Source organism: Polypterus senegalus, chromosome 7 (genome assembly GCF_016835505.1).
Source record: "Polypterus senegalus isolate Bchr_013 chromosome 7, ASM1683550v1, whole genome shotgun sequence".
Classification (NCBI taxonomy): Eukaryota; Metazoa; Chordata; class Cladistia; order Polypteriformes; family Polypteridae; genus Polypterus; species Polypterus senegalus.
The window spans coordinates 34370583-34472015 of NC_053160.1; the positions used below are offsets into that span (position 1 = coordinate 34370583).

The following is a 101433-nucleotide window of genomic DNA, read 5'->3' on the forward strand; positions in this document are numbered from 1 at the left end:
CCACTTCAACAGAGAGAGTGAGTCGGGCTACATTGCCTAAGAACCTCATTTTACACTTCTGTTTAGTCACAATCCAGAGCTTTCGACCATAGGCCAGAGAGGAATAGTGCTGAGTGGTGAAATTCACCCACACATTTTTAACAGCATATATACGCTGTATTTGTCAATGACCTTGTTTGCCAAGTATTTTGCTGTAGATTCACCTTGTGGCTGGCTTAGACTAACAAAATTTTCCCAGCTCCCCATAATATTTGCAAGGCCAGCATGACATCACTGAGCTATAGTAGCCATGCACAGAACTTTCACGCATGCCTACCATAGGATCATGCTTCAGGTATGTGTGATATCACCACCTAATCAGTACAAAAACAAATAAAGAAAAAACAGTATTTTCATCTGAGGAGTACATTAGCTGACTATAATGAGATTTTCATGACTACTGGATATAGATATAGATAATACTGATCCCTGTGCACTGACATTGCCGCAGTGCAGGGCTAATCTGCATGTATAATTAGCCATATGCTGGAACTACAGTCCATAACAAGCTTTAAAGGAGCTGTTCACTCCACGAGAAAGAAAACACATTGTAACCCATGAAATAATAATAATGAAATTACACGTATTACTGTTTACAAGGTGTATCTACCTTCTTCATGCAAGTAAAAAAGTTCACAACATATACACAGAGGTCTGAAACAAACAAAGAGCCAGTCTTGTCATTATTGTGCGTGGCAATGTTAAATGTATATTTTTTACTCCATTTGTTGCATTTTATTTGTGGTTTGCATCTTTGGTTCTTTGGGGCATGGTGGCAAAATGGTTATCCCTGCTTCCTTACAGCTTAGGTCACAGTTTTGGCCACAATAATTGGTACAGCATACTTGGCTGACATGCCCCTAGCTCTCAGGGACAATTAAATTACCACTGCACTATTATAAGGCACTCAAAACTAATTTAATTCCACCTTCCCCATTGACTTAGAATGCTTTTTGCAGAGTTTGTCAAAGTTTCCAAACATATATATAAAAGGAACACTTTTTAATCAGAGTATAGCATCAAGTCAATGAAACTTCTGGGCTATTGATCTGGTCAGTTAAGTAGCAGAGGGTGTTGTTAATCAGTTTCAGCTGCTTTGGTGTTAATAAAACTAACAACAGGTGAACTAGAGGGGCAACAAGGAGATGACCCCCAAAACAGGAATAGTTTAACAGGTGGAGGCCACTGACATTTTTCCCTCCTCATTGGCTACGGTCAGTGTCACTATTGGTAGCATGAGGCGATACCTGGACCCTCGAGAGGTTGCACAGGTAGTCCAACTTCTCCAGGATGGCACATCAATACGTGCCATTGCCAGAAGGTTTGCTGTATCGCCCAGCACTGTCTCAAGGGCATGGAGGAGATTCCTGGAGACAGGCAGTTACTCTAGGAGAGACCGTAGAAGGTCCTTCACCCATCAGCAGGACTGGTATCTGCTCCTTTGGGGAAGGAGGAACAGTATATGGAGTGCCAGAGCCCTAGAAAATGACCTCCAGCAGGCCACTGGTGTGAATGTTTCTGACCAAAAATCAGAAACAGACTTCATGAGGGTGGCCTGAGGGCCCGACGTCCTCTAGTGGGCCCTGTGCTCACTGCCCAGCACCATGGAGCTCAATTGGCATTTGCCATAAATTACCAGAATTGGCAGGTCCACTACTGGTGCCCTCTGCTTTTCACAGATGAGAGCAGGTTCACCCTGAGCAGATGTGACAGACGTGAAAGGGTCTGGAGAAGTCGTGGAGAACGTTATGCTGCCTGTTACATCGTTCAGCATGACTGGTTTGGTGGTGGGTCAGTGATGGTCTGGGGATGCATATCCATGGAGGGACGCAGAGACCTCTACAGTATAGACAACGGCACCTTGACTGCCATTAGGTATCGGGATGAAACCCTTGGACCCATTGTCAGACCCTATGCTGGTGTAGTGGATCCTGGGTTCCTCCTGGTGCATGACAATGCCCGGCCTCATGTGGCGAGAGTATGCTGACAGTTTCTGGAGGATGAAGGAATTGATACCATTGACTGACCCCTACGCTCGCCTGACCTAAATCCACTAGAACACTTCTGGGACATTATGTTACGGTCCATCTGAGGCCGCCAGGCTGCACCTCAGACTGTCCAGGAGCTCAGTGATGCCCTGGTCCAGATCTGGGAGGAGATCCCCCAGGACACCATCCGCCGTCTCATTAGGAGCATGCCTTGATGTTGCATACAAGCGCATGGGGACCATGTAAACTACTGAGTATGATTTGGATTTGCTGCAATGAAATTTTGTCACAATGGACTAGCCTGCCTGCTGCATCATTTTTTCACTTTGATTTTTGGGGTGTCTTTGAATTCAGCCCTCTGTAGGTTGATAAGTTTTGTTCCTAACATATTACCCATATCAGTAGAGATATCCAGATACTGTATATATACAGTATATCCATTATAAACTCTTGCATGCATATACTCATGTGTGTTTGTGTGTCAGAGCCCTACCGCTATGGAAAACTACCCACAAACAGTCCCTGGTTCAAATGACCTTCATGCAGGTTCTTTCTCATGTTCCACTCCCTTCTCTTTTACAGTCTTTCTTTTTATCTCTCCTCAACTCCTCTCAGGCGAGTTTGTCCTGCTCCTCTCCCAACTCTGAATCCAAGGGCAAAGAGGCCTCCCTTCTAAACTCAACCCTGGGATGTGATAAGTGGTCCATAGTGTTTGGAAAATCTTTAAAAAATAATCATGCCCAAGTGTGTGCAGGTCTGGAATTGGCTGTGGGTGAGTGCAAACATGCTTCATTCCCAGGAAGGTTGGGCCACCCAACAAAAAAAAAAGAGGTTAAAAAAAGGAGAGAAACAAAAAGATGTGGCAGGACAGGGAGATGCCAGGGGGTGGAGGAGTGGAGGCAAGCTGGGAAGGAGAACTCCTTGGGAAAGCATGAGGTTGACACTTGGGGCTGCAGGGGGTCACTCCCACCAAGTGTTTCCTGGGAGTGTGGCGTGATATGAGGCTTGGTCCTGAGTAAAGTTGGGGAAGGTGGCTGGAGCCACCAGCTTGTTCGTATTTACAACAACAACATTTATTTATATAGCACATTTTCATGCAAAAAGTAGCTCAAAGTGCTTTACATAATGAAGAAAAGAAAAATAAAAGACAAAATAAGAAATTAAAATAAGACAACTAGTTAACATAGAAAAGGAGTAAGGTCCAATGGCCAGGGTGGACAGAAAAAACAAAAAAAACTCCAGACGGCTTTAGAAAAAAGATGGGTTCCAGGCCATGGGACCGCCCAGTCCCCTCTGGGCATTCTACCTAACATAAATGAAACAGTCCTCTTTGTAGTTAGGGTTCTCACGGAGTCACTTGATGTTGATGGACATACAGACTTCTGGCTTCTGGCTGGTATTTAAAGAGACTGCCCTGACATTAACCTTGATTTTGAGCGACTCTTTATTTATGGGATTTTAACCTCCACTACTGCGGTGGGCTGGCACCCTGCCCAGGGTTTGTTTCCTGCCTTGCGCCCTTTGTTGGCTGGGATTGGCTCCAGTAGGCCCCCATGACCCTGTCGTTAGGATATAGTGGGTTGGATAAAGGATGGATGGATAACCTCCACTATTGAACACTGTTTTAAAGGGATTATTTATTTACTCGTTGAAGGACTGGATTCACTGCACTACTTTGAACACTGTTTTTCTTTTCTTTGATTTTAATGAAAGCACTTGGCACTTACGCACCTACCCCGTGCATCTCCCTGGCTCTTCTCGGTTATGACTGTTGACAGTGGTGGGTTCAAGAGATTCCAAAATATGACAGGGAGCATGGGGTCCAACCTGCACCACCAAAAGGAGTATCTTCAAGGTCATACCATTGTCTCTGAGAAGTGCTTCCAGGAACCATCCTAAAATCTGAGCATTCGTCTCCAAGCTGCTCCTTCTGGTAGCCCCCACAGAACCCAAAAGGGAAGCCCTATGAGACCTGCAGGCGACAATATACTGTAGGGTATGGGTGACAACCCACTGTCCCTCATTTCCTCTGGCCTTCTGACTGAGAAAAATGACTCTTCATTTCAGTCACCCATACATTATCCTAGACTACTGGCCAGGACAGACAATGTCACACCTCCCTTTCTGACCATCTGTTATAGAGGCATCCCAGCCAGATAAGGTTATGGAGTCCATTCAGGCTGCGACACCAAATATACAATACAATACAATTTATTTTTGTATTGTCCAAAATCACACTAGAAGTGCCGCAATGGGCTTTAACAGGCCCTGCCTCTTGACAGCCCCCCAGCCTTGACTCTCTAAGAAGACAAGGAAAAACTCCCCCCAAAAAAAAACTTTGTAGGGAAAAAATGGAAGAAACCTTGGGTAGGTTGGGCATGCAGTGGGTGTCAAATAAAGGGGTCAATACAATACAATGCAAAACACAGACCAGAACAAATCCTCAATACAGTATAAAAAGAAATATTCTACAAGTACGGAGCAGAATTTAACATCATATATAAGCTGTATATAAATATACAGTATATGTATACAGTATACTGTGGTGGGCTGGCACCCTGCTTGGGGTTTGTTTCCTGCCTTGCGCTCTATGTTGGCTGGGATTGGCTCCAGCAGACCCCCGTGACCCTGTAGTTAGGATATAGCAGGTTGAATAATGGATGCATGGATGTATACAGTATATTGTAGATATATATATATTATATAAAAAAATTTTGGGTTGAGACGTGATCATCTTGGAGAGGCACTTTGAAGTCCCGCGAGACTTCTTGCACATCACGCCCTACTTACAATTTCTCGGAGACACTTTACCATCCCATGAGACAAGGAAGTGAAACAAAAGGACAGCTGCTGTACAGGCTTTTAGATGATTGTCGCGCAGCGAGACATGCAGATCACGCAGCTCGGTAGCAGCAGCTGATCTGTCCGCATCTCCTTAGCATGTGTTCAGCCCCACCCCCCCCTTCACAATACAGGGTGGGTGAGCGAAACGAGTAGGGGGCAAACATCCCTAGTATTATATAAAAAAATTTTTGGGTCAAGACATGTTCATCTTGGAGAGACACTTTAATGTCCCACAAGACAAGGAAGTGAGACAAAAAGACAGCTCCTGTACAGGCTTTTAAACAATCGACGCACAGTGCAACATGAAGATCACGCAGCACGGCAGCAGCAGTTTCTGTACAGGCTTTTAAATGATTGACACACAGCACGACATGCAGATCACGCAGCTCAGTTGCAGCTATCAGCCAGCCAGCAGCTGATCTGTGTTTAGCGTGCGTTCAGCACCCTCCATTCACAACGCAAGCGGCAGAGACACGAAGTGGCTAGCGTGAAACGTGCTCCTGGGAGTGAGAGTTGTGGGGTGGGCGAGCAAAGTGAGTAGGTGGCACAGCCCCCTAGTATATATATATTGTGGACTGTGCCGGGCAGTTTATCCCGGCCAAGTCCCCCAAGCCGCCAGATGGAGCCCTCCCTGCAGTATGGAGGTGCCCCTAAGACCAGCAGGGAGTCATGGACTATGTAGTTTTTATCCTCAGCCCTGCTGGATACCACAGGGGCCGCAAGAGGGAGCTGCAGGGAGGACCAAAGACTTATTTGTACACTATGACCCGGAAGTTCGTCATAGGAAGAGCGACGGACTTCCGGGATAAAGAAAAGTACTTTTTACCTGACCCGGAAGTGATACAAGATCACATGGACTGGGGACTGGGAACACTTCCGGTCAGGGAATATAAAAGGACTGAGGGAACTCCCAGACGGCGAGCTGAGCTGGGTGGTAGGAGGGCAACGCGTCTGGGAGTAGAGGATTGTGATTATTATTGTTATTGTGGTTTATGAATAGTGTGGAGTGGAGGGTGCTTAGTGCACGTTGTTATAATAAAAAGAATAATTGTAGCACTTTTACCAGGTGTTTGGCGTGGTACCTGAGGGTTCAAGGGAGCACTACTGCCCCTACTGCGAATATATATATATATATATATATATATATATATATATATATATATATATATATATATATATATATATATATATATATATATATATATATATATATATATATATATATGTAAGCCTGTGCTGTAAAAAGCACGGGGTCCTAAAAACTATTGAAATCGTCAGAAAAAAATTGAAATGTACAGATGTCAGGTAATTGAAAGGAACATCTTGTCGTTTTGACGACATGCTCGTATCACTTCTGTATTAGCAGCTAAGTGACTTTGTCTTTCTTTGGAGGTTTAGTTTTGTCGACATGCTAGCCTCGTTTATGTACCCTCAGAGATGGAGCCCTTACCCCGACTCCACCTCTCACTTCAGAAAACAAACAGACAGACACACACACTTCCATGCATAGACGTTTATATATAAGAATATATGAGCAGCAGAAAATTTGGTGTGTAAATTGCAAGTAAGTAATAATTAAATAATTGTGAAATTCTGATGCTCTGTGCTCTTGTTGAAAAATCCTACAGTCTAAATTTAGAATAAACAATTGATATACCTACTATGACTGAAGGCTGTATTCACCCTTCTTTCTTATTAGATGGAAGGCAAAGCCACTGGGAGAATTCGAAAAAATACTGTACTGTGGCAAAGGCAACTAGAACAGAAGAACAAGAGAAAAAAAGGTATTGCCATCATTTAAAATGAAAAGTCCGTCGTCAGACACATAGCTGTGTGAAGTTCTGATGCTTGTCTGATAGCTGGGAGTTTGTTCCCTTGAGACTTTGTATCAGCCAGCTTCATTACTTCCTTCTTCCTAAAGCACACGGTATGAAAAAGATGTGCCTATGCTTTATGCTTTTTTCCTTCTTCAAAAAAAGAACCTGATTCCCATGTTTCTTTTAACAAAGAAGGGGAAGTGGAAGTGAAAAATATCTTCTTTTCTCTGGAGGCCATTTGAGGAATGCATGTAATGAACCACACGCAACTGTGGACGACACAGGTGTGAATCACTGATAATCTTCAGTGCCGTATCACCAAATGTCTGCACAGGATAAGTACACAAGTGAAAATACAAATGATTCTTGTTATGTTAAAGATAGATAGATAGATAGATAGATAGATATGTAAGGCACTATATAATAGATAGATAGATAGATAGATATGTAAGGCACTATATAATAGATAGATAGATAGATAAATACAGTGGTGTGAAAAACTATTTGCCCCCTTCCTGATTTCTTATTCTTTTGCATGTTTGTCACACAAAATATTTCTGATCATCAAACACATTTAACCATTAGTCAAATATAACACAAGTAAACACAAAATGCAGTTTTAAATGATGGTTTTTATTATTTAGGGAGAAAAAATCCAAACCTACATGGCCCTGTGTGAAAAAGTAATTGCCCCCTGAACCTAATAACTGGTTGGGCCACCCTTAGCAGCGATAACTGCAATCAAGCGTTTGCGATAACTTGCAATGAGTCTTTTACAGCGCTCTGGAGGAATTTTGGCCCACTCATCTTTGCAGAATTGTTGTAATTCAGCTTTATTTGAGGGTTTTCTAGCATGAACCGCCTTTTTAAGGTCATGCCATAGCATCTCAATTGGATTCAGGTCAGGACTTTGACTAGGCCACTCCAAAGTCTTCATTTTGTTTTTCTTCAGCCATTCAGAGGTGGATTTGCTGGTGTGTTTTGGGTCATTGTCCTGTTGCAGCACCCAAGATCGCTTCAGCTTGAGTTGACGAACAGATGGCCGGACATTCTCCTTCAGGATTTTTTGGTAGACAGTAGAATTCATGGTTCCATCTATCACAGCAAGCCTTCCAGGTCCTGAAGCAGCAAAACAACAACAGACCATCACACTACCACCACCATATTTTACTGTTGGTATGATGTTCATTTTCTGAAATGCTGTGTTCCTTTTATGCCAGATGTAATGGGACATTTGCCTTCCAAAAAGTTCAACTTTTGTCTCATCAGTCCACAAGGTATTTTCCCAAAAGTCTTGGCAATCATTGAGATGTTTCTTAGCAAAATTGAGACGAGCCCTAATGTTCTTTTGCTTAACAGTGGTGTGCGTCTCGGAAATCTGCCATGCAGGCCGTTTTTGCCCAGTCTCTTTCTTATGGTGGAGTCGTGAACACTGACCTTAATTGAGGCAAGTGAGGCCTGCATTTCTTTAGACGTTGTCCTGGGGTCTTTTGTCACCTCTCGAATGAGTCGTCTCTGCGCTCTTGGAGTAATTTTGGTCGGCCGGCCAGTCCTGGGAAGGTTCATCACTGTTCCATGTTTTTGCCATTTGTGGATAATGGCTCTAACTGTGGTTCGCTGGAGTCCCAAAGCTTTAGAAATGGCTTTATAACCTTTACCAGACTGATAGATCTCAATTACTTCTGTTCTCATTTGTTCCTGAATTTCTTTGGATCTTGGCATGATGTCTAGCTTTTGAGGTGCTTTTGGTCTACTTCTCTGTGTCAGGCAGCTCCTATTTAAGTGATTTCTTGATTGAAACAGGTGTGGCAGTAATCAGGCCTGGGGTGGCTACGGAAATTGAACTCAGGTGTGATACACCACAGTTAGGTTATTTTTTAACAAGGGGCAATTACTTTTCACACAGGGCCATGTAGGTTTGGATTTTTTCTCCCTAAATAATAAAAACCATCATTTAAAAACTGCATTTTGTGTTTACTTGTGTTATATTTGACTAATGGTTAAATGTGTTTGATGATCAGAAACATTTTGTGTGACAAACATGCAAAAGAATAAGAAATCCAGAAGGGGGCAAATAGTTTTTCACACCACTGTATGTAAGGAACTATATGATAGATAGATAGATAGATATGTAAGGCACTATATAACAGATAGATAGATAGATAGATAGATATGAAAGGCACTATATAATAGATAGATAGATAGATAGATAGATAGATAGATAGATAGATAGCAAAAACTCATCACAGGAACCACTCTCACACATATAGTGGTGTGCAATAATATTCAATCCCCCTTCAGTATTTTTAATGTAAACTCTTATGTTGTAACAATACATTTCCAAAGTCAAAATAAACCATTTTCTGTAGATATTTAACTGAAGAAGAAAAACTCAAAAGTTTGTTTATATAATCCTCTGTGCTTTGGAAATCCAGGTTAACACAAATGACAAATGAATCACAAACGACACAAAGGTAACAGTCATTTTACCGTAATTAAACATAATTAGGTACTACTTGTGAGTCCTTTATTTCTCTATGGATATAAAAAGCAGCCTTTAAGGGCCGTAGTCTTTGTTGGGCAATTACTGTAAAAATGAAGACAAATGAGCATTCTGCTGATGTGATAAACAAAGTCTTTGAAATGGACAAGTCGGGAAATGGGTACAAAAAATATCAAAGAGTTTGAATGTCCCATTAAGCACTGTTGGATCCATCATCAGAAAGTGGAAGTTCATCACAGAACCCAGAGTCTTACTAGAACAGACCACTGCCCAAAATTAAACATCAGAGCGAGATGTTGACTGGTAAAGGAGGCTACTAAAATACAATTGTTACTCTGTTCATCTGTAATGCTCTTTTGGCTGAAACTGGACTGATGGTGCATGGGTCCACAATTTAAAGAACTCTCCATTAAACAGGCCTCTGCGGGAGGGTAGCAAGAAAGCCATTCCTTAAGAAGGTCCTCATAAAACCCTGTATGGCATTTGCTACAGAGCATTAGAAAGACCCAGTTAAAATGTAGGAGAAGGTTTAATGGGCAAATGAGACCAAAACAGAACTTTCTGGCCAGACTTCAAACAACAACAACATTTATTTAAATAGCACATTTTCATACAAAAAATGTAGCTCAAAGTGCTTTACACAGTGAAGAATAGAAGAATAAAAGACACAGTATGAAAACAAGATAAGTCAACATTAATTAACAGAGAATAAGAGTAAGGTCCAATGGCCGGGGTGGACAGAAAAAACAAAAAAAAAAAAAAAAAAACTCCAGACGGGTGGAGAAAAAAAAATAAAATCTGCAGGGATTCCAGACCGTGAGACCACCCAGTCCCCTCTGGGCATTCTACCTAACATAAGTGAAACAGTCCTCTTTGTATTTAGGGTTCTCACGGAAGGATTTGATGATGATGATCACGTGGACTTCTGGCTTTTAGTCCATCAATGTTGGAGCATCATGATAAGCAGGTATGTGTGATGCAAAACTGACACTGTCCATACCTCAAGAAACACCTTACCTTCTGTGAGATATGGTGGTGCCAGCATTATGCTATGGGGATGCTTTTCATGTGCTGGGACTGGGAATCTTGTTAGAATTGAAGGGACAATGGATGGGCACAAATACCACACAATATTGCTGAAGATTCATCCTTCAACATGACAATGACCCTAAGCATTAGGCCAAGTGACACTGGAATGGCTCAAAAACAGAAAGGTGAATGTTTTGGATTGGCCAAGTCAAAGTCCTGATCTTAACTCTATTGAGAATCTGAGGTGCTGTTTGAAAAGTGTTGTCCAGGGGGGCCATCCCACCAAAGAAGAGCATCTCTATAAATTCTGCAAAGAAGAATGAGGAAGAATCCCTCCTGAACAATGAGCAATACTGGTACATACTTACCACAAAAGAATTACGGCTGTTATTTCAGCAAAGCTCCTCTCAACAAAGTGTTAATGTGTAGGGCTTGCATAATTACACAAACACTAACTTTTGCGGGTCTTTTTTTCCATTAAATATCTACAAAACGTGGTTTCTTTTGACTTTGGAAGTTTATTGTTACAACATAAGAGTTCACATTAAAATACTGGCTGGTCAAATATGTGTACAAATCTTTGTCTTGCAGAAAATTATGAAGGGGGATTGAATATTATTGCACACCAATATATGTGTGAGAGAGGTTCCTGTGATGAGTTTTTGCGTTTTTGCAGTGTTGGTATTATCTATCTATCTATCTATCTATCTATTATATAGTGCCTTACATATCTATCTACCGCATAAGAGTTCACACTGAAAATACTAAACAGATAAATAAGTACAAATGTGTTGTCATGATGAAAATTGTGATTACTTTCAAGGAGATTGAATACTTTTGTTTGCCACTGCACATAAAGACACCTACACACCTATTCACACACAGTGTTCATTTGCAGCTGGCAATTAACATAACCTAAATAAACAAACAAGACAAACCAATAAATAACTTTGCAATTAATTCCTTATTTGCTTGAGCATGTCTGGCCACAGTAGTTATCATGAAATAGGAATTGCATAGCTATTTATTTAAGAGGGCGGCACGGTGGCGCAGTGGGTAGCATTGCTGCCTCGGGTTTGCTTCCCGGGTCCTCCCTGCAAGGACTTTGCATGTTCTCCCCGTGTCTGCGTGGATTTCCTCCCACAGTCCAAAGACATGCTGGTTAGGTGCACTGGTGATCCTAAACTGACCCTAGTGTGTCCTTGGTGTGTGGGTATGTGCTCTGCGGTGGGCTGGCACCCTGCCCGGGGTTCGTTTCCTGCCTTGCGCCCTGTGCTGGCTGGGATTGACACCAGCAGACCCCCCGTGACCCTGTAGTTAGGATGTACCGGGTTGGATAATGGATGGATAACCAGTCATTAGTGATGGTTAGAGCACCAATCTATGTTAGATTAAAGACCTTTCATTTTAACTTCAAGTTAATTCTAAGGGCCGGTTTATACTTCATGCTCAGAACACGTACGCGCCCGCATCATGGCTGCCACGCGTTCCCAGCGTTCATTTCACGCTTCCTCTGAGCAGGTCCTCAGAAATTACCAAGACGTGCGCGCGAGTTGCAGTACCAGCAAAAAGTCGGCATGGGATTGGGGGGCGCAGTGTGCTAAAAGTGAACGTGACGTCAGTGTCTCTGTTTACTATCTACATGTGACAGAAAGCCTCTACGCAGATATACAGATGCATTCGTGGTGCTGTTATATTCAAGCGCCGCATATTCCCGATCGTAATGACACAATACATTTTAAAAGTCTCACATGCCATCTTTTTTTTTATTTTTGCAACTTAACAACAGCAACATAATGTATAGCGTTATATTTGAGCCACTGAGAAAAAAATAAAGGACACGGTGAAAACGTGTATTTTGTGATTAAAGTGGAAATTTCCGCTTTAATCTTGAAATGTCCACTTTAACCTCGTAGTTTACTTTATCATTAAAGCAGACGGTCGTAAACGTCATCCCAGTTTTTAATTGCTACGAGCTTCTTGGACCTGACAGCAGCGGCAAGCGGCAATAGATCGCCACACAGAACACATGACATGCATGATATTCCAACTCTCTGCACATTTAGAATCTTTAGATTTATACTTGATATCACCTTCATGATGAAATGCATTAAAGTGTGTATGTTATATTTTACATATAATTTCGTTCAATTAATGAATACTGTTAATAATTACACACATGGGGGTGTCACGGTGGTGGAGCGATAGCACTGCTGTCTCACAGGGAGTTATGTCGCTGGTATTTCCTGCTTGTATTCCACACTGTGCTCCGGTTTCCTTCAACAGATATGCAGATTTGGGGATTTGGTGCCGCTAAAATGACGCTAGTGTATGCGAGTGCTTGTATTCACCTTGCAATGAGCTGAGGCCTCGTCCAAGGATTGTGTCTCACTCGTGCCAAATGCTTGCTGGGAATGGACACATGCCTGGATTGATGGATTTAATCAATAAACATAATTTTCAGCGATATTGCGGTAAGGTGTCATCAGAATTTAATGAGTGTTCTAGGCAATTCACAACACAGAGAAGCCGAACATGTTCTCATCGTGATAATATCTTGCACTGCCACCTGGTGGATTCCTCCAGATTTACGTAAAATACGCGCACAAGTATGAACACTACAACGCTTGCGTAGCAGGAGCGTCCGCTGCAGCATGTGTCGCGTCAAGTGAAGTATAACTCTGGCCTAACAGTGGCCAAACCATTATTCATAACAACAAAAATAACATTTTATTATATAAAGAAAGGCATGATCAAAATGAAAGTGGGGCCTGTCTTTATAAGGTCATGTCCCTTCTTGTTAGCTGGGACTGGTGCGCCTGCCATCCCAACATACATAGTGTAAGAAAATCACAGTCATAAAGAGCTGGGGCTCCTGCAGGCAAACCCTGTATAAATGAAAACCAAAGTGCAAAGCAGAAAGAAAGAAAGAAAGAAAGAAAGATCTTCACATATGCGATTCTCAAGTGTGACTGCTCCAAGATGGTGACATTTCTGGCTAAGTACAGGCCAGGCAGGAAGAGGCGGGTCCAGGTGGACGGACATGGGAAGTGACATCAGAGGTGGTAATTTTGTCACTCATCCGGTCTGTAGTGGGAGAAAGAGAAGAGGCATTAGTATACAACACCAGCCTGTGGACTGGTGAGAATTACCCGCCACCAGAGCCTTTAGCTGTCCCCAAGGGCCACGTGTGTGACAGTAGATACGCTCCCCCATCTCTCAAAACCTTTCTCCACCCCGACACGCTGCCTCTCTGCCAGTTGAGCCCGTGCCCTGATTCTCCTTCAGCCTCTAAACTCCAGAGTTCACTACAGGGATCAGCTTTTAAGCTCCATCCTGGAGTTCTATAATTATAAACCCCCCAAATAACTTCCCGTTTCAGGAATGGCTTTTGAAAATTTTGGAGTTGTCATTTCCCACTGGGGAAGTAAGTACCTACATGAGCCATAGTTTACAATTCCCACCCTGGTTGCGCTCCATCATTCATAGTAAGATCCTACTTTTTAGACTTTGCAATCCTATGCATGGGCCTGCTGGTCTGGGGCATACTATTGGCTATTCTGCCAGTCATTTTTGAACCTAGTGACCATAAAATAATTACATTAAGGGCACTTTTTAAACACACATGGCACGCTGCTTCATGACAACAGGTGTTTAGCCATATTGTAACTTGGAAGGGCTGTCCAGCTACCAGTGTGGACTCATCTTTTAAAGTAAAGATCCATCTCCTGCCACATGCCAACCTTAGAACCTTCCTGATCCTGGCAACCCCTTACCAACTGGACCTGTTACAAAATACAGAGACTAGAAAATGAATATAAAATCATTATGAATTGTCCTTCTAAGCTCCAACAACTTTTCCATTTTGGTCTACATAGAAATAAAGCATCTAGTTTGGTTAATCTGGTTCTCTCATTTTTTAAAGGGCACAACTACATCAATCAATCTTAATTTCATATAGCAGCCTTCAAAGAACATACTAACATGAAATACTTCCATTGTCCATGACCCCTGTCTGCTTGCAGCGATTCAACACTTTTCAGATTTACAGCATTTTAGTTTCTGGGCGTTGCATAAAACTCCAGGCAAAAGATTTAAGTACAAAAGAAACAAGAAACAAACAGATGGCTGTCAATGCGTCCCTCACCTTTATGAATGGACAGCAGGGAGGGTCGCACATCCGGAGGGTCGGTGGATTGAATCCTGATTGCAGCCTTTTGCTGATCTTGGCTGGAGCTTTGCACAGGAAAAGTCCCGCTGGCTCTAGAACTCTGAAGGATGAGGAAGGAAAGTCAGCCAGTGCTGCCTGCCATCTGAGTATTTCCTTGGTCAAGGGCAGAGAACCACAGCTATACCAACTCTTACATTTCATTTGACTCAACAAAGTAAAACTTTATTTGGGTCAGAAGAGAAAATAAACCATGCCATTTAAGTAAGAAGTGATCTTTGCTTTGAGACACTGTAATCAGAGATATTCAAATACGAGGGCCCGGCGTTACTGGATATTAATTAGACTTATGAAAGATGTCCTGTGCTTGAAAGTGCCAGTGAGAGATCACAAAGACAGTGAAGACAGCTGAGAAGATTATTGGTGTCTCTCTTCCCTCCATCATGGACACTTCACACCAAATGCTGCATCTGCAGAGCCACCAGCATTGTGAATGACCCAACACACCCTTCACACTCACTGTTTACACTCCGGGTACTGAAGCATTCGGGCCCTCACCACCAGAATGTGTAACAGTTTCTTCCCCCAAGCAGTCAGACTCCTGAACACTCACGGGCCGAAGGGTCTGATATCTGATATATGTGTTCTGTTCTGCAGTGTTGCACAGGTTTGCACATTTGACTCACATGCACCTTCTTATATATTATGTGTCTTTATGTTATGTGCCGTGGATTCTTCGATGTCCTGTGTTTTATGTAGCACCACGGTCCTGGAGGAACATTGTTTCATTTCACATTATGCTGTACTGCTGCATATGGATGAAATGGCAATAAATACTCTTGAACTTGAACATAATCCAGAATAACTGATGTGGATCCAAGCAATTCAACTACTTTTTTTTCTTTCTTTTCTGTAGATAGATAGATAGATAGATAGATAGATAGATAGATAGATAGATAGATAGGAAAACACTATATGATAGATAGATAGATAGATAGAAAAACACTATATAATAGATAGATAGATAACTTTATTTATCCCAAGGGGAAATTCACATACTCCAGCAGCAGCATACTGATAAAGAACAATATTAAATTAAAGAGTGATAACAATGAAGGTATAACAGACAGACAATAATTTTGTATAATGTTGACGCTTACCCCCCCAAGGTGGAACTGAAGAGTCGCATAGTGTGGGGGAGGAACGATCTCCTCAGTCTGTCAGTGGAGCAGGATGCTGCTCCTCTAACTGGAGATGATCCTGTTCAGTGGATGCAGTGGATTCTCCATGATTGACAGGAAGCTGCTTAGCGTCCATCGCTCTGCCATGGATGTCAAACTGTCCATTTCTGTGCCTACAATAGAGCCTGCGTTCCTCACCAGTTTGTCCAGGCGTGAGGTGTCCCTCTTCTTATGCTGCCTCCCCAGCACACCACCGCCTAGAAGAGGGCACTCGCCACAACCGTCTGGTAGAATATCTGCAGCATCATATTGCAGATGTTGACGGACGCCAGCCTTATAAGGAAGTATAGTCGGCTCTGTCCTTTCTTCCACAGAGCATCAGTGTTGGATGTCCAGTCCAATTTATCATCCAGCTGCACTCCCAGGTATTTATAGGTCTACATCCTCTGCACACAGTCACCTCTGATGATCACAGGGTCCATGAGGGGCCTGGGCCTCCTAAAATCCACCACCAGCTCATTGGTTTTGCTGGTATTCAGGTGTAGGTGGTTGGAGTCGCACCATTTAACAAAGTCCTTGATTAGTTTCCTATACTCCTCTTCCTGCCCACTCCTGATGCAGCCCACGATAGCAGTGTCGTCAGCGAACTTTTACACGTGGCAGGACTCTGAGTTGTATTGGCAGTCCGATGTATATAGGCTGAACAAGACCGGAGAAAGTACAGTCCCCTGCGTCGCTCCTGTGTTGCTGACTACAATGTCAGACCTGCAGTTCCCAAGACACACATACTGAGGTCTGTCTGTAAGATAGTCCACGATCCATGCCACCAGGTATGAATCTACTCCCATCTCTGTCAGCTTGTCCCTAAGGAGCAGAGGTTGGATGGTGTTGAAGGCGCTAGAGAAGTCCAGAAACATAATTCTTACAGCACCACTGCCTCTGTCCAAGTGGGAGAGGGATCGGTGTAGCATATAGATGATGGCATCCTCCGCTCCCACCTTCTCCTGGTATGCAAACGTGGTGGACCTGTGACTTCAGGTGGTGAAGCAGCAGCTGCTCCATGGTCTTCATCACATGTGACATCAGAGCGACAGGCTGGAAGCCATTCAGCTCACTAGGATGATACCTTTGGGACTCGGGTGATGCAAGACAAAGCCTCGGGACACATTTATATCCTAAAGCCCTGTGTCATGGGAATACAATATGTATGCAAACTTCACCATTTGTCAGGCAGAAACCAAATGTGTTCTGACTAGCAAGGAAAACCTTAATCTGTTTTAAAAAGAAGAAACAAGAGGATAGCCATGGTCAGGAAAACTGAGCTAAGGTCAAAACCAGGGTTCAAGAAAACAACCATCAAAGCCACAAAGGCCCTGTCCATGCAGAGGTCTGAACTGAGCGTTTTTCTGCCGTTTTGACAAATGAGAGGAGACCCTTCACTCCATCAGGCTCATTTGTTTAGCTTTCCAAACATCTCATCCAGACACGTCTTAAAGGTTGTCAAGGATTCTGCTGCAACTACATGCCTTGGCAGTTTGTTCCAGATTCCCACAACTCTTTGCGTAAAGAAGTTCTTTCTGGCCTATGTCATTGAAGCACTTCTCCTTCATTTCCACAGATGTCATCGAGTACAGTACATGATTCACCATTAAATTGAAAGAATTCTGCTGGATCTACTTTATCAACACTTTTAGGGATTTTGTAGACTCGGATTAGGTCTACATTGACACACCTCTGCTCGAGACTAAGCAGGTTTAACTGTCTGAGTCTGTCAGACCACCACGACAAAGAGTTAAAATATTTATCTGTTATTAAGAAGCACAACAGCATTTATTTCTATAGCACATTTTCATACAAATGATGTACAGTTAGGTCCATAAATATTTGGACAGAGACAACTTTTTTCTAATTTTGGTTCTGTATATTACCACAATGAATTTTAAATGAAACAACTCAGATGCAGTTGAAGTGCAGACTTTCAGCTTTAATTCAGTGGGTTGAACAAAACGATCGCATAAAAATGTGAGGCAACTAAAGCATTTTTTGAACACAATCCCTTCATTTCAGGGACTCAAAAGTAATTGGACAATTGACTCAAAGGTTCTTTCATGGGCAGGTGTGTTCAAGTCCATCGTTATGTCTTATCAGTTCAGCAAATAAAAGGCCTGGAGTTGATTTGAGGTGTGGTGCTTGCATGTGAAAGATTTTGCTGTGAACAGACAACATGCGGTCAAAGGAGCTCTCCATGCAGGTGAAAGAAGCCATCCTTAAGGTGCGAAAACAGAAAAAACCCATCTGAGAAATTGCTACAATATTACAAGCAAGCACTGGTGAACTCAGCAATGCAAAAAGACGTGGACGTCCACGGAAGACAACAGTGGTGGATGATCGCAGAATCATTTCCATGGTGAAGAGAAACCCCTTCACAACAGCCAACCAAGTGAACAACACTCTCCAGGGGTCGGCGTATCGATATCCAAGTCTACCATAAAGAGAAGACTGCATGAAAGTAAATACAGAGGGTGCACTGCAAGGTGCAAGCCACTCATAAACCTCCAGAATAGAAAGGCTAGATTGGACTTTGCTAAAGAACATCTAAAAAAGCCAGCACAGTTCTGGAAAACATTCTTTGGACAGATGAAGCCAAGATCAACCCCTACCAGAATGATGGCAAGAAAAAAGTATGGAGAAGGCGTGGAACAGCTCATCATCCAAAGCATACCACATCATCTGTAAAACATGGTGGAGTCAGGCAGTGTGATGGCTTGGGCATACATGGCTGCCAGTGGCACTGGGACACTAGTGTTTATTGATGATGTGACACAGGACAGGAGCAGCCGGGTGAATTCTGAGGTGTTCAGAGGCATACCGTCTGCTCAAATCCAGCTAAATGCAGTCAAATTGATTGGGCGGCGTTTCATGAAACAGATGGACAATGACCCAAAACAAACAGCCAAAGCAACCCAGGAGATTATTAAAACAAAGAAGTGGAAAATTCTTGAATGGCCAAGTCAGTCACCTAATCTTAACCCAATTGAGCGTGCATTTCATTTGTTGAGACTAAACTTCGGACAGAAAGGCCCACAAACAAACAGCAACTGGAAGCCACAGCAGTAAAGGCCTGGCAGAGCATTAAAAAGGAGGAAACGCAGCATCTGGTGATGTCCATGAGTTCAAGACTTCAGGCTGTCATTGCCAGCAAAGGGTTTTTAACCAAGTATTAGAAATGAACATTTTATTTCCAGTTATTTAATTTGTCCAGTTACTTTTGAGCCCCTGAAATAAAGGGATTGTGTTAAAAAAATGCTTTAGTTGCCTGACATTTTTATGTAATTGTTTTGTTCGACCCACTGAATTAAAGCTGAGAGTCTGCACTTCAACTGCATGTGAGTTGTTTCATTGAAAATTAATTATGGTGATGTACAGAACCAAAAACAAGATGAAGGAAGAAAAAGGAAAATATAAAAATAAGCTTAGGCAATACTAAATAACAAATAATACAGTAAGGTCCAATGGCCAGGAGGACAGAAGAAAAAAGAAGAAACTATCTGCAGGGGTTCTGAGACCACCCAGCCCCCACTGGGCATTCTACCTAACATAAATGATCTCAATCAGTCCTCATGGTTTTCAGGCTTCACGTGGAAGAATTAGATAATGATGGTCAAGTGGACATCTGGCCTTCAACCCATCAATGTAGGGAATGCACGGTGCTTTGATCACAAAATAAAAGGAAAAAGAACAGCAGAGAAAGTAGCGGCTTAGGTGTGGAAAACCAATGCAACAAGTCAGAAAGTGTACACGTGGTGTAACATTCAGCTGCGTCCATGGGCTGCAGACGCTGTAATCTTCAAAAGGACCGAGTTCAGTAGGTAGCTATTGGTGTTTTATATTATGAAGAATTACCCTGCTTTGTTCCATTTAGAAGTACATTTATGATTTTAGATTTTGATTTCTGTTGGTTTTATCATCTTTTTCTGCTCTTTTGATCTCCTGGATTTTTTTTTGGATTGTTTTTACTTGATTTTTCCTACATACAGTATTGTGCTTTTGATGCACCTCTTTTTGACACAACGGTTTTGACCAGTGCTTCATTCTCTGACTACATGACATCTTTTTTTACTGCATTTTACAATGTAGCAGTACAATTACGATACCATTTAATGTTTTTACCTAAAAACTTACTTGAGTTGAAAGTGAATACTTCATCCATCTATCCATTATCCAACCTGCTATATCCAGCTAGAGGGTCACGGGGGTCTGCTGGAGCCAGTCCAGGCCAACACAGGGCACAAGGCAGGAAACAAGCTCCAGGCAGGGCACCAGCCCACCGCAGAAGTGAATACTTACGTTTATCAAATAAATGTATTAGGATTGTTTTAATGAATACTAGGGGGCTCCGTCCCCTGCTCACTTCGCTCCCCAACCCCTGTGTTTGTGTTTCTGGAAATAATTCTTTTTTTCCTTGGAACTGTTACATATGCATTATTTTCAGTTTTACTTTAAAACTACAGTAAAAACAGCATGTGGAATTAACTTTTCTTCAAGGACGAATTGAATTTTGATCGTTTGATTGGCCTGTCATGGACATAACGCAATATATAACTTGCCGTGAGTGAACATTGTTTCTTTCTCTAGTAAGTCTTCTCTTATAGGTAGATTTTGACTTTGAAAGTTTCCAATGTCTAGTAGCCAGTTGGAGAAATCATCCAAATTTTTATTTGCTCACATATATTTTTTCAATTTGAATTGTTGGAACAAGGACCATAAAGGCCCACTCTTTTGACATGCATCATAAGTCTGTGGTCGGCCTCCTTTCTTGACTACTGGTAGATAATTCAGGATTGGTTTCTCTTTTTGGAATTTCAGCACAGACAAACCAATCGACATCATCAGCCATTAATAATTTTTCTGCAGATTAATCAATAAATGTATGTGAGGCAAACCCCGTTTTTGAAATTCTATTGTGTAAATGTATGCTCTGATGCGACCAAACACCGTTTCTAGTTCATTCAATAAAAATAAGACTTTCTGGTAAAACAATCTACTTGAAATAACATGAAAGTAAGAATATCCAGAGCCGATGTAGCTGGTGGCATTGTTCCCAAGAATCTGCGCATTTCTGCCCATTGTGGATTGCACATCATTGTAATAAATACCACTGGACATCTGATAGTTCGGGATATTGCCATTGCATCATGAGATAACTGTTGCAATGCTCCTCTTGCTATGATGATGGTAATATTACTGCTTTATGTATTTTGAATTTGTCTGAACCACTGATATCTGAATTTTGAACGTGATCAATGAGCCCTTGCATATGTTCCATTCTAAGTTTTGCTTGGTTTGATTTAATGAAGAAGAGACAATTAGCTTTGACTTTTACATATGCATTAATAATGTAATGTTGTGATGGACGTTGAGATGGCAGAAGTGGGTTAAACACATTGGATTGTTTCAGTAATTTTGACCCCGAAATATTGTGTGCGTGATATTCGTTTAGCAGAATGCGTTTGTTTCGTATTGTATGATCATGCTGTTTCGCCATCTGGGAAAAGCAAAGGAAAGAGTAAAGCATCTGAATGTGGTGATGTATGGGGTGGTCCAGATCTAATTATGTAATTTTCATTACGTTATAACTTAAGTTTATTACATAGAAAATCACCCGAAAAATCCCGGACCATCGAGAAGTGTGCGAACTGCCGACATGAAGAATCGTCTTTGCGCCGAACTGGAATCGTCCCCGCATAAATCAAAGTCATCCAGACGATCTGGATCTGCATAATTAGATCTGGACCACCCCGTATACGACAGAAATGACGAATTGTGCTTTGCCTTTGGATATACATGAATATCTACTGTGTTTGATATCTTCTTTCGAAATAATTATCGTTGACAATTCGTCACACGTTGGTTTATTATAAATACGACTGTGATCTTTTGGATTCGGGTAGAAATCCAAGAACATTTCTTTTTCTGTGTTTTTTAGATAAATGACGTGTAAAGTATGGATTTTGGATGGACATATGGATTTGTATCCAGTATTGGCTGTATAATATCTATTACGTCTGATCGTTTACCTCTTTCGATTATATGTTGCATCGCTTCTCTGTGATCATAAATATACACCTGTCCGAATTGTGGTTTCTTTGAAATTAAACTTGTCATAGCTGTAATTGCTGTGGGACCACAGAGTCACATAGCGTATGGTCCATTATTGTGTAAATCTACATTTTGTGCACTGAATGATGCAAACACAAAAAGGTTATTGTAGACGCGTATATTTTGCCTGTAGGGTTTGTGGATTTCACTTTCACCAAACATCAAATCTTTTAATTCTCGCGGATATGCCTATTCATTGGGAAGCAACGGTGCTTTTCCCTTATGGCAACATGAATTCGACGATCTACAAGTCTCCGATTTAATGTCTACATACCTCTGACATATCACTTATGCCCTGTGGTCCCCGGCCGGGCTCAGGAGGACCAGAGGAGGGCTTGTGCCTCCTCCAGACCGCGAGGAGGCGTCCATTCTGGTTATGTAGGGGGCCTCGGGTAAAGGGCTTGGAAGCCCAGCCCTGTAGGGACCCGTGGCCACTGCCAGGCGGCCCCGATGCCGGAATATCCCGTGTGGTCCCCGGCCGGGACGCCCAGGAGGACCAGAGGAGGGCTTGTGCCGCCTCCTCCAGACCGTGAGGGGGCGTCCGTCCTGGTTATGTTGGGGGCCAGGCGGCGCCCAGGTGCCTGAGGAACCCTGGAGCCCAGCACTTCCGCCACACCAGGAAGTGCTGGGGGGAAGACGACAGGGTACACCCGGACGGCTTCCGGGTGCGCAGCCAGCACTTCCGCCACACTGGGGTGTGGCTAAGACTGATTGCCGGGAAGCAGCTGGAGCCCATCCGGGTTTCTATAAGAGGGGCCGCCTCCCTCCAGTCATTGGCGGATGTCGGGCAGTAGTAGACAGAGCTGGAGAGAAGACTGGAGGCGGCCAAGAGAACGGCAAAAGGACTGTGAGGCCAGGACTTTTGGGGGAAGGGTGCAGAAGGCACTGGGTGGTGCACTGAAAATATAATTGTAAATATTGTAAATAAAAGTGTGTTGGGTGAACTTACGATGTCCGTCTATCTGTGTCCGGGCTAGCGTTCACAGTGGCATAGTCGGCAGGATGCTCCGCCTGGTGCAAGGCGGGGACCTGTGTTAATAACAAATATGTCTGTGAATGGCCCGGCGCAGCAGCAGACCCCACACACTGGCTGCAGGAGCGGCCCGTGCACAACCCCGCGGGAGCGGTTAACCCCAGAGACCGCCGCCGGACCACAGAAAGGCCATCCCCGGGTGCGGAGGAGGAACGGACATCACCGGAGCGCAGCGGGCTCCGAAAGTCGCACTGTCCGGACAGACAGCCAGGCCGGAATTGCGACGCAGAAGGCCACGCCGAGGCAGGGGCCTCGGCATGACGGGATCCGCGAGGTGAGTGCCCTGCCCTGCAGTAATCGGCCCTTCGGGGTCGCACGTACCTTTTTCCTACAGGGAGGGACGATCCGGATCCGCGTCCGTGGCAGGAGCACGCCGGGCCACGGGCTGCGAACTCGGAGCCGCTGCGGCTCAAAGAATCGCCGCAGCTGCGAAGCTGCGAGGAGGCACGTCACCGCACCCAGAGCAGGGGAGACAAGATGGCCGCGGGCCGGATGTCCCGCCCGCTGACAGGCACGGGATTGGCGGTGTGTCTTGTGTGCCCGCCAATGACGGTACAGAGGCGGGACCAAGGAACGCCAGTCTCGTGCCTAGAAGAGACCCGATTGGGCCAGAAGGAGTGGCCCACAGGAGGCAGGCGTCGCGTGGTGCTGATGGACAGGTAAACCCACCGGCGTCAGTTTCTCTGTTTTCACCAGCGGCTCGGGGCAAGCCAGAGGATTCCCTTCGGCCCGCCGAGTCGAGTGGGTGTAGCTACACAAAACTGACATGTGTGAATGGAACCCGGGCACAGACAGGCAGACATGTTGTTTTCTACCACCACACGTTTATTTACAATACTATTTACAATAAAGTTCAGTGCACACAAACCCCAAGACCCCAAAATCCAGGCCTCTCACACACGTTGCCATTCTTCTGGCCGCCTCCACTCTCGATCCTCGTGCTTCGTCCTGCTTCCACCCGACTCCAGCCTCAAATGTAGGGAGGCGGCCCCTTTTACCTTCACCCGGATATGCTCCAGGTGCTCCCCAGCAATCACCTGCTGACACGCCCCCGTGTGGCAGAAGGGCCGGCTGTACTCCCGGAAGCACTCCAGGTGTCCCTGCTTTTCTTCCCCCCCAGCACTTCCTGGTGTGGCGGAAGTGCTGAGGTCCAGGGTTCCCAAGGCATTGGGGTGCCCCCTGGCGGTGACCACGGGCCCCTACAGGGCTGGGCTTCCAAGCCCTCAACCCATGGCCCCCAAAGCAACCAGGGTGGCGGCTCCCACGTGATCCAAGGTGGGCGCACGCCCTCTTCTGGTCCCTCAAGGCGTCCTGGCCGGGTCGTCGCCCCTGGCATCCTTGACACATGTGATATGAAATCTCAAAATCCATGAGAGAAGAAGTTGCTTGCTAAAAAGTTAAATATTAACAACTGGTACCAGATAAAACAGATATTATCAGAAAGCAACAAGCAGGTGACAATGGCAAAGGATATTTGAGGATGATCGGACTATGTTATGATTAACTTGTGGCAGGGTTTACTAATAGGACTTCAATTCCCAGCAGCCACCAGAAAAAAAAAAAACAGGTGTCGTTGGAGATCATTGGAGTGGAGCTGTTGCAAACCTTCAGCATCTAAGTGGGCATTTTTAGGAAAAATTGGAAACTCCACTTGAATTATAACGAGGTGTGGCTTTTTCTTGCAGAGTGCATATCCATGTATGCTGCGATTACACATTTCCTAAGTTATATTTTTTTCATAGCTGATTTATTGTGCAGGGCGGGGCAGTGGGTAGCACTGCTGCCTCACAGTAAGGAGACCCAGGTTCACTTCCCGGGTCCTCCCTGTGTGGAGTTTGCATGTTCTCCCCGTGTCTGCGTTGGTTTCCTCCCACAGTCCAAAGACATGCAGGTTACGTGCACTGGCGATCCTAAATTGTCCCTAGTGTGTGAACTGCGGTGGGCTGGCACCCTGCCTGGGGTTTGTTTTCTGCCTTGCGCCCTGTGCTGGCTGGGATTGGCTCCAGCAGACCCCAATGACCCTGTGTTAGGATATAGCAGGTTGGAAAAATGACTGACTGACTTACTGTGTATTTTAGTGCTTGTACAACACTGAGCAGTAATGAACCCACCGATTACCCCACAATGCTTGCAACCCTATAATTTGTGGTATGGTTAAGAAAATCATCTATACATCACCAGCAAGCTTGAATATACACTGTCCCACCAGTTGGGAAAACCACACTAAACCACCGCTCTGAGGGGTGAGGTGACAGACATCTTGTTTATTTCTTTACCCGTGTCCCAAGCTGTTTATCCAGTTATGAGCTATAAGGAGCCTTTTTACCCATCCCAGTAGTGCTAGGCTGTGGTGCCAGCCTATTGGAGGGCACACTTACACACACACACACACACACACACACACACACACACACACACACACACACACACACACACACACACACACACACACACACACACACTCACTCACTATCTGAAGCTTTCAGATTTGACAATTAATTAAAACATGCACATCTGGAGAAAAACCCATGCAGACATGAAAAAAGCATTTCAGCTTTACTCAGACAGGACCAGGGCCGGGGCACTGGAGCTCTGCAGAAGCGGGACACCGATTAGATTGATTTATTATATAGTGTAGCCATGTACTAAAGACAGCACTACTACTACTACTGCTATTACCACCACCACACACTACTTTGTGAAAATGGATGAATTTAATCATTTTGTTATTAATTTTCTGAAAGTTTCTAGTAGACTCCAGTAATCAGATTCGGAATATTTTTATCTGATTACTTCATTTAAGTGAGGCAACAACAGTGAGTCATATCCAGCCTGCCGAGGCTTTATTTTTATATAAAAAAGAGAACATACTTTATAAATTCCCTAAACATGTCTATGTAAATTATGACTCATCAAACTGATGAAAGGCCTCATAAGCCTATGGTTTACAGATAAGGAAGATGCATGTTACATGGAATGGTATTCTGTCTTGATTGGGGTCCCATTTTGCTCCCTATGTTATTCAAATTCTAATGTCTGAATGGCCTCCAGGCTAAGGTAAGATAACATGAGCAGGTTTAAACCTGAAATAACTGAATAAACGCAGAGAAAGTAAAATACTGGTTGGAAAATCTAACATTTGTTGAGAAACACAACTAAACCACACACCTAGTCATTACAATATATAATTCGCTAATGCAGGGCGGTATGAAGCCGACCCTGTACTCACAACAGACACCAGTGTAGGCCAGATCAGATTAGGATAAGAAATTTAATAACAAACAAAATAATTACTTGACAGGGAAAAAAGAAAGGAGAAAAATAAAATCAATACACACAATATCAAAACTGTCCTACTGGACCTCCTTGTTTTTGTCTAACTTTGCTTTAAGGCAATACAGTCATCCCTCACCTACTGCGGGGGTTACGTTCCAGACCCTCCCCCCCTCGCGAAAGGTGAAAATCCACGAAGTAAAAACCATATGTTTATATGGTTATTGCTATATATTTTAAACCCTTATAAACTCTTCCACACTCTTATAAATATTCCCTGCACAGTTATACAGCTTAAACCCTTTGTATTCTCTTAGATATTAGGTAAGATTCGTTGAAATTATGTATGTAAACACACTGTTTATATACAGTAAAACCTAAATATTATTTTAAAGATATCGAGCATCTCCGATATCACATATGTTGCAGCCATTACGATAAACAGATCGTTTTGGAGCCATAATGAAGGGCTTGACAATGCACAAAGATAAACACAAAAGAGCACAAAAGTGAACTCTTTACACTCGAAGCACGTTGATGCTGAATGAGCGAGGCGAGACTTCCTTGTTAACGCAGCGGAATTGAATTTGGCACTCCGTCACTGAGCCAATCAGCACACAGGAACTTAACTGCGTGCTCTGATTGGGTAGCTTCTCAGCCATCCGCCAATAGCGTCCCTTGTATGAAATCAACTGGGCAAACCAGCTGAGGAAGCTTGTACCAGAAGTAAAAAGACCCATTGTCTGCAGAAACCCGTGAAGTAGTGAAAAATCCGCGTTATATATTTAGATATGCTTACATTTAAAATCCGCAATAGAGTGAAGCTGTGAAAGTCGAAGCGCAAAATAGCGAGGGATTACTGTATAACCAATATGCTCCTTCCTACCTTCTGGTGTACCTCTTCCCAAAAAAACATAGGTTTCTTCTTCTGCCTCACACATGTCTCCACCCTGCTCCTGACTCCAAACTTGTCCAACTGAGCTACTCAAACCCATAAGTAAGAACCTCTTGGTCACCGTCATTCCCACAGAGACTCTGGAAAGAACTATTCTTCCCAGAAGTCTTTGTAGGAAGCTTAAGTTCTGGCAGTCAAGTTAAACACAGCATAAATGCACTGTCTGGATGGCTTATCTCTATGGGGATGTGAACTGCTGTACATTTTTATTGTTATACAACTTTGTCAAATTACATGAAAGCAATTTGCTTTAATATTACCTCACATGAAGCGGTGGGGTGGGCAAATGTATAATCTGCTGTGGCGGACGGCCAGGACCCTTGCCTAGTTGGGAGGCATTTTTAAAGGAATGACTTGTGGAGAGAGTGTGAACAAGCCACTATCTCCCCTGGATCGCTAGATGGCAGCGGATCTTGTTCAAAAAGCGGATGCCACCAGTATAGAGCAGGGTTCAACTTTAAGATTAGGCACCCTTACACTATTTTAAGATTAGGCACCCAATCTAAATTTTAAGATTAGGGACCCTGGTGTACCTGGCCTTACCCCCACGAACCTTAAGATCAGGGTTTGTAGTAGGGGCTTTTGGCGTCTGCTTTTTGAACAAAACCCGCGGCAGCCTGATGGATTCCCACAGGGCATGCTGGTAGTTGGAGTCTGATAGCTCAGCCCTGGTGGGTTCTGGGGGTGTCGCCAGGGGGTGCTGCAGGGATGGCAGAGCCCTACTTTGTCAGGCTGCCACCTCAACCAGAAGTGCTTCCAGACCATGTTAAAAGCCCACCAGAAGTACTCCCGGATGCAGGGTAAAAGAAGCCATCTGCCACTGCTCCAGGAGGAGGGAGTTGGGAGGAAGAGGGATAAAGCTTGCTGGGGGAGGAGAGGAGGTAGAAGGACTGAGAAAGGGAAAGAGAGAAAAGGAAAGAAATAAGAAACAAAAGAGCTGTGTGCTGTACAGGTGGGAAACTATTGGGAAGAGTTTCCCACAGCAAAATAAGAGCCGTGTGTGTTGCTGGACTTGTGCCTTGTGTCTGTGGTGTTGGGTTTGGGGAGCTGGTGTGCCCCTTCCAGGCTACACTGCACATCACCATCACAATCTGTAATGGTGTTCAAAGTGTGATGAAAAATTCTAGAAATGCTTCAGCTTGACATACCCAAATCACTTCTGTGGCAAAGATGCATTTTCCCTGTGGCCATAAAGCATAACGTTACCAACACTTTCATACAGTGCATGGCTTCTCTGCGTAGATGGAACAAACATGTGAAGTAGAAGAATATTATAAGGTGCGGCGGACACCCCGTCAACACAATGGATCTGGGGGACCAACCATGGGATCCACACTACGTCCCCTGGAACACTTGGTGGCAGGCCCCCTGGGTTGCATCGGGGCCACAGGCATGGGACTTCGGAGCTCATCCCTGTTGGGTTCCATGGCCACCGCCAAGGGAAGCTACAAGGACTTAACGAGCCCGTTTGGGCTGTGATGCAGCCACACCCGGAAGTGCAGCCTAGTTAAGCTCATTACCACCTGTAGCACGTCCGCATGGGCTATAAGAAGAGCCTGCAGCCATTACTCACTGCGCCAGAATTGTTGGGGGGGCCGGGGTGTGGGGGTGGACGACGACAACGACATGGCCCTGGGAGGAGCGAAGGAAGGGAAGAGTGGTTTGGGTGTTTTTCTTTGGTGGTGTTTTTGGGACTGTGTTGTGCCTGTGGGGATTATGGGGAAGACGTGCCCCACAGGTGAAGAAAAATAAAATCTTTTTGTTTATTTTGCCTGTGCCACTATCGCTCCCTTGAACTCTCAGGTACCACGCCAAACACCAGGTGAAAGTGCAATAATAATTATTTTTATTATTATAATAAAGTGCACCAAGCACCCTCCACTCTGCACTACTCATAAATCAATCACAAACACAATAAACCAATCCTCCGACTCCCAGACACGTTGCCCTCCTACCACCCAGCTCAGCTCACCGTCTGGGAGCTCCTACAGGCCTTTATATCTCCTGACCCGGAAGTGTTCCTAATCCCCAGTCCATGTGACTCTCAATCACTTCCGGGTCAGGTACAAGTTCTTTTCTTCACCCCGGAAGCCCGTCGCTCAAATTTCCGGGTTATAGGTCAAATAAGGCTCCCCAAGCCTCCCTAGAGTGGCTCCTGGTGGCCCCCACGGTATCCAGCAGGGCTGTCCATGAGGCCCTGCTGGAATTCGAAGACCTTCCATGCTGCTGGGAGGGCTCCCTCTAGCGGCCTGGGGGTATTGGCCGGGCTACAAAGCCGACCATGGACCAAAGCGCCAATAAAGCTCCTTTTTACAAATTACAAATACTATTCTATCTCTGTTAATTCTATATATTTTTACCAGTTCATTAGAAGTTAATTGTTGTCCAGCATTTCCAAACCGTTCAGTCATTCCTCATATATATGTGTTACCGATCTCTGCCTGAATGCCATCTTCTGGCAGCTCCTAGCGAGTTACGACTGCGTATATGCTCTCCTACACCCAGGTGTAGTTATGAGTAGTATCCTAAATTATGAAAATTGATAAACTGCTTTGACTCCTATTCCTAAGAGTAGCACCAAATTTGAGTCACTCTGAGATGTTTCAGAAGGGTACTTGATAAATATGGGCCCAGTTCTCAGTCCAATTGAGAATTTGTGGCTGGACTTGATAAAGGCTGTTCACTCACAATTCTCATGCATCCTGATGAGAGCTTTAGCACTTTTGCAAAAGAGAATGGGAAACACTGCAGTGTCTGGATGTTGTAAGGCTGATGGAGACCTGTATAGATAAATACTGGGGGTGAATACTTATGTACAGTAATCCCTCCTCGATCGCGGGGGTTGCGTTCCAGACCCCCCTGCGAAATAGAAACCATATGTTTGTATGGTTATTTTTATATATTTTAAGCCCTTATAAACTCTCCCACACTGTTTATAAATATTCCCCGCACAGTTATACAGCATAAACCCTTTGTATTCTCTTAGATATACAGTGACACTAAACGTACGTACATGTATTAAGTACTGTAAGTAGAAAATTAATTATGGTTACTCACCAACAATGACACGATGACTTGTCCGATAACAATGAGTTTAATTTTACTGCACAACAAAGGAGAGCGTTATAGCTCTTCTAAAGGAGCCTCTTCAGGCAACTGTATATCACCGCCGTTGTTCTTCTTCCGGCAGACTTCAATCCAAATCCCTAAAGCAGATTCCATCCAGACTACTGCCTTATTACATCCACTTACAACTCATTTTGCACCCTGGTTAAAAGGACACTGCGGCCATAGATCTTATATTCCTTTTCTACTTTTTAAATAAAAAGAATCATAGCCTCATTGAAGCAGTAGCAGGAGCAGATCGTTTTCAAGCCATAATGAAGGGCTTGACTATGCACAAAAGTTAACTCTTTACACAGCGAAACACGTGCTTACATATAAAATCCGCGATAAGAGTGAAGCCGCGAAAGTCAAAGCGCGATATAGCGAGGGATTACTGTAATCTATTATTTTGCGTTTTATATTTGCAATTAATTTAGACCACTTTGCAGAGACCTCTTTTCACTTTAATGTTGAAGAGCCATTTCCAGTTGATCAGTTACAAAAAATTCAAATCCACCTGGATTCAAACATGAAAACTTCCAAGGTGATGAATACATCTTATAGGCACTAGAGGTATTTCTCTACCTCATGCTGAATATCAAGTGTATATCAAATAAGTGGGTCTAATTTGAGGGAGGTAAAGGAAAAATGTGAAAGGGATCTTGGAGCGGGCTGGGTAGCTTTGTTCTGAAAACACAATGGAGAGCTTTAAGGAGACTAAAACCCACACAAACCATTGGTGTAATTCCAGATTAGGTAAGGCCCCCACACCACCTGACTGGTCTCAAATTAGGACAGAGAGGGTCTTCTTGTGTGTCATACCACAGGAATTGACACACAATAAATTAAACTCCTCGACAATATTTATGGGAGGAGTAAGGTGGTGCACAGAACTAATGAATGTTCATTTTGACAACAGCTAATTTATATTAGAATAATAAAGAATGTGAGACAGAGAGGACAGAGACATTTTAGTCCCCTTTAATATGCACTTAGGATGTACTGTACCAATGTTACATAAGGAGAAAAAGATGTCAATTATCTTGATACTTGGTGGAGATGGAATGCGGGACAGCCAGTGAAAAAGAAAGATTCAATACCAGATAACCTAAAGGGAAGCAGGGCAGACTTAGTCCAGTTAATTTTATAACCAGATAAGACTTTACAGGAACAAAGTATGCTGGGAACATCAGGATGATCAGAGTGGCTGTTTCTGAGAAAGAAACATTACAACGATAATAATTTCTAGGAAGATAAACAACTAATTTACATTTTATACTTTTGTTTTGTTATCAATCCAAATGCGTTCTTGCTCTGTGCAGAAAACATCCCCACCTATCACTTGTACACTACATTGGTTCTGGTTTTCGCAGCGTAATTATATTAAACTAATAATTATAAACGAGTTATCAGTGCGTCTATACTATATTCTTGTCTAGTTGATGCTTATAAATAGTTATATGCGAAAAATTATTGCTGTTTCTCTATATATGAATAAATGTATGCAAAATTTATCTCTATACGTCATTTTAATTTTCTATTTAAATAGGTTATATTCAGATATGTTGGAGGGCGGCAAATTGAAGCACTGCGCCGCCCCGAGCGGCATGAACTTTAGCTATGCCACTGCTGAAGTGGGCAGTAATGTAAATCCACTTGAATTGTGGAAAACACAAGATGAACATCTCCCCAAATTGGGGAAACTTGCAAAAAAGTAGCTGTGCACCCCTGCCTCAAGCAGCCCTTCTGAGGGGGCTTTCAGTACTGGAGGAAATGTTGTAACATGGAGCCGTGCTGCTCTGAAGCCAGCTGCTGCAGACAGACTGGTGTTTGTCACACAACTTCAAGTTTCCTCAGTAGAATTGTATAATTGTTTTATTTTTTCTGATATTTTTATGTAATATTGTTAGTACTTGAAGTTAGTGATTTGTTTAAAAAAAAATTTTTTTTTTTTTGTACCGGCAATATACGACAGAACTTGTTTACAAATGCTGCAGTTTTTGTTTCTTTTTCCTGTCCAGTATTGGACAGATCATTATATTTTTACACTATAGTACAGGTTGTTAGATTTTTGTTCTTGCTTGTATGCTGCACAATTCACCTTACAACAGAGTAGTATAGGTTTATCCAGACTGTAATGTTTATGCCCTGTAGTTCAATTATGATTAGTATTTTATTGCTTTTGAAAATATCATCTGATTATCTTTATTATCAATGTCCCAGAAAATATCGACATATAATTTCATTTGCCAATATTGCACACTACGACTCTGAGGAAACTCTCAGGGGAGCACTCTGCTCTCATACACTCACCACTACGTCTATCATCTGTCTTTGGATAGTTGAAACTGACAATATTTTCTCTTTGTGGACCAGAAAACTGAGATCCAGTCTGCCAAACCAAAGCTGTGTGCCATTACTCTGAAATGGCTAATAAGATGCCATTACTTCAAGAGAATTTCAACATTTAAACTCTTGTGCCAGAAAGAGTAATGCTTCTGCCTTTGACTTTGCATGCAACACAGCAAAGGGCCCAACTGATGAAAGCACTGCACACCACAGAGAATGGATTATACAGCAAAGAGAAAGAGTGCACTCAAACACAAGAAAAACCTCCACTTGCACTCAGAGCAACAACAAAGCAACAACTCCACACGACACTGGGCAGCATCTTTAAGGACCTGGTATCGTAAAGCTATATATTGGCACAGATAAAAATTAGGACACTAAACAGCCAGCCTCTCTATGTTACGTGTTAATCTGTCTAGGTCTTATCTGTCAACATACTGTTCAGATGAAGTTATCTTATTTATAATCCTTGTGTTTCTCATTAAATTACCCTCTTTCTTAAAATGAGTGTGTTTGAGTTACCTTGATATAAGTAACAGTTGGAGAACTGCCTTCTGCAACAGAGGAAAGTAAGGTAAATAAAGTAACAGCCTTGCTGTATTAACTGAGTGAAATCCCACCCCATTTCCTATAACCATAACATTTTCTAAGCTTGTTTAAATCAGATCAGTGTTGCAGGATTAGCACAGAGCACAAGATAGGAGCAACAACCACTAAATGGGGTGCCAGTCCATTGCATGGCCAACACAGCACACATCAGGGCAGATTTACTGCTGAGAATCAACCTAACCTGCATGTCTTTAGACTGTGGGAGGAAACCCATGCAGACAAAGGGAGAACATGCGATGTGAACACCGGCTTCCTTACTGAGAGACAGCAGAGCTACCACTTTGTCATCATGCTGCCCCATAAACTGATAAAAGACCCTATAAAATAAAGATGGACTGATGCTGTATGCCCAGAGCAGTGCCTCTCAAACTCAGTCACGAGGACCCCCCGTGTGTGGCAGCTGGTTTTTGTTCTGACCAACTTCGGGTTTTTATTGGACTGCTAGCCTAATTAAATAAACTGTTATTTTCCAGTTACACTGCTTTGGTGTCAATGTAGAAACTGAAAAATTACTTTTGGGACATTTTTATTAGAATGTATCAAGCAGGTATACATAATTTGAGATAATGTAGTGTCTTCTAACCAGATTTCATGATTTTTATTCTGCTTTTCCAAGTGTTCTGGTTATTTAAAGCATCATTTGCTACTAAGCATATTAGTTAGTCCGACACTGAAGTAGTTGCAGCGATGTGTATCGTTTGTTAGGTTATGTACTCTGCTCGTTGTTAGTTGTCATTATTAGGATTCAATGAAGGGTGGAAACACAGGAAAGGGCAAAATTGCCAGGAAAATGAAAATGAGTTAAGTGTTTAAAGCAAAAGTAAAAATATGGTAAATTTCTTATAGACAAACATCACTCTGCCGTGCTTTTATGAATGCAGAATAAGAGAAGAAAAAAAAACCAACTGCTAATTAAACAAGATCAAATCAAAGTAAAGTAAAATGACTCACTGATTGTGAATCTGATTAGAGCAAAAATCTGCAGCCATTTACTTTGTAGAACCCTGATCTAGACTATCCTGTACCCACATTTAAAACACCTGCACTGCCTCCCCGTGGAGGGCACAACACCAGCGCCGGGTGCCTCTTGTGTTTCCATGTTAGTTTTTCATTGCTGTAATGGCGAGACAGCTTCCACAGAGAGGCCGCTATGTACTTCTCCTTACAGATGCATCATTTCATACTTTATCAGTTCTCTTTCTGGCAGTAGTGAGAAAAAGGTCATCACAAGGATGAAACTAAGAACACAAAGAAGAAGTTTGCATTTCCTCCTGTTCCACACTTTCTGCCATTTTTGGCTTTAGCAACAAACCTCAGCATTGATTAGGATGTCTCCTGCAAAGACTAAAACAGTAATGAGCCAAACTTGGCGGCAGGCGTGCAAGTCACACTGAAGTGAAACCTGCTCTAAGGGAAGGTTCTTTTTTTCGGTAGCATTAAGTGAAAAATGAATTGAGTACTGAAATTGAATCTTTCAGTTTAGTTGCATTTATATGAATTTGTGTTTTTTTTTATTAAGCTGCCTTTCAGCTCTGCATGTGGAGTTGATGGCCCTTTATGTGCCCACGTGGCTTTCCTCTTAAATCCTTAACACTTGTGTTAGGTTAATTTCTCACTTTAAAGTCGACCCAAATCAGTTACTGTGGATGTGGATAAAAATGTATCCTGTGATAGGTTGGTTCCTTCCTTGTATTTGTTGCTGCCAGCACAGGCACCAACACCAACAACATTTATTTCTATAGCACATTTTCATACAAATAATGTAGCTCAAAGTGCTTGATGAAGAAAAGAGAAATAAAAGACGAAGTAAGAATTAAAATAAGACAACACTAATTAACCTAGAATAAGAGTAAGGTCCGATGGCCAGGGAGGCCAAACCCAGTCCCAAGTGACTTTGAACTGGTTTTATTGGTTTTTATAACAGAAATGTTGTCATTAAGATTTTAACAAATGGTAGTAAGACTGGAGGGAACAAAGAGGTACTGAGTGCTAATGTCAGTCAGTCATCCTAACACAGGGTCACGGGGGTCTGCTGGAGCCAATCCCAGCCAACATAGAGTGCAAGGCAGGAACAAACCCTGGGCAGGGCGCCACCGTTGGGCACACACCCACCCACACACCAAGCACCTAACCTGCATGTCTTTGGACAGTGGGAGGTAACTGGAGCACCCGGAGGAAGAAAATACGGGGAGAACATGCAAACTCCACGCAGGGAGGACCAGGGAAGCGAACCCAGGTCTCCTTACTGCAAGGGAACAGCGGTACCACTGCACCACCATGCTGTCCCCGAGTACTAATGTAATCAATATTTAAAAAAAATAAAAAAAGGGAAATACAGTGGGATGCAAAAGTTTGGGCAACCTTGTTAATAGTCATTATTTTCCTGTATAAATCGTTGGTTGTTACGATAAAAAATGTCAGTTAAATATATCATATAGGAGACACACACAGTGATATTTGAGAAGTGAAATGAAGTTTATTGGATTTACAGAAAGTGTGCAATAATTGTTCAAACAAAATCAGGCAGGTGCATAAATTTGGGCACCGTTGTCATTTTATTGATTCCAAAACTTTTAGAACTAATTATTGGAAGTCAAATTGGCTTGGTAAGCTCAGTGACCCCTGACCTACATACACAGGTGAATCCTATAATAAGAGTATTTAAGGGGGTCAATTGTAAGTTTCCCTCCTCCTTTAATTTTCTCTGAAGAGTAGCAACATGGGGGTCACAAAACAACTCTCAAATGACCTGAAGACAAAGATTGTTCACCATCATGGTTTAGGGGAAGGATACAGAAAGCTGTCCCAGAGATTTAAGCTGTCTGTTTCCACAGTTAGGAACATATTGAGGAAATGGAAGACCACAGGCTCAGTTCAAGTTAAGGCTCGAAGTGGCAGACCAAGAAAGATTTCGGATAGACAGAAGCGACGAATGGTGAGAACAGTCAGAGTCAACCCACAGACCAGCACCAAAGACCTACAACATCATCTTGCAGCAGATGGAGTCACTGTGCATCGTTCAACCATTCTGCGCACTTTACACAAGGAGATGCTGTATGTGAGAGTGATGCAGAGGAAGCCTTTTCTCCGCCCACAGCACAAACAGAGCCGCTTGAGGTCTGCTCAAGCACATTTGGACAAGCCAGCTTCATTTTGGAATAAGGTGCTGTGGACTGATGAAACTAAAATTGAGTTATTTGGGCATAACAAGGGGCGTTATGCATGGAGGAAAAAGAACACAGCATTCCAAGAAAACACCTGCTACCTACAGTAAAATATGGTGGTGGTTCCATCATGCTGTGGGGCTGTGTGGCCAGTGCAGGGACTGGGAATCTTGTCAAAGTTGAGGGACGCATGGATTCCACTCAGTATCAGCAGATTCTGGAGACCAATGTCCAGGAATCAGTGACAAAGCTGAAGCTGTGCCGGGGCTGGATCTTTCAACAAGACAATGACCCGAAACACCGCTCAAAATCCACTAAAGCATTCATGCAGAGGAACAAGTACAACGTTCTGGAATGGCCATCTCAGTCCCCAGACCTGAATATAATTGAAAATCTGTGGTGCGAGTTAAAAAGAGCTGTCCATGCTCGGAAGCCATCAAACCTGAATGAACTAGAGATGTTTTGTAAAGAGGAATGGTCCAAAATACCTTCAACCACAATCCAGACTCTCATTGGAACTTACAGGAAGCGTTTAGAGGCTGTAATTTCTGCAAAAGGCGGATCTACTAAATATTGATTTCATTTCTTTTCTGTGGTGCCCAAATTTATGCACCTGCCTGATTTTGTTTGAAAAATTATTGCACACTTTCTGTAAATCCAATAAACTTCATTTTACTTCTCAAATATCACTGTGTGTGTCTCCTATATGATATATTTATCTGACATTTTGTATCGTAACAACCAACGATTTATACAGGAAAATAATGACTATTAACAAGGTTGCCCAAACTTTTGCATCCCACTGTATATAAAATATTGAATTGCCAAAAATGCCTACCAAGTATTCCAGTGCCCTGATGGCAAAAGAATTTGGCAATTGAAAAATAACAGGAGCAGTGTCTGTGCATACATGTCACAAAGTCTGAAATATCAAGAAGCCTATAAACATAATCCATGCAATATTTATTTCTTCCTTTCCTGACCAGAGGAAAAGCTCATGCATTCTAATCATTTTTGCTGAACTCACCCACCATGTGCTTCTGGCGGTCCTGCTCAGCACAGCTGAAAAATCTGGGGCCATATATTGTAAAACCCGGAGTGTCATGAATCTGCATTATAGCTTCCATGGAACCTTTATTTTGCTAAACGTTTGAAAAACATTTTCTAATATTTCTCATTGTTTGCTATTTTTAACATTTATGACATCTTGAAATCACTGTGAGGAGTAATTTAGGGATGCTTTCTATTATGATCAGTGCAATTTGCTGGTCTCCTATGACTGCTGCTACATTGTTTGACGTTATGCTGCATGTTGGCGGTCATGTGACAAAGACCACACTACATACACGTGGTGTCAAAATGCCCTATATGTACACAAGATGGCATCACACAGTAGTCAGTATCGTCGTGCTGGATTTTTTTTTTTGTAAAAACATACTTGACTTCATTTCATTTACCTTTTTAGAAACATTTATCACAGCATTGGAAAGTCTAGGCATGTTGAACATATGCTGGACATACTGGTAAGAATTTAATTGTGCACTGCATGTGTAACAATTTTATTGCTACTACTACTACTACTACTACTACGCAAATTAGTTAGGGGAAAACAAAGTTTCTCTAGATAGTATTTCCTTAAAGATTATATGTCCTGGTTAGCGAAGTTTGAGACAAAGTACCATCAATCTAGCACTATGGTTTGGGAGTCTTGGTGTTTTGGATTAGTTTGACTTTTCTTAGCGTTGGTCTTGATCCTGCCTTCTGACCTTGTTTTTCCTGTTATGGCAGTTTTCATTACTTTTTACAATCCTCAAAAATTCAAAAGCTCCAGCTTTGATCAGCTTTAGGCACATTATGCCAATAGCATTTCAGTACACTGAGATCCAGTCCTCAAAATATTCCATGATATCCAACTGGTGACACAAAACATTCTCAAGGAAAGGACAGGCTCTAGGTTTACTGGTGCTACACCCAAACAAGAGATTCTTGAGCAATGTAGAAAAAAAAGCAGAACAAAAGCAACATGCACTAAAATAATGGATGTAACGCAGTAGAATACTGTATAAATCAGCAAAACTTTAGTGTATGTTATATAAACAACATCTTTATAAACTTCACTAAACTAGATAACTGATCTAAAAATCAGTTTGATCTAACTAATAAAAATACTCTTGGGTGAAGAAAACAGGTTAGTCAGACCTATGAATCACAGCTAGTCACTTACATGCTGAGTAACATGCGGTGATAAAAATGCATATCATATATTCAAGAATTGTATTTATTTTTATATTATATAAATAAAAATAAATAAATAAATACAATTGAATATATGATATGCATTTTTATCACCACATGTTACTTAGCATGTAAGTGACTAGCTGGAGCAGAGGTGTCACAACCATATATACTATAAATCCAAAATCACCAGTTATAATTTAAGACATCATAACTTACCACCATCAGTCCATTGTTTTCACATAAGGAAAATATAGATTAGTTAATAATACAATATAATCCACTCTTCGTGCATTTCCCATTTACATAAAAATGTTGTCCACTAAAGTTTTATATGCAGATTTCAAGTGAATCATGATAAGTTCCATATCTGGGCCACATTTTGAAGTAAATTATGCAGATACCTAGTTACACTTGATCAACCATAATGCAAATGCATTCATATACATCAATCTGTCTACTCAACTAGTAGTGTTGACTGCAGTGGTCTTAATGTCCTTCTGCTGGTACTCCTCTGATTAAACAATGAGGTGTGTTTATTATTGGCATACGGTGTATGGCAGAGCATTTCATCCAGAGTCTTGTTTGTGACTTGACCAGCAGAACTCAGCTTATCAAAAATGTCCTCAAACTGGCACTCCAGATGTGGGCTGCTTGAGATATTCTCTCTGGCTTTAAAAAGCTAAAAACAACAATAAAAATAAATGAATAAATACATACATACATACGTAGCTAAAACTATAGATTTTCTCTCCTCAGTAATTAAAGGAATACTCCATCTAAAATATATTTTACATGTCACTTACTTCTATGTACTTTATAGTGATGGCAAAGAAAAAAATGTACTCTCATATTTTAATGTGGAATGGGCAAAAAAAAAAATTTTATGGGTAACTAGCTATGCTGCCTGGAAAGATGGGCTGAAATCTCAGTAATCAACATACAATTCAGTGCACTAAATTGTTAGCCATTGCAGTTTACTTTGTATTGCACGTGGTAATAAAATGCATTTCACATTCCAACATATGGTGCATCAAAAACATTAGCACTGGTTTTACAAATCCCATACTAAAAGCTATATAACAGAGACACAGCAACCAGATGGACAAACAGATACAGACACTTATCTTTTTATCAAGGTGGACAGAAGCCAATGCTATTCAGTGGTAAACAATGTTAAAAAGTCCACGGAAAAAAGAAAAATCTCCTGTTACTTGTGTTGCATGATCCACATGTCATTTAACAAGTTGTCTCATCATTATTTTTCAAAACATGTGCATTTGTGCTAAAATACTATTAAATATATACTTCTGCAAAAGTCAGAAGGCATCATAAACAGTAAATTAGCACTAAACTAAGGCTCATGGGTTTGCCTTTTTGACTACTGAATGATGGGAGACACATTTTCAGATCAAAAAGGGAAACAAATAAAGAACTGCAGAAAAACAAACAAACATTCTCAGACTTGGTGTGTAACTCTGAATTACAGGGGAGCAAAGCCTAGTCCAGCTGCATGAGCCAATGATTGACAGTGAACCAGAAAAGCCAAAGGCACCATCAAGCAAATTCAGCTCTTTCTTTATATTTTACTTTGCATAATTAAAGGATAGTTAGGTTAAAAAGTATCATTTGGCAGCATTTTAATGTGCCCTGAAATTAAGAAGAATGCATTAAGGGCTTAAGTCCTTTAACCAGTAGAAACTATGAAATGAAACAGGTCTACTAATCAGAAGTGAAGCCACTTATGATTAATTAGACAATGGCATCAAAAGAGCACTAATATTGGATTCTATGTGCCTCCATGCACTTTTCTAGCAGATCTGGCTCAATCAGTAATTAATTTTTCCAGGATATCATGATGTTCATTGCCCTCTCTTTTTAACTGGCTACGCATCCATACAGAAAAGCAATCATAGCTACTGACAGTGAAAAATTCTATAGGCAATCCACATATAAATATGACCTAAAACATCATCAGATTTTCACTCAAGTCCTAAAAGTAGATAAAGAGAAACCAGTTAAACAAATGAGACAAAAATATTATACTTGGTCATTTATTTATTGAGGAAAATGATCGAATATTACATATTTGCTTTCAGTATCTGGTGTGAGCCCCCTTTGCAGCAATAACTGCAACTAAACGTTTCTGGTAACTTTTGATCATTCCTGCACACCGGCTTGGAGGAATTTGATCCCATTCCTCCGTACAGAACAGCTTCAACTCTGGGATGTTGGTGGGTTTCCTCACATTAAGTGCTCGCTTCAGGTCTTTCCACAACATTTCGATTGGATTAAGGTCAGGACTTTGACTTGGCCATTCCAAAACATTGACTTTATTCTTCTTTAACCATTCTTTGGTAGAACGACTTGTGTGCTTAGGGTTGTTGTCTTGCTGCATGACCCACCTTTCTCTTGAGATTCAGTTCATGGACAGATGTCCTGACATTTTCCTTTAGAATTCTCTGATATAATTCAGAATTCATTGTTACATCAATGAAGGCAAGCCGTCCCGGTCCAGATGCAGCAAAACAGACCCAAACCATGACACTACCACCACAATGTTTCACAGATGGGATAAGGTTCATATGCTGGAATGCAGTGTTTTCCTTTCTCCAGACGTAACGCTTTTCATTTAAAACAAAAAGTTCTATTTCGGTCTCATCCGTCTACAAAACATTCTTCCAATAGCCTTCTGGTTTGTCCACGTGATCTTTAGCAAACTGCAGACGAGCAGCAATGTTTTTTTTGGAGAGCAGCGGCTTTCTCCTTGCAACCCTGCCATGCACACCATTGTTGTTCAGTGTTCTCCTGATGGTGGACTCATGAACAAGAACATTAGCCAATGTGAGAGAGGCCTTCAGTTGCTTAGAAGTTACCCTGGGGTCCTTTGTGACCTCGCCGACTATTACACGCCTTGCTCTTGGAGTGATCTTTGTTACCCTCCCCAGGAGTGGTCGACCAACAATGGTCTTGAATTTCCTACATTTGTAAACAATCTGTCTGACTGTGGATTGGTCCAAACTCTTTAGAGATGGTTTTGTAACCCTTTTCCAGCCTGATGAGCATCAACAACTCTTTTTGTGAGGTCCTTAGAAATCTCCTTTGTTCGTGCCATGATACACTTCCACAAACATGTGTTATGAAGAGCAGACTTTGATAGATCCCTGTTCTTTAAATAACACAGGGTGCCACTCACACCTGACTGGCATCCCATTGATTGAAAACACCTGACTCGAATTTCACCTTCAAACTAACTGCTAATCCTAGAGGTTCACATACTTTTGCCACTCACAAATATGTGACATTCGATCATTTTCCTTAATAAATAAATGACCAAGTATAACATTTTGTCTCATTTGTTTAACTGGTTTCTCTTTATCTACTTTTAGGACTTGAGTGAAAATCTGATGATGTTTTAGGTCATATTTATGCAGAAATATAGAAAATTCTAAAGGGTTCACAAACTTTCAAGCACAACTGTAATTATATGTTTTAATTAATATTGAAATAACATTTAAAAACTATTCTTTACTTACCACCTCTTGGCTAAACTGTGGCCTTTTAACAAACTTTGAGTCATTATCAACTAAGGATGACTGCAGAACAGACAGAACATCATTTAGTTCTCCAGAGAGGCTCATTTGAAGAACCTGTGAAAAAAATAGTGCAGCATGCTTTTCATGAATTTGCATTGAAAATGTTGGATTTACTCCCAAAAAAAAAGTGATCATTGAGTAAACAAACTGTAAATCATTCAATAAAACAAAAGACAAACATTTAAATTTTTCCAAACCCAGTTCCTCCTTTGGTGCAGCATGGTAGTGTACTGGTTAGAGCTGCCACTTCATAGATCCAGTGTCCTGGATTTAAAGCCTATACTTGAATATTGTCTGTGTGGACTCCACAGTTATGTAGGCTTACCATTGGGTATACTCCCATATCCCCAAATATTTCCAGGGTAGGTTAACTGTCAATTCCAAATTGGTGTGACTGTATGCATGAATGGATCCAGTGATGGACTGGCATTCTATCTAGGGCAGTTCCCTTCCTTATACCAAGTAACCCTCGGATAGGTTCCAGCCTCCAGTGATCCTAAATTAGATTAAGTGGTTATGAAAATAATATGATAGGGTATGGTGGCTTGCTGTGGATTTTTCCATAGCAGTAACTAATCCCGGACAAGGCAAGAGTATCCTGGAAGGAACACCCTCACACATACACAATCATAGGGATAATTTATGTTTATATCTTTGGGGTGTGGGAAGATATCCATGTCCACTGTACAAAAATGGAAAAAGGGTCAAACTTTACGCTGAAGATGAATGTTCTAAAAAAAAACGCAACACTCTTGAGTAGGGAGTACAGACTGCTAGTAACTATGCCACCATACTACATATGTGCATGTCAGTTTGATTTGCAACTGCAGAGAGGCATGGTGCAAGTGACCATGGATGTGTGTGAGCCCAATGATTGACTTGTATGTGACCCTAGATTGGCACCTCCCAGTTCAATCAGGATTGGTTTCAGGCTGCTTAAACTATTATGCTAGATGAGTAGACTCAGTAAACAGATTAATGAATGCAAACATTTTGTGTTTTAACACCTGTTCTGGAAGGTAGTGTTTCTTTCACTCTCCTTTAAGAGTGTGTAAAGCCAAAGACAGCAGTTAGGATTCACAGCCAGTATGCAGCACATTCTATATTGAGACGGACAGTTCAGAAGCACAGAATGTTACAGTTAAAACTATATAAATCAAGCAATTAAAGTAAAATGCCTCCTAGGTACCAAGATTTCCAACACTAAGTCTAAACTGGAGTCTGGCCACCGCTGAAATATCCACTTTATTACTGTATGTGAGCAAGAACAGAATCTGGGTAGGCCAATCTGAGGTACTGGTATCTAAGTACACTCTGACTCCAACTTAGACACTGTCTGAAACCGAATGTGTACCACTCACAGGTTTACTGGTATGATTACAAAATTATATATTTTTTCTTGTTAACTGTGTGCTCAAACTTGTCTGGGTATTCATGTATGGAAACAATGAATAAATAAGACTATTTCTGTCATTACATTATAGCTGGAAACACTTACACAAGTTGAAGTGAATTAAAATAAAAGAAAAAAAGGACGAGGCAATCTTTACAACTATCAAAAAAATAAGATGACAAAAATGGAATGTTTAATTGAAAGAAAAAAAAAATCACTGGCATTGTGCTTAGCTGAAGCAGTAATCCTGCAACTTTTAATACTTTAAAAAAACAGTACAGTGGATCTAGCTCACTCACTTCTCTTTTGTCTTTTCCCTTAACCCCTTTAATATAATGGTGGGAGCTCTAGAGGCTTGGCAACAACTGCAGCTCTGTTCCTATTTGAGCTGAACCCACTTTATGCCCAGAGTATTTAAGTGAAGCCTGCATTTATAGTACTTGATCATCAATTCTTTTCCTGAACCACTTGTTAGGGCATTTCCATAGTTTTGAAATGGAAGTCAAAAAAACTAGCTTGGGGCTAGATATATACAAACAATTGTCTTGCCCTTAGCACTTGCTACTTTCCCTCACTTGTTTATGGACTGATACTTGCTCTTCCTATGCTAGTGTGCCTTTACCTGAAATGCATAGAGCTCATCTATGAATACTCACTAATTGATAAGGTTGGTCTTTAAACTATTTAAACCTGAAAAAGTTCACCACAAACAAAACATAAATCATCATTGGACCGAGTCTGCTGAACATTCTACAGTTTACCTCGAAATCTAGTTTACTGCAAAAGTCTTTGAACTTCAGTTTCTGTTATTGGTTAGTTTTATATAACATAAAAGTATTCAAATTTATTTTTGAATGATGGGATATCAGAGGCTTTTCCCTCCGCAAGCTCCACTATCCCAAAGACTCTTCCAATTAAATTAACGCAATATGACTTGTGTAAGTGAGTGTACAGTATGTACCTTCTGTTATGCTAATTTATCTTTAAGAGTAATTTACTTTTATCTGATGTTCCTAACTCCAGGAACTCTAGAGAGAGTTGAACAAAGGAACAGATCAGGTTAATCTCAATTATATGTATGCTTGTTCCTCAAGGATGCTTTTGGCTGCTGTCTTTTTCAATCAGTTTATTAAACTTATGAATATCCCACCTCTGTTATTTACACCTCTGGGCTGTTCAACTGATTAGTCAGAAAATGAAGAAGGTCATTGTATTTTTAGGTAAAGTTAATAACCTATAGTATTTTTGTCTTCCACTTGGTGTACCCTATGATTTTATAGCTTCAAGAAGCTATAAAATGATTTCTGTAAAATGTACATCATACAACAAAGATAATGACAATGTTCTTGCAAATAGGAAATATGACCAAACCCCTTTCTAAATGTGTCAAGCTAAGAAAAGTAATTTAAGGATACAGGCAGATTAATTTCATGTAAAGAAAATGGAGGAGGTTCTTGGAAGTTGCAGGTGAGCATCTCATTGTGTAACTGTTTACTTGAAGGGTGTTAACTAATTCCACTGCAGGAATTAACAATGTATCAATGCATGTTACTAATAAATGTAAGAAAGCAGTTATTCATATACAAAAAAAAAATTTGTAATGCAAGAGAAACTGAAAAAAGACAAATGAGACTTACATTAAGATTCAAGCATATATTGTTGTTTGTATTCATTATTTTCAAATAAATGGAACGGGCCTGTTCCACATTTCCCTATAAAACAGAAAATGCATTTAACGTTATAATGCCTAGTAGCGAAAAATACATTTTACAGTAGGGGGAAAATACATAATAGTACAATAATATTTTGATACAATGAGGATAAATACCAGTGTTTTTTTTGTTGCATTTTAAGGCTAGACATATTTTTATTGTTCATTTTGAGACTTGAATAAAAAATGCTTTGCTACTAAAATCCCCCAAATTGTACTCTAAAAAGTCTTTCTTCTCTCTTAAAAGACCATTAAAGCCTATAAAGAATTGTTCTTGGACAGCATAAAATATGGCAACGTTCCCTCATTAATAAAATGCCCTAGGATCAAGTCAAATATCTGATCATTTGTGTTAAGTTTACGCACTTTTCGGGCCTGCGTGGGTTTTTCTCCAGGTACTTTTCTCTTCATCTCATATCGGTTTTGGTATTCAGATTGAAACAAGTTAGAGAATGTATAAAAGGTGTCATTTGGATGCGCTTGAGGAACTAGTTAACTCTTTTCGAAAGTCAGAGCACTTTCAACTTTTATTTACTTCATCAAAGAGACAGGTCACTGTAATTGAATTTAATTTAATTTTGTAACAAGGAGCTATATTCAAAACAGTGATAATAAAATATTATTACATTTATTAGTGACTTCACTCAAGGTACATTTCAAAAAGTAAATGAATAACTGTCTATCTGTATTTTAAAACACTGAACAATATTTTTTTATATGCAAGTTTTTCAAAGTTTAATAATTTATACCTTACTATCTATTTAAGAACAAGTCAAGTCAAGTCAAGTTGGGGAACATGCACTGGTACAGTGCGTTTGCACACCCACTACACATCGGAACAGCTTGGGATCCTGGTTAGCAACCCTCCGGGCAGACACGCAGTCCAGTCCCACCCTCCGGAAATGACCCTCTACCTGCCACAGCCAGGTGTTACGTGGGTGACCCCTTGGCCTGGTCCAGTCACTTGGGTCCCCAACAATGAGGATCTTATGAGCCGGATCACCCTCGGGGAAACGTGCCACATGCCCGTAGTGCCGTAACTGACACTCCCTCACAATGCAGATAATGTACCTTATTTGGGACTCCATGAGCAACCGCTCATTCGACACAAAGTCAAACCAACAGTACCCAAGGATTTTCTGGAGAGACACAGTACCAAAGAAGTCCAGTCTTCGTCTCAGTTCACAGGATAGAGTCCATGTATCGCAACCATATAGCAAGACAGGAAGCACCAGGACTCTAAAGACTTGGACCCTCATCCTTTTGCCTAGATATCGGGAGCGCCACACACCCCTTTCCAGCGACCTCATGACTCCCCATGCTCTACCAATCCATCTACTGACTTCACAGAGTCACCAGAGACATGAATGTCACTGCCAAGGTAAGTAAACCTCTCAACAAGGTCAACACCCTCTCCGCAAACAGACACACTGCTGATGGCTGTGCCCAAGAAGTCATTAAAGGCCCGGATCTTGGTTTTTATCCAGGACACTTGCAAGCCCAGACACTCAGACTCCTCACTCAGTCTCTCGAGCGCCCCGATCAGAGCCTCCATTGACTCAGAAGATCACAGCATCTCCAGCAAAGTCAAGATCCGTGAATCTTTCTTTACCAACAGATGCCCCACAGCCGCTGGACCCCACGACCTTGGCCAACACTCAATCCATACAAGCACTGAACAGAGCAGGAGCAAGAACACACTCCTGACGAACCCTAGAATCAACTGGGAAAAACACAGAGGTCCTGCCTCCACTCTGCACAGCACTTATAGTACCAGTGTACAAGCCAGCCATGATATCCAGCAACCTCGAGGGGATCCAGCGAAACCTCAGGATGTCCCACAGGGCAGCTCGATCAAGTGAGTCGAATGCTTTGCGAAAATCGACAAAGGCTGTAAAGAACCTCTGACGATATTTGCGTTTGCAGTCTACGAGAACCCTCAGTGCCAGGATGCGGTACAGACCAGAGTTGCCACTGAGCCAATGCGCTGTGACCCCTCTCGATGATATCCACGGTGCCCTGCCAGATGAAACACCTCCTTCTGGGAACACTGGTAACACCAACACAGCCCTCAGCAACCTTCAGGGTCTTGTCATGGAAGGTTTCCCACATCACATTACGATCGGCAGTCGTACCCAAATCTGAAAGTTCCTCAAACAAACTGCGTGCAAACTCATTAGAAACAGCCTGGTCTTGGAGTCTGGCCAAATCCAGGCTCATTTTCCTATGGTAACCTACTGGACCTAAGCTGGAAAAACCTCAAAGAAAAAAAACAAAACAAAACAAAAAACTGAACTCTCATTAACATTACTAGAAGAATAAGTGTGCCAAATTTCAACAAAATTGGTCCACTGGGTGCAGAACTGTTTTATGCAGAGAGAGAAGATGGAAAAAAAATGCAAAAAACTGTACATTTTCTAACATAAACATTAATGTCATACCAGTTTTAAAGCAAGGGCCACAGCAAAGCAATAAGCATGCCGAGAGATAGATTTTCCTTTTAACTGTGTTTCTTCTATGAGGGAGGTACAGATTTGGCACGATTCATTTGTGTTCTGAAAATAAAAAACAACAACAATGAAACAAGTTATTACAGCATATTTAAACACACATAAATAATTTTGCATCTTATCATATACTCACCAATTTATAGCATACAGCTAATCCCAGAGTATAGGTGTCTTTGCTAAAAGCTACTCCCTGATTCTTCATGTGTATCAAAATCTCCAATGCACCTGTTAAATTAACAAATAATTCAGGTATTCAGTCTGTATGTGCATAGTGAAGGTAGCTACAGTCATGACTAGTGTTGATTGGCGAAATTTGACAAAGCATTTTTCACAGCAAATTTGCTGGGTTTGCCAGGGACCTTGTTCAAGTCATTTATCCTTGAAAATTCGCCGTACGGCTGGCATGGGCTACTTTTTTTCCTAGTGCCCCAGGATTCTTTGTGAAGCTGGTGTAACATTACAGAGGTTGTAGCAGCCAATGTTGGATGAGACTGTCATTAGGTAATCTGTGCTACCTAACTGCTTTGTGTTGTACATGCATACTAATTGCATACTACACCTCACTTTATGGTGCTGCCTGATCTGCTTTGTACATGTGTGAATCATTAATGCTGCATCCAAGAGAGATGTCACAACCTGAATGCTGCTCCAGTCAGATATGCACCACTCATACAATAAAAAAAAACAACATAAGCAATTTGAAGGATTCCAAGTTTTGTGGACTTGGAGTATAATTTTACCTCAAGGATGCACAGTGGTTAGCATGCCTGTCTCACAGCTCAGGTCACGTTTTTTGGCCAGGAAAGTTGGCAGACACTTCGCCAACCCTCAGGTACACTTAAAAGATCATTGTTCCATTACCACCACTCAAAACTAGTTCAGTTTCTCCTTCCCCTATGACTTAAATACATTGCACTGAGCTTGGCAAAACTAGTGGCTAAGCAAATTTATCAAGGTTTTCTCATCACTAGTCAAAACACACAATAAAAAACAAACAAACTTTAAATATACAGAACCAAAACTAAAAAAAAAAAAAATAAAAATATGCCAATAGTAATGCGTTTCTTACCTATTAATACCAGCACTACCACCTTAAAATTAAGTCAAATCATGAATTAACTGACAAAATAGCAATGTTGTTGTATACATATTTATTTTTCTTAAAAAATGCAAACATGAGTATATCTTTCTATCAGATACCGGTTCTTAAAAAGCCCCTATAAAGTATATTGCGGGGAAAAAAAACTAAAAACCTAATAGAGTGCCCTATGGGAAATGACTTGAATGCTGCTGTCAAAAATGTTTAATAGAAACATGCATTTTGGTTAATTCTGATTACAGATATCTGAAATGGTTAAAGAACACAGAAGTTAAGATCTTATTGCATAACAGTTTACCTGTAAGGTGTCATCCAATTCCACTGTAACAATAAACAAATCTCTTAATGCATGGTACTCATTTAATAGGGAAAGAAAAAAAAAAAAAAAAAGAAAAGATTTTGGCCAATATCAAGGTCTTATAAATGTACAACTAATTTTCCCACTGCAATTAAGGTCAGTGCAGATGCTGATCTGTTAAACACAAGTAATATAGACAAATAATGCACTGGAATACTAAAATGTACTAGATACCATGCTACTAACATTATTGTGAAAATATGTCATTACTTGTTTGCAAGACCCATGTATCAGTGGCTGTATTCTGTGCAGTTTGCTGCTCTTCAATATAAAGGGTTTGCAAATTAAAATGTACATCTCTCAGTCATCAATGTAATGATAAGCAATTGTCTTTGAGTAACCTGTTTTTAAGGCAGTCAAGGGGTGTTCTGCAAATAACATTTGCTTTATCATTTAGATCTTCAATTTTATGGCTGTGGCCTTTTCTAAATATTGCTGATCTACTACTGACATTTCAGCAATTAGTTCTGATAAGTTTTCTTCTTGGGCTGAATGACATTTTCAAGCTGGAGTTATGAACTTGGTTACTAAAGTCTGTAGGCATTCTTCCGCCATTGGGTCAAGAGTGTTTTTTATAGAATGCCTCAGTCACATGTAATTTAACAATAATAAGTTATTGATTACTACATGATGTATTATTTAAAAAAAAAAACAGTTGTCTAATCCTGGGGAATATTTCAATGTAATTTAATAAGACTTTCCAGAAATGTTAGAGCTGGAATCTATTGCTTTGTTTCTCATTATAATATGAAGACTGCCTGCAGAGAGGTTTGACTAGAGACCATTGCCTATGCTTCAACACAGCTTGCAAGTCCTTCCCTAGGCGGACACAAATGATTTTCAGAAACTCCACCATAGTTTCCTGAAGGAAAACAATGGTCAAGCTTTAGTCAACCAAAACTTAAACATAACTTACTGTCATAATATCCTTTTATAAACAACATATCCATCACAATGTTGAAGGAAGTTGAATCCAAAAAGAATCCTTTTAGAGCCTAAAAGAAAACAAGAGGTCAAGAAATGCCTTTGCACAATAGATGCTTGTAATGAACATATACAGCATACGGAAATACCTAGGGAAAGCTAATGTCTAGGAAAAAAAAGAAAAAAAGAACATGTTCATTTTGTTTTATACATTTCGTTTTCACATTGCTACTACACTGATATAATGAGCTCTTCTTCCATATTTTTGAATCATGCAGTTAATCTTGCAGAGACAAAATTTTCTGTTTAAAGGAAATCAAAATATAAATCATTACAACATTCAGAATTGTACAATTTATTTAATCCTTTTCTATGCTATGTTCTTACAGCACAACAAAATTTCTGTATCAGTATATTACTATTATATTATCAGTATATTAAGTGCACTTCTACATTATGTATCATTCAATTTAAAAGTTACCACCCCAAAAATGTCGATTAAGAATAGAAAACTGTTTCTTAGTGTTTTATAAAAAAAAATGACTAAAGTGTAGCAAAAATTCAAGATGCTGCAAATTTGAACTTTTTTGGACAGTAAATTACTTTGAGCACCCAATATTATCATCTATTCATCTAAAATATCAAAACTAAACCAAACAATCATAAAATTAATTAATTCACCTGATCTTTAAGCATCTGAGTAGCTGTTTCTTCCAGCCCCAACTCATAGCACAATCTCATAAACAGAGGTCCAAATTTAAATTCACCAAAAGCAAAATTCTTGTTTTCTTCGTGGTACCTATAAGCAGTATTTAAACAAAGAATACACATTTTCATTAAATTTAACTTTTCAAGTAAATGCTTAATAAGGTTGAATGAATAAAAAATGTAAATAAACTTATCTTCATTGCAACCACTCAGATATGGCCTAAAAGGAGCCCTGTACCCGACAGCTTAGTGCAATTTCAAACTGATGCAATTAAATTACATAACCTCTGTTAAGTCAGTGGGCAACTGATGTTATATACTATTTGAAATTGGAAAAAATCTAATTCTCTCTTGGAGGATCTGTTCAAAACATTTTTTAAAACCTGGCAGGATATAATGAATAATATTTTATAATAAGCACATATATCGGGGAGGACTCCTTTCCCTCTTCACTACTCTAAAAAGTATTGCTCTGGCTGTTGGCCTTTCTCTCTTTCTCATGGGTGGGGGTTGAATTAAATTTAGTTTTTTTTTAAAGTTTGTCTTAACTGTATGGAATGTTACATGCTTTAAATAAATTCAACAAAAGTTAAAAAAAAATTTAATTACACGACTGCTTAATTTAACAATGTAGCTTTCTGTTGTTATACACACATTCCTAAGATAATTAGCAAACAAGTTTACATATTATGTTTATCTAGTGCAAACAAATTTTTTTTTATTTTTTACAAAACAATGAATAGTGAATTTTACAGAACTGACAGTGTGAAGGTCTTGGAATTGTGTTTTTGTTTCCATTTAATGAAACTGTTCACTTATTTCTTTTAAATTCCAAAGACATGTTTTCCACATCATTTATTAAAGCCAGTTTACATGCACTACCAATATTCCAAATCCAGATTTAGCTTACTGTATTTACAACTTATCTCATTATTTACTTATGTTATTACTATAAACTAGATATTTATGCTGAATATTGTGTAAAATTATTTACCTACAGTTTTATATTCTGCATTACTCTTTACGAGTATGAAATATTACGTGCAACAACTGATTTACCTTATTGAACTTAGCTCACTTAAAAGGATAATTAGCGATTTTACACTTTAGTTAACAATTACATCTGATTTATGCCACTTCTTCCCAATATAAAAGTAACTAACATGTCTTTATGACAGATTGTACACAATTGTAACAAAACACTATAAATGGGAAGCACACCTAGCTGTACACAGTATTTACATTAAACGTTACTGTCATTAAAATATTGGTTGTATAGGATTTGATTTGAAAGTCCATATAAACATTAATATGAACTTAAACATAATATTCACAGTAGTCATTCATTTATTATGTTAGAATTTTTAGTTTGTCACATACAGACCCACCACTGACATGATATACAAGGTCATTTAGAGCAGCCTCATGTGAATGAGACTTGAGTCATTTGGTAAATACAAGGTGGTCCAGATCTAATTATGCAGATACGGATCGTCTGGATGACTGATTTATGCGGAGACGATTCTTCATGTCGTCAGTTCGCACACTTCTCGATGGTCTGGGATTTTTTGGGTGATTTGCTATGTAATAAACTTAATAAGTTATAGCGTAATGAAAATTGCATAATCACGTCTGGACCACCCTATACATAAATAAATGTAACTATATTTCCGCTTTTCCAATGTTCAACTATCCCTCTTGCTGATTAAAACTCAATTTTGAACATTTTGGCTTTCTTGTTTTGAATCTGAGTGTGATGGATCACTATAAGAAGATCCCTTCCTTTCACACCACTTAAAACCCACATAAATTTATAATACAGTAAAATATATTTCTGACATTCTGTGTACAAAATAATTAACTGAATGGTAGATTTAAGACTTACTACACAAGAAAAAAGAAACTCTGTTATAAACTGAAGATATGATATTATGGTTTATCTACACAGGAAATAATAAATCTACACGTATAAAATGCCAATGTCTGCTCTTCTGAGCTAGAAACTTGAACTTGGCATCAAATGAAAGTTTATGATCGGACAGGTTCTGGAAATATTAAAAAAAAAAAAACAAAAAAAAAAAACACTTTTGGTGCCGTCTACCTGGGGGAAGAAATAAATACTAGGTATTTAGTGGTATTTTATTTATAGATAAAGTGAAAAATACAGCCTCAAACTACAGGAATGCATGAAACAAAGATAAATACAAACACAAATTTATAGGGGCTATATAATCCAACACAAAATGTTTGGTAGCTTGAAGGGACAGTAGGATGAAAATTTTATTAATCCTATCAAATGTATATTAGACTTTACTATAAAACACAGTCAATTTTCAACATCAACTAAGCATATTCTGAAACTAACATTACATTTCGTTGCAGATATTCAATATTACCTCAGCAGTTTATCCATAACACGTAGATAACTTCTTAAATTAAATCAACACCTTTAAACTTGATGCTGCACAGGCATGGGTATGAAAAGGTTTTTTTAAATGTGTTTCTTTGGTATAACCCGTTATATTCCTGCCAATTTCTAACTTCACTATCTATAATTATGGTTATATAGTCAAAATTGTAATTAGAGGTAACTGTAATTCTGTTTTGGCAATTGAAAACTGAAGGTCCCATTAATGCCTTTGGTGCTGTCAAAATGTGAATGTCACACAACTTTAATTTGCTTAAAATAAATATATCAAAAGCTAAATTACGTATTTTAAATTCAAAAATGTAACTACAAGTACCTCTGGCTGGGGGACCAAAAAAAATAAATAAATGAGAAACAAACACACCAAAATCATCCTTCTGCTTCTTCTTACTTGCAAACTTTCCTAGACTATGACTAAACCAGATTACAGACGACCAATACAGAACAGCATAGTTTAAAGACAGAGTTGTACAAGCATTATTTAAAAAGTATAGTAAAGGAGAGAGAAACAGAGAGAGTTGATCACTGCTACAGTTAAAGATAAGTCACAACACAGCAATAGTGGTTACCTGTAAACAGCCTTTTTGGCAACTTCAACGTCAGCAGGTGTTTGGCACAAATGTAATAATAGTTTTAATTCATCTTTTAATATAAGGTTATTTCTTTGCAGCTTTTGCTCTATGGTTTGAAAGTACTGACCTGGAAAAAGCCAAACACAGCACAGAAAAAAAAAAAAAAAAAAAAAAAAAAGAAAGAGAAAACTGTTAAAACTAGATTTATGAAAAATCAACGACTAATAATGTCAATGTCAATTTATTTATACAACACATTTAAAACAACATAGGAATGCTGTGGCCAAAGTGTTTTACAATAATAGAATAAAAGAAAACAAACAAATAACATAAATAGAAATAAAAATATATGAACATAAGTAAAATACATAATAAATAGATGTTATATAATCATAATGAGGAAACCATACTGTAAGTATTACTGAAGGTCACGGAATGCAAGTGAATAGAAATGAGTCTTTAATCGCGTTTTGAACAGTTCATTTGTAGATGGCTCCTTTATGTGATGAGGTAAAGAGTTCCACAGGCGAGGAGCAGCAGTAATAAAAGCCCTGTCCCCCTTAGTTTTACACTTGGTATGAGGGACAGCAAGAGACATCTGACCAGAACATCTAAGCACTCTAGATGGCTGGTGTAAAACACACAATTCTGATAAATAGGCAGGAGCAAGCCCATGTAAAGATTTAAAAACTAGCAGCAAGATTTTTAAATCAATTCGAAAACTGACAGGCAACCAGTGTAAAGAAGCTAAAATAGTGAGAAACAGAGTCATACTTTCTTGCCCCAGCCAGAAAGCAAGCGGCAGCATTCTGGACCAACTGTAACCTGTGTATCAGGGATTTGTTAATCCCAGAATACAGCGAGTTGCAGTAATTGAGGCGAGAAAAAAATAAAAGCATGAGTAACTCTCATCATCCCTAGAAGATAAAAAGGCTTGATCTTACCTAATAGACAAAGCTGGAAAAAGCAACTCTTGACTACAGAATTTACTTGTTTCTCAAAAGAGAGGTTACTGTCAAAGGTAACACCAAGATTGCGGACTTGAGGTTTGCAAAAGACAGAGAAAGAGCCGTTAAGTCCAAGACCAATTTGGGCTTTAGCTGATGGACCCACTATAAGCACCACCATTTTAATTTGATTCAGATCAAGAAAATTATTAGCCATCCATGATCTTAGTTCAGAATGACAGTTGTGGAGTTGATTTATTGTAGACAGGAATATATAAACCTGAATATCATCAGCATAGCAGTGAAAATAAATGTTAAATTTCCTAAAAATAGCTCCAATAGGATGAAAGTATATAGAGAACAGAATAGGACCCAAAATGGATCCCTGAGGAACACCATATTTAAGAGGAGCAGTAGACGAAAAAGAGGAATTTAAAGTAACTGAAAAGTGTCTACCAGTTAAGACCAGCCCCTTTAAGCCCAACAAGATGTTCAAGCCGCATCAGCAATATCTCATGATCAATAGTGTCAAAGGCAGCGGACAGGTCAAGGAGGACAAGGACTGCCACGTCACCGGAGTCAGTAATAATAGAGATGACGTTGAATACTTTCAGTAGGGCCGTTTCACACCATGATAACGCCTAAAGCCAGATTGATCTCAAATAAATTATTGGAGTTAAGGTGATCAACCAATTGATTATAAATAATTCTTTCTAGAATTTTAGCCAGAAATTGCAGTTGGGAAATTGGGCGAAAATTGGCTAAAACCCCAGGACCTAATTCTGCCTTTTTTAGATGGGGACGGACTGCAGCATGTTTAAAAAATGAGGGGACAACCCATGCATTTATAGAATCATTGATAATGGCTAGCAAGGATAGGCCCAAAACATCATAGGCTTCCACTAAGAGGTGTGGTGGTACAATATCAAAGGGGCTGGGAGCTGGTTTAAGGGTGTCAATAGTTCTTTTTAACTGTGAAAGTGACACAGGATCAAAGGAATCTAAAACAATATCATGATTAACAGTAGGAAGTCTATAGTCAGTTTAAACAATGCCACAGCGGATAGTATCAATTTTGCTGACAAAGAATGATAGAAACTGCTCACATGAATGAACAGTGCTATTTAATCCCATCACAGAATGAGGGTGACTGGCCGAATTAATTGAAAGCCCTAGGATTCTTAGAATGACGGGATACTAAAATCGGCAAAGAAATCTTGTTTAGGTTTCTTAACTGCAGCCAGGAAGTTGAAAAGAGAAGTCCTAAAAATCTGTTTAGAGGCAATCAGTCCATCTTTTTCCGAACACCGTTCAGCAGTTCGACAGGCACCGCGCAGCGATCGCGTAGTTTCATTTAGCCAGGGAGCAGGCCTTCCCTTATTACTGCGTATCTTGGGCGGAGCAATTAAGTCTAAAACCGGTTTACAGGAAGAATTAAATTTTAAGACAGAATCATCGATACCATTATTTTGGACATGCACATCAATACTAGAGAAAATGGTTTTAAACTCGGATATAATAGAAGAATTTAAAAAGCGCTAGCAGCGCGGGGGACAGCTATTAATAGGGACATCAACAGTAATATTCATATCCATCATTATAGAAAAGTGATCGGTGAAAGAAACATTGCATAAATCAATATTATTAACTAAAATATCATGAGTAACAACGAGATCAAAGGTGTGACCGAGAGAGTGAGTTGGCATATTAATATGCTGGATAAAATCAAACGAGTCCAATAGTGATAAAAAGTCATTAACCAAAGGTTTCAATTGACAACAAACATGAATGTTAAAATCACCAACAATAAATACTTTGTCATGGGAGAGGGTAATATCAGCCAGTAGATCAGAGAATAATGTTGCTGTTGACTCCATTCAAACATAAATATTTTATGTAACAAAATACTAAAAAAAATTAAATAGAAATATATTGATATGGATTGAAAACAGCTAATAAAAGTGGTTCAAGCAAACTGTAAAACAACACATTTAACATTGATAAATACTGAGAAATATAGCTAATGGTTTACAGTTACTTTCTTTGCCTAGGTTTGCTGCCTGTTAATCCAATGCTATGTTGCCATCTACTGGACATGCTGAAATCATTTTTTTTTTCCCACAATTATGTGCACAGTGGACACCATATGTTAAAATACACCTACACAACTGTACCTAAAAATCTTAACTTTTTTTCCTTTCACTTAAACCCCACATTAAACCAACTTAAAACAATTAAAACTGTATTCTGTTGGTATCTAGAGGGATAAACATACATAAATTTCACTCCCACATGCGTTTTTTTTTTTTATTTAAATGAAACTTGCCTTACAATTACATTTAAAAGTACACTTACTGTATTCATAGTTAACTTTCAGAACAGCCTACATCAGGCAAAACAGAAGTACGGACACTTGGGATTTTTTGTTTCATCCATGATTCTTTAAATTTTGCCCATCACCCAAACTTTTTAGAGGAAGATGTGTGGAGTCTTGGGTGCCCTTATTAAGTCTGCATGTGGTGTTCAATATACAATGTTTAAAAAATGTTCTGTTCCTAATTTACTGTATTCTTAAACGTGTGGAAGACAATGCAACACTTTATCTTTTATAAATGAACACAAGTCATAGTTATGAATCCTTAACTGATGTAATCTTTCAATTTATTATTTTGTTTGTTTTATCTGTAAATGTAAAATATCTACATTTCCTTTAAGATGTTCATAGTGGTTGGATGGCTGATGTGAAGATTAGAGGTTGGTGTGGTAACAGTTTAAATATTGTACCAAAGACAGACAGAAGATGGCACAATTGCACATCCAATCCAATAACAGAAGCTTATGAACAACACCTCTGTTTCAGACATTTTGAAAGAGTGTCATCTGGTGGCACAGCAACCAGTCTTTATAGATAGACAGATAGATAGTGTTCATACCTTAAATCTTTGGAGGTGTTTTTTATGGAAAAAGGGGATGAATGTTACTTACTTGACAGAACATGAAGGACCAAACATATTTTGTTTATTGAGACATATTACTGATACATTGCTAGTATTCACTGTTAAAAAAGGTAAACATCTGCAATTAAACACAATTATTAATACCAATCAATCCAGAAATGCATAGGAGGTAAATGCACACTCCATGAAGGTCCTAGTGATATGAGGGAGGAATGACAGCTTTATGCTATTACTCTGCCTATGTGAAACAGTTTGTACTAAACTTACTAAAGTTTAACTTGATTAAAACTCAATGTATATCTTTTATTCAGTTCTTGTCACTTGACAAGCTACAAAATCTCTTACTCTCCCCCTTAATAGCCGTCCAAAAAAATGCATGATGTTACCACTAGTAGCAGGGAATATGTTTGCAAAATAACAATTTGGTAACACAATATTTTTTTTTGAGTGGTGGGAATAAGCTTCTGTATAATAGTGCAACTTTCATACAATACTCATTTAAAACACTGGCCGACAACAAGAACACAGGGTTCTCACTATAAAATGGTCAAAAGCATAGATTGGAATTTTTTTACCTCAAAATTATTTTCAAATTTCAATCAAAAAGTTATCAAATATTTGTTGTAACCCTAGCTGTTACATAAACTTACATGCATTAACAATCCACAAGTTCTGGAGAGAAACAGGTCTGTGCTTTTAGCATTTTTATTCAGTACTGCAAATGACAAGCGAGTTGCAGTTATGGTAGCTGTTGCAGCATCTTGACTACACAAAATGAATATAAAATTAGCATTAAAGGGTGCACACTTATAACACTAGTTCGAAGTAAACAAATGTTTAAATTTCAGAAGACATGCCTTTTTGCATTTGTGAGATACGTTTATGACAATAAATAAACTTAATGTAACAGTAAAATACTGTATATTCCATCATGAAGAACTAAAATACAGTATGTATCATTGTAGAAAAGAACATATAATTGAGGCTCTTCAAAAAAAGTTGTTCATCATCATGCAGTGAACTAAGTCTCTCCTAATGCACGTTGCTTTACCTCACAAATTGCTCAGTCAATACTCATTGAAACAGTAAACAATTTATCACAGTTACATATAGAACCTTAACATAGGGAGTGACCAAGTCTTTTAATTAGGACTGTATTGGAGACATCTGGGGAAAGGGGCAGACAGACCCTTCTCCAGCTTGTTTTATGGTCCCAAACCAACCTACTGTTTTTGATTTATCCGTTTATTCTTCAAATATATCTTGCTGCATCAACTGAAATGCTGACAGAAAAAAATAGCTTTTTTTTTTTAAATTCAACAATTTCACTGGTTTTCCTGGATATTTGAGATTTTTCTCAATTCTCAGGAATTTTCCATGACTGGAAAATCATTGTTAATTTCATGTTTTTACAGGTTTTTGAAAACACATGGGAACATTAAACTTGCTACAAGGGATCAGCTACCTTTTTTGTAATATTTTGGAATGAATTGCAGTTCTGGAATTTGGTGTAGCTTATTCAGTCAGTGAAGTAATTAGACAGAGAAGCATGCATTAGATGTGAATACATTACAGAAAGCAAACAGTGGATTCTTGCAGCAAACAATGATGACTGGCTTTGTAAAAGGTGGACAGATTGGGAGGACAAATAAAAATACAGATGGGATGTGGCAAAGTCTGATAGAGAAAACACCCAGAGCTCAGAAACCTTCTGCCTCCATTCTCTAGCAAAGGGATTTGCTTTTACTTACTGTAGACTTTGCATAGAACAAAGCAGCTTATCAGGAATTCTGGTGAAGCTAGTTAAATTAGCAATGTTGAACACTTGTTTAATAAAGTATAAATATCTTCAACAAAATTTATTAGAATACTGAAATCAACTTTAGATAGATAGTAGATATAATATAGATAGGACTTTATAAAAAAGCCACATTTCTCACTGGGGACAAATAAACAATAGATAGATAAAAGAAAGAAAGACCAAAATGTCTAAAAAGAAAGAAAATTAAAAAGAAACAAAACCTCTGACTTGGCAATCAGTGAGGCATCATCCAGGTGTATTGGTGTTGGTATAAAGTAGCCGCAGATGTGTTTATAGACACATTTCTGCTGAAAGTCCACAGTGTTAGTGTGTCAGAGAGTGTGTGGCACAGTTTTCATAATGGCACTTTACTTTGTTTTAATTCTTTCCTTCGCTGCAACCTCCAGGGGTTGAGAGTATGTCCTATTCCTGAGCCTGCCCTATTAATTTGTTTGCTGATTCAGTATTCATTTCTTGAAGTGATGTTTCTAGCCCAGCACACCACAGCGTAGGAAGTCACAGACCTTTCTTATTTAGTTCCTCTTTGTTACCAGACCAGTCCAGCCTGTCATTGATGTGCACCCCCTCTACATTCACTCTCTGATGTGTCAAAAGTCAATAATCAGTTCCTTGTTGTTGTTGATGTTAAGTTGCAGACAATTCTTTCTGCAACAAGAAGCAAAGTTCTCCACTTGACTCCTATACTTTGTCTCATCCTCCTTATAAATACACGCCGTAAGTGTAAAATCACCTGAAAATTTATGCAGGTGATATAACCAGGTAATATTAGATTTTGTAAAAATTAAAGGAACACTTTCTAATCCGAGTAGGACATCAAGTCAATGAAACTTCTGGGAATTTGATCTGGTCAGTTAAGTAGCAGAGGGGGTTGCTAATCAGTTTCAACTGCTTTGGTGGTAATAAAATTAACAACAGTTGAACTAGAGGGGCAAAAATGAGACGATACCCAAAACAGGAAAGGTTTAAGAGGTGGAGGCCACTGACATTTTTCCCTCCTCATCTTTTCAGGATGTTTTTTCACTGGTTTTACATTTGGCTACGGTCAGTGTCACTATTGGTAGCATGAGGCGATACCTGGAACCTACAGAGGTTGCACAGGTAGTCCAACTTCTCCAGGATGGCACATCAATACGTGCCATTGCCAAAAGGTTTGCTGTCTCTCCAAGCACAGTCTCAAGGGCATGGAGGAGATTCCAGGGGACAGGCAGTTACTGTAGGAGAGCCGGACAGGGCCATAGAAGGTCCTTAACCCAGCAGCAGGACTGGTATCTGCTCCTTTGGGCAAGGAGGAACAGGATGAGCTCTGCCAGAGCCCTACAAAATGACCTCCAGCAGGCCACTGGTGTGAATTTTTCTGACCAAACAATCAGAAACAGACTTCATGAGGGTGGCCTGATGGCACGACATCCTCTAGTGGGCCCTGTGCTCACTGCCATGCACCATGGAGCTTGATTGACATTTGCCAAAGAAAACCAGAATTGGCAGGTCCACCACTGGCGCCCTGTGCTTTTCACAGATGAGAGCAGGTTCACCCTGAGCACATGTGACAGATGTGAAAGGGTCTGGAGAAGTCGTGGAGAAAGTTATGCTGCCTGTAACATCATTCAGCATGGCCGGTTTGGTGGTGGGTCAGTGATGGTTTGCGGAGGCATATATCCATGGAGGGACGCACAGACCTCTACAGGCTAGACAACGGCACCTTGACTGCCATTAGGTAGCAGGATGAAATCCTTGGACTCAATGTCAGACCCTATGCTGGTATAGTGGGTCCTGGGTACCACCTGGTGCACGACAATGCCAGGCCTCATGTGGCGAGAGTATGCAGGTGGTTCCTGGAGGATGAAGGAATTGATACAATTAACTGTTTCCCACGCTCGCCTGACCTAAATCCAGTAGAACACCTCTGGGACATTATGTTTCTGTACATCCGACGCCACCAAGTTGCACCTCAGACTGTCCAGGAGCTTGGTGATGCCCTGGTCCAGATCTGGGAGGAGATCCTCCAAGACACCTTCTGTCGTCTTATTATGCAGGCATGCATACAAAAACGTGTGGGCCATACAAACTACAGAGTGTGATTTTGAGTTGCTGCAATGAAATTTCGGCAAAATGGACTAGATGCTGCATCATTTTTTCACTTTGATTTTCAGGGTTCCTTAGAATTCAGCCCTCTTTAGGTTGATAATTTTTACTTCCATCAAACTACGTGACATCCTTTTGTACCTAACACATTACCCAGTCCATATCAGTATAGATATCCAGCATGATTGTTTATCCCCCATTGAGATCTGATATGTTTTCAAAGTGTTCCTTTAATTTTTTTTGAGCAGTGTATATATACACACAGTATATTATACATAGTCTTGAGGTGTACGGAGTAAAGTGAAAAGGAGACAGGACTGTTCCTTGTGGTGCTCTAGCACTGCTCACATCTATATCAGAAACACAGTCCTTGAGCCTCATAAAATGCAGTCTGTCTGACAGATAACCCATTATATATATTTTAGCAGTAGCATAAGCTTAATATGTACACCTTGTACCTCAATTCTGCATCTTTACAGCAAAAACAATATGTACATTATACTTTTAGTTAGACATTCACAATTTTTGAACCAAAAAAAAAAAAAAGGATATACGTAGATTTTTACCTTTGTCTCCAGCTAGCTGGTGAATTACAGCTATTTTTCTTTGCTGAAACTCTTGTAACCGTACCACATCATCTGAAAGCAAATGTCTTTTTGCTGCAAAGGGAAAAAAATAAAAGTGGTAGTTATAAGTATACATTCAAAATGCACTGTCAAAAAAGAGACTATACAATAAGTTACAAGTACACCTAGCTTCCTGGAAACAGCTGGTTTCTTATAATGTAGTTGGTTTACAAAATAGGAGTATGGCTTTAAAAATTATTATAAAAAAGTTTATAACATGTTGTATGACTAGAGGAGAATACATGATTGAAATAATGTGTGTATTTTTTGCATTTATTGCTTAGTTTGCTTTTGACAATTCTAAAATAATTTATGTACAATAAGACGTATTATCTTTGAAAAGGAGAACATTTGCAACAATGTTGAATTGTCCCAGGAAAGACTGGCCTGCCAAAACAGTGACAACTCATTCACCAAGTTACAGACAATCAATGAAGAACATCCAAGATACTCCAGACCTATTGTAGCTTCAAGTAAGCATAACTTCAGGATAAGAAAAATGGGTAGAAACTACAGAGGTGTTATGGAGCTGTAGTGGAGGGAGAGTCAAAAAGCTTATATCCGGACCAGGAATGCTGTTTGTGCCTTCAGTTCAGTGAATGAAGACAGATGAGAGACCAGTATATATGAGGCTTCACAAAAGTAGGTCCATCTTCTCATTTGCAATCATGAGATCATTGCACAGAAGTGTGGGGTTTAACATCTCTGCTGCACCACATGAGAACACAACACTCAACATTTGCTGCTTTACCTCCTGACAATGATGCACTCAGGTCCCCTATTGCACAACTATAATGGAAATGATGACTACCTCACTATTCCAAGGATTTGGAAGTGGTTGCTGGGGCAGCGAGTTCGGAGGGAGGACTAGGTATCGACACTGATAAGTTGCCACAGCCAGGGATGTGTCACCCGTAGTAGGAGCTGGCATCCCATCATGCAAATGAACAGCTTCAGTGTCAGCAGCAGGGGTGCATATAAAAATGGCAAGCCTGAAATACTGCAAACGTAATTCTTTCTAGCTTGGCAATGGTGAGTAGTGCATCCAAGGATAGCAAGCTACCTAAAAAACACATTTGAAGCACAAAGACAAACCATTTTGGCACTCACCACTTGCCCTACATTATGGTCACCCTTACCTATGTTGGTTTGCCATTCTGCCTGCGGATGGTTCTCTCATTGCACCTACTACCACTGAGAGAAACTTAACAATGGGTGGCAACTGCAATCCTGTTACGGTACAACTTTAAGTCTTTAGGATGTGGAAACCAGTGTACCCATTTTAAATAATGAAAATGTGCTTTTAGGCAATACTGAACTAAAGAATTTAATATACAGTACAAAGAATGTCTAATAAACAAATGCCGATCATTGCCATGCCACGACAGAACGGACATAAAATTAGCAGAGACAGGATATTATTTGTAGGCGAGTGATAGTCATATTTGTACTAAACAGCAGCATTAACGACTAAATTATCACCGATTCTACTGAGCAGGTTCAGTTCAACATGTGTTAGTTTCTGCAACATTCCAATAATCGTTTCTACAAGAAAGCCAAACGCAGTAGAAGTTTGACCCTACTGTAACTTTACCCACACACTTGTACTCTATGAATTCTTTCTTTTACGAAACATACAAAATAGTTGTAATTAAAGCACTTACCTCCAAGCCGGCATCTCCAGCAATCCCAGTTTTTAAACATTAAATTCAGGCCATTTATTTGACGACTATCAACCAAGCCTTTAATGCGGCATACTGACAATCTGAACGCCATTCTGACTTCGGACGTACCACTCGTGAAAAGTAGGCATGGCTATTTTTTATTGAGGAATAATTTTTAATATGAGAATTATTATAGATATTGTCACTGAAGATTTCATTTAAAATTAGTATTAATACAATATCAATAAAATTTTATTTGATATTTTGAAGAGAACTGTTCGTGAAAATTATATTTATTTCATTCCAAGTGATTCCCCCACCTTACACTACAAAGTGTTTTAATCCAAGATGGCTGCCTCCATGCTGCAACGCTTTGGGCTGTGTGGGAAAGGCTTTACAAAATGTGCGCGGCACACGCTTACGGGTAAGAATCTCAGGATGCCTAGGCAAACGTTTTATGAAAAGTGAACTCTCTCCGTTTCTGTATTGTCAAAAGAGTAAATCTTTGTAAATCTGCCCATGACAAGAGTTGCTTTCAACGCTGAGTTGATACAAATTTTGATATTCAACTTCTTGACTTAAAAAAACAACACATTTTGACTTTACGTATAGAGTTCGTAAAAATTGTAACCGGTTATAAATGTTTTTATACCGACCATGAAATACCAATAATGTTTTAAGGTGAGGTTTGGTATTTTTCGAAGATGACCTTCAGTTTTGAGGACATGGGCAAAGTCGAGGCATAATGCATTTTGAGCGATTTTGAATTTGAAACCGTGGCCGACGAGATATCGCTTCTTGATTCCTATCATGTCACATTCCTACTTCACAGCCTACTGGCTGTTTTTGCATAAAGCTCATAGTCAGAATAATCTTTGAAAGTAGTAAACCAACAGTGTATATTTAAGAACAATTATTTTTATCAGGTGTTTAAAATAATAACAAAAAAGGAAACAATAATATTCAATCCCTAATTCTGTGTAACGTGCAATTAAGTATATTTTATTGCAGAATATCATGGCTAGAAAATATGTCTGTTTTAGTAGTAGTGAGCTATACGGTAAATGCCACAATAGTGAACCTGCATCTGGAGTATTGTGTGCAGTTCTGGTCAACGCACAACAAGAAATACCTAGAATCACTTGACGCAGTGCAGAGAAGATGAATCAGGTGCAACCCTGGACTTAGACATGTCCTGCTCTGACTGACATACTCGGAGAATTAAACCTGTTTAGTCTTGAGCATGGGAGACTACGAGGAGACTTAACTCAGGTCTTCAAAATTCTCAAAGGGATTGGATACAGTAGAATTCTTTCAATTTAACAGTGTATTGCGTAATTGAGGACGCCAGTGTAAATTAAGTGGAGGTGCATTTAGGACTGTAGCCAGGAAGCGCTTGTTCACCCAAAGAGTTGTAGCGGTATTAAAACAAACTACCAAGACACGTAGTTTAGTGGTGGGCATTTTAATTAACTTTACTGATTCGATTCCTTCCAACTACTCATTTAAGTCAATCCGTTCTTTTGATTCATTAGTAGGATTCAAGGCCAGCTCATGTGGATTGTAATCTCCTCTGATCGCATCACAAATATATAATTCATTCAGTGTGTCAAGAAAGGCTGCTGGGGCTACTTTATATCAACTGCAGTATTTCTACATAATGCCACACTATGACTCTGTCAGCCAAGTCAGACGTTTTGTATTTTTTAAATTTTCTTGCTTTATACTCATTCAGGTGTGTTCAGGCCAACGTGTGTATATTATTTATTTATTTACATACTTATCTACCTGTGTATGTATTTATTTAAAGAGCTTCTGTGAAAAGCCAAATTTCCCCTGGGGACAAATATCTATCTATCTATCTATCTATCTATCTATCTATCTATCTATGTTTAATTGGTACTTGTGTACTAAACAGAGAGCAGTTTCTTCCCATTCTAGTGTTGGGCTTTGTGGGGGAGGCGCTCCGGTTGCTTAATTTTTGGAGTTGAAATTATTAGGCTGACCTACCCCAACCACAAATACTATCCTTAAAGTTGGTGGGGTGGAACATAGTTGCCTATAGGTCCCTAATGTTAATATCCCCTTTGGGTGCCCAATGTTAAAATGAAAATCCGATTTGCATCATGACAATAAAAAAGGGTATTAGCGTGCCATCCATTTAGTGCACAACTACCAATTAATTACCGGTATATATTTACACTTAACACAAGTGAGGGAGAATTGAGCATCTCGTGCACAGGTAATGATTCTCTCATAAATCAAATGTGTGAGTTCCTATGTAATGATTCATTTGTGAATCAGATGAACGATTATTGTGAGACTTGTTCTCGTGCAATGAATCATTTTTCCAACTCAAAAGATTCAGTATATGATAAATGCTCAGTGCATTTAGTGAGCTGTATAAAAGAAAAAAGTGTGTGCTGAAGTAAACTTGAAAACACGTAATTATTACAAATTAGAATGTTTTTGTATGATTCAGTTTTGCGTGACTAATAATTGAATTGTTTATATGTTCAGTTTAAAACAATTTCATTTATGAATTTTACAAAGCAATTGTTACATTCTAATATAAACGTGTTATTACTGTATTATACTTGAATGATGAATGAAAGAATCCTCCGTGACAGAGTTCTCATTTACTGATACTGATATAGTTTGAACTTAAAAGAATCATAAGTCGGGACTTGTGAGTCAGGAAGTTCTTGCACATGCACTTAAAACATCTACCGTCCATAGTGAAACGAAACATGACATCACGCAAGACATGCATGTACTTTAGCACTCCCATTGAGCTCTATTGAATTGTTCCATTTGTGCCTGCGAATCGATTCTTATGATTCACTGAAAAGATTCTTTCAAAAAGAACAAATGGTTTGAGAATTGCCCATCACTAATATACTTGGAGCAGAACCCTTGACAACCTTTAAGAAGTATCTTGATGAGAAATATTGGGACAGTTTAGCCATTACCTAAAAAACACCCCTGATGGCCTGAATGGTGTCCTCTCATTTGTCATATTTCTTATGTCCTTATGTTTTAGTTTAGCCAGGTAAATAATGAAAGTAAAAGTGATTGAAGATAAACTAGAGAGAATGAGACTTGACCGATTTTTGTTTCAGTAATTATGCCAGATTTAAGAATAATGAGCATTTATTTATTCATATTCACACCGAAGGAGCACCGAGTCCAGAAATCTAGCTGACAAATAAATAAACCATACATTAAGGTTGTAGATTTGGTAGACCCATTTTCATACAGTATATAAAACAAATATTTTTTTCTTTTGATTTTAACAGTCCTAACATTAAGCTTAGACTTTAATGTCTCCTCTGTGTTATGAATAAATGTGCTTATTTGCAATTCTTTGGACTTTGTGTAAAGATTTTTTATTTTTGACTTGGTCCTTTTTGCCTTGTGTGTGAGTAATTAAATTGGAGTTATAGTGAGATGGCGTAGTCTAGTTCAGGGTCACACTCTAGAGTCTACTATGGCAGGAAATGGCTCTGGACAAGAGCACAAGTTCATTATAGATGATTTTATTTTTTTGGAATTTGTATTTTTTAATTTATTTCTACTGTATATAAGGAACAGAATTCCTTATTGGCATAACATCATCAGATGCATTGAGTATGATTTGGAAAATCACACAAAAATAAAAGAGCAATACAAACATTCATTATAAGGGCATCAGTAACTGTCATTCACCAATAACCCACAATCTATAAATTTAACAAAAAAATCGTCATATCTTAAGGTCAAGATGTTATAATAATGCATCTCAGAGATTGTGGGTAAAGTACTGTTCTTGATTTATCTGCGACATTTCTCAGCTTGGAAAGAGGTGAACAGAGAGTGGGAAAAGACAGGTTGCGTATTATTTTAATCATTTTATATTTCATTCTACAGAGACAGAATAAATGTACAGTGGGAGGGTGGCCAAGTAATCTTTTTATAATCTTTGCCCAGTTTGCCCTCTAACTGTATCCTGTCCTCAGCAAATTGTTTACAAACCATTTTTTACAAATTGCTGTATAAATGTTGAATATCATAGCACTTGGAATCAACTCAACCATGCTGCATGTTTCTAGTTATTGCAATTCCGTATTTTGCCATTGAGGGTGGTTTTAGAGTTTGAAATGCATTTAAAGTTGCAAGTTAATTTTTTTTTTTTTTTATATACATAGAAGAAAAAAAAAGGTCAGTCCACAATTGTTAAATGCTTTTTGTTAATTCCATTCCTGGAAAGTCATTTGTGGCCAGCAGCAAGATCTTTAAGACACATATTCTTACAATTGCAGCAAATGAAGGTTAAAGTCTGTAAAGTGTGGTCTTGATGTAAATTTTAGCCACCCAGTGGTGACAAATCATGAATTTATTTATTTGGAATATTTCTGGTCTTCTCTATAAATATACTAAACTTTTCATATTTTAAGTACAATGAAGACACAACTTTAACTCTGTAATAGTTGTTAAAATAATTATGTACATTGTTTTTTTATTTGTTAAAATATATATTATTTGCAATAGGACAAATGATAAACTGTTGTAAAATAAAGACACGCATACTAAGTGCTGCTAGTGTTCCTGCTATGTTATAATTACTAATAAAAACAATATCTTATTTTTAGGTAGAAGATGGATTCTTTCTTCAGCATACATAGATCCCAAAAAATGGGAGGAAAGGCCAAAGGATCCCCAGAATCTTGGTAAAATATTTTTGTTAGAATGTTGAAATTTTTATTCCTGAAAAAGTACAATTGGCAAGGTTACATGTATTATAAATACATTTAGATGCTTGTTGCTTATTTTTGTAATTAATTTATTTTTATTTTGCACATTTCCTATTATAAGAGTGCATGTTTATGAATAAGTGAAAACAAACCATGTGATAAATACATAGAACATAATTTAAAATGCAAAAACAATGTGGAGTATTTACAGGATGTGGGAATTACTCTGTATCAAGTTAAGCATTTTTGTTCGTGTCTAATTATTGTGCATATTTCACCATGTTCCTAGATTGTCATTTATTGGAGCAGCCTATTGGGAACAGTCTGGTAGAAATGGAAATGTTGGTGTTGCTTTCACTTGTTTGCTGTGTAGCATAATCAGACATGCAGTCTTTAGGAATGGAAAAAAAAATCCCACAGTGAGTTCAGTCCAGTTTAAAAGACAGTGTTATACAGTATGTTTAAACACTTTAGTATTTTTATGGTCAATGAACAATAAGCCTACAGAATTTCATTTTGTCAATAGAAAATTAACAGGTGAGGCCTATGGAATGTAGGTTAATTATAAGAATACTAACACTTTAATATAGAAAATAGGCTTCTACTCCTCTGGTTATCCAGGAGCTTAGTGTAAAGTTTTTTTTAAAGAGACAAAGACAAAAAAAAAAAATAGATTTGGAATCAAAATTGGCAGACCCTGTAACATGATATTGGCCCTAAGAAAAACCTGATAAGAGCATCCCTAGAGAGTAGCACTTGGCCTTTAATTCCAGTATGACTTAGAACACACAAAACAACAAAGGGCACTGCATCAGCATCATGAAGAATTCCCTGCTGTAGTATGAACAGGGCAGATTTCTTGTGTGAGGTTCAATATCTGTCTCTCCAGGTGACTTGGTTCAGAGAAAAGGTCCAAAGTCTGAACAGCTACAATAAGACATAATGCTGACATCAAAACCATAAATGCACAATAGATTGCAGCAACCTGGTATTGTACCTCTCCCTTTTTATCATCTTATTCAAATGTTATTTGCAATATTTGCCCAATAGGTGATACAACTCCACATACACACCTACTCCTGTTCTTTTTCATGGCCCTGTCAATTTTTAGGCCCACAGTTGTTCAACAGAACCCCTGTTCTGGAGCTCAGTTAGCATCTCATTTTCTCAGTATAAGATACAATACTTTATGTTTATAGTAATTCCAACATGATATATGTCTGAAAAAAAAAATAAATTGCAGCAGCATAGTAATTGGAGATAAATAAAATATAATCTAATTATTAATTATGTTTGCTGCTCACTGCAATAAGTAACATTAGACTGAAGTGGCATATTTGTAATACATTACTGGTTATGAACAGAAGCATGAATTTTAAAACAGCTGTGTTTTACTTAAAGCTGCTTGGTACACAGAAATTAGTGCAGATTAAAGTTGGAATATTTTTTTTTTTTACCGTGTCCTGTTCGGCTGTGAAGCAATCAGAATTGATGTCTGAATGCTGGCGACTAGCCTTACAGTTTTTCTCTCAGGTGGAGCGTTACAGCTTCTGCTGACGTCACGCCTGATACCAAAACTTTATTAAAAATATTTTTAGATGTTTTTAAGATTCGAACCGGACACGGAGACAAAAGTGAAAGAAAAAGAAGAGAGAGAAGGAAGAGATGGAGGTAAAGGGGGAGGGGGGGTTTCGTATAGAATAAACAATAAATGAACCAGAATCCGCTTCTAGACCTGCAGAAAGAGGGGGAAACAAAAAACCACAAGACAAAAACATTGCTGCATCAGCTACATGAAGATATATAAAAGTAAAAATGTTTGCTGACAATCATACAGTAATTATTACTGAGGCATTTAAGGCCACCACAACCTTAGATCATGTGCTGAAGATGTCCAAGTCATACTTATGAAATCACCATGTGAGCACCTGTGTGTACACGCGCTTGTATGTGTAAGGTTTCTCTATAGGAGCATCCAATAGTGAGTGTGAAGGGCCACAGACCTGCCCCCAAAACGTGCGGAAGATGGAGGGAGTTCCAAGCCCAGAGATCCAGAGGTCACCCCAGAGCGCGGAGACCCCAGGGAGGCCGTCACCAGAGAAGCCCCAACCCCCACCCGAGAGGCGCAGAGGATCACCCCGGGGGTCACAACCAGCAGCCGGCAGAGTCCCGGGAGATATCAACGGCAAGCCCTCAGGCCCGCCCAGCCGCTCTCCCGAGTCGGCCGGGCCCGGAACCCAGCAGCCCGGGACCCGAGGGCGACCCACCCCGCCGAGGATCCAACAGAGCCCAGGGAACCAGATCCCACCAGGCAGCCACCGGGAGCGACCAGACAGATGCTTAAGGCAGGGGGAGGGTAGGCAAAGATGTTGTAGTATTGCCAGATGTCCCAGGAGAGGGGAGGAGTCCAAAACCCCACCTGACATATACAGTCACACACAAACACAGTCATACACTCCCTCCCTCATGCTCTCACATACACATACAACCCAAGACTTACAAGGATGTACGCCAGACACCCATTCACACTCCCCACACACACCTACCTAACTCTGGTCCCGGTGCTGCCGTACCTGAGGTACAGCCATTCCTGGACGTCAGAGTTAGCCCGCTCCGCAGGGGTAATAGTGAGCAGGCACCCCATCCAACGTAGAGCAAAGCAACCCACCACTCCAGACCACAGGCAGACGGCCAGCTCCCACTCCTAGCCTCCAGCCCCGGCAGCTAACTGAGAACAGAGTGTGATAAGACCTCTAGTCTCCCTCCGCCTGCTCTAATGTAGTGTTGGTGTGTGCTGATAAGGTGCATTTTGTGGTTGGGGCGCAGGCAGTGCCGGCACCATGTGGCCTACCCCAGCTGATGCCAACACACAGCCCCACCTCCCCCCCAAAACTCTCCGTGACTAGGTGCAGTTTAAAATTGGAAGTGGACACCGCACTCGGAGTGAGGCTGAAATTTCCCCACCGGATGCCGTTGAGTGTGCCCACTCCCAAGGCCCTAAGTGTGCATTTGTGTGGAATGTTTTTGTGGAAGTGTTTAATGTGCAAATAAAATTGGGGTGTAGGCTGCCACAGGACTGCGGAAACGGGATCCATACCCGCACCCCCTGACTTACCCACACCCCAAGGCCCTATGTGCATGTTTGTGTGATGATGTGAAGGAGCAGGAGGAGGGAAATGTCTGAGGATGGGGAGGAACGGCTGAGGGGCCTGAGCCCTCCAGGGAGCCAGCTCCCCTACTGGCCCCAATAGGCACCTCCGTTCCCAAAATCCACCCGGGCACGGAGGCCCCAGCCTATCTAGCCATGGCCCGAAGCAGCAGCATCACAGAGCCCCACGGAGTCTGAGGCCACCAACCCACACCACCCCAGCAGAATATTTACTCCCATCCCCACATTTACTCAACATTCAGATTAAGTAAGACATAAGACACCCAGGATAAAGCTGGATCCTCCCTCCCGGACATCCCCTCCCCATGGTGGAACTGCCGCGTTCCGCCCTCTTCCCGCAGCGTACATGCCAGGACCCAATCCCCAAGGCCCCACCCATATCCCCATCCGGCGACGGCCGCCCCCAAACCCTAAGCCACCAGGCCCACACCCAGACCAACCCAGGGGCATTGCGCCACTAGGCAGCGACCGCAGCCACCGTCAAGACCCCCCTAAGGCCCTACACACAACCACCAGAAGCCCACCCCCGGAGGTAACCCAAGCACCACCAGAGTCGGGCAGCAGCCCCCCAGCCCAAGACCCCCCTAGTGAACCCACCCCAGGGATCCTCCAGATACTCCAAGCTCAGACTCTCCACCACATCAACCACAGCATCCCGCAGGACCATATCAATGACCCTCCATCATCGCTATGTGATGGAACCGATCAAAGGAGCCCAGAGAGATTGATTTGAAGTGGAGGCAGAGGCTGTCTCAAGTGTAATATGATCCAATAAAAGATTTCTATACTGGTTAATGCAAAGATTATCTTTGTTTTTCCAGTTTATGAGGATAGTTTTCTTAGCGATGCATATGGCAGTGAGAACCACGTGAACCAAATTTGTTTCAATCGGGACATCCTCTAGGTTCCCCAGCAAGCAAAATGAGGGGGAAGTTGGGATATCACATTTCAGACACTTTGACAGGTCTTCACATACTCTATACCAGAATCCCTGAACAGGTGGACATGACCACAGTGCGTGGATATAACTGTCAGGAATGTTGTCTGTGCAGTGTGTGCAGGTGTCAGATGGCACAAATCCCATCCTGAACATCCGATGACCTGTATAGTGTACTCTGTGTAGAATTTTGTATTGAATTAGTTGTAAATTGGGGTTTCTGATCGTTTTAAAAGTTTTTAAACAGGTTTGGGACCAGAAAGTCTGATCAAAGCTAACTAATAGATCCTCCTCCCATTTGCCTATAGGAATTGCTATTGTATCATCTATTTTGGTCAATGTTTTATATACTTTAGACAGTAATTTGGGGTGTTTGAGATTACAGAAGTCTAATACCCTTGATGGTGTTTGTAATTCTACTTTAAGCTTAAATTTTTCTTTAACTACTGATTTAATTTGGAGATATTCTAAAATCTATTCTTGTCTATCCCAAATTGGGAGACTATTCTGTTAAATGGAATGAAATCCAATCCTTCAACTATGTGTTCCATGTATAGAATTCCTTTACTTTTCCAGTATGGGAGGTTCATCATTTTATTGTTTTGCAATATGTCAGGATTATTCCAGATGGGTGTGCGTCTGCATGGAATTAGTGAAGACTCCGTCATTTTTAGATATTCCCACCATGCTGTCAGTGAGGTACTGATATTAATACTTTTAAAGCTTTCATGCTTTCTTATTTTTGAGCTAATAAACGGTAGGTCCAAAGCTCTATAGTATTGCAAAGTGTCTGTTCTACATCTAACCAGGACTCATCCAGCGGGTTATGTTGCAACCATCTTGGTATATATTGGAGCCTGTTGGTTAAGAAATAATGATAGAAGTTGGGTAGATCCAACCCTCCTCTATCTTTGGTCTTCTGTAGTGTTTTTAAGCTAATTCGTGGAGGTTTATCCTTCCAAAGGAATTTAGTGATGGAGGAGTCCAGGGATCTAAACCAATCAGATGATGGCTTGTTTGGGATCATAGAAAATAAGTAATTGATTCTTGGTAAAACCATCATTTTAATTGTGGCAACCCTCCCCATAAGTGATATCGGTAAGGATTTCCATCTAGCAAGATCATCTTCCACTTTCTTTAATAGTGGGATGTAGTTTAGTTTAGTTAGATCTGCCAGCCTGGGAGACACATGAATGCCCAGGTATGTAATATTCCCTGATTCCAATTGTGTATTAAGGGAATTGACAAAAGAGAAATTAATTGGAAGAACTGTGGATTTTAACCAGTTTATTGAATAATCTGAAACTCTTGAAAAGGAGTTTATTAGTTCAATTGCCTGGGAGAGAGAGGATTGAGAATTCTGAAGATAAAGTAACACGTCATCTGCATAAAGACTGATTTTATGTTCTATGTTCTTACACTTTATGCCTTTAATAACTGTAGTTTGCCTGATTGCTGCTGCTAGTGGTTCAATAAAGATAGCAAATAGCGAGGGGGAGAGAGGGCATCCCTGCCTGGTCCCCCTCTGAAGACAGAAGCTATCTGATGTTTGGTCATTTGTCCTGACGCATGCTGTTGGTGAACTGTATAAAATTTTTAACCAGTTTATGAAGAAGTTTCCAAAACCAAATTTATGTAAAGTTGCAAATAAGAACTTCCAGTTAACTCTATCAAAAGCCTTTTCTGCATCGAGAGATAATATACTGGTTTCCATGTTTCTGCTATAAGAAAAGTCTATTAAGTTGAGTAATCTACGTGAATTTGTGGATGAATGTCTCCCCTTAATGAAACCAGTTTGGTCTGGATGTATTATGAAAGGGGTTACCTTCTCTAATCACTAAAATCACTCTAATCTAATAAAAAAGTTGGAATATTAATAAAAGAACACTTCTTCAGTAATAGTTTACCACAAACATATCTGTGATAACTTCTACCCATTGCTAGCTTGGACCCTAGAGGGTTGCTATCTGTTGACATGCTGATATTTATGGGGTCTGATGTCTTTTGAACTATAGTAGTAGAAGTGAAAACTGACAGAGGTTTAAATTTAAAGTTGAGGTTTGCAAAAACTGAAAAAAAGGAAATTTCAAAATATTACAAATGGGCCTTCTTCAAGGAACAAATAATAGGTTCTGTCGATTACTTAAAAACACTCCGTCTGTCTTAAAGCAGAGTTGGAACAGAAGTTGGGGCACCTGTGCAAATTGTTTGTTTCTACTTAATTACTACAGAACATCTGTGGGTTGTAACCTATTAGTTCTCTGAAGGAGGCCAATTTAAATTTAAACCTCTGGCAGTTACCGCTTCCACTTTCATTATTGTCAGTCATTCACTGCATTTCAACTGATTAAATTGAAGAAAAACTGTTGTTCTAAAACTATTAGTATATAATCTGTTTTTAATAGTGCCTTATTTGTAATCCTGCATTGTTACTTACTTGCTTACTGCATCTTCTGGGGTGTATAGATGTAATATCATGGAATGCAAGAAAAAAAACTTTTTGTTTATTGGCAGATCTTTAAATAATTATAGGATATAATGAAATTGTTGTTTGAGCCAAATGCATTTAATTCTAAACGTTTGCTTCAAAACATACACTTTATTATTTTTCTTGTATTTATTACTTTTAAATCATGTACACGTGTGAAATGAATAGATAGTAGTGTCATTTTAATATGCATTCCTGGACTCTGTCAACTCAATTTGGTATTTTAGACCTCAAAGCACCTTATTACAATTTGTCATTTATCATCATCCTGTCAAGCTACTGGAAATGTATAATAAATCAAAATGACTGTGCAGGATTTTGGAATTCCATTTTGAAACTGTCTAATTTTTCCACTTCAGTATTTCAGCAAGGGTCACTATGGATGCATGATCTGTGTTTATTTTTAGCTAATATGTTCACATTGGTTTTAACTGGAGATTCTTTGTAAAGCTGGCAGTGTCCCCTGTTTTGTGGGGGTGTTGTTTACTTTTTCCATGCCTCCGTAAATTGTTATCCATTGTGAATTAGTTGTATTTTTTAATCATGTCAAGTTAAAATTGTTGTATAGATATTTGTAATATCACAGAGTCAGTGACTGTTTCTTCTGTAATGAAACTCAATTACTCAGGTTTGCAGTACAGTATATACAGTAGTGCTTCATTCTTACATGCAGAGCAAGTGTAAGACAATCAGAAGTATATACCTGTACTGTGTGGCATGACAATAATTAACAGTGGTTATTAGAAGGAAATTAAGAAAAACTATAAAAAGAAAGACAGGTAATCCTGATAGATGGTTCAGGGCATTGTTAGAACCTGCATTGTGCATTTTCTTTTTAATGTGAAAAGCATCATTCTATAGGATTATTTTGGCACAGGTCATTTTGCGTAAACCTCTTAGACTTTTATCTCTGTTGAGCTAGTGTTTTATTATTATTATAGTCTCAATAGGTAAAACAAGAAAAAGCACTGAATGGGATGCCAGCACCTGAAAGGATATCTCTTCATCCAAATGAAGGTGATTCTAGTATTCTAGATCACCAAGTGGTCTGTAGAAGCTCTCAGAAATGCTTCCACAGCTGAAATGGGGTAAAATACAGTGATACCTTGAGATACGAGTTTAATTCGTTCAGTGACCGAGCACGCAAGTCAAAATGCTCATATCTCAAATCAATTTTCCCCATTGAAATGAGATTAATTTGTGCCAGCCCCAAAAAAACCACCCCAATTTTTTGTTAAATGTTTTCAACATAAGAAAAATGTATTTATAATGAACAAATATTGTATACAAACAAAATAAAACCTAATACATAAAAGAGAATCTAAAGAAATAAACAGATGTTGGTGAAGCTGATTAGCGTATTGTAATTTTGTTCACTTTTGCTTAACTCAATTTTCTTCTTCACTAGTTTTTTTCTTTTTTGCCATGCTTTCGTTACTTTCATTCTCAAGGCGTTTCAATAGAAACCTGTCCAAGGAGCTTTGTTTAGTCCTCCCCTTTAGAATGTTTCTGAAATGAGTTAGGCAAGTGTCATTAAATAGTGCCGCTGCACGATCAGTTGCAACTGGTGTTTCTTTTCAATAAAGTCAAATGTTAAACAAGTGTCATTAAATAGCGCCGCTGCACGATCAGTTGTAACTTTTTCAGGGTGTTTCTTTTCTTTAAAGTTCAAAACTTTTTACCATATTGCAAACACTTCCTTTATCTCACTTTAAGAGATAACCTCCTCCATGATACCAATCTCCTGCAGAACCTCCGTACGTTGCCGCATCTGTAGTTCCGTCAACTCCTCCGTCGTCGGTTCCTCGGAATGCCCTTTGATGGCTCGTATTTTGAATTTTGGCTCGTAACTCAAGGCAAAAAATCGACCTAGTGACGACTCGTATCTCAAAAAACTTGTACGTTGGGGCACTCGTATCTCAAGGTACCACTGTATACACAAAGCAGCAATTTACTAAGGAGTTTTGTGGATATAAGATTCATGTGATAGTGGAACAGCTAAAGTCCTTATTAAACTGTGCTCACAGTAGATAAATTCTTCGACTCTGACTCCTTAGTTTCTGGTACAGTACTTCTGACTCCGACTCCTCTATGTTTAATATGCTAATGTATTTTCCATGTTGATTAAAGGAAGGCAACATACACGTCATTTAACCACAGAACTACTGGCTAGAAGCTCGCTCTCTAGCTTATTGGCCAGTTTAAACAAAAGACAAGAACCCCTGAACACACATCTGGCCATAGCGCGCGCACACACACACACACACACACACACACACACACCTATATCATTACACTTGTTTACACTCAGATGAACTTGTTAAACACATCATATCTGAAATAAAATGAAAACACTTTTTGCAATGTACCATAATCCAGATTGCAATACTGTATGTGAATGTCAGGTTGTATAATAGCTCAGCTGAACTTCACACTAGTAGTAACACAACTATGCACTGGGCTTTATTCTTACATCAGATAAGTACTTAATTATAACTATTGTTTGTGAAATGGGACATTTGAACTTACTGTATTTTTTTCCCAATTACAATTTAAATTCATTAGGAGTCGGAGTCGGTACATTTTTGCCGACTCAGACCCCCGACTCCAGATACCCAAAATCGTCTTCGACTCCACAGCACTGCTCATATCAAGTCTGCACTCTGGTTATATCATATGTGAGGATCCAGGACCATTTGTCTGTGTTTTGGTACACGTGTAATGCTGCACATTGCCCTGAGAAAACCATCCTTTGTGTGTGGCGTGATGATTTTTATATGCTATGATTATGCTTCTCTGTGATATGTCTGTAAAACGTGAAGAGAGAAGGGAAAATAAAATAAAAATCATACATACAAATCTTGTTAAGTAACCTGCTGTATTATGTAAGGGATGTGGGGCTTGGGGAAAAGAATAATTTTCCAGCAGGATAATAAACATAATGTCGGAAGGATGATTTTACACAAGTTTAATGATTTCATTCCTAACTGTATTGGCACCGTATTTGTTTTTAATTATTGGGTCTTCTACATGTTGTTCCTCATCAGCCATCATTATTTTTTTTCAAACCCCCTCCATCAGTTAAGATTCTGTGTTGTAATATAATAAAACTTGAAAGAATGGAAGCGCAGACAATATGTTCATCAATGCTTAAAATGATTTACATAAATCACAATGCACCAGGTTTTTGTTGTTTGTTAATCTGGTATTGTATTGATACTTGGGCAACTTTTTTTTTTCTTTTTTCTACAGCCGAACTGGCAAACCTGATGGATATGACATATGAAAGAAAACTTCCTGTCAGCTCCCTAACGATTGCACGGGTAAGAAAACATAAGTATCAAAGAAACCGTTATTAATCATTAGAGTCAATATCGTCAAATGCATTTTTGCCTAGATGTTTAATTAGCATTTATAGCTATGGATATAATGACCTGAAAATACTATCACACGTTATTCATAGCTAGAAGAAGAAAATTTGTCTTGAATTAATTATTTAGTTTTATACTATAGATGTCAAAGGCTTCAAGATAAATTCAGTCATGCATACTTTACAGCTTGGCATCAAATACCAGCAGTTGTTTTTACCATTATAATCTTCTACATAAGACGTTTTGTGTATTGTTGATGACATGAATTCTGGACTTTCAGATAAGGATTGTGAGCTGTCAAAAGAGAGTGATAGTAAGAGTGCTATGGCTTGGCAATGCAGGCAATTGGTTGCGTTGAAAAACATCAAAATGCTCATTTTTAGTATTCAAATATTAGATTAGGTCATCATAATCTGTTGATAATGTTGAAAATGGAAATACATTTCTGTATAGTAACATTTCATAAAGCCAAAACACTTTTGAGGAATTTTTTCTTACTTTTTTAAAGCCCTGTATGTAATGAGTCATCTCTTCTATCTGTAAGTAAAGCGTTTTTTGTGCAAGCTTGGTAGATTCATTGTCACTTACTATGTTCATCTTTAACTGAGAATGACAGTTGATCCTGGCAGAAAATGTAATCATAGTTTTAATCAAAGTTTCACTAGTTGCTTTGCATTTTAAGTGTTTATAAATACCTGTTCATGTTTTTCTCATAATCTGATTCATTTGATCAAAAAGTACGTATCTAGATTCTTTAATACCAATTTTCTTTTAGTTTGTGGACAACATTTCTTCAAGAGAAGAGATTGATCAAGCAGAGTACTACCTCTACAAGTAAGTGTTTTTCATTTTCTTGTCTTCCCACAAATCAAACTTTCATTCCATGTACATCTGAGGTTTTTGATTAAACTGCTAATGGACATTTTGTTGTCCATACTGTATAATTAGCACAAATACGGTGCACAAAAGCTACAATAAATTACCACAGTTGTTAATGTTACTATTCTCCAGATGCAGATATCATGTTACTTTTCATCATTGGTTTTAATAAACATGTTTATTTGAATATGTACAGTAAATACACTGTGTTTTAACATATGTGCATTGATAGTGAGAACAGGAAATATTCACAGTCAATGATTAGGCCCGCTCCCTTCCTGTCATAGTTAATCTTCAGTCTCAACTGGCAGGCAGGTAGTCTAAAATGTGCAATTTGTTTGAAGTCTTTGACTTTTTCTATATATACTTCCATGTTTAAAAAATTACAATGTGAGCCATACAAAAGACAGTATGGGTAGTTGCCTTATTTGTTAGATGTGTCTATCTCTTTGTGTTTTAATATTTCTCAAGGATGTAAATTTAAATTTTTTTTATTCCCCCTCTCTTTATTGTTTTAGGTTTCGACACAGCCCAAACTGTTGGTATCTTCGAGACTGGACTATTCATAGCTGGATTAGACATTGTCTTAAGCATGGAGCATCTGATAAAGCTCTTTATACACTGAAGAATAAGGTTTGAGAGCCAAAATAAAATTTGTTACATTTATGATTGTGCTGTTTTAAGTAGAATGCATGCTGGTGTTAAATGGCATTCCTATATAATTAACAGAAATAAACTACCAAGAAATGTACATTGTCTAAGATTGTAAGTGTAAATTTTATAGTTGAAGAATGCAAGCTATTAGGGTTTATGTGCACACATTTATATACTTTATGTATGTATGTATGTATGTATGTGTGTATATGTATAAAACCTGCTGATTATTTCCAAACTTTGAAGAAAATTACCACTGTTGTTTCCAAACATGCTGGCACTGCAGAACTTTGAGGAACAGAAACATTTACCCATTTAGCCAGCTAATAGACCAAAAATCTTGGTAAAGCATTTGAAAGCCAGTTCTATATTCATCATTCATTCATCTTTGTAAACTGTATAAGAATTAAGTTGTCAATGAAGTGAATGTAAATTTGCAAAGGTATGTATAAATGATAACTTTGTACATTGAAATTAATTTCTCTTCATATTACTGACATCCCAGACCTGAAGATCTGGTCTAAATATGAGCTAGAACAAGAGATCTCACAGTATACAGGGCTGTACAAGCATTAAAGAATATCAGTGCAGGCGGACAGAGAAGTAGATAAGACATGCTGAACTTAAAGAATCGTCAAATGAGAGCTACTTTTTCCAACTTTAGACAGTTTTGAACAGCATACATAAGCATGACTTGTTTAGTTGAGTTTAGTTAGTTCCTTAGTTGCTACTAAGGAACGGATCTTTATCTGCAGTAAGGAGGCCATAATGCACTGCTATCATAAGTACTACATCGATATGTATGTGTTTTTTATTCTCTTTAACTGACATATGGCCACAGTCCGCAAAGACTTGGTGAAATAAAGTGGCTGACACTGGTGATACAGGAGGCCTAAAACCCAGGAAATAAACCCAATAATTGGTATAGTGGTGTAATTCTGCTCTTTTACAAAAGGAAGAGAAGCAGAAGGGAATCCTTCCTACCAGCCCTAGGCAAGTTGACTAATATGCTAGAACCTTTTTACTTCCTGGACAAATGGCAGAGGTGTCACTTTGGAGCTTTAATGTTGACCCTGAGTGTAGGGGAACAAAGCTTTTAATCGTAGTTGAAAAAAGTACTTTAAATACTTCATTATGCACTTTAAAATATTAAGACAACAGTGTTTTATTTGTACTGTACTTGATGTTAATTTTTTAGCTTTTTGATGATGATTCACAGTTTTCTATGAAAATAAATAATTGTCTAATCCCTTTATTCATTTAAATTTCCATTGCAGATATATAGATTTAATAATAGACACATCAATCCATGAATCTTCTGAATCTACTTCAATTACAGGGTCATATGGTGCCAGAGCTTATAATAATCTTACATGTATCCAATGCTACATATATTCTTAATGCCTGTGAATTTTTGTTTTATTGTAGGTCCAATATGGAATTTTCCCAGATAACTTCACATTTAATTTGATGATTGATTCTTTTATCAAAGAAAATAATTATAAAAGTAAGTTTATGAGAAAAGATAAGCACTTTTGCTAATAGTTTATTAGTTTTTTCTGAAAATAGAATGTACAAAACTCCAATTTTTTATGGTCATTAACATTTAAAGCAAAGCCTTTATAACAGCATGTTAAGTTTAGAATTTTTTTGTTTCTTCTCTTCTCTGTAAATATAAATAATGACAAAGTACAAATTGAGGGTAAACTAATGTCATCTTAGGTTTAAAAGTGCAGTGTGATGGTTAAGTTTATGAAATATATATAGTCTTTGTTTGATTTTAGGGTAAAATGTCTCCAATCCAGTCGGTCATGGAGGGTGGGGGTCATTTTCACCCTAAATTCATTTGAAATTCTTTCTCCTTCACATTAATGTGCCAGTATAAAAACATCCTCTTAATCTTGACAAATAAGCTTGGGAAAATTTTAATTAGATCGTATAAATCTGCTTTATAATACAAACCGGATTCCAAAAAAGTTGGGACACTATACAAATCGTGAATAAAAACTGAATGCAATGATGTGGAGGTGCCAACTTCTAATATTTTATTCAGAATAGAACATAAATCATGGAACAAAAGTTTAAACTGAGAAAATGTATCATTTTAAGGGAAAAATATGTTGATTCAGAATTTCATGGTGTCAACAAATCCCAAAAAAGTTGGGACAAGGCCATTTTCACCACTGTGTGGCATCTCCCCTTCTTCTTACAACACTCAACAGACGTCTGGGGACTGAGGAGACCAGTTTCTCAAGTTTAGAAATAGGAATGCTCTCCCATTCTTGTCTAATACAGGCCTCTAACTGTTCAATCGTCTTGGGCCTTCTTTATCGCACCTTCCTCTTTATGATGCGCCAAATGTTCTCTATAGGTGAAAGATCTGGACTGCAGACTGGCCATTTTAGTACCCGGATCCTTCTCCTACGCAGCCATGATGTTGTGATTGATGCAGAATGTGGTCTGGCATTATCTTGTTGAAAAATGCAGGGTCTTCCCTGAAAGAGATGACGTCTGGATGGGAGCATATGTTGTTCTAGAACCTGAATATATTTTTCTGGATTGATGGTGCCTTTCCAGACATGCAAGCTGCCCATGCCACATGCACTCATGCAACCCCATACCATCAGAGATGCAGGCTTCTGAACTGAGCGTTGATAACAACTTGGGTTGTCCTTGTCCTCTTTGGTCCGGATGACATGGCGTCCCAGATTTCCAAAAGAACTTCGAATCGTGACTTGTCTGACCACAGAACAGTCTTCCATTTTGCCACACTCCATTTTAAATGATCCCTGGCCCAGTGACAACGCCTGAGCTTGTGGATCTTGCTTAGAAATGGCTTCTTCTTTGCACTGTAGAGTTTCAGCTGGCAACGGCGGATGGCACGGTGGATTGTGTTCACTGACAATGGTTTCTAGAAGTATTCCTGAGCCCATTCTGTGATTTCCTTTACAGTAGCATTCCTGTTTGTGGTGCAGTGTCGTTTAAGGGCCCGGAGATCACGGGCATCCAGTATGGTTTTACTGCCTTGACCCTTACGCGACAGAGATTGTTCCAGATTCTCTGAATCTTCGGATGATGTTATGCACAGTTGATGATGATAGATGCAAAGTCTTTGCAATTTTTCGCTGGGTAACACCTTTCTGATATTGCTCCACTATCTTTCTGCGCAACATTGTGGGAATTGGTGATCCTCTACCCATCTTGGCTTCTGAGAGACACTGCCACTCTGAGAAGCTCTTTTTATACCCAATCATGTTGCCAATTGACCTAATTAGTGTTTATTGGTCTTCCAGCTCTTCGTTATGCTCAAATTTACTTTTTCCAGCCTCTTATTGCTACTTGTCCCAACTTTTTTGGGATTTGTTGACACAGTGAAATTTTGAATCAACATATTTTTCCTTTAAAATGATACATTTACTCGGATTAAATGTTTGATCTGTCATCTACGTTCTTTTACAAATAAAATATTGACATTTGCCATCTCCACATCATTGCATTCAGTTTTTATTCACAATTTGTTTAGTGTCCCAACTTTTTTGGAATCCGGTTTGTAAAATGCTACAGTGTGTGTGTGTGTCTAGTTCCTCAGAGCAATCTGATTGGTTTGTTTGGCGATGGTGACACAATTGAAAGAGAAACTGCTGGAGATCATAAACATAGACAGGAGATGAGCAAAGCACCTCAAAATGAAAGAGTCTGAGAATCAGATTTTATGGGAATGCACTCAAGAAAAGGAGATGAAAGTGCGCTGAAGGTTTATTCTACAACCTGTCTTCGACAGGTAACATGACTAGTATAAACATAAAAACCTTACCAAAACTCCATTAAACAGTTAATGTATATAGACTTGCATGTGCAATTTATTACATTTGAAGACATCAAAATAACACTGTTATAGGACAATTTGGCCCTCAATTAATAAATTGTTTGGATTGAAAACAGAAGTGAATGTTATTGCCAGACTGAGTCTAGAAAACTGTTTTAGAAAGCAAAAAACAAACAGTTACTATGAGTAACCACTTACATCCTCCAAATAAAATTCAGGACATAATACAGTGGAACCTTGGTCATGAACTGAAGTAATTTCCCCCATAGGATTGTATGTAAATACAATTAATCCGTTTCAGACCATATAAACTGTATGTAAATATAAATTTTTTTAAAGATTTTTAAGCACAAATATAGTTTACTACACCATAGAATGCACAGCGTAATAGTAAACTAAATGTAAAAACATTGAATAACACTGAGAAAACCTTAAACAGAGAAAACTAACACTGCAAGAGTTCACACTATAGCACTACGAACTGCTCGTTTAAAAACACTTTTTTTTAATAAGTTTTAAGCACATTGGAAAAAATGAACATTTGAAAAATCCATAATTGAATAAATCACCAAGAAGAGTAACATTGCAACAATGCACGCTACAAACCGAATGCTGTAAACAGAAGTGAAGTGTAGGTTAAAATCCAATAGAAAAAAGTCTTCATTAAATACGAGATTAAAACAATGCTCGAATCTGTCTCTTTAAAAACAAGCCCGGTGCATTCTTTAACTGTCTTCTCGGCCTTATGCGTCCAGCCCCCTCTCTCTCTCTCTCTCTCTCTCTCTCTCTCTCTCTCTCTCTCTCTCTCTCTCTGTTTCTCTCTCTCTCTCACACGTGTGTCTGTGTGTGTCGCTCGCTCTGTCTCTCACTCGCTGCACAGGGAGAGACTGAACACGTGTGGAAATCATCAGCGTGCACAAACCGAAAGGGAAATTGGCTTGTTCGAATACCGAGTGTGTGGTCGTGAACAGATGCAAAAGTTTGGCAAACTTTTTGGTCATAAACCGATTTGTACGTGTTCCGAGACGTTTGTGAACCGAGGTTCCACTGTACATTACCTTTTTTTCTGGGACAGTACAGACTTTATACATTGACAATTTGAAAACATATGGCTTCATGTCATGTGTCGATAATGCAGAGTATGCTGTGAGTAACTGTAGTTTGATATTAAGCATGAAGACACATTAAGAAATTTAGAATGCATTTATAAAATCCATATACAGTACCTTACTAATAGTCAGATGTGCTTTTTTCTTCTAGATGCTTTTTCTGTCGTCGTTGAAGTTATATTTCAAGAAGCATTTGATTTATTAACAACCCAGATTTTATCATTCCATATACTAGGCAAATATTTAGATACCAACACTGACCTTAAAGTAAGTATTTTAAGTATTCCTTTTTGCTTTTTTTTTTTAAACAGTTCAACTTGTCTGAAACTGAGATGTGTATATTAGGAGCTAAGTAGATTGTTTATTCTCTACTTGTACAGGCATTATATTATTGTAAATATTAAATTTTATAGTTTGATCATAAACCACAGACATTTGTATTAATTTTGTGAACAAGATTGATATCCTTTTAATTAGGACTGGGTGATTTTTCTTTTTTTTAAATTTTTTTTTTTTTTGATTCTCCAATTTGAATTAATGTTAAATGAAATTCATATATGAAAAATGGTGTTTTACAGTTTTTTTTTTCCTAGTACAGTTAACAGTCAAGCAAACACCTTATTTTAATCAGCTGGTCACATGTGCACAGTCAAAACATATTGTAACAATCTGGCCAAAAATCTCAACAAAGCAGGGTGCCGAGCCCAAACAAGTACAGCTGCTCAGAGCACTAGGGATGGACGATACCACAGTTTTTGTAAATGATAGCAATACAGATATTTTGTGTGTCAGATACCGATACTACGTATTTTTTTAAAGAACATAGTAATTTATTTTCAAATGATAGTGTTTTAAAATTGCTAATATTAATGGGTGAGTCTGTATGTAAATTAACTAATATCATCACACAGTATCAAGGTCACCGTAACACATTTATTACAAAATATATATTCATAAAATCAATATGTCTTCATGTCATTTTCTAACCCACTTACTGCAGACCAGGGTTGTGAGATACCTGAGAATATCCCAGCTGCTATTGGGCACAAGGCAGGAGCAAACCGTGGACAGGGCAGCAATCCATTGTAGTGCAAAGACACTAAATACACTCTACAGCTAATTTATCTTTGCCAGTTCACCTAATCTGCATGTCTTTGGACTGTGGGATGAAATTTATGCAGACACTGGAGTTTAATACATGTAAAACAGGGAATTACTTCAAAGTACTTAAACCGATCCCCTTAGAAAACTAACATTTACACAAATAAAAAAAATACTTCCACATTTGTATTTTTTCTTATATTCTGCCCTTCTGTTTTATTTAGAAATATTTTGTTATATTAGTTCTACATTTAGTTAAGTTTCAAATTTGCATTTAGAAAAAATAATGATGACATTTTTATGCTTAATGCTATTTTGCCTCTGCAGGTGCAAGGCAGGAACAGTCCATAAACAGGGTGAGAACACACACAGACACATATATCAGGGGCCAATTTAACATTGTCAATCCACCTAACATGCTTGTCTTTGGACTATGGGAGGAGACAGGAGCACAATACAAGTTTAACAATACACAATTATGTAGAAAAATTGTATTTATTACACTAGATGGTGTTACTACGCATTTAATATATGTTTAAATCGACTAAACTTGCAAAATTAATATTTTTATTAACATTTACTTCGCCACTTATTGTTTGGGGGGAAAAAAAACGACTTTTCAGTTTTCATCTTCAAATTAGGCATAGTTTTTAGGTATTTTGCATAGCGCTAAGACTATTTAACATTCATATTTACATATACAGTATTGGGTATGCTGTACCCTTTATTTTAATTGGCAGAAAAAACAAAAGAGACAGAACCTGTGACAAAATGCTCTGACACTGATGCTTTACACTGTTATGTGTCCTCCATTATGCTAACAATGAGCTTAACATTTCACAAGTATTAATGGGTAGTGAATGGCAAAATGTTAAACTGAACTAAAAAGTCTTCAGTAAACGCCTGTCTACATAAATCTGCCAGCAGCACCTACCTGGATAACATCTTGTGCCTCTTTGAAAACTCTCCTGTAACATCACTTATATGGGGCTGATTGTTGCTAAATCCACTGTGCTTTAGATTTGCACCTCTTTGATGTTTTACATATATCTTTCTGTTGGTCAGCTTGTGTGCCTTTTACATGTTCAAATGGACTTTTTGTTTTGCCAATATACTGTACACTCTTCTCACAAATATTGCATTGGGCGGCTGTATTCTTTTCTATCTGTAAAAAGCAGCAGCATACGATGCTATACTTTCAGTCTGCCATTGTCTTACATGATCTGCGCTTACGCAAGTGGTGTGGGTGTATAGTGTTCTTATGTCACTGCACGTCTGTAAAAGCATGTTCCATGGCCACAACAATAAGAGGGTTGTAAATAGTTACTGAATGTTTTATTGTTACTTTTGAGTATTTTTGTTGGTCGAGATAAACCTGTTTCCAGAAAAGGGCATTACAGTAAGGTTAACAGGCTAAAATAATTTGGTCCAGATATGACAGATTGGATGTCAAACAAACTAAAGTAAAATGCAAAGTTTCCAAAAAGTAAAAAAAATGGCAGCGCATCCTGTTTATTTCAGTATTTAAGACAGAAATGGCAGAATGGAACTGGAAAAGCACAGGACGATGTTCAAGACTATTGGCAGCCATCAGCTCCCAAGTATTCTTCACCCTGCTTCAGTATCAACTCCTCACGGCACACTTTGGGTTGTATATCCGTTAGTCGGTGTGATTTTGTTAGGAGCAGAGCATACCTTGTCTGGGCCCATAGGTAAAAACTCCAGAGTTGTCTATCCAGACCATCTTACCCTGCAAATGTGTGTATACTAAGATGGGGAGACAAATAAGCAAGATGTATGTAATGGAGGGTTAGGGGATTCATGCTGGAGACCATTAGCTATAGTAGAGGAAAGAACCTGGCTCTTGTACTTTGCAAGTTAAACTGTTTGTTTAAAGAAAAATCACCTGTTGTAAAGGTGTGTTTTAGATATAAGAAGGAGCTGTGATGGCTGCAAAATTGAGAAAAAAGAATTTAAGGAAATGTCTCTAAGTGATGTGAAAAGGTCTCAGGAAAAAAGAACAAGGGCTGCAAATATAAAGACAAATTACAAAAAAAAAAAAAAAAATTACAAAAAAAGTCAGCACAGAGAGATGTTTTCATATTTTGCACCTTTTCTCATTAATGACAAAATATGTTTTTATATTTCAAGGAAGGATGCAATTTTATTTTCAGTTTGCAAAACAAGGAAAAACATCTAATTTTCTGTTATTTATATAAATCATGATTCGTAATAAATCCTAAACAAATTGTAAATCCATAAATATAAAAAAAAACTATTTTTTTGCCATATCGTCTTGCCCAACTTTAAACATGGTACATTCATGGAAGGTGTGGATGTTAACTATAGTAAATTAATTCAGAGAAGTTTTAGATATCATGCACAGAAAAACTGTTTGCAGTTTACTGCTCAATTTCATTTAGTCAATTTCACGGCTCTGACAAGGCATAACAGCATAAACAAAACATTTTCAAACCTTTATAATCCAGTTCATGGGACTTTATTTAAAAGTATGTGTTTTTTGTTTGTAGTTTTTTCCTTTTAACGTCTGAATATTGTCTTCCAGAAATATTAATTAAATTTTGATAAAATATTTCCTGCTTTCTAAGTTTACTATACATGGAGCTATTCATTTTTTAGCAATGATTTATATTTTCTGCTTCTTTAAAATAGACTAAATTGAGTATCTCTTTTTCTGTCTCACTTGCTCCGTGTCCCTCAGTGGGATGAAGAACGAAATCTTGGAGCAGCTTTTTTACATGTGGGTCTAAAACATGAAAACACTATTGGCTTCAGTTCTCAACTTTTGGGTTATGCTCTTCTTGGTATGTTTCCAGTCTTTATTTTTTATTTTACTTTTAAAATTATAGCATTTATACTTGTGTCACTTTGAGTATTTTATATCTTGAAATTACTTTGTCTGTATAATAAACCAAGTGTTCAGAGCTTTTTACTGGAATGAGATGATTGCCACAGGTCTGTAGTCATTCAGACTGCTTGGCCTGGAGACCTAAGGAACTGGGGTAATGACTGACTGACCACAGCACAGGTGCGATACCACAGGTTAGTGTCCAGCTTAAAATGAAAGGAAAAACCAGAGTGAGCTGCTTAAAGGAAAACTGTAGGAGCTGATATGATATGCCATCTGGCCCCACTGCCCAGTTGGTTTTTACCTGCCGCAAACCTTTCTCTACGTCAGTTAAACTGACCTTTGTCCCAGCACTATGTCTGGTATTTTTATGAAGCATGTCCCTTACTTGTGCATTTTGGGTGCCTAAATCATAGTTTCAAATCTTGTAAAACCAGTCCTTAAGTTCATGTGGTATAAGCTTGTGGTCCTCGTCTATTGCAAAGGTCACACTATTTTTAGAATCTAATCCTGTGACTGTATTTAGGCCTTTGCAGGCCTCTTTGGATTGTTATTAAACCACCTCTTGATTTTTTTTCTCCCCTTATATCTTTTTATTTTGTTTAATTAACCTGATAAGTTAGTTTTACAGAAAAGGTTTTTCTTCTGCCTTATTTTCCTGATGAGAATGGTGTTTATCCAATAGTAGTGCTTTAATCTCTTTAGTGATCCTTCTTTTGCTATTTGGGTATACATTGACAGATCTTTCCTTAATTATCATATACTCACAGAATTTCCATTGACAATGTAAGTGGCCTCATTTAGTAATTGTGAAGATGTCAGCAAATCCCAGTCAGTGCAGGAGAAGCACTCAGTCTTCTAAACTGTCATTGCACCAGTTTTATGTTTTCCGTATATTTATCTAAATATGGGATGATTTATCATTGTTCAGTTTCTGTTTGTAGTTCAGTAGTAAATTAATAATGTGGTCTGACACATCCAGGGTTGCTGTGCAGTGGGTATGCATTTGTCATAAATGTTTCTGTAATGCTTCTCTGGTGTGGTGTTCTCTCTAGTGCAGTACTGCTGATGATGATGTCTGTTTGTGTATTGTGGATATGGAAAGTTCTTACAACTGTGTACCCCGTGATGTGTTGTGGAAAGTGTTTTGAGAAGAATTGGCTTATGAAGCAACTGCTACTTTGCACTTAGTCTCCATATTTGTGGAGCACGTGGTGTGCTTGTATACTTGGCGTTTTGTCTTTTCAGTATAATTATGTTCATAAATAATCAAACGTAAATTTTGCAGTTAGGTTCATGTTTGTTTTTTCTTGCTTTCTTTGTTTTTCTTTTCCATTTCTGTGCTGTTATTTGTTTAGATGATTAAGTGCTGTATATGTCATGCTCATTGTTCCTAAAAATTTAGTGAGGCATTTAAAGTAAAATTAAGGATATTTTCAAAATCAGTAATTTTTTTTGGGTTGGAATATGTTTATTTCTGTAATTCTTAAGTGATGCATTATTTATAAATTAAAAACAAATTTCTTCCAAAACATCTTACCTTGATGGTAAATGGAGCACCACAGAAAATGGGAAACAAATGTCATTAAAGCATACCAAATATGTTAACCATTAATATACAATTGTATTATTCAATCCCTCCATCTCACATACCTTTTTATTTAAACAGGAAAAATAGAACTTTCCCATGGTCTTCATTCTGTGTATCATCAAATGCCTTTAATGTGGACTGCTGGTTATATAAGGAGGGCACTGGAAGTAATGACACAAATTGCATCCTTGCCTTCCAATGTAAAAGTTTCTCAACAAGCGGTGAGTCTTATAAAATTAGATGTGGTTATTTTTAATGTCATTGTCATTTTCACATAATACAATTCTATGCACTAATATAACAATCATTCATTTATAAATGAAATATTGTTACATACTGGGAACATTAAAAAGCAATAACTCCTAAAATATTTTGTGGGACCTTGGAGAGAAGTCATGATTAAAGTTTTATTTGGGTAATCATAATTTACGTTGACCCTTTTAGACAGGTGATTGGGTGTATATTGTTTGATTTGACAATATATTGCTTGCATTTCATAGTATATCAGTCTTGAAGTTTAAATTCATATAATGTAAAAGATTGCCACCAATAACTTTGCCATATAGCATCTGATTATTCCATCTAAACATTTCAGTGTGTCAAAAAAAGCAGCATATAAAACTGATAATTTGATTTTAGTTAAAAGAAGAAGAACAGAAAATGCCAGAGTTAAATTCTGGTTTTATTTAACAATTTTGTCTATTTTCAACATATATTTCTCCTGTTAATAAATATTTTATTATCATTTCAAAGTACAGTACTACCATGCTTTCCGAACTATTTTAATTCTGTCAGGATAATGTACAGTGCCAAAAAGGTAATACAGTAAACCATCACATTTTGAATGACACTGAGATGAAAGATGGTATTAAAAAATATCACTCAGCTGACCTAAACATATGAATAACTATTGTTGATATCCCTTATGTTAAATGTATTTGTGAGGTATTGGCAAGTCATGTCTTGGGCTAGAGACCTTTTATTCCACATGCCATTTATGTTTCTCAACTCAATTTTTTTGGGAAGAGCACTGCTTTCTTAATTTTTTATTATTATTTGCTTCCCAAAGCAAATTTCAAATATATGTGTATTAAAGGCCTGAATACTTTTTGGATAACCCTCTCTTAATTTTGTACTTAGAGAGGGAGCAATATTTAGTCATTTCTAATTTTCAGAAGTAGCATTTTGATATCTTCCTAATTATTGGTAGGAATAAGGTCTGTACTCAGACTTGGCAATCAGGGGGGCTCCTTTTTTATTTATTTATTTTTTTGCACTGTTGATAAGAGGAAAACAGATTAAATCACAAACACCAAATAATAATGAAAAAGAAAAAGAAACGACTGTTTCCAACTTTGTATATTAAATGCAGTTGTGATGCTACAATGGCAATATCTGTAAGGACACCCCTAATGAGTTTTACAACATACTAAAAGGACTACCCTCTAACCACAACTAGGTCCGACAGGAAAAGAAAATTAAATGTAGGGTATATATGGTCCACAACCCATGAATTAATGGTCCTTGCCTTGTAAAACCCTAAACACTGCAGCTGCTTTCTCCCTGGTATTTAAAATTTTAATAGATGCTTTAGTAGCATGAGCCATAGAGAGCTCTAAATGTACGAGATTATAAAATTAAGTAAATAAGTGACAGAAATTAACTAATTTGATATGCAAAGATGTAGCAAAAATCTTTCTGAATTAGTACCTAAATTAAAGACTTTTTTTAGGGAAGTGGAAAGCCCCAGCATAGATGTGTCTGTTAAAATAAAAATGTTTGAAGACAGAGGGAAACTATACCTTAAGAATTCAGATAACAAATAACATACAGCAGACGAAAGTACAAGACCTAAAATTATGAATGGAAGTGCCAGGAAATTATATCCGGCAGCTTGGATCTAATTCTAGCTTACTAATATGAAACAATAAGAAACAAAAAATAAGTAAAGTGTGTGTGACTAGATAGTGGGGCTATAAAAGAGAGGCCACATGACTTCTTCATAGATCAAAGTTGTAACTAAACTAAAAAAGGTGAACCTAGAACTCAAAACTTTTGCACGCTGGTTGACATTGAAGGTTCAGATCCCACTTCAAGACTACTGAGGAAAAGAACAGCAACTCCCACCCATCATTAAAAGAATATTATTAAAAATATGGGTTTGATCATTCTTTCTTTGGTACCAAGCCCAATCATTTTTCCAGAAAACTCCATACAGGAAGTGCATAAGATAGTATTGGATCAAGTTGAGCTGGACCAATTATTTAATTTAATTTTAGTGAAAGGAAGTTTTGCTAAAGTGTGTGGAGCTAGCAGGAATCAATAACTCTAACCAAGACAAAGAAAAAGTGGTATATAACAATGATTTTATGAGAGTCTGTGCCAGGAAAGCCCAATGACAAAGTTGCAGATTTGGAAGGGAAACGCCTCCATTTGTCTGTGAATGAATAATAGTACAGAGAGTGTTTCACTCAGATTGAGAGATGACTTTACCTCACTAAATATTTGATGTCAGGTTATGCTATCAGTCAAATTAATGAACAAATCAGTCCCAAACATAAGATATGTAAAATTCTTGCTACTAGGTATAGTCAAAAAAAAATTAAAGGATTGACATGAATGATGTATACACACTAACCTCTGTAAAGGTTGGGAATTTGGAAGTTGATCCTTCTCCCTAAGAAGCGTTATAGAATGATTTGTCCACAAACTCTGTGCAAATACATAACAAAAATAAACCATGATCAAAGTGATTGGGTAGCCTAGGGTTCTTCAAGTCTGTGGAAGGCTGCATGTTTTTGTTCCAGTCACCTTTACTGAATTAGTAGCTGATACATTATTTGTTGATAAACTTTGTGAGGAGAAATTAATGTAACATGCTGACATAATTTTCACTCTTTAGGATTTTCATTTTTTTCGAAATAGTTTCAAATTGTTAAATTTTAATTTGATAAGGTGCACCAGGTTTTGTAGATCGCTGGGGAAACATTAACCAATGATGTACAAAAAGACAAAGTGTAAAATATGCAAGTTCTATTTCTTAAATTTTGTAAATTTAGGGAGAGTATCGAGAATGAGCATAGAGGGTCTTTCATTTTTATGTGTGGTTTGAAAATGTGATTTCTGTAACTGTAAGCTTTGTGTATCAGAGGAAGTCAGAATATAGGGAATTGCTGTGCTGGTGGCATTGTGCGGATTGACTGACACTGTGATATTTAGGTCTAGGCTTTGGCTGAAAATGAGAATAATTAACATATTTTGTTGTATTACATAAACATTGTTTTTGTTATTTTTTTTTTTAAATCAAAGTCTTAATGATCATCAGAGCCACTAAGCCCCTTTGTGTCCAACCAATAAGTAAAGTTAAATCTACTTACCCACCATAAAGAAGCAACTAGCTGTTTCCATAGGAACATTCATGTTTTTAAGGATGGAGATGAACACACAAAACTGCATTCTGTAGATACATCAGTTAAAAAGAGAGTCCTGAAACATTTGTTTTTTAGCAATAAAGTTAACTTTCAAACTTTAATTTTCCTTTTTAAAAGCACTTTTTTTTTTTTTTTTTAATTTTCTAATTTGATTGATAATAAATCACCCGTTTTCCCAATCTCAACATATTTATTGTAGTTTTGTTCACATTATTAAAGTTTCTTTCATTTACAGTTAGGTCCATAAATATTTGGACAGAGTCAAATTTTTTCTAACTTTGGTTCTGTACATTACCACAATGAATTTTAAATGAAACAACTCAGATGCAGTTGAAGTGCAGACTTTCAGCCTTAATTCAGTGGGTGAACAAAACGATTGCATAAAAATGTGAGGCAACTAAAGCATTTTTTTAACACAATCCCTTCATTTCAGGGGCTCAAAAGTAATTGGACAAATTAAAAACTGGAAATAAAATGTTCATTTCTAATACTTGGTTAAAAAGCCTTTGCTGGCAATGACAGCCTAAAGTCTTGAACTCATGGACATCACCAGATGCTGGGTTTCCTCCTTTTTAATGCTCTGCCAGGCCTTTACTGCAGTGGCTTTTAGTTGCTGTTTGTTTGTGGGCCTTTCTGTCCGAAGTTTAGTCTCAATAAATGAAATGCATGCTCAGTTGGGTTAAGATCAGGTGACTGACTTGGCCATTCAAGAATTTTCCACTTCTTTGCTTTAATAAACTCCTGGGTTGCTTTGGCTGTATGTTTTGGGTCATTGTCCATCTGTATCATGAAACGCCGCCCAATCAATTTGACTGCATTTAGCTGGATTTGAGCAGACAGTATATCTCTGAACACCTCAGAATTCATTCGGCTGCTTCTGTCCTGTGTCACATCATCAATAAACACTAGTGTCCCAGTGCCACTGGCAGCCATGCACGCCCAAGCCATCACACTGCTTCCACCGTGTTTTACAGATGATGTGGTATGCTTTGGATAATGAGCTATTCCCTGCCTTCTCCATACTTTTTTCTTGCCATCATTCTGGTAGAGGTTGATCTTGGTTTCATCTGTCCAAACAATGTTTTTCCAAAACGGTGCGGGCTTTTTTAGATGTTCTTTAGCAAAGTCCAATCTAGCCTTTCTATTCTCGAGGTTTATGAGTGGCTTGCACCTTGCAGTGCACCCTCTGTATTTACTTTCATGCAGTCTTCTCTTTATGATAGACTTGGATATCGATACGCCTATACCCCCTGGAGAGTGTTGTTCACTTGATTGGCTGTTGTGAAGGGGTTTCTCTTCACCATGGAAATGATTCTGTGATCATCCACCACTATTGTCTTCCGTGGACGTCCACGTCTTTTTGCATTGCTGAGTTCACCAGTTCTTGCTTTCTTTCTCAGGATGTACCAAACTGTAGATTTTGCCACTCATAATATTGTAGCAATTTCTCGGAAGGGTTTTTTCTGCTTAAGCTTAAGGATGGTTTCTTTCACCTGCATGGAGAGCTCCTTTGACCACATGTCTGTTCACAGCAAAATCTTCCACATGCAAGCACCACACCTCAAATCAACTCCAGGTCTTTTATCTGCTTAATTGATAATGACATAATGATGGACTTGCCCACACCTGCCCATGAAAGAACCTTTGAGTCAATTGCCCAATTACTTTTGAGCCCCTGAAATTAAGGGATTGTGTAAAAAAAAAAAAAAATGCTATAGTTGCCTCATATTTTTATTCAATTGTTTTGTTCTCCCCACTGAATTAAAGCTGAAAGTCTGCACTTCAACTGCATCTGAGTTGTTTCATTTAAAATTCATTGTGGTAATGTACAGAGCCAAAATTAGAAAAAAGTTGTCTCTGTCCAAATATTTATGGACCTAACTCTACTTAAGCTTTGCTACATGGTTTGATATTGGTAATATTTTTGGTTTCATTTAATCAGTTGCACTAGAGTGTCACTTTGACCCTTTCCTTCTGGTAATTTTGTATTTTTATACATGTCAATCAGATTGATGTCCTTGAGAAGATTTTGGAAGCATCCTCTGTGTTGGAAAACACTGAAAACGTTGATACAAATGACAAAATGGAGACAAAAATAAACTCAATGGATGAAGAAGATAAAATAGAAAGGTTACACCTTCCTCAGTATGTAACTCATTTTAAGGTAAGACATTCTGATATAAATACTTTTCCTTACAGATTTGTCCATCAATTTTTTTTTTAGTGTATACTTATTTCATGTTAATAAAAATTTCTGATAACTCTTAGAGCTAGGGGGCTCTGCCCCCTGCTCGCTTCGCTCGCCCACCCACCCCCGGGTTTGGTTTACCTGATATACAATTTAAAGAGATTGTTATTTTCATGGGAATTGTTACATATGCATTATTTTCATTTTTACTTTAAGACTTTTGTAAAAACAATACTTGTCCTTTATTTCCGGCCCCGGGCGTGGTTACATCTCTTTCTTGCAGGACGTATAACGCTGCTCGCGTTGTGGAGACCTGCCAAAACCTTCCAAAATGAATTTTAAGAACTCGGTCCTGAAACGAAGGTGACGTCACTTCCTGGTCTGTAACTGTGGGTCTACAACTGCAGGTCTACTACTGCGGTGACATATGGTGCTGTGGCTGTGCAAGTGGATGCTACTCGATCATCTGGGGCCTCATGTATAACGCTGTGCGTAGAATTCGCACTATAACATGGCGTAAGCACAACAGCCGAAATGTGCTTACGCACAGAAAAATCCAGATGCAGGAATCTGTGCGTACTCTAACTTCCATGTTCTTCCGCTTCATAAATCCTAATCAGTGTGAAAAGTAACGCTCGTGCATGTGCTTTATGTAACGCCCAGCTCCTCCCAGAATTATGCCTCTTTGAATATGCAAATCAGTATAAATCGCCCATAAGCTCAGCCTTTTGTGAAAAGACAATGGGAAAAGCATGGGGGAAAATATAAGAATTTCAGCGAATACCAAATGGAGGCAAAGGAAAAACATACTATTTGTTTAATTAAACCGTGGTATAATCAACAAAAGGAAGTTGATCGAGTGACCTAGCGTGTTGGAGAAACTTGAAAGCTCACATTCACAAATTCGCACACTGCCGGAAATAAAAAAAAAAAGTCACATATCAAAGTCGCCGTGAAAAGGCGAGTTGTAGCCCACTGTCTGAGTGTCATATGAAAGCTTATTAGGGTACAGAGAAAAAAAGGCACACAGTGGGGAAAAAGCACGAAATGTCAACTTCAATCTCGAAATTTCCACATTAATCATGTAGTTTATTTTGTCATTAAAGTAGAACATCATAAACTTCATCTTAAAATCGTTTAATTAACCAGTTTCTCAAATCACATCGTAATTAAAGTAGCACGTTAAATGCTTTGTTTTGTATGTGATCTATTATGTGCGCTATGTGTGTGAATCACTACTTGCTTTTTAAACCGGCTCTCTTTCTCCAACTGGACATAGAATCCATTACATTTGTGATATTACAGCTCTCTGAATAACTAAAATACTGAGATGTATACGTGATATCATTTTCATGATGATAGGAGTTAAAGCACGTTATTAAACATGGGTTTCACGGCGCAGTGATTGTGTGCAACCTTCGATGAAATAATTTATTGCAGCAGTACTCAGGGGCGGCTCTAGGCTTGTGGCGGCCCTGGGCAGAGGAAGAATCGGTGGCCCCTTCACCCGCCAATGTCAGTATGGTATCTTATGCACGGTGGATGGCCACGTCCGTTGCGGACACTGCATAGCCGCCTCGTGCTCATGACACAAGCATTTAACTTTTGCCGAAATTTGTCGCTGTGTTATTTTCTCTTTCTGTTTTATATTCAGTATATATTGGCGTAGCCGCCCCTGCAGTCCTTGCTTTTCTTTCTCTAAGTAACCGATCGCCACACAATCAGCTCTGTAATATACGTTAAGCCATCTGTAAGCTGAGAGCGCCGATTCTTGAAAACGTTTAAGGAACATTGAAATATCTTCGTAGTACATGTTTAATTATTCTATCCTTCACGACAGTCCCGGTGAAGAATATAGATTATTTAAATGAAGCTAAAGTTTTATCTTTATAATATAATAAACATATTTTGCTGCATTTCATCTTTAAAATGATATCGTCATCATATGTAAATACACAGTTTATAAAGTGTCTCAGGTTGTGCAATATTATAACTGTAGTGCAAGTTTACAGTGGGGTGATTGTACTTATAAGTACAAACAGTTCTACAAGGAGCAATTGATTAAGTGCGTTTAAAGTTCTTGGGATGAAACTGTTTCTGAACCGCGAGGTCCGTACAAGGAAGGCTTTGAAACATTTTGCCGTGGCTGAGGTAGCTTGTGCTTGAAGCTGTATACCGATAATTCTCTTTCCGATCAGCTGCTGCTGTGATTCACACTTAAGATACAGTGATATAAATACTCCGAGTGGTGCAGTGAGAATAATATGGAAAAAGATGATCTGCTGTGGCAACTCCTAATGGGAGCAGCTGAAAGAAGAAGGTGCAGTGAGAGTAACAACGCTAAAGCAGTTATGATATTTGGAATACTATGGCTATTCCCTGGACCATTATATTAATTACAATCGGGTGCATTACACTAATAAACAATATGCGGTTTCAGTGTATTTATAAAGCTGCGTCAGGAAAATAAGGTGTAACTACACAGGCACAGTAGTATTGCTTTGACGCTGGGTGCCGCCAGTCTGCAAAACCGAGCGGAGAACTTGCGTACGACAAGGTATGAGGTACCGTGGAAAAGTGCATGGCTTTACACCAAGTGTATGTTTTATACATCGCGATTTGAACGTGGAAAAGTTCTTGCGCAACATTTCTGTGCGTATGCACCGTTTACATGAGGCCTCTGCTGTCTTTCTGTTGCTGGTGGGCTGCCTGTTCTGCTTGTCTCACTGTCCGATCATTTCAAAGCCTGTACAGAAGCTGTCCTTTTGCCACTTGGTATCTCTGCCGCTTGTGTTGTGGGGGGGTTTGGGGTGGCTGAACGCACACAAGGAGATGCGATTGGATCATCTGCTGGCTTTCTACTGCTTGCGAGCTGTATGTTTTGCTGGGAGCAAGTTAAAGTGTCTCTTGCGGAACTTCATATTGTCTTCCGAGAAGATCACGTCTCATCTCCCTAGTCTCCCTTCCCAAGATTTTTTTTATAATATAGATATATATTCTTAAGTTCCTTATATAGATGGTTGGTAATGACTGGCCAACTGAGGACAGTCCTTACTTTACACTTCAAAGATTTGGATTGTACTCCTTGTTTCACCTGGCAAACTGGAGGGAACTAGGCTGTTTTGAGGCATGGAGGGGGATGTGCAATACTTTACCAAGGCATTGAGACAGATATAAATTGATGGATGGAGTACTGGGAAAATATTCTTTTTTTATTTAGGTGTATAGATACTGGTTAGTTGTAAATCTTCCAACATATACAACATGACTGTGTTGCATAAATTTAATGTGCGTGAAATTGCTAAGGTCACTATGAATATATATGGCCTGAACACATTGTTTTTTAGCTTATTCATTTCTTCAACTTTTATTTGTAGTATTCTTTCTGAATTGTAAATTAAGCAGATGTGAAACAGAAAACAGAGCTGATTAAAGCCCTTGGGTTATTTAAAGTTAATCCTGTTTCAACACAAGTGTAGATAAAATCAAAATTACAAAACTCTCAATAGTTTTACACTTTTAATTAAAAAAAGATTTGTCTTTTGTTTAGTAAAATTGCATTTGCTTCCTGCCTTATGTTTTTCTGGCCTATGTACATTTCATAAACCTATGCTGTTCAACCGCTGCTAAGCATAAACCTATTATATATATTATTATTATATTATATATATTATATACCTATTATATACCCTGGCCATTGGACCTTACTTATTCTATGTTAATTAATGTTGACTTATGTTTATTTTTTATTGTGTCTTCTATTTTTCTATTCATTTTGTAAAGCACTTTGAGCTACATTTTTTTTGTATGAATATGTGCTATATAAATAAATGTTGATTGATATATCAGGATGAGGAGGATTGTTATAACTGACTGCTTATTTTAATATATGCATATATTTTTTGGTAGGAACTTTACAGTAAGTTGCAGTCACTGAACAAGATTGAGTCTAAAAGCTTGTCATCTTTGGCGGACCTACTAATTGAAGATAATCTTGCTGAAAGTGAATCTTCTGACATTGTTGCATATGAAAATAAACTGCATGAGTGGGAAGAGGAGCGAGTCCAACTTGTGAAACGAGAGCAAGAGTTCAGAGAAAAAACTCGCTTAGAACGTGAAGCAAGGCGTCCAGCCAAAATGTCACAGTAATTGGACTTCATAATAAAGACATTCTGTCCAGTAATACAATAATATTGTATCCTGTTTTTACATTATTGATTAACACAATAAACAAAATAGTGAATTTCCATTTATGTTCTTAATAAAAGAAAGTGGCAGTGGAAAAAGTGATATTTTTTGCTCTAAGGTTTGACTTTAGCCAATCTGACATCTAGTCCTTTATGTATTTTAGGTTGTGCTTAGATGGAAAGAATAACCAGCAAGCCCAAAATGACTGCTTTAATTAATCTAAAGCTGCATCAGAAGATGAGTCTCTCAAGGTACTCAAACAAAAGAGTAGTCTAAAATTAGGCAGGGGTCTGCTACCAAAGTACAGTATGTAGAAAGCCAAGCATTTAGCTGCAATATTGAAGTTAGTAAACAAACTCAAAGCTATCAGTTTGCTGTCTAATATCTTTCCTGTATCTAAACTCCACCATTTGTTTTTTTAAATATATTAGGTGAGCCCAAAGTTTGAAAGTCCGTCATAATACCCTGCCATCCTTTTTGACAGTGGCATCAAGTGTTGTGACATGAAAACAATGCTGAAAATAGCAGGGCTAATGATCAAACTCCATTTCAAAATGGCATCAAACTGATGTTATATAAATCATAACACAGCAAAAATCTAATTCAGTTTCCAAATTAAAAATAAATGATGGAGTTCAAAACACATTTATGCCCTTTCATTTGTTCTTCAATTGTCCTACTTCTGCTCTAATTCTTGTTTTGGGGAGAAAATACTGTTATAAAAAACCTGTTTTACTGTTACGCTTTTAGAATATCGATGTCTTGTTAATTTGTGAATGTCTCTTTTAGTTCATTTGCTTTGAGGAGCTGTCTCATTTTTATTTGAATAGTTTGCTTAAAAAAATAACAATATTAAGTCACATAATCATGAAGTCAAAAGAAAGGATCTCTTTATCATTGGAGTGGTCACAAGTAAAATAAAATGGTTAAAGGAAAAAAAAATCAGTAAACTGAAGAAGAAATTACTATAAAATGTCCCCTTTTACACAGCACACTTTTTTTTTCTGAAGCCCTTTAAAAAGTGGACAATATCAGTGTTGTTTTTCTTTAG

The 101433-nt window shown here is 38.9% G+C and overlaps 2 protein-coding genes across 2 annotated transcripts; one reads left to right on the forward strand and one right to left on the reverse strand.

Annotated features, from left to right (window-relative positions):
* Positions 1-12852: 12852 nt before the first annotated feature.
* Positions 12853-63989, reverse strand: ptcd2 (pentatricopeptide repeat domain 2). Its single transcript, XM_039758469.1, has 12 exons — positions 63849-63989; positions 62125-62217; positions 53748-53877; positions 50724-50841; positions 50035-50113; positions 47795-47886; positions 47593-47706; positions 45078-45152; positions 41988-42101; positions 38918-39133; positions 14368-14491; positions 12853-13307 (listed from the first exon to the last, which is right to left on the reverse strand). Exons 1-12 carry the CDS (start codon positions 63958-63960, stop codon positions 13219-13221), a joined length of 1356 nt encoding a protein of 451 aa, XP_039614403.1. The 5' UTR covers positions 63961-63989; the 3' UTR covers positions 12853-13218.
* A 183-nt stretch (positions 63990-64172) lies between these two features.
* mrps27 (mitochondrial ribosomal protein S27) lies at positions 64173-101123 on the forward strand. The gene is made up of 11 exons (XM_039758470.1): positions 64173-64272; positions 68480-68557; positions 78428-78498; positions 79322-79380; positions 79944-80058; positions 81508-81586; positions 85166-85281; positions 88838-88940; positions 90654-90796; positions 96015-96170; positions 100104-101123. Exons 1-11 carry the CDS (start codon positions 64197-64199, stop codon positions 100341-100343), a joined length of 1236 nt encoding a protein of 411 aa, XP_039614404.1. The 5' UTR covers positions 64173-64196; the 3' UTR covers positions 100344-101123.
* Positions 101124-101433: the final 310 nt, after the last annotated feature.

Excerpts from the sequence above, each read along its gene's own strand:
- mrps27 (XM_039758470.1), top strand. The coding sequence starts at position 64,197 with ATGGCTGCCTCCATGCTGCAACGCTTTGGGCTGTGTGGGAAAGGCTTT. Across the intron at positions 81,587-85,165 it reads CAAAGAAAATAATTATAAAA|ATGCTTTTTCTGTCGTCGTT; the intron begins GTAAGTTTATGA and ends TTTTTCTTCTAG. Across the intron at positions 88,941-90,653 it reads TTTGGGTTATGCTCTTCTTG|GAAAAATAGAACTTTCCCAT; the intron begins GTATGTTTCCAG and ends TTATTTAAACAG.
- ptcd2 (XM_039758469.1), bottom strand. The coding sequence starts at position 63,960 with ATGGCGTTCAGATTGTCAGTATGCCGCATTAAAGGCTTGGTTGATAGT. Across the intron at positions 47,707-47,794 it reads TAGCTGTATGCTATAAATTG|AACACAAATGAATCGTGCCA; the intron begins GTGAGTATATGA and ends TTTTATTTTCAG. Across the intron at positions 14,492-38,917 it reads CACTGCAGTCAACACTACTA|AGTTCTAGAGCCAGCGGGAC; the intron begins GTTGAGTAGACA and ends CTCATCCTTCAG.